The sequence below is a fragment of the Ambystoma mexicanum genome, chromosome 13, assembly GCF_040938575.1.
Source record: "Ambystoma mexicanum isolate Mex_15411 chromosome 13, UKY_AmexF1_1, whole genome shotgun sequence".
NCBI classification, from domain to species: Eukaryota; Metazoa; Chordata; class Amphibia; order Caudata; family Ambystomatidae; genus Ambystoma; species Ambystoma mexicanum.
Genome location: NC_090938.1, coordinates 145,064,368 through 145,208,546, shown reverse-complemented (window position 1 = coordinate 145,208,546; position 144,179 = coordinate 145,064,368). Strand labels below are relative to the sequence as shown.

The 144,179-nt window shown below is 46.5% G+C and overlaps 1 protein-coding gene across 1 annotated transcript; it reads right to left on the bottom strand.

Annotated features, from left to right (window-relative positions):
• Window positions 1-65,036: 65,036 nt before the first annotated feature.
• Window positions 65,037-132,184, bottom strand: SPDEF (SAM pointed domain containing ETS transcription factor). Its single transcript, XM_069633502.1, has 6 exons — window positions 131,538-132,184; window positions 86,289-86,765; window positions 79,534-79,731; window positions 78,204-78,254; window positions 76,402-76,542; window positions 65,037-69,237 (listed from the first exon to the last, which is right to left on the bottom strand). The coding sequence occupies exons 2-6, from the start codon at window positions 86,734-86,736 to the stop codon at window positions 69,059-69,061; spliced, it is 1,017 nt and encodes a 338-aa protein (XP_069489603.1). The 5' UTR covers window positions 86,737-86,765; window positions 131,538-132,184; the 3' UTR covers window positions 65,037-69,058.
• Window positions 132,185-144,179: the final 11,995 nt, after the last annotated feature.

Below are 144,179 nucleotides of genomic sequence, written 5' to 3'. Positions count from 1 at the left end.
GGTTGAATCACTTTAATTGGAATGGTTTTTCAGTGACCAAACCAGTGGACAAGATTGAACCATTGATGGTATTGACGGTTTCTGGGATATTTTTTTGCTACAGTGGGTATAGAGGCAGCTTGCACAAAAGAGACATCAATGTAACTGTTAGTAGCACCTAAATCAACCATCGCCTGGGTCTGAACTCTGGAGTCCTGAAAACATAAGTCCACTGCAATGGCAATTGGAGTGGAGGGCTTTTTTGAGCAGGAGTCTGATTTGGGACTCAGCACAGGGACTCCTACTGATGCCGAGCTTTGGCGTTTCCCAGACGCTTGTTCGGTTTCTTGAGACAAGAAACCAACAAGTGCTCTGCGGACCCACAATACATGCAAAGATTTTTTTTTCGCCTGTTTTCCCTTTCTGCATTCAAAAGACGCCCACGTATGGCCCCGATTTGCATGGGTTCGGGATCATTAGAGGAAACCACTGGAGTGTCTGTGCGAACTATAGACTGCATGTTGGGTCTTCTCTCTCCTTTTCTGGCAGACCTCTGAGCATCTAATTGCAGGATGAGATCCAGTAGTTCCATAAAACCCGCAGGTACCACCGGAACTGTGGAGAGAGCGTCTTTGAGTTCTTCAGATAGACCCTTGTAAAAGACAGCCACTTTTTTAATCCTCAGGTCAGCTCGTTTCAGCAGTTAACTAGTTGAATTTGGCTAAATATGACAACAAATGCTGGCTTCCTTGCTGAAGACTCAATAACTCCAAATCAGTGGCTTGAGTAGCATACCACATGTCAAACACCTTGCTCATAGCAGCCAACAAAGCATCACAGTCATATAATAACGGTCTGTTGGTCTCTAGCAGCGGAATTGGCCCAAGCAGCCGCTGTGCCACCTAAGTGTGATAGAACAAATGCTGCTTTGGAAGTTAAATCCGGAAATGTATTACGTCAGCAAAGGAAATGTAGACAGTACTGTTTAACAAACGTATGGTATGCCTTGGGATCGCCAGTGAACCTCTCAGGAGGAGCCAGCGGAAACTGGGTAGGTATAACCACCTGTACTGGTTCACGTGGCGGTATCATTGAACCAGAACCTGAGGCAACGGCTGCAGGGACTTCACCCCCTTGGGGTGAGGAACGCATGGCGTCCTGTAATACATCCATGCGGTGTCGCAAGGTATCGTGTGTAGAAACCATTGTGCTTCTTAAGTCAGCTATTAGCTGTGTGAGGACTTCCAAAGGATCCGCAACCTCCATTCCTATGGCTTCTGATTCCGTCATGGAACAACCACTTAATCAAATGCCAACAGACATGCAACTAGACCAATAAAAGGATACAAGTTGTTTTTAGCCATAAAAGGATACAGTTAGTCTGCAGTTTGGAACTTGCAGAGGTATTCCTTCACGATATGCACAGGGTCAATGGAAGTGAAGCTGACAGGGTAACGTAGTAGAAAACCTTTCAATTGAGGACACCCTCTGCCTGATATATATAAACACCGTCAGAGTGAGGAATCAATTGAAAGGGCATGAAATGAAGACACTCGCCAAGCTGTGTAGGAGAAACAACACAATCAGTATATGTCTACTAATGGTTCTTCTGTATACCTTTCACTATGTCTCCACTAACCTTATCGGGAGTCTTGAGCAAAGAAGAGATCCAGAGTAGTATTCAAATAATCCACAAGTAGAACCAACGACCAGGGAGAGGAATGTTAGTAGGATATCTAATCCCGCACTGAACGAGGGTCGAACTAGAGCCGGGTGGTGCATCCAGGAAAGCGTCCACAAGTTCAGTGCACAAAATAAAAAAAAAACAGTAACCCAAAACACATCCTCCCATGAATGTAGTCCAAATGCCCCTTTGGAAAATGAACAGTTCACACTGGAATCCAAAAGTAAATCCTCCCTTGGAATTAGTTCAAATGCCCTTGGATAGTCTACCAACAAATAAGGAAGTGCTGCAATCAGATACGAAAATATTGGCTGGCGTTATATACCTGTGAGTGTCCGGAATATAGCAGATTCCCTTCTACCGATGCAGGAACAGTGGGGAGTAGCAGCGGTCTTGAGGAAGAAACTGTTCACCCGTGTCACTCGTTTCCGATGGAACGCTGCGGAGACCCAAAGCTCACGTTCCTCGGATGGGCGTGACACAACAGGTAGCGGGAGACAGCCGGACTATGAATCAGCTGAATGAGTTCCGACTTGCGTACCGTGTCGGAAGATGAAACAAAAGTTATACTAATAACCCTCAGTCTTCAGGCGTGACAAGAACAGCAACCAATCAAGTAGATGAGGAACTGGTTGCTTAACAATAAATGCCGGTAACGTGGAAAGAAGAAAGTTTGCACGATCACCGCAGCTTCAATCAGGAACATAGAAATACGTCAATCAGAAGCAGCGTTCTGTTTGAGGAACGCACCTAAATACTTCAACGTAGCAACGTGACTCAACGTAACCACATGACTCAAAGGAACACGTGATACCTAGCAATGTTTATGCAAGTAACGCCGCTTTCCCGGGAGAGCATCAAAAAGCCTCCACTTTGTATAGAACGGTTTTACTGCCGTTCTGAATGCATATTGATTCCGTTGTAAAGTCACACCAGGGGAGGATGTCCTGAGCGGTGAGGATGCCCTGATAGGCAGAGGCATGACAGTCTACTTAGGGTAATCTCCTGCTATTAATGGGGATTCTGACAGCACTAGGGACATGTTGGCTAAGTTGACCGCTACCATGGCTAGGGATCCTGAACGAACCTGTGCAAGATAGTCTTTGTGAGTAATACAATGCATGTTAAAGGCTATTTCTGATTCAACTGCAGACATAAAAGGAAAGAACTGAGAGAAATGCACAAAGGGACAATAACAGAGATATCATGGAGGACGAGAATGCCCCACCATAACCTCACCCCCACCCCCCGTCTAGCACCACAGCTAGAGAGATCGGCAAAGAGTAGCTATGCCTCACATTAGACAGATCTGTAAAAAACACCCCACGCGCAATATCTAGACATTCTGGAAAGACCAGCCATGTAACACATTCAAATTAAGAATGTAGACTAACCTTGTGTCACTCCAGAGAGTTAGGGCAGTTTCAGTCACACATCACTTACTAAAGGTTTTGTGAAGAGCAGGCAGGCATCACTTTACCTGCCAATCTTACAACAAGCTGAAACACAATTATACCGAATAATGCTTGTTGAGCAACTAGAGGCCTATTGGGTGCAACCGATCTATTGCACTCGGAGGAACCAGTGGGGGAAGGCAGTGACCTGTGCCTGGAGAGGTGCCGGAGACTGCCAGCGGACCTCAGCCGGAAGAGTTGGAGGGTACCACTAAGCGTCAACAGGACGAGCACTGAGGACATATTTTGGAGGTACTGTCGAGATGAACCAATGTGCTAACCAATCCACCCTACTACTGCTCCTCCAACACAATCCACAACTACTATACATGACTATGGGCTAGCCAAAATACACATACACACCAAGCATTAATTAACTTTCGCACTCAACAACCTTCAGAGACACTGGACTTAACCTCAGACGGAACATATCAATGTACACACTCCCTAAACCCAGAGCCTAACTACACACAAACACACTGAAACACAACTCTCTCAGGCATGTAACAAACAACCAAGACACTGTACTCCCCCTTATGAATACAACAACCAATATGCACGGTTATGCTCCCACCCTAACCCCACACGATTCGAACACCCAACATAAACACTAGTACACAACCGAGGCACTGATTCCTACCCTTACAGTTACAGCACGCAAGACAACGCACACAGACACCAGTTTCTCCTGGTTCTGAACCTATCCAAACATCCTATCCTCACTATCACACCCCAACCTCTTCTCTTATAGACCCACGTGAGTGCCAGGACGCCACCCCTGGTGGTAGCAGTGTGCGGTGTAAATCAACGTAACATGACAATAGCATTGAAGACATAGATGTGAAATGTGACCCTGTCTCCTTGTGCCAGTGATGCGGTGACGTCCAAAATTTTGTATAATTTTAAGTTGGTGCACCGAATGTTATGCCATGTCCAAAAACGGACTTCCCGCAGCATCAGCTTATGAAATCAGGGAAATAAACATACATTGTGTGGGTTCTCTTAAATGGAATGGGAAGTTATTACTCCATGCCTTCTGCTGAAAAAGGGTTGAATTGCCCTTGTGGGCCAAATGTATTCCTCTACATATACAAACCTAGATTTTCTGGCTTGTAAGGATTCGCTCTAACCAAATAGATGGGAGAGTAATTACGTGTGCATTATTGCATGCACGAATTAGCAAAAACAAATCAAATTGGTTTAAACTGAAAATTCGTGTTTCTCCAATTATAGATAGTACACAGAAATCCACCAGGTGCCTCAGAGTAATGGAGATCTCGCATATACACACATGCATACCTCATCTCCTATTGTCTAATTGCCATTCAAAATTGGTGTGCCGCCAATGATCTATGTCTAAATGCCAACAAGACTGAGATCCTCCTTATTGCTACACAATCTCCATCCTTTCCTCTCACTCTCTGGCCGGCCTCCCTTGGCCCTCCTCCCACCCCCACCTGCGCGGCTAAGAACCTCGGGGTTATCTTTGAGTCTACACTTTCCTTCTCCGCACACATCTCTGATTTCTCAAAAAAATCTAACTTTTTACTTCACCTCCTTAGAGGTACTCTGCCTTTCCTCTCCTTACCTCAAAAGCTCACTGTCTCCCAAGCTCTGGTTCTTTCCAGACTGGATTGCTGTAACAGCCTCTTTCTAAATCTACCTGCCTCCACTCTCTGCCCTCTACAACTAATCCAGAACAGGACTGCAAGACGTGTCCTTGGCCTCAAGCCCTGGGATCGTATCTCTCCAGCCTTGAAATTCCTTCATTGGCTTGCAGTGGATGCAAGGATTACATTTAAAACCCTCTGCATTGTCCACAAGGCTTTCTGGGGCCTGGGTCCAGAATACCTTCAACTATCCCTCCGTAAATACCTCCCCTCTCGAGTGCTTCACTCCTCTACCTCTAACTCCCTCAGGGTTAGTCGTTTTGCAAACAAACGAGCTGGGGTAGATCTCTGTCTTCGGCTGGTGCCTCCCTTTGGAACAGCCTCCCAGCCACCTTGAAACTTGAGGAAAAACATCTTCGGTTCCGGAAACTTCTCAAGACCTTCCTCTTTGCCTCTGCCTTTGCCCCCTCCTTCTTCCCTGTTGATCTGTTTCTTCTCAAGGCATTGTGCACCTGGCCACCCTCTATCATTCAGCCCTAGGTACCTGCTCACCCTGCCACCCTCCTGCACTGCCTCCAGGCCACCATCTGCACTAGGGTTCTGTATCTGTACCCACACAGTCCCCCTCCCACGTTGCTTCTGCGCTTATCAGATATACCTTTCTGTCTAACTTTCACCTACCGCTTGCTGGCTGCACTACCATGGTTTAATGCCCTTATTTATTATTTATTCTATTTAATATTTATTTATGTTTTCTCTCCTCTGCTTCACACGTTCCACTCCCCCCCTTTCCTTGCACTTTTCCCCCATTTTCCTTTCCCATGCACTTGCCCTTTCTTAAATGTCACTGGGCCTAGTAAGATCGCTGTTTTTCAGGGTTTTTTTCTCCCTTGTTCCACTCCCTTTTTGCCTGGTCACGCTCTGAAACACTTGTGTACGACCGCGATATAAATAAAATATCATTTCATTTTCATTTCATAAATGTAGCACAATTATTTTTACAATAGTCACTGGATCAAAATCTATAATAAACAAACATGGGTTTGCCAACAAATGTTTCACACAAGAATGCTTCCGCAAGGCTGTTTTGGGTTGCAATTTGGGTTGCCTCCTTTTTTTAAATTCAACTATATTATGCAAGAAATTAGCACATGGTACACATTTTTAAAACCCAGAATTGTTCTTTTAAAACATTATTCTTACTTCTGTGAGGTTGAGAACGTGATTTTCCTAGTAGCTCAGACTGGTTAATGTTAGTAGTTTTGAGAAGGGTCCCCTAGCTAGACCTTCTTCTGTTAACAATTCATTATCAACTTCAATGTTCTGTAATTATGCAAAACAATATAACTTGTTTTGTTAGCATGACCTCTCAGCATGCACAAGAGTACACCGCTTCACTCACCACTGGCAAACCAAGGTGCTTCCCTCCCGCTGGAGATTCTATTGTTGACTTGGGTTCAACTAGAGTGGTAGTGTCTATCTAACATGCCAAATTGTTGACAGAATATTCAATGTACTACATTTTGTGTATTTGAAATGTGTTCATGAAATCATGTTCCAGGTACAGGTATATTACCTCATTCACATTGTGCCATCTAAATTAGTTCATTGTCTTTCCATTGTTTCTTGCATACATTTGTTCGGATATCATTAAAACATTGTAAGAATCCTCTTTATTTCTAAAGTGTTTGTCTGCTGGTGGCGAAACTGAAATTGCATAAATACAATAGGTATTAATACGTGTTTTAGTGCAGAGAATTGGCAGACAGGACCCTCTGTAATGGTAGCAATTTCACTATACTAGTGATGACTGTGCAAACATGGGTTTTTCCTTTGAACTGCCCTCACTCGTTCCCATTTTAGATGTATATCAGCTTATGAGAGCTGTATTGGGAGGTGTAATATATACATGTACTGTCTTCTACATGTAACTAGTGCTGAACACTATCATAAGTCATGTAGCTTATTGTAATCTTCCCATGTTCACTAAGAACGCTTTCCTATAAGATCGCATGAAGAGAACTGTCTCACTTCGCATGTAGGTAGTTGTCAGAGCCGCCATCTTACATGAAGGGAAATAGCGTGTAGGCAAACGTGATGGACTAGCCACAGGGGTGGCATGTCTACCATTAGAATGGGGTATGTTCATTATTAAAGGTATTAAACAACAACATATTAGAAGATGTTTCCGGGGAGGGCGTGGCTATCTGCCTACAAGATGGCAGTTTAGTTTCTTCGATCCTCTTGACTAATCAAGTTAAATTAATCTCTGGGCCAGTAACTTGAAAGAAGGCATTCAATTGAATGTAGCTTAATGGTCATTTACCAACTTACCTTTTGATGATGGTTTTCACTCATTGAGCCTGTTTTTACCCATCACCTACATGTGGAGCTGTTTGCAGCAAGCAAAGTTGCAGAGATCAGCTGTTGGTTGTGGCCACGAGCCCGGAGCATATTCCGGTGAAGAGGTAGACAGGGTGAATTGGTATCCAGCTTTATATGTAAGTAGGATTTGAAGCTGCGGCTGATTCCACAGAGGTGTCTTTCTAAGCCTCAACGTCTGTCATAATAGCCACCTAGCTGAGGGAATCATTTGGCGTAATGTTCTACACAAAGACGCTGCTTAGCTCTAATACATTGTGGCTTGCTAGTGGCTGACACCTATTGTCCAAGAATTACATTGCATTTCAGAAAGCTTATTTTCTGTATCATTCGTGATCAAGCAACTAATATACGCTTATTTTAACGAGTGCTCTATTATTTAGAAATGGCCACAGCTAAAGTTGATCAGTGTCATCCTACATCATCATGTGAAGTGTCGAAATTTAATAAAGGTATGGAAAAAAATGTGAAATGAATTATCCAATATTCAAGCTTCCATATCAATATTATACATTTGCTCTTTAACAATTCAAGATGACTTTCAGTCATTCAAGAATTAAATTAAAATGGTGAATGGAAGGATAAATGAGGCTGAAAAGAGTATTTCTCTTGCAGAAGACTGGTTGAAAAGTTTGGAACATATGCACCAAAAGATATTTCAGATGGAGAGTGAAATAATTAATTTGGAAGACAGAAACAGAAGAGATAATATCCGACTTTATGGCTTTCATGAAAATAATGAACAAGACGATACGATTACATTTTTATCTGATTGGATATCCAAGGCTCTAGGCATATCTTTTTCACCACCTCTTGAATTTCGAAGAGCACATAGGATAATAAACCCTTGCTTTTCATGTAATAGTTCCCCCCAAGGCCCTTAATTGCATGCCTCTTACAAAGCCAGCAAGTTTGTCAAATTATTTTAGCTGCCAAAAAACGTTCTCCTTTATTTCATGTTGATACAATTTATATTTTACCACCTGCGTTGAAGAATCTTGGCATCAGATATGGTCATTTATATCCTGCAAGAATGTTAATTACTCCTCCACATGGTTCTACCAAGGAATATTCTGACACTGGCGATCTTTATAAACATATTAAATCCTTTGAATCTTCAGCTATGCACACTTCATTCATTACAACACCTTGTACAATGGTGTGCTCCAGTCAAGACTCTCCTCTTGAAGCTCATAACTATTTCAAGCGCAACAAGTCTAAACAAGAAACATATAACATTCCTAGAAATGGATCTGAACATAATACCTCTCACACCTCTCTGGATACTTTGTATAAACCCAGAGACAAATCCAGATCTCCCATTGAGTAGGTTGAATTAGTTCCTTCCCACAGAGTTAACTGGCCTTACTGAATTAAGCATTGTCACTCTTCCCTTTGAGTGGTTCATTCTCCAGTTGCGCTCGTATGTTCCTTTGAGGTCATTTTATCAGTATATTTAGCATTTTGCTCACTAGCAGGAGCTAAAGGAGACGCTGCTGCGCATCTTGCTCTTGCTTATGATAGCCCCCAGATGTATTTCCTCTTTTTTTTATCTTCATAAACATGCAATATTTGTCTTTCTATGTTTGATACACTTTAAATACATGTATTCAAATACTATTTTTACATACCATCTCCTCTTGGGTGGTCCCTGGATACAACCATTCTTTTTTATTTACAGGTTTTTTTGTTGTTATTCATAACATTATTCATTTGGTTCACTTCATGTATTCATTGCATTTATTTGATACAGTCTTTTATGTTTCATGTATTATGTATATTCATCAGATTTTCTCCACTTTGGCGGATGATTATTAAAATTCTTATTTGGAATATCAAAGATATGAATTATCCTGTTAAGAGGCAAAAATACTTGTGTCATTTAGGGAAGAGTAAAGAAGATATTTCATGTGTCCAAGAAATCCACCTTGATTCAAAGGTTGAAAATAATAAACTTTAAAAATTGTGGATGTAGCATGTTTTCTTCTCATCAGCTGTAGGTAAAAAGGGGGAGTTGCAAACTCATGAACAAGCGGGTGTCATTTCAATTAGTGAATGAAGAAAATGATCCCTTAGGTCGCTGATCTATTATTGAAGCCACTATTAATAAACTACCAGTGATCATTGTTAATATATATGGTCCTACTGCTCCCACTCAGATTTTTGGGTTGAGTTAAAAGCAGAAAATATTAATAAAGAGTATGAGCATCTTATTGTATGTGGTGATTGTAATCAAATGTGTGACTTTACCCTGAAACGTAAATCTGAAACTAAATGTATTACCTCTAAATCACATAAAAAAGATCCTTCATACATTAAACAAGTCAATGTTTTCCGTGCTGGATTGTTTAATAATAATCTTGCACATGATATTTCTGTTTGTAAAAATTGGGACGCATTTAATGCGACACTAAGAGGATTTATCATACAGTTTGTCGATTAAAAAAAAAAGAAAATGAAAAGATGCTCAATTACTTGCTTCGTTCAATCAAATTACTTGAAATGTCTTACTTTAATAATCCCACAAAAAATTCTTTCAAACTTCTATTAGCTAAACGCATAGAATTTAATACCATCAGCCCATCTAAGGCCCGTTGCTCCTTATTGAGAATTAAAGCCAAATATGAGTGGAGAGGAGGTCCCAATCCTGACCCGCACTCAAATCGCCCATTTTGAAGTGCCAGGAAGGTTCACGCCGAAGTATGTGACGTATGATGAGCAAATAAACCAGAAGAGAGCCACAGTGCAGCTCTGCCCGGTACCTATCAGACTGACAGCACCAATTGAAGTACCTGTACTTAAGAAACCTTGGACAGTAAGGTACCCATTGAGAAAACCATATGGACAAGTAAGAAAAACTGACGATTGTCAAAATTCAATGCCTGAAGAAGCCAAGAAAGTCCTAAAGGAAGGCAATGTCACAAGAGCCCGGACTGACTCACATATAGAAGATATGACAACCTGCAAATGACGAAAAGAGATGAAAAACTATGGATAAGTGACATCCTGAGTTAAAGTGAAATTAGTGATGTCAAATTTAAGAAGCTTATGCCATAAGCGTGATGAAGATATGCAGCCAGTTTACACATGTACAGATGCTTGGAACTGCAAGAAAGCTGAGAAAATCGTGCGGCTTGCTATGCTTAGTAGTAAAATAGATTGCGGCAAGCGCCACCTATACATATTTACCTCAAAAAGGAGCATTTTATATAAGTATACTTCCACTGTGCACAAGAGCAGAATCAACCAAACGTTACTAAAGGCCACAGGAGGGGACCCCCTCGACACGAGAATCGAAAGCTAAAAGCAAGAAACGAAACTCAGACGCATGCAACCCATATCAAGAAACCAAGGTCGCATCAGCTGACATAGACAAACCATAGATACAATTTATGAAGCAGAGAGCGGAGTATCCTGTTCAAAGAAGTCAAGATAAGCAGCAGAAGGGAGGTGGTGGGCAGAAAGCTAAATCAAATACACATATTGCAGGAAAAATGAGACGATTTCATGGTGTCTGAATCATGTGACCTGCCAAACGAGAAGAGTTGAGGCCTACACACCTACACGCTGCCTTGTACCATGCACAGATATCCGAACTCTTCCTGACAGAGATGCAGTCTCAAGGCCAACCAACAAGAAATAATTGACACATGGCCATTGGGGAGGTGATTGATGATGGCAATGGTTAGGGGAAGGCTGGGAAGGCGGGCGAGCACCCTGCACCTGGCCAACCGTTCTGCACGCTGCTAAGCCAGTGGAAAACTACAAGGGGACTTTGTGCCAACCCAATCATAATGGACCGAGTAATCTAGGATCCTATAGATTGTAGAACCAATGGCACATCATACTTTTAGTGACGTCCACAATAACTATTTTGAAGGAAGGGCTTCGATGCCCCACCTGACACTAATTACCCAATCCTGTCACCCCGTTACCGTATACAGATATCGTACCTATAGTAAAGTTACCCTCCTATAACCAATAGAATTGCATGCAACAGTTTAAGCGTTACACGTCAGTGATGATGAGTTTTTAGTATAAAAGATGTGTTTTCTATGAAGTTCATTGGAGTTTAAGCGAGAAGGAAGATCGAGTGGTTGCTGATGTTCACTGAACTCCCCCTTTTTTGTACTTGTCATTAAACAGACTCCCTTTGCCAAACCATTGAGTTGTCATTATTGATTTGATGCTAGAGTACTAATCTGCATCCCCATCCATCTCACGGGTGGTGCTACCTCATCTTAAAGTGCTGCTGGGCAACCCCCATCTTTATGGGCCGATTGGGGTCCTGGTGCACACTTGGTAGCAGAGAGAGGATGGTTTATCGATTAGACAAAGACACCCATTGGCCGTCGACATAAAGTAACTCTAGGTCCTCTGCAGTATCACAAGTCCTTTTTCCACCCGGCTAAGTAGACTGAGAAGCTCCCCGTAGATAGTGGTTAGTTAAGTAAAAATCCTGCAGTTCAAGGTTTGAAGGAACCTGTGTTTTGCCCCCCACAAACCCATTCCCACTTCTACGAGCAGCCGATCGAGTGAACAGCAGGAGAGGCGGTAACCAAGGCAGTGATCCCAAGGATCCAGAGAGGAAACATGCGAACAGTGAGTGAACAAGACTGAACGCTTTGGCAAAAAGTTCCATGCCTTAGAAGGTAACGGTGGAAGGCGGGACAAAAAATAAAGGTAGAGATAGAGTAGAATGTATATATATATAAGGGGAAGGAAATAAAGACTCAAGGGTGACTGAGTAGCACATAGAGGATACCGGGAAGATACCCGAGCATAGAAGAGGATACCGGGAAGATACCCGAGCATAGAGGAGGATACCAGGAGGATACCTGAGCAGAGAGAGGATACGCCCAAGTATCTACGCTTAATATAGCAGCTAGAAGAAGCCTGCAGCCAAAGTCCTGAATTAAATAGGCTGAATTAGGAGACCAAAGATGCTTTTGAAAGGGATGGGCTTACACTCCATGTCGGGGTAACTCAAAGGGGCAGATTTCTGTGTAGCCTGCTGAAGTCTGTCTTGTCTGTCTAGTCTGTCACATTTGTCTTGTGTTTTTCTCTTTCTTTTTCTTTTTCTCTCTGACGTCATAATAAATAAGGACATTTTTGAGGACTGAGCACAAAAATTATGCGATTGTGTAGCCAAGACACTGTATATTATGAATCGATGATTATTGTTTGAAAAGGAAAAAATTCATTTTGTGGAAAAAAAACAGGATTGGAGCTTGCGACGATTGGTGCTCGCTCATATTGTTGATATTGTTTAAGTAACGTAAAATTTGACTAAGTGTTTTGTGAGGAAGAAAAGAGATAATTTTAAGTATGGAAGATGTTACACCGTTGAAACATTTATGCAAACAGTTGCCAAAACATGCACCTTAACTAAAAAAGTACAGTGCAGAATGGGTTAAGGGAACTGCTAACAAAATGTTTATGCCGTGGCCCCAGGGCGGGTCACTATCTAAAACGGTCCTGCAACACATGATGACATATTTGCACGCTATGAACAATGGCAAAATGTTACACAAACGCATAGCGAGTTTAGAACTTTGGAAAATGTACCAAGGGGACAAGGAGGAAGAGCCGCCGTTAGATTGGATACTTACCGTATGCACAGAGGGGCGGTGAGACGCCTTCTGTGCCACCCGCCCCACCTGAAACAAAAGGTGAAGTTAGTAAGGACAAAGGATTATACCCGCTAAGGGAACTTAAAGCAGCCACAGGATATAGCAACCCGGCATATGAGTCACCTACGCAAAGTAGTGACAAAAACCCAGACAAAGACAGAGATAGTGATATCACCTCCAAGGTCCTGAGGGACAAGGAGAGGCATGAAAAGGAGAAAGGAGACCCGGCACAAGAAAGTACATCTCTAGAAACCAAGAGAGAGGGCAAAAGATGGAAAGAAGATGAGGATAGAACTGATGAGATAGCATTCACACAGAACAAATGGATAGGAGGTCAGATTCTGTTGAAACTCGATGAAACATGGAAAATGGCGATCAGGATATGCCAAATGGGCAAATAATCAGACCACCGCCACTATGTTGGATGTGTGGGATGTCAGGACATCTATCACGCACATGCAGAAGTCAAGGCATGGTGCAAAGTGACCAGGGGACAAGAATAGGAATGGTGAATCCACCTGTGTTTTTTCAGCAGGGTGGAAATGGAGTTGCACAGAATCACACAGTGCAACAGCAAGCGCCAGGAGCACAGCAAAGCTCGCAACCTCAGAACTTGATAAGTTATCCACAAGGTCAGTCTTAACATTCGCTGATGCAACTGTCACAGACAACGAGTGCATGACAGGCATTGAACTCTGGGATGAGAACTAACCCTGGTGATGGAGGAAGTCCATTCACGTGGCATGGGACAAAGTTATATATGCATTAGGACAGCTCACTGGGAAGCCTGCTGTGTTCTATCCTATCAGTAACACCAGACCCTCATGAGGAACCAAGGGTAGATGTCCTTATAGGGTATAAAGAATATTTCTTCTTAGTTGACATGGGTGCAACACGTTTGTGTATACATGAAGGCAAGTTTTCCTTGTCCGGCGATGCTATTAATACTCAGGGCTTCACAGAAACAACAAGTCGTGTTCCTTTTACAAAAGAACTTCCAGTCTCTATAGGAGAATGTGACATGAATGTGCCACTGTTATATTCAAGGCAAACTTCATTAAACATATTGGGACGAGACCTAATGACGAAGTTAAACATGACAATCTCATTCACGGAGAAGGGCATAGTATGTTCGACTCCACGAATGCATTATTTGAAGGTATGCGAAATTTTTAGAGCATACGCAGGACAATCAGCTGTGAGAGTTGTCCCATTGGAACCAGAAACACTTGCGTATGGGATACGCATACTTATGGCAGGGCTACCAGGCCTTGCAGACAAAACCATGAGAACCCCAGATGAATTTCTATTTAGGCCACGAATATCTATGCACGAGGAAAAAGGGCAAGTGTTTCCCTTGGCAATACACACAGCCATAGTGCGAAGGAGAAGGGCACTGCTCGATGGGTGTGATGATGAAGACAGACAATGGTGCACAGTAATCGCCATTGAAGAGGGGTACAGACTAACTGACGTCACTGATGACGATCTATTTGATGAACAAACAGATGTGGGCAAAACACCAGTTGAGGTAAAAAAAAATTCTGGGTGAGAATGATCACAAGATAGGTGCCCCAGAAAATGATGCTGGCAAAAAAGGTCCTGAATATTTTGATGACGACATGACCCAGGTGCCTGTCTCGGTATGGACCACAGGCCCCTATGATGTAGGCCTATTGAAGGGAGGAAGTAAGGATTAAACTGAAGCCAGGAGCAATTTTGCCAAGAGCACGGCAGTATCCCATGTCTAGGGTAGCAGATTAAGGGATTTTCAAGACAACTTCTGCTATGATGGAGCAGGGCATCTTAGTGACGTCAGAGTCATCATGTAATACCATGGTTTACCCTGTCAAGAAATCAAAGGGTGGGTCCTGGAGACTAGTTCAAGATTTACACCCAATAAATGATATTGTTGAGGTAGAGTTCCCTCTAGTCCTTAACCAATCCACGATCCTATGTAACATACCTGTTGAGGCTCCATATTTCACGGTGATTGACTTAAAAAATGCATTTTTCTCAATCCCATTACACAAAGACTCATAAGATTTGATGTTATTTACATTCAGACAGATGCGTCTGAAGAGCACGTGGCTACCCCAGGGATACTGTGAGTCTCCTTCAATTTTCAACAGAGTCCTACAAATGGACTTAAGCAACATTGCATTAGAGAGTGTTGTCTTGCAATATGTGGATTATATTTTAATCTGCAGCGCAACAGAGGGAAGATGCAGACACAATTCTATTCAGCTATTGATTATACTGGCTGAGAAAGGATATAAAGTTGACAAAGAAAAGTTACAATATTGTCAGCAAGAACTGCTGTATATAGGCCAGCTGATCTCGCATGAGGGGAAATGGATTACCCCTGAAAGGGCTGAAGTCATACTGAACACAGCCAAGCCACACACGATAAAACAGATGCAGAGTTTTCTAGGTCTTTGCAAATACGTCAGGGCATGGGTCTTTGGCTACAGCTCATATACCAAGCCCTTGTTACAGGCCCTGAAGAAAGCACAGGTGAAGAAAGAAAACATGGAATGGTCTGAGACTATGGAAGAGGGGTTTACTGAACTCAAGAAAGCCATTTGCACCTCACCAGTTTTAGGGATTCCCAATTATGCAGAGGAATTCAACCTCTTCTCACACACAAATGGCAGCTTTATGAAGGCAGTACTCACACAGAGAACAACATTGGGGTACAAGCCCCTAGCATACTACAGTGGGAATTTGGACATAGTGATGAGAGGCCACTTCCCTTGCATACAGAGTTTAGCTGCCGCTGCATTCGCCACAGAGAAAGCTACAACCATTGTGATGGGATGCTCGATGACGTTGTTCGTTGAGCATGCACTATTTGCCATTCTAGAGAAACCAAAGGGCACATTAACATCGCAGAGAGCTTCTGCTTATGAAGTGATTATATCGAATCCATCGATTAAGATGTAAAATAGTGAACCCAGCTATGTTTATAGCAGAGTCAGTCACTGAAGGAGAACCGATCCATGACTGCGCAAATTATGAGGAATTCAATGACGAAATTCCCAGGGTGAAAGAAAATGCATTGGCAGAAGGAGAAATTGTTTTCGTTGACGGTTCATCAAGAATCAAATAAAATGATGGGCAGAGGTACACAGGCACTGCTGTGGTAAAGCACACAGCAAATGGAGAATTTCGGGTACTTATTAGTGCACAATTACCATCTCATTATTCAGCACAGGCTGCAGAATTATTGGCGTTGATGCTCGCCAACGAGAATGAAGCTGACCAGGAAGTGACGGTGTACAGTGACTCCGCCTATGTCACATCAACAGTGCACGCAGGCTTAGCGTACTGGAAAAGGACGGGCTACCTCAGAGCGGACGGCATGCCAGTGCAGCACACAGCCCTATCGGATAGGCTCATTAAGGCACCACAACTCCGAGTGGGCATAGCAGTCGTGAAATGCACCGCCCACACAAAGGGAACAGCTTTTATCTCACGAGGAAATCAAGCAGCAGACACAGTGGCCAAGCGTATGGCATCCAAGGGCGAAACCATAATGACCGGGGAAACAACTAATGTAAATGAAAAAATGATCATTGCACAAAGTCAACCTGAGGGTTATAGTAACATGGGGCAAACCTAGTTAATGAAACTCCAAGGGGAAGCACCACAGGAGGAAAAGAACCTCTGGAAGTGGTGAGTGTGTTCTTTAAACACCTCTGAAAGCTTGTGGCGACAAGACAGCACTGGTAAACCAGTAATGCCTATAGCCCTGTTAAAATTAGCATTGGAACAAATGCATTATCCAGCACAAATGTCGAAGGAGAATATAGCAGCAATAGTCTCTGAAGACTGGTTTGTACCGAATTTAGCGGAACACGTTGCATTTTTTATGATGAACGGTATGATCTGCCAACAGTTCATGGGTGGGCACACTAAAAGTAATTAGAGGAGTCATCCCAAGGCCAAATGGACCTTTTTAGCACTTGCATGTCGACTATGTCGGTATGATTCAAGTATGTAATGGGTACAGGCATTTAATTGTTGTGGTGTGTCCATTCTCTAGATGGATAGAAGCAGGTCCATGTACACTCTACTTGTGTGGCCAAATTTCTGGTGAGAGAAGTATTTCCTAGGTGGGGAGTATGTGAGGTTATGAGGTCAGATAATGGGCCTCACTTTGTTAATGAAGTCTTCGAACAGATTAGCTTGCTGCTTGGTATAAAGCACAAGTTCATCATCTTACGCCGCACGAGATAGCAACAGGCAGAAGGATGCATACTCTGCTGACAGCCCGAGACAGAGCTAGATATGATGCCCAGCCAACAGAAGAAATCTTAGGGTCTGAAATGCACAATGACTTGAATTGCATGACATCTTGTTTTACTGTCATTTCAGGACAGCTGCAGCAATGAGAAAAAAGGTGTATGGCAGCACAGAACACAGAAGGAGATATCGCTACACACTCAGTGTAGAGTTTAAATGTTCCATCAATGGTCCTGATGAGAAACCACACGTGAAAGAAGTGGGACGAGCCAAGGTTCAACGGACCCTGCTAGTGACGATATTGCTCAGATTCTGTGTTAACAAAATAATATTCTCCTAGTGTCAGAAAACTGCAAAAAAAGCCATAGGGATGAAGATCATGATTGATGTCGAACCCGGATGGAATACCAAAGACCTGAATGATGAAGAAATAAGAGACTTCGTGAAAACTGGCATTTATGAACCAGAAGGAATAAAGTTTTGGTATCCAAGGAAACACAGACATTACGTGGGAAGATGGATCTACTGAAGCCCAAATGGACAATGCCAACTGATGACATGGAACAAAGACGAACATGTGAGAGCAGCAGGAAGCTTGAAGGGAGTCATAAAAATATGGACCCCAAAGAGCCATTTCAACAGACTGTCGTGTGTGAACCCAGAAGATGAAGGAGAAGTGAATGCAGAGGATGCAGAAAAGATGGATACCAAGGGAAAAATGAAAGTGCTTGATGAATCGCCCAGAGGGGGGAGTGTAGAGGAGGTCCCAAGCCCGATCCGCACTCAAATCGCCCATTATAAAGTGCAAGGAACTTTCACGCCGAATTATGTGACGTATGATGAGCATATAAACCAGCAGAGAGCCTCAGTGGGGCTCTGCCCGGTACCTATGAGACTGACAGCACCTACTGAAGTACCTGTACTTTAGAAACCTTGGACAGTAAGGTACCTATTGAGAAAACCATATCAACAAGTGAGACAAACTGACGATTGTCAAAATACAATGCCTGAAGAAGCCAAGAAAGTCCTAAGGAAGATGAATGGTGATGTTACATGAACCCGGACCGACTCACATATAGAAGATATGACAACCTGCAAATGACAAAAAGAGATGAAACACCATGGATAAGTGACATCCTGAGTTAAAGTGAAATGAGTGATGTCAAATGTAAGAAGCTTATGCCATAAGCGTGATGAAGATATGCAGCCAGTTTACACATGTACAGATGCTTGGAACTGCAAGAAAGCTGAGAAAAACGTGCGGCTTGCTATGCTTAGTAGTAAAATAGATTGCTGCAAGCGCCACCTATACATATTTACCTCAAAAAGGAGCATTTTATATGAGTATACTTCCACTGTGCACAAGAGCAGAATCAACCAAGCGTTACTAAAGTCTGCAGGAGAGGAGCCCCTCAACATGAGAATCTAAAGCTAAAAGACAAGAAACAAAACTCAGACGCATGCGTACCAAGAAGCCAAGGTCGCATCAGCTGACATAGATGAACCATACATACGATTTATGAAGCAAAGAGTGGAGTATCCTGTTCAAAGAAGTCAAGAAAGCAGCAGACAGCAGGTGGTGGGCAGAAAGCTAAATCAAATACGGGAATTGCAGGGAAAATTAAACGAGTTCACGGTGTCTAATCACGTGACCTGCCAAACAAGAAGAGTTGGGGCCTTCACACCTATGCGCGGCCTTGTGCCATGCACATATATCTGAACTCTTCCCGACAGAGATGTAGTCTCAAGCCAACCAACAAGAAATAATTGACACATGGCATTTGGGGAGGTGATTGATGATGGCAATGGTTGGGAGAAGGCTGGGAGAGCGGGCGAGCACCCTCCACCTGGCTGACCATTCTTCACACTGCTAAGCCAGTGGAAAAGTACAAGGGGACTTGGTGCCAACCCAATCATAATGGACCAAGTAATCTAGGATCCTATAGTTTGTAGAACCAATGGGACGTCATACTTATAGTGACGTCCACAATTGCTATTCTGAAAGAAGGGCTTAGATGCCCCACCTGACACTCATTACCCAATCCTGTCACCGCCTTTACCAGATACAGATATAGTACCTATAGTAAAGTTACCTTCCTATAACCAATAGAATTGCATGCAACATTTTAAGTGTTACATGTTAGTGATGATGAGTTTTTAGTATAAAAGATGTGTTTTCTATGAAGTTTGTTGGAATTTAAGCGAGAAGGAAGATCGAGCGTTGCTGATGTTCACTGAACTACCCGTTTTTTGTACTTGTCATTAAACTGACTCCCTTTGCCAAACCATTGAGTTGTCATTATTGATTTGATGCTAGAGTACTAATCTGCATCCCCATCCATCTCACGGGTGCTGCTGCCTCATCTTAAAGTGCTATTGGGCAACCCCCAGCTTTATGGGCCAGTTGGGGTCTTGGTGCACATGAGGGTGGTTCAAATAAAGCTGGCAAAATACTAGCCTCATGCCTAAAAAATAAAAACTCTTATTACTTCCATTACTGATTCTCAGGGCCTGAGAACTGCAAGACAAAAATAAAATTAATAATTATTTTTTAAAGTTCTGTTCTGAGCTATCTTCATCTGATCCGACCATTGACAATGACAATATCATTACATTTCTACGGGACAATACAAAATTACTAATTAACCAACAGACTTGTCCTCTTTGGATAATCCCATTTCCTTGCAAGAAATCCAAAAAGCTATTCTTTATCTTAAAGCAGATAAGGCCCCTGGTCCAGATGGATATCCTATTGATTGGTATCACTCCTTCTCTGAGTTACTCTCTCCTAAACTTCTAGAATTATTTGATCATTTTATTCCTCAAGGTCATAGTTCCAGTACTTGTGGATTAGCATTACTAATTTGATTTCCTAAACCTGAACAAGATCCCTCATTAGTAAAGAATTATCACCTTGTTTGTCTCGTTAACTCTGATTTTAAAAAGTGTACCAAAATAATCTCTAACAGATTGGAACATTTTATGCCTAAATGTATTAATATTGATCATATCAGGTTTAATCAAAGGAAGATTTGCTTCCTCGAATAAAAGGCTTTCTTATAATGTTCTAATGTTAGGAGTGCTGTCAGAAACGGCCATATTCTGTCATTTTCACTTTCTAAAACAAAATGCGTGTGCGTCTTGACGGCTTGACCCGTGAAATCGTGCCATTGCTAAGTCCCTTCTTCTAAGGAACCCGGAACCTTCATCGTAGAGGGCGCAGCCACGTTCGCTTCCGGCTTGGAGCTGCTCTGCTGTACTCATACTTGTTGATGGGGGACCCCTTTGTGGAGGGTGGTTGCCTGCCCTCGCCTGGTGTCAAGGGAGCAACAGTTTGAGGGTTCCAGTTGGCACCTGGTGGGCCGTAAGTAACTGCTGTCCTTGGACGGCCTGTATGGTCACTTACAGCTGGCGCTAGTCTCCCTTGCTTGTCTTTCTGGCTCTATTTCTGGTATCCAGCTAACATAGGTTGGATGGTGTGTGTTCCCGGGCTGTTTTTACACTTTACAGCAAAGTGATACAGCGACTGAGGCATTTGCATTGAAGGGTCCCTTTGAGCTGTGTCTGTTTAGTCACTTACCTACATACCTCAGGGAGTTCACTTGGTTTTGAAGTGGGTGAAAGCATGGGCCCCCTACAGCACTTTCTATTTTTTACCTGGGTTATTGAGTACTACCTGTAAACCCTGCTGAAGATTTACCTTGAATTAATGTTGACTCATTACGAAGTAACGCAAAAACTGTGTTAAGACTAGATTGTGGGCTTCAATGAATGAATTTGCCAAAAAACACTGACAGATACATTTGTTGAACTTCCTCCTATTGCTGACACCATTACCATGGATCAGAGTTTACCTACTTGTTCTGTAGGTGACTTACATGTGATGTCCTCCCTCTCAGACACCTCTATGATCAATATGGTGTCATCATAGGGGGGCTCTTTGGTTTTTGATGTTCTAGATGGGCCCCTAGTAACAGCTGTTGCCTAGGCTGCTTTTAGTGCATTTTGCCCATTTTGTGTATATCTCCTCCATTGGGCCCCACGAGGAACACCACAGGAGAAGAAGGCCACCCTGTAAATCAAAAGACTTTTCCTGCTTACCGAAGTCTGCCTGCCTCCCGACCACCGACACCTGATTGGTCCCTTGCACGACTTATCTACCAACCAGATGCCGGCAGGCGGTAGCCAGCTCCCCCAACAAAGGCACACTAACAACGGTGCCTGCTGGGAGCTACAACAACATATACCTGAGCCCCCAGAGGAGCTGGAGCCCCTACACACTGCATGAGCAGTGTCCGCTCCCTTCTAGGCGAGGCCAGCATGCCCAGGTAAGCCTGTGGGCCCTGCGAGCATCATCATTTGAAAACAGCTGATTCCTGCTGTGAACGCGGTGGAACCCGCTTTAAGGCCTTAGCTTTCCCACAATTACAGCTGATCTTCCTGATCGCCGCGCAGCCGTTGCCTAGGCTGCTTTTAGTGCATTTTGCCCATTTTGTGTATATCTCCTCCATTGGGCCCCACGAGGAACACCACAGGAAAAGATGGCCGCCCTGTAAATAAAAAGATTTTTCCAGCTTACCGAAGTCTGCCTGCCTCCCGCCCACCGATGCCTGATTGGTCCCTTGCACGACTTATCCACCAACAAGACGCCGGCAGGCGGTAGTAGTGTCACAACACAGATCCAAGGAGTGGCAGGCGGAAGTAGTCGCTGCCGTTTCTCGAATGGGAACTAGACACTCTGATCCTTTGGTGTTGGAGATTGAACGGCTAGAGACGCCATTGCTTGGGGAACTAGACACTGTGGAGGGACGCTAGCAGAGGCCCGTTCCTCTAACAGGAACTAGGGACGGTGGCTCTGTTGCAGGGGAGAGGAGACTCTCAGAGAAGGTGGACCCAGGCAGGGCGGAGCAGTGACTGGGTGAAGGGTGCTGGGTTCGAGGAGGAGGAGCGGTCTCTGGAGTTGGATGCAAGGAGTGAGAGTGCTCAGAGGAGGCGGTAAGAATGGGTAAGGGGAAAGGGAAGGTTGGAAAGAAAGGGGGGTGGAGGAGGAGGAGGCAAAGAGGGGGAAGGCATCTTCTGTGAAATTTACACCTGTGGAGGGGGGCAAGGGGGGAAATGAGGGACGGCATCGCAGCAGATCCCCTCAGAGGGATGATGAAGGGGGGCTGGCCCGGGACATCTCAGGGTCGGGGGCTCCAGAAAAATGCGTTTTGGAGGGGCTGGAAGTCTCAGTGAGCAGTATGTCTGAAGAGAAGATGCAGTCTGATAGTGTGTGGAAGGTAGTGTTGAAACCTGAAAATCGTGACAAGACGTTTCTGGGGGTGAATCCGACAGATATTGCTAGATGGTTGAAGGCAGCAGTGGAAGATGTTTCCCAGGTACAAGTGGTGGCTGGGGGTCGGTTGTTGGTGGAGGGGTCGGATGCTGATAGCAAAGCAAAGATTCTGGAGATGCATTGTCTGGGTAGGCATGCGGTAAGAGTGTTTGATCAAAGTGGAGTGTCTTGTAAGGGGGTGCTGTATGGAGTGCCAGTGGTTATGAGTATGTCTGAGGTGGAGGAGCAACTAGCGGGAGTGGGGGTGGTGGAGGCGTGGAGGTTGGGGAGGAGAGATGCACATGGGGATGTGGTGTCTACAACTGTGGCAGTGAGATTTGAGAGAACGGAGTGTCCGGAGGTGGTGGAGATGGCTTATCAGAGGTATCGTGTGAAAGCATACGTGGCAATGCCATTAAGGTGTTATAAATGTCAACGATTTGGACATGTGGCGAGAGTATGCAGGAATGAGAGACATTGTGGGAGGTGTGGTGGAGAGCATGATATAAAGGAATGTAAGGTGGGGACTCCGGAGAAATGTGTGAATTGTGGGGGGGAGCATTCTTCCGCGTTTAGGTAATGTGAGAGTTACAGGGTGGCGAGAGAAGTGGTACAGGTGAGGGCGGCGGAAGGTCTGTCTTATGCACAGGCTGTTACAAAGGTGAAACCAGTACGGGTAGTGAGTGAGGTGAGTGAGAAAAAGTTGGTGGTGGATGAGGTTGTGGGAAGAAAGAAAGTGCTGGGTGAAGTGAAAGGTGTAGAAATGGTGGTTGTTCCGAAAACTGAGTTTTTGTGTTTTATAGTGAATGTGCTGGATCTGGTTCAGGGGAATACGTCTATCAGTTCATCAGATCTTACGAAAGGAGTAGTGGAAGCTGGGAGGAGGTTTTTGAATGTTGTAGATGTATCAGAAGAAGATGTATTTAAGAAGGTTGCTAAAGTGCGGAAGCTGAGTGGGGTGCCGGCATGAGGATTTTGCAGTGGAATGCGAGGAGTTTGTTGAAGAATGGACAGGAGTTGAAAGTTGTGTTGTGTGAGGAGTTGAATGTTGACGTGGTTTGTATTCAGGAGACGTGGTTGAGGGGTGATTTGAGATTTGTGATACCAGGTTTTGAGTTGTTTCGTAAGGATAGGTTGGAGGGGAGCGGGGGGTGTGTGGCTTTAGCAGTTCGAAAGGGGTTGATTGCAAGGGAAATTGTGGTGGATGGAGCAGTAGAGGGGATTGGGGCAGGGATTCGGGTAGGAGGATCGGAAGTATTGGTGCTGAATTATTATAATCCGTGTGAGGTGGTGGAAGTGGGTATGTTGACTGGAGTGATAAGAGGACATGTGGGACAGTGTGTTTTGTGTGGCGATTTTAACAGTGCCAACACGTTGTGGGGTAGTGATAGGACAGATATGAATGGAGAATTGTTGGAAGACATGGCGGATGAATTGAGTCTGGTATTGCTGAATGATGGGACGGGTACGAGGTTGGATGTGAGGACTGGGAAGCTGTTGTGCTTGGATTTGACCTGGGTGACTGCTGCAATTGCAGGTGAATGTGATTGGAAGGTGCGTGAGGATGGAGACATGGGGAGTGATCATTCTGCTATTTTGGTAACTGTGAGGGGTGAGGTAGGGATCAGGTCACGTATGACTGGGAGTCGGTTGAATTTTAGGAAGGCTGATTGGGAGGTATACAAAGGAGTGTGTCGGGATTTGATTGTTCCAAGGGGAAGAGAGGGGGGGTTGGATGAATGGAATGAGCATCTGGTGCAGGGAATGAAAGCAGCGTCTGTGGCAGCAATTCCGGAGGTTGAGAAGGGGAAGGGTGGGAAGATCGAGGTTCCTTGGTGGTCGGTGGAATGTTCAAGAGCAGTGGCGGCACGAAAGAAGGCTAGAGCAAGAGCAGTGAGAACGGGAATGTTGGTGGATTTGGTGGCATATAAGAAGGCTAAGGCGGTGGTGCAGAGGGTGATTAGGGAAAGAAAGAGAGGATATTGGAGGGGCTATTGTGCGTCCCTGGGGAGTGATTCTGGTGTGAGTGAGGTTTGGAAACAGTTCAAGCGGATGTCCGGATTAATGAGGTCGCAGGGTGGTATGTCTGTGTTGTTGAAAGGAGAAGAGGTGATTAGTGAGGATGGGGATAAGGCGAATTTGTTGGGGGAATATTTTGCGGGGGTTCACAGTTCAAGGAACTTCCCAGAAGAGGTGAGGATCCGAATGGATGTGGTAAAGGAGGAAACGCGAGAGGTGGTGGCGAATGTTGGGCCTTGGGAGGAGCAATATGAGGTTTCATTTTCGATGGTAGAGTTGAATGGAGCGATTCGGAAGGGGAAGTGGTCTAGCCCTGGAGTGGATGGAATTATGTATGTATTTTTGGAGAAGTTGCCTGAGGAATGTAAGTCGGAGGTATTAGCGTTGTTCAATGAGATCTGGAAGAATGGAGTTTTGCCGAAGATGTGGAAAAGAGCGATTGTAGTGGCGATTTTGAAGGGTGGCAAGGTTCCTACAGAGTGTAAGTCATATAGACCGATTGCGTTGACTGTTGTGTTGTGTAAGGTTATGGAACGGATGGTGGTTGAGCGATTGGGGTTTTATTTGGAGTCGAATGGATGTTTGAGTGACTTTCAGAGTGGGTTCAGGAGGAATCGGTCGGTGGCTGATCCATTAGTGAGATTAGTGACTGGGGTGGAGGAGGCATTATGTGATGGAGAGTTGGTGGGAGCGTTCTTTTTGGATTTGGAGAAGGCGTATGATATGGTGTGAAAGGGAGGGTTGTTAGTGAGACTGTTGGAGATGGGTGTGAAGGGAAGAATGTTTCGGTGGATCAAGGCATTCTTGGCAGATAGGACATTTCAGGTGAGAGTGAGGGGGGTGCTGTCTGAAGTTTGGAAGATGGAGAATGGGACACCGCAGGGGAGTGTGATTAGTGCGATGCTGTTTAATGCGATGGTGGATGGGTTGATTCGAGCTTTGGCGGGAATTGGGTGTCAGGTGGATTTCTTCGCGGATGATGGTGTGGTCTGGGTAAGAGGGCGGTGTTTGTTGTTGGTACAGAGATGGTTGCAAGTTGCGATTGTACGCATGGAGGAGTGGTGTGGGAAATGGGGTTTCTCGGTGTCTGTGGATAAGAGTGTGAGTATGGTGTTCTCAAGGTAAAGAGTGCAGCAGGAGTTGAATTTGGTTTTGAAAGGTGTGAGGGTGAAGAGCGTGGAAGAGTTTCGGTACTTGGGGGTGATTCTGGATAGAAAGTTGAATTGGAATATGCAAGTGGATGGTGTGGTGGATAAGTGTAAACACAGGCTGAATTTGTTGAGGGCGGTGACTGGGAAAGAATGGGGTGCGCAACAGAAGTGTTTACGAATGTTGTATAAGGGGTTGATTTTGAGTGTGATGGATTTTGGGTGTCAGGTGTCAGTGGGTTATACGTCGAGTCAGAAGTTGCGGTTAGATAGAGTACAGGCGAGGGCATTGAGAGTGTGTTCGGGTGTGATGAGGTCCTCCCCAGTGAATGCGGTTCAGGTGGTTGTGGGAGAGATGCCATTGGGGTTGAGGAGGGATGTGTTAAATATGAGATGGTGGGTGAAGTGTAGTGCGAAGAGTGTGGCTCATCCGGTGCGTGAATGTTTGAAGTATAATTGGAGGTTTGACTATTACAGGGATCGGTGGAGGAGGAAGGGGGGCACTTTTGGGTTTCACATGTGGGAGAAGGGAGTGCAGTGGGGTGTGGGTGATTTGATGATTGTGACAGATACGGATTTGGAGAGAAGGCCGAGGTGGATGATGAGATCTCCAAAGGTGTGTTTGGAGTTGGCGAATGTGGTATCGAAGAAGAGAGGTATGCGGGGTGAGATCAAAGCTTTGGGTCAGGAGTATGTGGCAGGAAAGGAAGGATACAAGGTGTTTACGGATGGTTCAAAGGATCCTATGTCTGGGAGAGTGGGAATGGCGTATTATCTAGAAAGCATTGGGGAGTATAAAATAGGACGAATGACGAATGATGTGTCTATTTGTACGGCTGAGTTGGTGGCGATTGCATTGGTGATTGACAGGGTGTATGAGTTGGGGTATGAGAAAGTGGTGGTGTTCTCAGATTCATTGAGTGGGTTACAGGCGATTGTGGCAGGGGATGGTGATAGGAAGGATGTGATTTTGGACATTAGGATGAAGATTGATCGGTGTGTGCGCGGGGGTATGGATTTGGAGTTGGCGTGGGTTCCCAGTCACAGTGGCATTTTGGGAAATGAGTTGGTGGATCTGGCGGCGGGTGAGGGTATGAGGAGGGGAGCGATTGATGTGAGGTTGCCTTTGAGTGTGGATGAGGTGAAGGCTGTGATGATGAGACGGGTCCCGGACGAGTGGCAGGAGAGATGGGTGAATGGGGTGAAGGGCAGGTGGATGTTCGGTGTTCGTGGGAAAGTGTCGGTGAAGATGGATGCAGGGAGATCAGAATGGAGGAGGGGGGAGGAGGTGATGCTGAATCGGTTGAGGATAGGTCATGTGGGGCTGAATGACTGTCTATTTCGAATAGGGAAGCGTGAATCAAGGGACTGTGCCGTGTGTGGGGTGCCTGAAACGGTGGGACATTTTTTGATTAGGTGTGAAAGACATGTTACAGAGAGAGAATTGATGAGGGTTCGGTTGACTGCGTTGGGTGTGGCTGAGCTGAGTGAGAGGATTATACTGGGAGGTGATGGGGAGAGAGGCAGGAGGAGGAATAGTGTGATGTTGGATTTTGTGAGGCAGACGGGGAGGTGGGAGGAGTTGTGAGCTTAAATGGAGCCAAATAATAATTAGTGGGTACGGTGCACATCATCCTATAGGATGGGGAAGCGCCTGCGTGGGTCCGCCCACGCTTCCGATAATTAAGAAGAAGAAGAAGAAGGCAGGCGGTAGCCGGCTGCCCCAACGAAGGCACACTAACAACAGCGCCTGCTGGGAGCCTGTCCGGAGCTGACCGAGGCAGAGGCCAGAAACGCTGCTCCTTGTTCCATCTTTCCTTTGAACTCTTTGTTTCCAAAACTACCCAGAGCCTGGTAAGCATTTTACCAATAGAGACTGCCTGCTCTAATGTCACACCAATCCACCTGACTTCACAGTCACCCATAGTGCCATTTAGCCAGTAATCACCCCCAACACTACGAACATAGCCTCACTATCACCTAAATGCTAGCCTGCCTTACGTGATTCGGCCCTACTGCTCTTCACACTCGTAGGTACCGTCCGTAAAGTGCATCAGCCTAAAGTGTGCTTTGCGGCTGCTAAACGTCTTTTCAGAGCCCCTAACGGAATACACCGGCTTCCTTTCCCTGCCTGCATTGACTGCCTAACGCTACTGCCGCGACTGCTCTATCATTGTACCCCATCTGAATATGCTTTACCATTATACTTGTTTATGCCTAAATGCCTGAGTGCCAATGCTAGATTGCACTAATAGTAATTTTTAAATTGCCACACTTGAATGTACTCAATTGCAACCGCCACACCGGAATGTGCCCACTGTAGCTCCATTCCCGATTGTGCTTCGCAGCCAGCCTAAACTCTCCAGCCATTAATGCTAATGCCTAAGCCCCGGGCTTCTCTGAACTAGCTTGATTCCATCACATGGATCTAGGACTGCTGGTCGCATCTCGCCAGTCACCCTAACCACCATAACATGGTAAGACTTACTGCTCACCCTACTGTTCGCCATTCTCCCGTCTGTGACTGCAATATATCTTGTGCCTTGCAAAGTGCCTTACACGTCCACCAACTTTTGCGAGATGATAAACAGACCAATGTATTCCATGTGCTGCACCCACTCTTAAGCTGCTGCCAATAATCACTTGGAAAGGACACGTTCTCGGCCCAACACTTACGACATAATTGACATGCCAGATGCGTGCACGTCTCGCATGCACCACTTACCGATGTCCGATCTATACCGCCTCTAGGCACTCAGTTCCACCGTATACCTGATTGTGAACCACCCACTCTCTGACCTGCCTGAAACCCACACTGCTACTATCTGTAAACTGCACACTTGCAGAGGAATTACCGTCTAACTGTTAACCATTGACCTTACACTGTTGAAACTAACCACGTCCCTCACTGCTGGTGTACGGTTAGCCTATACAGGGGACTATAGCATTTAGGTGAACCATCACTGTTTTGCCAGCTACATGCACTCATAGCCCCCACTGTGTCCGCCAAATCTGGATGTACCCTCATTGCTTTAACTAGTTACATGTATTTTAACCATTACTGTGATTGTCAAACCTAAGTGAACCCTCAATGCTTTAACAAGTTACATGCATTTTAACCATTACTGTGATTGTCAAGTGAACCTCAGTGCTTTAACTAACTACATGCATTTTAGCCATTATTGTGACTGTCAAACCTAAGTGAACCCTCATTGCTTTAACTAGTTACATGTATTTTAGCCATTACTGTGATTGTCAATCTTAGGGGACCCTCATTGCCTCAACCAATTACAATGCATTCTTAGCCTCTATTGTGACTTTCAAACTTATGAGAACCTTTATTATTAAACGAATGCACTCTAGCTTTTACTGTGATTAATAAACCTAGCGGAACCCTTATTGCCTGGACTAGCTGTCCGCCTCCTTTAGCCTTACAGTCAAACATTCAAGCTACCTCCATTGAATCCTGCCACTGCATTGCATTGTCATCCCATACTATGATTATCTAATATAGGCGCACAACGTCTAAACCTCTGCTGAAATTGCACCCCCGACCTGTACACCGTATTCTTAGCTCAACCAGGTCATTCTACTCTGCTGAAACTGATTCCTGTCCATTATCATACAGCAGCCCTCTAGCAATACCTAATACTAATTGCCACTACCAATAACGCCAGCCAACTGCCTACTGCTTACTACCACCCTGCCTAACATGACTAATAATATAAATACCCCAATTCTTCTGCTCACGATTGATCTGTTCATAATCATGGCCTCTGCTACCTACAGCACAAGTCCACCCACAGACAGAAACCTGAGACTCGGGTCAAGACTATCCTGCATCTATGAACCTAAAAGAAACCAAACAATCATTACCACTGGACTCCTCTCCACCCACCGCCACCCGGCCAAACGAGCCCAAGTAGTTAAAAGAGTCACTCCTATCTCAATGCCGGACCACTCTCACATAGAGAAGCAGCCAAACCAAAATAGACACACAACCAAACCCTCTCACAAACCCAGCCCCAAGAGCTCCTTTACGCTAACAGGGTCACTCATCAACGCCAGATCCATGGTCGCCCACGCCACTGAAATTGCAGACATCCTAAATAGCAATAGCTTGGACCTACTCGCCATAACAGAGAACTGTCTCCACGAGGCTGCAAGACCCACCCTGATGTTAGCCATACCCGATAATTACCAGATCCTTAGGGTAGATAGACCCAACACCAAGGGCGGCGGCTTAGCCATTATTTTCAAAACCACCCTGCCCATTAGGCTTGCCACCTCTCCCCAATGCTCCTCCTGCGAAACACTCACAGCTAAACTACTGTTATCTAATAACCGCACACTAACCATCCACTTGATTTACAGGCCCCCAGGACCACTAGAGACCTTTGAAGACGACCTGACTAACCTTATAGCGAATAACTCTCAAAACCACTCCCAAACCTTGCTGATGGGCGATTTCAATATTGGCCTTAACGACCCAAATAATAAACACGCCAATTCAATTGCAGCTCTACTCAATGACCACGGGCTTACCCAAAAAGTCCTCGCCTCTACCCTCATCAAAGGTAGAACCCGTGACTGGGTCTCAGACCTCAACTGTAACGTGACCATTACTGACATTGTCCCACAACTCTGGACGGACCATTATTTAATAAACTTTACCGCCACACTTGATCTTCTTAGCCCTAAAACTATCAACACGGCACCCCCGCTCCCCACCAGAAGTAAAAAAGATATTAATGCCAAAAACCTCATCCCCCTCATCCTCCCAGCTGTTAATAGCCTGGACAATAATACCAACCCAGACATCCTAGTGGATACCTTCAACAAAGCTATGACCACAGCACTAGATACCATCACACCAACCAAACTGCGTAGAGGCAAGCAGGAAGCACACCTGAATGCCTGTTTCACACCCCAACTCAAGGACTTAAGAAAACAAAAAAGAAAGCTCCAAGCCAACTGGCGCAACTCACCTACCGAAAACAACAAAGTTAAGCTAGCCAATTCTCTAAGTTCTATAAGAAAGAAATTATCAATACAAAAAAAATCAATTTAACGACAGAATCACAAAAGCTAAATCCAATACCAAGGAACTCTTCTCCATCCTCCGGGAAATGGAATCTCCCATACAACCAGTAGACACCACTCCCAAGGACAAGACATGGTGTTCCAACATACAAAACACCCTATCCAACAAAATCACCACCCTTCAACACAAAATAACAAAAATAAAGGACTCTCTGTCCCTCTCTGATCAAAAACTACCACTGCCTACCGAGCCAAATACTATCCCTCCCTTCAGTTTCAAAACTATCTCCACTATTGACACTGAAAATGTTATTCTCTCCTTGAAAACGTCCAACAGCAAAGGCGACAGCTGCCCAGCGCAAATAATAAAGGACGCAGCCAGGGACTTAGACCCTTTTATATCAAAACTCATAAACTCCTCTTTTAAATAAAACGCAGTACCTACCAATCAGAAAGAATCCTGGGTCCTCCCCCTACTCAAAAGACAAACCCTTCATCCATCCATCAAACTAAATACAGAACCATCACTACCGTGCCTCAAAATCATTGACAGAGTGGCCTACTTACAATTCCAGGACTACCTGGAAGCCAATCACCTGCTAGGTTCTCGACAATCAGGTTTCCGTCCCCTCCATGGTACCGAAACAGCCCTGCTAGACCTCATGACTAAAATTGAGGCACTAAAGGACAGCGGAAAAATGGCAATTCTACTTCTACTGGACTTGTCTGCAACCTTCGACCTGGTGGACCACGCAGTTTTATGCAACCACCTCAGACTCGCTGCCAATTTTACTGGGAAGCCATAGCATGGGTCCAATCCTTTCAAGCTAATCCAACTATGAGAGTCTTCTCAACCTCAACCTGCGCTGATCCGATCCAAATAACATGTGGAGTCCCACAGGGATCCTGTGTCTCACCTACCATGTATAACATCTTCACCAAGCCACTGTTTGATAAGTTGGGACTGGGCGTCACCTACACAAATTATGCAGATGACACCCAGATCCTCATACCCCTTTCGGGCAACTATGAAACGGACCTGGCTTTGGTGAACAAGATACACATCCTCATTCAGGCATGGATGGTGACCCACGGCCTCTGCCTGAATAACGATAAAACTGAGATACTGCTCCTCGGATCCTACACTAACCTAAATAAATTATCCCCAAACTATGCATCTTTCAACATTGATAACAATATCATTACAGTTACGCCTGTAGTAAAAACACAAGGTTTCTATCTAGACTCCTCCCTCACTCTTAAAAAGCAAGCTAGCTCCCTCGACTCCACAACAGCTTACACTTGCAAGCTAATCCGGGCTGCCAGACCATTCCTCTCCAGGGCCAGTTGTACCACCTTGGCCAACGCTCTAATCATGTCCAGATTAGATTACTGCAATGCCCTGTACTCTGGAGCCAACAAATATGTCACTGACAAACTACAGCGATTACTAAACAATGCCCTAAGAGCAGCGTTGAATGTCCCAAATAGAGACCACATCACGAAATTCTGAAAAGAGACCCATTGGCTAAAAATAAAAGACAAATTCTTCCTAAAAACCATCTGCATCACATCCAAATGCCTAAACAACCTAGCTCCCTGGTACCTAGTGGATAAAATCTTGAGGAGAACTACGACCCGGCCCACCAGAACGGCCAATTCATTCATGCTTGAAATCCCTCGATTCGAGCTGACTACGGCCGGAGGAACCAGCTTCCCAGTCAAAGCGGCGCAATCCTGGAACTCCCTCCGTATCGACCTCAGGCGCCCACTACCGTACGTCAGATTTAGACACAATGCTTTAGAATCAAGTGGCTCCGCACCAATGACCTATAATCTCCTCATCCCGTCCTGACACCCCACCATCACGCTATACTTAGACTATGCTCAGATGTGATCCCTGATCTGCACCTGATCAGCCAGATCCTGTATTAGACACTGTATCCATATGTATGTACACTGTATGTACACTCTGTAAGGCCCAGACTGGTCCTGATTTGCACCTTGATCAGCTATATCTTGTATCATACCTTGTATTATATACTGTATTATATTGCACTGTATTATATTGTATCATTCTCACATGTATGTACCTGCCTGTAACTAAGCTTCGAGAATTCCTACACTGTTGCGCCCGTCTACCTAAGGGTTTGGTGCGCATTAACAAATAAATAAACAAATAAACAAACAAACAAATGCTGAGGGGTCTTTGGAAAATCGTCGGATCTCCTTCTCATCAGGGGTGTGTATTATACCGGATACAAATCTATCACAATCATCATATTTGTTTACGTCTGAAACCTGAGGTGGCAATTGGCTCGCCATTGGACTTATCGTTTCAGGTCTGGGGTGTTCCGTTACCTTTTCGGATGATCCTGTTGCATATCCGAAATAGGTATTTACAGATCGGGACTCTCCACCTTTAAATCACCTTTAAATCATTCTCATACTATGGCAGTCTTCTCAGAAATTCCAAATCTATGTTTGAAACCTTCTGGAGATTTTGCCTAGGTGAAATGTGTGGCTAAAAGAAAATTAAATCTGGTTAAGTTAAATTTCTACTCACAAATGATTTGAAAATTGGTTCTGTCAGAGTTGGTTTCTCTTCTTTCACTGGGCTATGATGTAATACAAAAGGTAATTGAAAATAAGCATATTAGTGAATCTTTTTGTAGCCTAAACGTGTCTACTCAATTGCAACCATTGGAAGTGGGGCAGCATCATCCATTACACATAAGTATAGGCTCAAATGCTGATTCAGATCAAAACCTAGTGGAAGCACGTTCCTAATATGATTGGAATTCTATACTAACTGCCCTACGTGAGGGCAGATCTGGCAGTTCTAGATTTGATTGAACAAGCCTGTTTTCCTTGGCCTCAGGGAATTGTTAGGGTCACACTTTTCTGACAAAAGAATACGACCCTCTAAGGTTATATTCCCTTTGTTGTCTACAGGAGACATGGCTAACAACGGCGCCTTTGGTGGATGGTTTTACCGTTCTGTCTGTGAATGCCACACAGGGCCCCCGGGGACGCCCATCAGGAGCCTTGTGTGTGCACTTCAGAATGGTCTGGGTTTAGCAGTGAATAAAGTTGAAACAAATAGAGAAGAGATCCAACTGGCAAGGCTCATCCATACCCATGGGCAAGTCTCTGGGGCAGTATTTTGCTATATCTTCAATGTATACTGTAACCCAAAAGTGGGGGATAAAGCATCCTTTTTAGCTGTTTTGACCGATCTTATGTCCAATTTATTGGAGGAAGCCGATAGTGCCGTGGTTATTGACGGGGACCTAAATAGCAAGTGTCCTAGACCCTTGCAATTATAGGTCTAAAGTAAGAGCAAATGTATCTCGAATGGCAAAGGAAAGAGGGTCTCTCATTAGAAAAGAGTTGAAAAGTCTGGATTTAACTTTGCTAAATGGTACCTTCGCAGCCGATAAGCCCCCTCATTTTACATGGACAAATGGTTTGGCAAAGTCTACCTAAGAGTATATTTTTGTCTCTGACCAGGGATGTTGCTAGGTTTGGAAAAGATCTGGGGCTACGATAATGTCGGGACGGCAGGACTCGGGGCTAGCTACCCTTTTGGTTTCAGTTTCTGAGCTTCAATCTGGGGCTACAACCAAAAGATCCAGGGCTCTAGCCCCTTCAGCCCCCGCAACAACGCCTCTGTCTCTGACAATATAAATCGGAGATGTTCTAAGCTGGAGGTAACAAATATGAACTCAAGTGACCATTGTCTATTAGCACTGTTTTTGGAGGTGGCTATTGTTGTTACTGAGAAGCTGTCAACATTGTTGTAGATATTAATCCAAGAGATCATTCATTGGACTTGAAAGCTGGGCTAGTGGTGCGTTTTAATGAAAGTGTATTCCAAATGGCAGGAACAGAAAAGGTTTTGTTGTTAAAGTCATCTGTTTATGATAGAATAGTCTAAAAGATATTACAAAATGTTTCAAATGTGCTGGTCTCCAAACCCTCTGGGGAGAAGCAGGTCTTTAAACATAAATATGATAAAACATTAGCTGCAAGGAAACGTGCCTTGCAAAGAGCCTTGAGACATTGAAATAGGGATATGCGTTCCTATAATTTGGAGGTTAAGGCTCTAAAACAAAATTATAAAATATTGGGTTAATAATCAATGCATCTGCCTACATATGGCAGACGCTGAAGTCACGCTTGGCACAATGCTCCAAAAAGATGCTTGTGCCTTTTGGAGGTTGGTTAGGGACTCCACACTTCTGAGCTCGCTCCAACTGCAGCCCATACAAGCAGAGATCTGGGAGTCCCATTTTTCTAAATGATATAGTGGGCCTAAGTCTACAAATGTGGGGCTGAGCATAGACTCATGTTGGTCTGAGGATACGACTCTTGATTTAGACGTGGGTCAGATGCTTATTAAAAAAGCAAAGCTTCAAACGCCCCAGGCCCAGATGGCCTAGCAAATGCAACACTAAAATCTAATATTAATTTATGGGCAGCCATTTTGTGGGGTCTGTTTCAAAATATCTTGAGGGAAAGCTTGCTGCTGGTATCTTGAAAAATAGCCTTGATAAATGGTGATTGGCAACTCCCTAAAAACTACCGTCCAATATCATTATTGGATGCCTCAAGTTAAATATTTGGGATTAAAACCTATTGTCGTTTAGGATAAGGTTGTGTCTTAGCACTGTTTTAATTTGATTTATATACTAATGACCTTGCTGATATTTTTGGAAATAACCCACGCAAACTGGGCAGCCTACAAATAAATCACTTTGCCCACACAGATGATGTTGTTTTGTTCTCTCTAACTCCCATAGGTTTACAAAGAGCACTGACAACCACAAATGCCTATTTTCTATCTTTGGACCTGCATCTAAATATACATAAATCAAAGATTTTAATGATAAATGATAATAAAATAAGGAAGATACATTTGTATTGGTTTTTGGATAAAGTACGTTTGGATGTGGTCAAAAATGTGTAATATTGGAGAGTTGTGATAACCACAAACAGAAAGAAGGAACATGATTTGGATATTATGAAAGAGAAAATTAGGATGAATGCTTCAGAGAAAGCGGTCTTTGACAGGACATTTTGACATTTTTCTGCAACATTACAGTGGAGGATCTTCTTACCTCTCCACAGAGAATAAAAAATGCTATTTTTGAATTTGATTGGATAAAAAATCGGACCTTAGCTATGGATTACCATCTTATCTATCATTTTACATATGAAATTAAAGCCTACAAAGTTCTACCTTTTCATTTACAAAAGCACCCATCTAGAAAAAATAGGAAAGACAGGTTGCGTTTTAAACTAAACTTACTCTCTATTAGAGAGGTAATGGGCGCTAGGAAAAAAATGTCGAGGAACAATCGTATTTGTAGATTTTGTGATAATGAAGAAGAGACACGTTTGTATCTTGTGATTGTTTGGGAAGTCCAATCTGAACTACGTTATGAATTCTTTGGTAGGTTTGTTTATGATAAATGTTTTTTAAAGACAGAGCAGTTTTGGTTGAGAATTTGAAACAGTAATGACATTTCATTGAATACAAAAAAGGTAGCAGGCGCCCCTGTCTCGAAAGAACATTGCATGATAACCTGTTCAGTTGAGAGTTCACAGCCATCTGCTTTTTGCTCACTGTACCTTTCACAGATGGGAAATATCCATTTGTATATCAGTCTTTGTCCCGCCCAGATGGGCAGTCCAGCACCAAAATGTTAGGGCAATTCTCTCCTGAACAAGAGTACCAACAGCAACCCCATACACGTGTTTCAGCCTTGTTGAGCCTCATCAATGAGATGGCGCTGTGCCTCTCTGAGCACAGTGAGCAGGGAGTCCATGTCTGGTTGACCCCAGGTAAATTAGGGTGACCAACCCCAAGTTCCTTCCAAAAATACAAAAAAGGTAGCAGACGCCCCTCTCTCTGAAGAACACAGCATGATAACCTGTTCAGTGGTTTTCAACCACTTTGAGAGTTCGCAGCCATCTGCTTTTTGCTCACTGTACCTTTCACAGATGGGAAATATCCATTTGCATATCAGTCTTTGTCCCGCCCACATGGGCAGTCCAGCACCGAAATCTTATGGCATTTCCCTTCTGAACAAGAGTACCAACAGCAACCGCATACACGTGTTTCAGCCTTGTTGGGCCTCATCAGTGAGGTGAAGCTGTGCCTCTCTGAGCACAGTGAGGAGGGAGTCCACGTCTGGTTGCCCCCAGGTAACTTAGGGTGTCCAACCCCAAGTTCCTTCCAAAAATGCAAAAAAGGTAGCGCCTCCCACCTTTTTCAGTTAATCACTTATTTATCAATATTATTTCATTGCTATTCCAGTTCAACGATTACATGCTTGTTTCAAACATATTAAATGTGATGTTAAATTGTATATCACTCTTATTAACCTGATTACCAAATATTTACCTATTAGTTCTCAAAGAATACCCTCTAAATTTTTAGATTTATTGATTCATCGCCTTCCACTAAAGCAGCTAAATTACACTCAATTCTTAATCAATCTATTGATAAAAACGTTTTTAATTCTAATATCATTAAACAGTGGAAAGTAGACTGGAATTATCATCCCTCCCCAGACGTATGCTGGAAAATATGGAATAATATGTCAGAACTTCAATAGCAGCTAATCTCACACAATCAAACTTTTTTATTTTACATCGAGCTTACTTCACTCCAATGAGAACTTCCAACATTTCTAATACTACCTCCGATACTTGTTGGTTATGTCAATCCCTGAATGCTGATTTTATACACTCTATTTCCAAATCTAAGTATGTTTTCCTTTTGGGATGAAGCATTCACTTTATGTAACCTAACGACTGATGTTTTAGTTAATCCATATATGAATTCATTACTTTTCGGTAGTGTATTGAACTTTTTCAAACATATAGGATTTCATCTAATTGCTTAAATTGGAAATCACGAGAAAAAAACGTATCTTACGATTTATGGTGGAACTCTGTATGTTCTTTCCATAGAATTGAAACAATGCATGCCTTCTGTAATGGAAACCTTGCTAATTATTTAGCAAATGGGAGGTTTTTAAAATTTATGTAGGTTTAAAATAACAAGTTGCCTTAGATCCCATTTACTCGCCCCTCCTTTCCTTGTGAGGCTTATTTCATGCTTCGATTATATTCTGTATCAATTACTTTCTTTCAATAATTGTATGGTGTTAATTCATTGTTATAGTTTGTTATTCATGTATTCATTTATTTATTTATTTATTTATTTATTTGCATTTTTAAAGCGCACAAAGCAGCCCGGATGCATTGTGGTGCTGTTACAAGCTATTGACTTAGTTACAATATCACATAGAGGTACATGGTTATGCAGGATGAGCTACATGGGGCGACAGGCTGCACAGGGTTACAGAGTGTGCCGCGTATCGTTACATAGCACATTACACACAACTCTTTGTAGTCTACGTGCGCAGTTGGCTCGGCTAGGGAGCTTCTGCTGTTTGCACAAAGGGTTTAGGCAAATAGTCCGGTTTTGTTGGCTTTGCAAAATGCGAGGTGCGAGGGTTCGGATCTGATGGCGAGTGGGAGGGAGTTCCATTCCTTAGCAGTAACTAATGTGTACTTGATGTAATACATTTTATCTGTTTAATTATATGGTAAAACTAGCCTGTATAATTACAAACGTATTTTACTTCAAAAGTTTAATAAATATTATTTTAGTTTAAAAAAATATATGCTTCACCGCAAGAATAGCTTTACCGATGGCTCCAATGTGGTTGGCGTTTTTTTTGTTGAGAAAGATAGTTTCAGTGTTTTTCTTATGCTTGCTCGAGGACATTAGATTAAGTGTATGTGAATGATATATTTAAGGATAGTACCCTGACAAAATACATTTATTATATGCATATATACTTATATACTAACATCATATTTTCATTCTCATTCTATGGTATACACCAAGGAAGGGTCCCCTAAGTCGGGTCATCCACATTGAAATCCAATCCATGTTTTTCGAATATCCAAACAAAAAATGAATACAGTGAATCTAAATGGGGGTTAGTTTCATAGTCGTTGGTTACCCAGAAATCACGGAGGCCTGGATCTCAGACTCCCCTACAGAAGAGGCTTTCTTGCAATAAGGATCTGATTGTCAATTTCTGCCAAGATGCACGACTTGCCAATTGTTGGATTCTTTCGTCTCTCAGTTCCACAGGATACCTATGGCAGGTCCAGTGAAATCAAAGGGTTAGAGGGGCTAAGAACATGTGCAAGGTGGGGAGGAGTCCAGAGGGAACATAGCAAGCTGGCCAGCAGGTGGGGCTGACATGGAACGTGGTGGAGGTTAAATGGTAATGAAAGGCCTGTGCACCTGTGTGGCTTTATGGAGGAATGTCTAGAATGGGGTAACTAGCCAGGTATGGGCCAAGAAAGCTTCTCACACCTTTCTGAATTCAGCCTTAGAGTTTTGCTTTTTTAGGGTCCCTGGACGGTTAGGTGGCAGGGGAGTGGAATGAGGGGCAGTGGGTATGGAGTAGGGTAGTCGAAAATGTCTTGGGGAAATGGACCTCACGTAAGAGGAGGTTTTAAACTGGCCCCTACTCATATACCAAGGATATGTATCCCTGATTACCAGTACCCATACTGCATAACCCCATGTTACACATGGCTCATACCCAATAGTACCCATGATCTTTTCTGTCACTATCCATAATGAGTGCCCTTCGTACCTACAAATTGTTCCATCAGTGACCACAATGTCCCTTAACAATCAGGGCCGATTAAATGTTCTTCCTCAGTGCTCATTATTTGTGTCCCCACAGTTCCCCTGAAGTGCTCTCCCTCAGTACCCAGTATGTGCTCCCTCAGATCCCATGACGTGTTCTTCCTTAAAGTCAATAATGTGTTCCACTCAGCACCAAAGACTTTCTCTCCCTCCAGTCCCATGTGTGCCCTCAGTACCCACAAATTATTCTCCCTTAGTACCTATAATGTGTTCCCCAACAGTGCCCAGGCATGGCTCCCCCCTCATTGCTAATAATGTGTGCCTCCTCAGAACTAGGCATTGTTCTCCTTCAATGCCCATAACATGTGCCCCTCGGTACCATGAATTGTTCTCCCGCAGTACCCATAATGTCATCCCCTGTTGGCACACATGCAGTTTTCTGCCAAAAGCGCCCAGTTTCTCACTGCAAAGCAAACACAAAGAGGTGATGGCTGGAAGGTTTAGAATGACTCTTACCCTCTGGCATTGGTCTGGGCAACCCTTCAGACCATTGTTCTTCACCTGCCAAGTCATCACAGAAGGGGAAAGACCATATGCAAATCAGGCTTTCTCCCACCCCAAAAGGGGCAGTCCAGCCAGAACTGCTAGTTTGGGCTTCCATTGGTGGCAGTATCTGAATGATATGCATATGGCTGGACCCCTTTTCAATGGTGCAGACAGGCTAAAAAACGGTGGTGTGGAAGGTTGCCCTGAGCAGTGCCAATGGTTCCAATTAATTCAAAACCTTCCACACATCAATTATTTGGTTATAGTTTGTCTCCCTATGTGAGAGAGGGTATGCCCAGATGTGGGTCCCTTGCTGGCTGCACCATAGGGAACCAAGCTGCACCTCACTGATTAGGCCCAACAAGGCTGACACATGTCTGGGGTTGCTTTTGTTTCTGTGCAGAAGGGATCTGGCCTAGCAGTTTGGGCTGGGCTGCTCCCATTGGTGGCAGTACCTGACTGATTTGCATATAGCTGGTCCCTTTTTGCAATGTCATAGACAGGCGAAAACACAGTGTTGTGAAAGGTTGCCCAGAGCAGTACCAGTGGTTTAGATTAATTCTAAACCTTCCACACATCAATTATTTGGTTATAGTTTGTCTCCCTGTGTGAGAGAGGGTATGCCCAAATGTGGGTCCCTCTCTGACTGCGCAAAGGGAACCAAGCTGCACCTCACTGATGAGGCCCAACAAGGCCAAAACATGTCTGGAGTTGCTTGTGTTTCCTTGCGGAAGGGATCTGGCCTTGCAGTTTGGGCTGGACTCCTCCCATTGGTGGCAGTACCTGACTGATTTGCATATACGGTGGTGTGGAAGGTTGCCAAGAGCAGTACCAATGATTCAGATTAATTCAAAACCTTGCACCCATCACTTTTTGGTTATAGTTTGTCTCCATATATGAGAGAGGCTATGCCCAGATGTGGGTCCCTTGCTCGCTGCGCGATAGGGAACCAAGCTGCAACTCACTGATGTGGCCCAGCAAGGCCAAAACATGTCTGGAGTTGCTTGTGTTTCCATGCAGAGGGCACCTGGCCTAGCAGTTTGGGCTGGGCTGCGCCCATTGGCGGCAGTACCTGACTGGCATATGACTGGACCCCTTTTGCAAATGCGCAGACGGGCTAAAAACAGTGGTGTGGAATATTGCCCAGAGCAGTGCCAGTGATTCAGATTAATTCAAAATCTTGCACCCATCACTTTTTTGGTTAAAGTTTGTCTCCCTATCTCAGAAATGGTTTTACCAGACATGGGTCCCTTGCTCGCTGCGCCATAGGGAGCCAAGCTGCACCTCACTGATGAGGCACAGCAAGGCTGAAATGTGTCTGGGGTTTCTTGTGTTTCCGTGCAGATGGGACCTGGCCTAGGAGTTTGGGCTGCGTCGCTCCCATTGGTGGCAGTACCTGACTGATTTGCATATGACTCACCCCTTTTGCAATGGCGTGGACGGAATAAAAAACAGCGCTGTGGAAGGTTGCCCAGAGCAGTGCCGGTGATTCAGATTAATTCAAAACCTTGCACCCATCACTTTTTTGTTTATAGTTTGTCTCCCTATGTGAGAGAGGGTATTACCAGACGTGGGTCCCTTGTTCGCTGCGCCATAGGAAACCAGGCTGCACCACACTGATGAGGCCCAAGAAGGCCAAAACATGTCTGGGGTTGCTTGTTTTTCCATGCAGAAGGGACCTGGCCTAGCAGTTTGGGCTGGGCTGCTCCTATTGGTGGCAGTGCCTGACTGATTTGCATATGACTGGACCCCTTTTGCAATGGCGCAGACGGGCTAAAAAACTGTGGTGTGTAAGGTTGCCCAGAGCAGTGCCAGTGATACAGATGAATTCAAAACCCTGCACCCATCACTTTTGTGGTTAAAGTTTGCCTCTCTATGTGAGAGAGGGTATTACCAGACATGGGTCCCTTGCTCGCTGTGCCATACGGAGCCAAGCTGCACTTCACTGATAAGGCCCAGCAAGGCTGAAACATGTCTGGGGTTTCTTGTGTTTTTCCGTGCAGAGGGTACCTCGCCTAGCAGTTTGGGCTGGCTGCTCAGATTGGTGGCAGTGACTGACTGATTTGCATATGGCTGAACCCCTTTTGCAATGGCGCAGACCGGCTAGGAAATGTTGGTGTGGAAGGTTGCCCAGAGCAGTGGCAGTGGTTCAGATCAATTCAAAACCTTCCACCTATCAATTCTTTGGTTATGGTTTGGCTCTGTATGTGAGAGAGGGTATTACCAGTCGGTCCCTTGCTTGCTGCGCCATAGGGAACCAAGCTGCACCACACTGATGAGGCCCAAGAAGGCCAAAACATGTCTGGGGTTGCTTGTTTTTCCATGCAGAAGGGACCTGGCCTAGCAGTTTGGGCTGGGCTGCTCCTATTGGTGGCAGTGCCTGACTGATTTGCATATGACTGGACGTCTTTTGCAATGGCGCAGACGGGCTAAAAAACTGTGGTGTGTAAGGTTGCCCAGAGCAGTGCCAGTGATACAGATGAATTCAAAACCCTGCACCCATCACTTTTGTGGTTAAAGTTTGCCTCTCTATGTGAGAGAGGGTATTACCAGACATGGGTCCCTTGCTCGCTGTGCCATACGGAGCCAAGCTGCACTTCACTGATAAGGCCCAGCAAGGCTGAAACATGTCTGGGGTTTCTTGTGTTTTTCCGTGCAGAGGGTACCTCGCCTAGCAGTTTGGGCTGGCTGCTCAGATTGGTGGCAGTAACTGACTGATTTGCATATGGCTGAACCCCTTTTGCAATGGCGCAGACCGGCTAGGAAATGTTGGTGTAGAAGGTTGCCCAGAGCAGTGGCAGTGGTTCAGATCAATTCAAAACCTTCCACCTATCAATTCTTTGGTTATGGTTTGGCTCTGTATGTGAGAGAGGGTATTACCAGTCGTCGGTCCCTTGCTTGCTGCGCCATAGGGAACCAAGCTGCACCTCACTGATGGGGCCCAACAAGGCCGAACCATGTCTGAGGTTGCTTGTGTTTCCATGCAGAGGGGATCTAGCCTAGCAGTTTGGGCTGGGCTGCACCCATTGGTGGCAGTATCTGACTGATTTGCATATGGCTGGACTCTTTTGCAAGGGAGCGGATGGGCTAAAAAACAGAGCTGTGGACAGTTGCCTAAATTAGTGTCAGTGATTTAGATTAATTCAAAACCTTCCATCCATCACTTTTCTGGTTACAGTTTTGTCTCCCTATGTGAGAAAGGGTATGCCAAGATGGGGGTCCCTTGCTCGCTGCGCCATAGGGAACCAAGCTGCACCTCACTGATGTAGCCCAACAAGACCGAAACATGTCGGGGGTTGCTTGTTTTTCCAAGCAGAGATGACCTGGTTTAGCAGTTCGGGGTGGGCTGCTCCGATTGGGGGCAGTATCTGACTGATTTGCATATGGCTGGTTCCTTTTGCAATGGCGCAGACAGGGTAAAAAACAGTGGTGTGGAAGGTTGCCCCGAGCAGTGCCAGTGGTTCAGATTAATTCAACACCTTGCACCCATCACTTTTTTGGTTATAGTCAGTCTCACTGCATGCATGCATTGCTCTCCAACAGCACCCATCCTCCCACTGCATGCATGTGTGATTCCCCCACAGTTCCCAGTTTCCACTGCACACAGGCTTTGTTGTCCACAGTGCCCAGTCCCCTAATGCATTCATGCATTGTTCCTCAACAGCACCCAGTCTCCCACTGCATGCATGCGTGATTTCCCCAGAGTTCCCCGTCTCCCACAACACTCAGGCATTATTGACCCACAGTGCCCAGTCTCCCACTGCATGCATGCACTGTTCACCAACAGTGTCCAGTCTCTCCCTTCATGCATTGCTCCTTCGTAGTGCCCAACATCCCACTGCACACGAACCTCCCCCTTCCCCCACAGTGTCCAGTGTCCCCTGTGCGCCTTCATAACTCACTCACAAGAGTAAATACTGTGTGTGTCCACAGTGCTCATGAATTGGCCCTCCCACTGGCCATAATAGGAGACCCTCAAAACCTCTAAACTGCTCTACCTCTTCGGTGTCCATATGTGGGTGTAATCATGTGGTTTCACAAATAAGTCTGAGACATCAATTAGATAGATGAAGGATGTTTATTTCTTTCTGGTTCTCAAACCACAATTACCCTCATTGCAGTCCTTTTGTCCTTGGTTAGGTTTTCCTCTGTCAATCTGTGTATTTTTAGAGCTCTTCTCTTCTTGTTATGTGGCTTCACTCCTTAGTATGCCCAGGTGAAATGCTGCTCTTCCCACACAACCTCCTCTGTCAAAGGCTGGCAAAATAATGAACACATCTGTAATTAAAGGCTCTACCTTTAAAACCCCTATCCTCCACTGATTGGGCAATGACACAGCAAGTGCCCACACACTCCACAAGAAAAGAGTCGTCCCAGATCCACTTTTTCCTTTGCAAGCCGTGTGGTTTTACTGTAGACTTTGTTCTCTCTTGGAAGTCTTCAGTTTGGAGTTTCTACTTTGTTGCAGGTTAGTGGAGGTCTTGGGGTTGTGGGTCTGATTCATGGGGACTGGTAGTATTATTAAACACGGTCGGGGCCCGACTGCCGTCTCATCGCTGTGGGACACGCCTGTGCCTGGCTTAGTGTTTCTGCTGGTTAGCCCATCATTCGCCGACCTTGCGTATGGTCACGGCATTAGGTGGCACTGCCATTGCGGAAGCCTTCTGAGTTGCTGTTGCAGCGTTGCTGTGAGCCTCCCTAGGGTCTCTGATATTAGCCCCTCCTGCGGCGTCCTTGCCACTGACCCCAGTTCCATAGACGGGAGACGCCATGTCGTCGGCCCGCTGCTTGTGGCGGCCATGTTGTCTGTCCCGGCCCAGTTGGCTGTAAGGAATGCAGAGGCGGCCGCTCTGTCAGCCTTGTTGGCTGGGGGAAAGACGTGGCATTCACGCTGTCTGCCCTAGCACTGGAGACCGCGGTGTAGACGATGTTTAGGAATGCAGTCACGGCTGTCGTTTCACAGTGGGCCTCACTTGGTACCTATCAACAACTTCTATCAGTGCCCATGGTCTATGCTTCTGGGGTTTGTTGATAGTGCCCCCCTAGTAAAATGGTGCCATATAACACCCCCCTCAATACTGGTTGACCCCATCCACCCCCACGCTTGCTCAACTGGTCCCACCGGATCTATGTGATCACTTCAGAAAATAATACAGAAGCCCAAAATGCCACATTTATTTTTCTTTGAACCCATTTTGCCGTATATATATATATATATATATATATATATATATATACCCCCCACAGCTACCCCTATACCTCCCCACATGTATATTCACCCGAACCCCCTCCACCGCCCATATATATGTAGCAAAATGCAGCATTTTATATTGGGCATAATGGGCTTCAGTATTTTCAGCTGTGCAGTAATGGGGTGATCTCGTCCCACCCAGTGCCCATGTGTGTCCCCTCAGTACCTCAGCACTGCACCAGTCCCTTCCAGTACCTATGAGTGCCCTCTTATTGCCTATTCATTGTTCCCTTTCAGTGCCTATATGGGCCTTCTCAGCACCTCTCCACTGGTCCCCTTCAGTGCCCATGTGTCCCCCCTCATTTCCCTCTTCATGGCTCCCATCCAGTTGCCCACGTGTACTCCCTCTCGAATGCCCTGGTCACTTGCAGTGTCCATGTGTGACCCCCTCATTGTCTATTCATTGATCCCTTTCAGTTGCCCATGCGTGCCCCCTCAGTACCTCATCACTGCACTGGTCCTCAATAGTGCCCATGTGTGTTCTCTTTCAGTGCCCATGTTTGTCCCTCAGTACCCATTATTACCTCGCCTCTTCTCAGCACCTATTAATGATCCCCTTTAAGTTGCCTATCCCCTCAGTGTCTCTCCCATGTGCAGGGCCCTTACAGTGCCGATGTGTACCACCTCATCTGTTTTTCCCTTCCAGTGCCCATGTACGCCCTCCCACCTCAGTACACTCTTCTATTCCCTTCCAGTGCCCACATTTGCTCAGTCAGTGCCTAGTATTCTTCCCTCACAGCGGGCATAACATGTACTCCCTCGCTTTCCATAGTGTGTGCCCCTGCAGTGCCCACAACTTGCCACCTGGGTTCGCGCGAACACAAGACATCCAGCCCCCTATTTACCCACACTACACAATCGCTCTCTCAAGGGCCGTGGAAAAAAACCTCGATTTTCACCCGAGGAGGGCGATTTGAATTTTATGGTTTGGGAACTGAACTGCCTGTGGTTTGTAGGCCTGGTCCGGTGATCGGTGCAAACGTGTTCTCAGGGTTTGCACGGCTGGCAGTCCCGCAGGCCTGGCTTTGCTGATGGGGTGTTTTCTTGCATCCTCTGCCACAAAGCGCAGGGATCGTGCCAACGGGGTACAGACGCTAAGCCTGCTTCATTAACTGAGCAAACAGCAGAAGACAGGGAGAGGCACGCTGCCTGCCTTCTGGGAATGTCAAAAAAGTCACCGGAGCAGTAACCCAGGGCGCTATTGTTCTAGAGAAGCCCCTGCACACGAACGTTGGGGATTGGACGCTTTCCCAGGCCTGCCTGTGCAAACCCCTGGGTCGAGACTAGAAACGCTTCCCAGGTCGGCTGCCGCGTGGAGCCTGGTGGGCGGGACAGGAAGTTAAAGGGCTATACAGCGGTGAGTGACAGCAGCTGCGTCCCCGGTGGTGTGTGTGTGGCTGGGTTTGCAGGCGGTAAACGATGAAAGGGGATTATAGAAACGCAGCTGTGGACGGGACCTCTTTCTCACGCAGTGCGCGCTTCGAGGAGGCAAGGCCTGATTACTGCTCAAGCTCACCAACAATATGTACCCGTGCTGGCTTTTTAATTAACAAAAGCACTCTGGGAAACGTAGTCTTGGTTAAAAAGAAATGTATGCAAGCACCGGATGGTACAAATTATATGACATCGGGGGAAGTGATTTTTTTTTTTTACTGACTATGCATTCTACAAAACTAGAAAAAGTATGGGTGGGAGGTTTTGAATTAACCATAACCACTGCCATTGCACTGGCCACACCAGCCATGTTGGGCCTCATCAATGAGGTGCAACCTTATTTCCTATGGCAAGGCCAGCAAGGGACTTGTGCCTGGGCATACGCTCACTCCCACCTAGGGAAACTAACTATGACCAGAAAGTAATGGACGAAAGGTGTTGAAATAATCATAACCAGTGGCATTTCTCTGGGCAGTCTTCCACAGCATGGGAGCAGTCAGATCATTGATCAACGTATTTGTGTATGGCTGGCCTGCTTCTGTTAAATTGCAGACGGGCGGAAAATCGATGGCTACCCGGTATGGGAGGCTACCCGGAGCAATGCTAGTGGCTAGGATCCATGCAAAGCCTTCAAGACATCACTTTTTGCTCTCGCGCAGCTAGCCAGCCCCGAACGTTTTTCATGATCCAAACCTTTTTATGTTCATCATAGTTAAGTAGGTATACCAAGAGAATATGTCATTTTACCATCATTTGTAAACATCTCAAACCGCCGATGCACCTTCTGCAAAGATGTTGTGTAATCTGCAGGTTAGAATAGCGTGACTAGCCCCTACTGAAGCCCCCCCCTCCGACCCTTGACATTCATCACCCAAATAATTTACACAGACAACCATTCTTAGCTTGGAAGAAACAGGATCTCTTTACTAGAGTCAACCTAACGGGTGGTCCTAGCCTTACTCAGGCCACAAGTGTACCTGGCCTACAAACACCTCCTTGGGGGGGGCCCTCGCCATTCCCGGGGGTTTCAGAAACCGGTGAGCCTTCTCTTCGGTTTGGCATCTTTACGGGTGGCACAGTCACTTGCGGTCTCATATCCAACAAGTACACCCGCCTTTGGTTGAAATACTGACAGGTCAGTCAACTCCCATATCCTTGTATGGAGCGAACAATCCAGGGCCGTTGCAGTCAGTTGTTGAAGAGTCCCAACGGTCCCTAAGGTTGTCGGTGCCTGTTGAACCCCATCCTGGCTCGTGCAGCCAGCAGGTAATGCTTGCAGCAGCATCCGCAGCATGACTCCTTCTCTGCTAGGAGTCTCCCTGTAACTCCGCCATGCTTTGGGGGTGGCCCCCCGCATCCTCCAATGCCCCCACTTACTTCAGCCCATACCCTCACACACACATTCTAACCATAGCTGCTTACGCACATCCTGCCCTTTTTAGTGCTGCAAACACATCCAAGAAGAAAGAATTGTGTCCCTTGTCCGACAGGTGAACCCTGTCTCTCGCAAAATATACTTGGTCCTTCTCGCACAACATCATGTGTCTGATGAAACCCGGTCCTTCCAGGTGCATAAACATCTCCATACTTTTGTTCACCCTCTTTCTAGATTTTGCCGTGGCCACATTTGACCCTGCACCTTGCCGCACATTCTGTGGCACTACCTCTGACCAGAAACTGTGTCTTTGGAAGCATTTGCCCTAGGATCTTGACACACTCCTGCATTTGCTTTAATAACCGTCCTATGCCCAGGTTGGTGAGGTTGTTACCCCTGAGGTGTACTATCATGGCCCGTGGTGCAGCCGTCCTCACTAACTGCCTGCGCACACAGGGCAGCAATGCTTACCATTACATGCCCGGTGTACCCAGCCAGACCACCTCAGTGCACCTCGGGCCCATGTTGCTGCCTCTTTGCGGCCACAGTTGCACTCTGATCTGTGCTCTCGTCGTGAAGGAATGAACCACACTGTGACCTGCTGGTGCAAATGACAGATCTTAGCTAAAAATGATCCCTCTTTCCACAAATACCACACATGCATGAAAACACAAAACACAAACGTGCACCCAATTCAGGCCTATCCCCTGGAGGACTGCACAACCCTTCCATATGTCAACTTGTGACCCACTTACTTGGGCGGGGGAGCCTCGCTGCCCGCACCTCCAGGTCCACCATGTCGTTTGTACTGGTCAGACTACCATCTGCCCAATTTATTTATTGCTGCTCCGGGCATTCCCTGCTGGAAAGCGGGTGTGTCTGCCCCTATTCTGAAACCATTCAAGGACCAGTCCCCCGTGGTATCCAGCTTTGCCCAATGCCATTGCCAACGCCATGTGAAATTGTAACCGTGTCAGCGGGGACCTCTATTCGTGTGCCAGCAGGTAGACCCCTCTGGGCAGCCTGCCTGCCATGTAGAGTGAAAGCAGCCCAGTAAGGCAACTCTCCTTGTCCGATGAACAGTACAAATGAATCCATCTCCCTTTCCCTTCCTGATCTGTCTTGGACCTTCTTATTCTGATCCTTAGCCCCACATTGGTAAATGTTACATCCCCTATTGTAAGTCCCCTCCTGGAGTTGTTCTCCTTGCTGGTTGCGACAGGGTCGCTAACTCGGAACGCCCCAATAAAAAAGCCATTGTAAAGGCGGCTCTGAAAAATGCTACCTCGTACAATTTGAAACATACCCCTTGCAGCACCCCCAGGAGCTTGACCATTACCCCTAAATCAATGGCCCGGTGTCCGTCCTTCCCTGGTCTTTCCTTCTTCCCCCATCCTTTGAAGGGAGCCTGCAACATGAAACCCTTGGTGTAATCGCCCTTCCCGCTCAGCTTGCTGTAAAAGGATATTGGTGTCAGGTGCCCTGCCGCCCAACTCTGTGATTTACCTTCTTTGTGTGCCAGAAATGTTTCAACTTGCTCCTCCGACTGCCCTTTTGCGCACCCCAGTTTGTGTACCACTCTCAAGAATTTAGCATAGCCCCACTGGTACCTGGACCTCACTCCTGGTGTGAGCGAATGCTCCCCGAGGTCCCAAAGCTCTGGTCCACAAGACCAGCTGCCACCACTCTATTCTGAACTCTTTCCCCTGCTGCAATGCCTATAGATGGGCCTTTCGGAACTTCTCCCACTGAAAACAGGAGAGAACATTGTCTGCAATGTTAGCAATGGGGGGGGATAGCTCAGGGGCAACAGTGAGGGGGGATAGCTCAGGGGCAAGGCTTTTGTGCTGGAAGAAAGACAACACAGCGCAACACAGGTTTGAATCCTGATCCCGCGCTTAGAAACCAATCTCTGGTATTAAACGCATTATAAAAGAACAATTATTATTATAATAATAATAATCATAATACCTTGAACATGGCGCGCCCTAAACTCAATGTTTTGGTACAGGCAAAAATCTCCACCAGTTTTCTCAGCAGCCCCAGGACCACCGGGCTTGATGCCAATAGTGAATTTATCGCTTGCACTACTGCCCTGTTGTCTGACCAAACACGCCCCTTCCTGTTGCTTAACTCACCTAGCCACAACAGGAAGGCTATCACAATTGGAAAGAGTTTGAGAGCCGTGATGTTACCCATCCTCCCTTTCTTTTGCCATTGAGAAGGCCACCTCTGTGTGCACCATTCCTGACCCAGGATGATCCCGAAACCATCCTTACCTGACGCATCAGAATCCAGCTGCAGTGCCCTACTGGTCACTCACGAAGCCCTCCACAACCTTATGCTGTTAAACCCTTTCAGAAAATTACACCACATGTGCAGATCTTCCTTGATGAGTGCACTTATCTGATTTGATGATGCTTCAGCGTGACGTCCGCTGTTGCCCTTGCCAACCTCCTAGCAAACACCCTGCCCGCTGGCACCACCCCGTATGTGTAATTCAGTTTGCCAAGCAGTTGCTCCACCTTCTCGAGGGTGGTCCTGTTCTTCGCCAGGTTGTTGTCAATCTCGAACACCAGTCCCTGTACCTTATGTCTAGGTAACCGACAAGCCCCGTTCACGGTGTCTCTCTCAATGCCCTGAACCCTTTGTCTTTTCTTGGGCTAGTGGTATGTTTAACCCCCCCCCCCCCATCAAGCTCTGAAGTGAGGTGAGCGCAGCAGCGCACTCCTCAGACTCCCTTCTCCCCACAAAGAGGAAATCGTCCAGGCACTGCACAATGCCTGCTCTCTGCTCCTTACAGCGTGCATCCCACTCCAAGAACAAGCTAAATTGCTCAAAGATTGCACACGACACTGCGTAACCCAAAGGCATGCACCTGTCGAAATACAAGTGGCTTTGCCACTGAAACCCTAACAAGTGGAAGCTTTCCGGGTGAACCGGCAGAAGCCTGAATGCTGATTTTATGTCATTTAAACTTTTTGAGGCTGAGACAACGAGTAACAATGAACTGGCTACTGCCCCTACCCCATATGGGTGGGAAGTGGGAGCAAACAAAGCTGCTAGTATAGGAGTGTCCCATCTCCTGGCAGGGTGCAGGTGGGAACAGCAGGTGACATCGCAAATACAGGATGATGGAGAGAGAGGAGAGCAAAGCTAAAGCAATGTGTGGTTGGGGGCAGGTCTCTGGTTTCCTCCAGTGCCTCAGTGCCGTACCTGCCCGAGAAGCAAACCAGATAGCAGGCACAATCCTTACCAAGACAAGTCCTATGCCCCAAACCAGCCGCATGCCTGCCAAATGTTATATTGCATCATTGTTTCACTTTTCTGTTAAAAAAAAAAGAACAAAGCTCACAAGAGCAGGTGCAATGAGCAGAATAAGTGAAAATGTGAGTGTGCACTACACACATTTTCATTATTAATATTCTACATGGAACAACGCCATAGTCCATTAAACAATAGGCAAGTGTGGTATTTTCTTATTACACTAGCTATACAAATTTTCTTTAGTCTTGCATTCTGTCCACATCAAATATCTGAATAGACTGGTGAACGAGAACTAAAGGCTAGCCAACTTAAACTGCTCCATATATACACTGATTAAAAAAAAATATGCACCAACAAAGCAACCAAGCTGTCCTAGAACTACAAGAACCAGGGTGCAATGTGATGCACGCTTAACAGGCAGTAGTGTCTGGGCATCTCACACTGCACATAGGCCAATTCTATGTGACTTTATTCTCTTTCCCTGGTTATAAACGAGCAACAATCATTGGTTGTTAGTCATGCATCTAGTTGTTATGTATGATCTGAAAACAAATTTTGGTTACAAAAAAAACAAAACAAACCTTATCGAACTTGACAGGTGGTTTTAAGTTGACAAACAGTTTTATTTGTGAACTCCCAGATATTACAGAATGCCACCTGTGAACATGGACTAGCCTGTGTGTTATTGATTCTTTCATGTAAAATGATTCAGGTGAATCTGTGTCTGAAATTGAGGTCGGCTACTCAGACCCCACTCTCGTAATGTGTCATGCTGAAAAGTATAGTGCAGACGTGTAATATAGTTATCTACTAACTCCTCTCACCAGCTGCCTTGTAGTTTGGCTACCAGACAGTTACAACGTGACATATTAATTCCTGCCAACAGCCTGATGGCTCCAGAAGTTCCAGCAATCAGTTTATGCCTTTAACCGTGGGCTATCCTGATCCAATACTCTAGAACTGTGTGCCCCTAGAGCCCGGTGGCAGATTTAACACTGATTATAAGCCGTGTCTAGTTTTGACATGGTAGGCTCCTGGAATCCACAACTATGCTGGCCGAGACCTATTGTAAGCTTACTCATTTCACTGATGGGGCCTTATGTGTATCAGCATCTGGACTGAGTTTCACGCTAAACACCTTTTTGAGCCCAACACAGGAAACCCCACATTTGATCTCTTTGGGAAGGCTGGTCCTGTTCTCTAATAAACTGGAAATCTCCTCAGGGGGTTAACGGGGAACCACTCCATCAAAGGTTAGCCCTGCCAGGACAATGGAGAGCTTGCACCAGGGAAGTAATTATCAGAGACCATTTGTTGTAGAGCAGACAGACTGGAGCTCGGTGGAGTTAGAGTAGGCAGGAATGGAGTACCAGACCACCGACTAGATCCAGCATCTTGGATTGTTCCAGGTTCCCATACTACCTGTGGCACTTTCCCACTTCCTGCAGACAAAGCACTCTGGGGCTGATGTTACTTAGCAAAAGGCTCTAAACAAAACAGCCAGAACTGGACCTTTAAAAGAGCACTAGAAGGACGCAAATTCACTGAATCAAATTGCCTAATTATCGAAGTGGGACCACCCCCTCTGTGGAATAATCTTTGAGCAACAGAGGAAGGATTTAGGTGGAGATACAAACTGTCAAGAAAGGAGATAGCCCCATCCCACCAACCATCCCAGGTTAACATTTGAGGTGATCTGTTGCCTGGATAAGGCCTACTGCGAGCTGAGACCACTGATATCGATGAAACATCGAGCTGCATGGTACAGCCCCTGCAAGTGCCCCCTTGCAGCCTTCTGGGCTGGGAAATGTAGAACAAGGTGCCCCCTTGCGCCTGGAGACCTTGGACAGGGTCCCACAGCAACCAGAAGTCAAGAACCAACGCTAGGCACTGTTTGGCAATATACATTTGCTTTCGAGCTGGCTCGATGGCTTCGACACATTTTTTTGAGCCAGCGCAACAAACCATAGCTACCAATACCACTCACCACTTTTGACTCCTATTGTCACCGGCTCGACCCAATGGAAGCCGTTGACTCATCAATCTCGAGGCCAACTCAACCCGATGGAAGCAATCATCTCGACCTGTCTTAATGCTGAATAGAACCCCTGGAAGCAATCGTCTTGGTCTATCTCAATGCCTACTCAACCCATTGGAAGCCATTGCCTCGCCTGTGCCGACACGAACTCGACCAGTTGGAAACAATCAACTTGACCCTTCTCAGCACCAACTCAACCTACTGGAAGCAATCCTCTTAACCAGCTCAATGCCAACTTCCCCGGCAGCAAACCATTGACCTGACTCATCTAGATGCTGACACAAACTGTGAAATAGCACGTAGAAGTCCATCTTGGCACTGTTGAGATCAAAGAACAAGCCTAAAAGGTATTTAAAATGGTTCTGGCTCCCTGGCATGCCCTGTAGGGCCCTAGCAACAACATTTAAAACCCCAAAATGTACCCCTTAAAGGATGTCTTCATTGAATTTGACTTTGCATCTGAAATTAAACGTGCATCCCTTGCTTCCGGACCAGAGTGCCCCCTTCAATACAAAGTATGGACATCGCGGGTCTCTTCTTACCGAGCTGTGTTTGGATTTTTAGTTTAATTAAAGTCTCCTATTTTTATAGAACCTTGATTGGACATTCCTTTTATTTTGGTATCACAGTACTAATGTTGATTGGACTGCATCTGTGCCTACTGTAAGCAAGGTATGGTATCAAACAGTAAGACAGACACAAGTTATCACAGTTCAAGGGTGTTTATTGGACTTCAGTTGGGTTTGAAAAACACCTATGTAATCCTAAATCTAAAGATGGGAGCAAGCTACAACCATCAAATAATAATAACACAGTCCTAGTGGTGTCTCGTCAAAATAAAAGGCCCTATACTAATAAACCGATTGCCAATCCTTACTTGTAAATACAAATTGTGTGGGAAACAATGTTATACAAAAGAAACGTGTTCATGAAATGATATGTCAGGATATTCAAGCTGTGGCTTCCCTTCCTCCTGTTTTCAGCACGGGACAAGGCGACACACTCAAGCTTAGCACAATCTCTGGCTTCTCTAGCATGAGGGTGCAGTTAAAAACATCAACATCATGGCCTTCTGTGCCAAAAGTCTCTTTGCCATTCAAAGTCTCTTTTTCAGAAGGCCTGGTGCAACATGACAAACATCAAAGTTTGTTTCTTATGATTTTACATATACAACTTTTGATATTCTATTTACCCTGGGTCCTCCTCCGCCGGGCTCAGACCCACTTTAACACAAAGCTTTCACTCAATCTCCCTCTGCCAGGCTCGGACCAACTTTTTCTACTTTGCCAAAACCTTTCTTTACTGTATCAATATCGAATACTGTGCACAGGATTTAGCTTGACCCGCCGTAGGACCACTTCGATTCACAATTCTCTACATCTCTATCACTTTTCAGCTGGATACCTTACAGAGTCCTTGCATCGAGCAAACACACCGTGCCGGACCACTCTGTCAAAGGTATCAAATCTTGGTTTCAAAGTTCAATCACTCATCAGCAGTTCAACTTTAGTTGCGTCTTTTTATCAAATGTATTTCAAACAATGTTCGTTCCAGCGCTCGCTTACAATGTTGCCACTTGCAACCTTGCCTTCAACACAGACTGGACTTGTATCAGTCTCCCCAACTCAATGGCTGTGTTTATGTCACTGAAGCTGCTTTGTTCTTGGAGCCAAGGACAGTACCACAGTGGCTGGTGAATCCCCCCGCTTTGCATGACATGGGAGGGCCCGGGTATCTCTAACACAAAATGTAGGATTATTCAGCCCGTTTTTCTGGTCTTTCGCTTTCCAATCTCGAGGACTCATGAAAGCAACGGTTCCTTGTCAGAAAGGTCAAGGGAACTTCCCTCCTTGCGATCCCATTCTGTTTCGCCGTCTTTCTCGTTAAACTGCCATCTTGGAACTGTTGTTTCCTCGTGTGTTTTGCCTCACTCAGAGTGAGCTCTTGTGCTTTGCCTTTTATCCGTGTGGGGAAGCTTAATGGAAGTCAGGTGTGTGTGATGGTCAGTAATTGCCTGAGCTTGCATGACCATTGTATTGGGACGCGTCAGGTACAAGGCTCTGGTGTTAGTCTGTTTTCTCTCATAGCGGGTTGTCTGTGAGAAAGTGTTTGTGTTGTAAAGGGGTGGGGGGGTAGATTTCCTAAATATCCTACTTGGTAGGATGGGGTAAAGGTATTAAGGGGAAGGGGATACCGCATCTCACCATCCAGAGTCCCACTCTGACTCCCTGAAGACCCCTCGCCCAAGCGATCCTCCCGCACTGGTCCACCCCTAGGAGCTGTATCCAAAAGCGATGGTCGTGTCCTGGCCACCTGGATTACAGATTTCCGGGGACTAGTGGGTGAGAAACCTTCTGGTTTCTGTATCTCACCTGCTCTTCCCATATGCAAGGTGGATATACTTGGTCTTTGTCTAGGTTCTTCAATTTGAAGACCTTGGATAGAACAAGAATGAGATATATCCAAGGTCTCTCGCATATTCCACAGGTTTCTTTTCCTCCGTGCTAGCAGAAGCAAGGTGTTTCTATTTGTCTCTTGAATGTATCCCATAAACTGGCCTCGAGGGTGTGATCCTGGATTTATGTACTCCTTATGTCTCGTGGAAGGTTCTTGGTAAATGGTAGGTTCATGGTGTTCTGTCTCCATCCAATCCCACATTGGAGATGTTTGGGAGTAACAGTTAGAGTGCTAATAGTCTTGAGGTATAAATTCCCTATGAGGAGTTAGAGATTCCTGCAAAAGAGTGGAGAATGCAGGGAAGTCCCTCCCCACAATGACTTCTTCGGGAAGTCCATGAATGATGGCCGATGATATCAGATATGACTCGCCCCGGATGATAATGTACACAGGTATCTTGTAGTATATTTCGTTATCCCTGTGTACAAAGTAACTCTAACTAGGGTGGCATTCTCGAAGTCTGTTGTTACCAAATCGGCCCTTATGCCTTTTTGTTTGCTACCCTGAGTCAATTAATGCCTTTACTTGTTTCCCATTTATCAAGGCCTTTTCATATGTGAAGTCAGCGGAGGACTGACATAAACATATGCTAAAAGTTTCCAGATCTCCTTCTGGTTTTTCCCACTCTTCCCCTTCTAGACAGCCTATTTCCATGGGTTCTTCCTTTAAATTTTTCAGACAGTTTCTGGCCAAGTGGCCAGTTTCTCTACATGAAAAGAAGACAGGAGATTGTTTGTTTCCCTTAGGTTCTTCTCTTTTACATTCGCCTCTACCACTAGGGTCAGGTTTTTTAACTTTCATTCTTTCTTTCGGCATCCATTCCTTGGTTTTATAGGATCCTTGTCCCCTTTCTAATACCTGGGGTTGTGGCCAGTGAGTAAGTTTGTGATCTTTTTGCTTCTCACCTCTGCGTATCGAGTGGAAGTGTTTGGCTGCATCCGAGTGGTTTTTGGACGTCTCAATAGCCATGGCTAGTGTAGGTCGATTAAGTTGTCGTACTGCCTTTTGCAAAAAAGGGGATAACAAATTGATGAATTGCTCTAAAGTAATAATTTCTACCAATTCTTCCATTGTTTTGTTGTTAATCCAAAGAGCGATTGTGTTTTTAATTTGTTCTCCAAATTCAAGGGAGGTTTACTGGGGTTTAGTCTAATGAACCTTCATTTTTGCAGATGGAAGTTACAGGTTTGGCTTATGCTTTTTAAAAGCCCTTCTTTTATGGATATAAAGGTAGCTCCCTTGGCAAGATTAAGTAACTGGTAAGCGGTCTGTAGCTCACCTTTCAGTGGAGTTCCTCGATAACATTTTTTTAGATTTTCTTCCCATCCTAACTGCTCGGCTAATCGCTCGAAATTCAGAGGGAAATTCCCTACATCTTCGCCCTCTTGGTATGGCTGGAGTATCCCTTGAGGTAGCAGGGGTCTTGTCTGTAACTCAGCCAATTTTCTTAAATTCTTTTGAAGCCTAGCTTTGGCCTGGATCTGATGGGTGGCCAGCTGGGCCATGAAGGCTGCCAGGACTGCCATTTCTTCTGGCGAGGTAAGGGTTCCTTCTGTAGTTCTTTCTGGGTCAGAAAAGAAACAGGTCTCGACTCCCTCTGATAGACTTTTGAAGTCGTCTTTCTCCTCAGAGTCTGATTCCGCTGAATGGGGAGATCTAGATAGATTGTTTTGTAAACCTGATGGACGAGGGATCAAGGGTAATTTGGTACAACAACAAAAAAAAGGTTCGGGACAAGGGGGACTTAGAGCGCTGGGTCTAATGAAGGTGTGTGCTGGTCGTATTTTTAAGATTATTCGATCCCACTGTTGGATGTTATAGTGGTACAGTGGAAGGGTATCTAGTAACATCTGGGTTTTCAAAAACATATCTTATTGACCAGTTGGGACATGCAGCTTGGAGAGCAAAACCTCTTTAAGAGAGGATACATGGTGAGAGTAAAGGAGCTCAACGATTCTATTTTCCCCTTCTGGTGGTACAACAATTATCAGTATGGATTCTCAATTTTTATCAATTGTCTCAAATCCCACTGCTGACAGCATATGTAAGGAAGGCATGGTATCAAACAGTAAGCTAGACACAAGTGATCACAGTTCAAAGGTCTTTATTGAACTTCAGTTGGTTTGAAAAACACCTATCTAACCCTAAATCTACAGTTGGGAGCAAGCTAGGACAATCAAATAATAATAAAGCAGTCTTACTGGTGTCTTGTCTACATAAAAGGGCCCATACTAATAAACCTATTGCCAATCATTACTTCTAAATACAAATAGTGTGGGAAACAGTGTTATAAAAAAGAAAAGTTTTCAAGAAATGATATGTCAGGATATTCAAGCTGTTGGCTTCCCTTCCCCACGTTTTCAGCACGGGACAAGGCGGCACACTTGAGCTTAGCACAGTCTTTGGCTTCTCTAGCATGAGATTGCAGTTCAAAACTTTCAGAGGGCCTGATTCAACACAAGAAACATCAAAGTTCCTTTCTTCTTAGGATTTCACATATACAAATTCTTTGGTAAATTTCTGTTCACCACGGGTGCCACTCTGTCAGGCTCAGACCCATTTTAACATAAAACTTTCTCTGGTGATTTTCGCTTCACGGCAGGTCTCCTTCTGTCGGGCTCAGACCGACTTTAACACAAAGCTTGCACTTGATCTCCCTCTGCTCTTTCGGACCAACTTTATCTACTTTGCCAAAAATGTTCTTTACTGTATCAACATCGAAGACTTTCGACTGTGCCCTGGATTTTGCTTGACCCACCGCAGGACCACTTTGATTCACAATTCTCTGCAGCTCTTCTACTTTTCAGCTGGATACCTTACAGAGACCTTCGATTGAGCACACATGTGGTGCTGGACCACTCTATTAAAGGTATCGTATCTAGGTTTCAAAGTTCAGTCACTCATCAGCAGTTCAACTTTACTTGCATCTTTTTTATCATACGGGTTTCTAACAATGCTGGTTCCAGCGCTCGCCATACAATGTTGCTGCTTGCAACCTTGGCTTCAACACAGATTGGTCTTGTATCAGTCTCCCCAACGCACCGGATGTGTTAATTTCAATAATGCTGCTTGGTTCTTGGAGCAAAGGACAATACCATGGTGACTGGTGATTCTCCCCACCTTGATGATTGACGAGGGAGTGCCCCAGGTATCTCCGACGCACAATGTAGGATTCTTCAGCCGTTTTCCTTGTCAAAAAGGTCGAGGAAACTTCCCTCCTTGTGATCCCTTTCTGTTTTGCCGTCTTTCTTCTCTCATTAAATTGCGATCTTGGAACTGCTGTTTCCTTGTGTGTTTTGCCTCGCTCAGTGTGTGCTCTTGTGCTCTGCCTTTTATCCCTCTGGGGAAGCTTAATAGAAGTCAAGTGTGTGTGTGATGCTCAGTAATTGCCTGACCATTGTATTGGGACACGTCATGTATACGGCTCGGGTGTTAGTCCGTTTTCTCTCCTAGCGGGCTGTCCGTCAGGAAGTCTTTGTGTTGTAAAGGGGGCCTAGAGTTCCTAAATATCCTACTTGTTGGGTAAAGGTGTTATAGAGAAGGGGATACTGCGTCTCACCATCCAGTGTCCCACTCCCCGAAGACCCCTCACTCAGGTGATCCTCTCACACTGGTCCACCCCCAGGAACTGGATTCAAAAGCAATGGCCGTGTCCTGGCCACCTGGTTGACAGATGCCCGGGGACCAGTGGGTGAGACACCTTCTGGTTTCTCCCGCTACTGACAACCCTCTTTAAGCCAGCCAGCCCTTCGGCCATGCTTCCTTAAAGAGGCAAAAGAATTCTACCATTCTTGCCTTGCCTGTTTCACTTTTAGGACTGAGATCGCTGCTGGCTTAGTTGTAGTGTTTCATTCACTACTCCCACAGAGCATTATAGTTTTGTCACACAAGAATTCAAGGAGAATATCATTTGAATGGGTGGCTTTTTCGTGCATGGAACTGCGATGAATAGGGTCTTTCAATCCACTTTCCTGAGTGGAGGTGGAAAAGGACCTACTCTCATTCCCACTCTTTCCTAAGCAGAGAATGAAAGGCGGGCCGGACCATGAGACAGGAAGTGCAAGGCGCGAAGAGAAAAAAGCATGAGTCGTCATTGGGTACCGGAAGTAGGTCTCTTTTGATTTTTGACACCTGTAGCACATTGACAAAGGACCTGCAGACTGCAGGAGCTTTCTCACATGAAGGGCTCCCCGCTTTCTCTTTTTTTTCTCAACTGTTGTATGTAAAAAAAACATGTGTTTAAAATTGTTGTTACAGAATCGGCAATGTGCAAATACTACAACTCCGATTATAATTATTTTGGTACAACTGGGATGATACTTTGGTGGTTCTCGTAGTAACATTTAACAATGTGCATGGTTATAGGATCCTTAAGGCCAGTAGCCGAAGAGGGAGCGGGAGCGGTGCTCCTTACTTTTTTAAATTATGTTTTATTGTTCCTATACTTTTATTTAAAAAAAGAAACCGGCCCAGAATGGTTTTGTTTAAAATAAAAGTGTAGGAAGAAGTTGAAATTTGCACTTCAGTGCACTGCACTGAACGGTCCCTTAAACAGCAGGCGCATTTGTTTGGGGGTTTGGGATACACGTGGTAGAGGGCGTGGTAATAGTGTTCGTGGGGAGCAAGGGCAGGCCAGCAGGGAACATAGTTCCACTACTTCTTTTCGTACACTTCGACCACTGCTTAAAGGCAGGGGTTGACTGGCCAACAGGGAACTCAGGAGATTTCCTGGTGGGCCTCTGCACCCTGTGCCTCTTTTGTGTGGCACCTATTTGATTTCAAAATATTCTAATAGGAAAAGGGATGGGCTTGCTCAAAATATGTAATATGGGGCCACTTTGAAAATGATTTACAGGGCCTCTTTGGGTTCCCAGTCCACCTCTGCTTAAGACTCACAGAAAACTGCCATTTGGTTTGGGTTACGGTGGGTTTTGTCTGTAACACCCCTACACCCTAAATCTCTCCCTGCAAATGATACCTCTCCGTCCACCTAAGTCATGCAGCCTAAATTCACTTGTTAGACCTCATTATTTGGTTTCCAGCATGACCTGCTTTTCTATACAATAAAAAATGAACGAAAAAAAAAACACACAGATTACACGAAACAAGACATAACACACTCTACCACATCTGTTTACCTTTATTTATTTTTATTTCGGCCAGTAGGCCATTTACAACCAATTGTTCACATTAAATACTCTTTGCATAATTTAATGAAAAAAAAACAAAAGAAATTAAGATATGATAAAAACCCACAACCCCACTGAAGGGGGCCTCGAAACACTTTACAACAGGGAAAAAAAATAGCTGGAATGCCATACTCTTGGAAGGGGTGGAGTGGAAGGAGTACACAATGCTCTTATAAATAGCATCACGAAGGTGCAAGACTATGGCAGAAAGCGCTATGTTAAAAAGAGCTTATTTTATTAAACCATCACAGACTTGCTGTAAATAAATTTAAGTCAGAATAATGAATCGGGTGTGAGAAACATTGCGTGTTGAATGGCTCACAGATGTTTTGGATTTCTACTCCCATCAGCCCTAGCTAGCAGTCAATGGTGCGGGATCTTGGCAGTTGTAGTCCAAAACATCTTGCAGTAAAAGTGGCAGACTCCTGATACTGGGGGTGGGGGAACTGGGGTTAAATATTCCCTTGTGAAATCCAAACCTGGCATGTGGGCTTTCGACTTCTTCTGGGCATTATAGTTCCATCTTGGATGTTGCATCTTGCAATTATGGGTATTTTTTCAGTTGCTATTTTTACTCAACCAGTAGAATTTGTTTTGTTGTAAAGTCCAAAATGTTGGTTAGATAGCTAAGCAAGTTAAGGGCTCGCCTCAGAGATCTGTGTGAAGCCTGCAGTCGCAGATTTACATCAGAAACTGGCAACGCTCTGGCCCTTTTGAGCATCATACATTGAGTACTGTTAAACTGGGTAATAATGCTTGTCACAGTGCCTAAAAGTGGGAGGGAAACAGCAGGAAGCACTACATACAAATGTGACATTGTTATGATGATAATGAAAACCCACACCCCACCGACTGGATCCAGTAGAAAATATTTGCATCTGGGCATCTCACATGTTCTTTCAATCTGGGACAGGGGTCTGCAACCTGCAGCTGTCCAGAGGTTTTGGACTGTGAATCCCAGGAACCTTAGCCATTCACTATTCTGGCTAGGACTGATGGGAGATGTAGTGCAAAACATCAGAGCAACCCAGAGGTGGCAGACACTTGTTTTAGGTTTTGGACCTTGCAAACTCCAACCTGAGGGTTAGTCTATTTCAAGATTCACCTGATTTCTTGACAAATCAAGAGGCCTGCAGAAAAGCTAAGTGCAGTGAGTTAGTTGTCTGTTCATTCGTGTGGTCAAGGCCGGTAGCCTGGATTTGAACACTGATCTCCTAATTCCAGTCCACAAAGCAGCCAGGAGAAGTGACAGCTCTGTGGAGGCATTCAAATCACGCGATACTTGGCACGTAAAGTCACGGTCACTTCCTCATCACACAAGCTGGTCACCTGTCCACCCCAGTGGGCGGTGCCCTACCCTTTCCCAGCGGCCCTTGCCATCACCCCCGCCTCCTCCCACACCTGCGTTGAGCATCGTGGGAACCGCGTTACCACAGCGTGGGCAAACAAACCCCAGAGGAAGCCGCACACGGGTTTCGACATCTGTGTACATTACGAGAAAGACAAAAATGACTGCATGCCCCCTCTGGGTACCCCCTCCCCCCATAAACACACCTTCCTTCTGGCTTTTTTTACGTCCATTAAACGTGTGTGCGTCGTTCCACTTGAGGTTGCGCGACGCGCGCGCCCCCCGTGGGAAATTCAACTGCGCCACACCCAAGCGTTAGTCAACACGGCGAACAAAAGGGGCGACAACTAGTTAAAAATGACGACGAGGAAATCTGACAAGAGTTTGTGTATCCCTCAAAAAGGCAGCTTTCAAGTTTTGACCGCAAGATGCACAGGTCGGGGCCGTGTTTTTTCGGCACATTGTTAGATTAGCTTAAATCGCCTGTTTTGCTGGAGTGCTTTCACTGTAGGTATTTTGGATTTTTTTTTGCTATGGGTGTTAGCAGCAGTGATATTTGTTCTCTTCATTTTTTTATGTTTGGCCATTGTATGTTTTTTTTTATTTTTTTTTTACTTTTTGTGTCAAGTCTTTGTTTGGTTCAACGTCTGTGGTGGTAACTAAAAATATACACAGAATTCGTCCAACCAAACGCAGTACCAGCAAGATAAACAAAAAATATACATGATTGTTTTACAATTAAGGCAGCGTTATTAGCAGAAAATGGAAAACGTAAAAAAAAAGATAGTTTGCATGCTTCCAAACCCTTTGGTTCCCACCATCAACGACAATCTCTGCCCGTGTTATTTTGTTCTTCATGGGATCTTTTTGGCATGTAAAATGGCAAAAATAAATCTATGAATAAAGAGGGTGCCCCAGTCCCGACATTAGCGTAGCCCCGGATCTCTTCCAGAGGTAGCAATACCCCGCCTGACGCGAAGTTGCCAGACCTCCGGGGCGGCCTCACCACTTTTGGGGGGTTAAAAGGCTGTTAATGTGTCATGGTATTGGGAGGGGTGGGGGACTGGAACTAAAAGCGCTCACAAATTTAAACTCAATTCCTGGCAACAAGCAGACATATGGTTGCTGCCCTGGTTTGGGGATGCATGCATAATACTACCCTATGCAGGGGGAGGGGGGTTAACACCTACAAAGAGCAATCTAGTGGGGGTTCACACCTACAAAGAGCAATCTATTGGGCCTCCATGATAATGTCCCTATATTGTAGTCCAAATTGGAAGTTGGTTGTGGCTGTTATGATATATTTTATTCATATCGCGCCTATATACAAGTGTTTCAAGGCGTGATATTGGTGTATATCATATTGAAATAAATGGGTAATCCTGTTTGAATTGGTGCTGGATTTCAATCACAAATTGTGGATGGCGTATTAAAAAAAAAGCAGGGTGTCAGTGTACCCAGGTTGGTTGACAAGTCTTGATTTATTCAGCGCGTAACTTCAAGTAATTAACTAGACGCATGTGATCATGGTTACATGAAAGAAAAGCCAACACGTGTTTCGACCGTAGTCTTTATCAAGGTGGAGTGGAGATAGTCGCTGGTCGCTGCTCCTTGAGTAAGGGAACTCGGTAGCCACTGTTGTGCCACCTTGGCTCGAGTTGAGACTGCGCGCACCAGTTGAAACAAGTGTTGGGTTTTCTTTCATGTAACCATAATCACATGTGTCTAGTTAATTACTTCAACTTACATGCTGAATAAATCAAAATTTGTCAACCAACCTGGGTACACTGACCCCCTGCTTTTTTTTGATACGCCATCCACAATATGTGATTGAAATCCAGTGCCAAATCACACACGGTTACCCATCTACTCTCGTATCTACGAAATGTGGGAATCAGTGAGCTTGTTCCAAGTTAACCCTGTACCCGGCAGAAGGATCAAACATTCCGCACAATCAGACCTTGGATAGCGCAAGGCCTGCTCTTCCTCTAAGCTCACTACTTCTTACTAACCTATATATCATATTGGTATAAATATGAACAGCCCTGCATCAGCCTCAGTTCCGTCCATGCAGTGACACCTGCTGGGAACAGATAAAGTTACCACTTCAATATGCTGTGGGTTGTTAAATGACATCTGCTGGCGTTGTATTGAACTAGTTTGGTCATAGCCAGATGAGCAGTCCAGTAATGGTCTCGTAGTGACACCTGCCGGCCGTAGCGGATGTTACTCTGTATTAATAGCTCTGGGGTAAGACTCAGCACTGCTCGAATAGTGACTCCTGCTTGCTGTGGCTTGTAGTACTGCTCTAATAATACACCTCTGGGACTACAGCAGTAAACTGATTTCTCAGGCACTGACTCCTGCTGGCCGGAGCCGGTAGTGCTGCTGTCGTTCCACTCATGGATCCTGGGTGAACCACACTGGTGGGACTCAAACAGTGAATGGACATGACCAGAGTATGTGCCAGCTTGAACCCAATATCCCCCTGCACCCAACAGCGAGTCAGATACCCTAAGGGCCTAGCTAACCTTCAATCTTACATCAAGGCGCTTTGTTGTGTGGTGTGGGTGCTCCCGTAAGCTGCAGTCGTGCCCAGCCACCTCCCTGGGCTTGTTCCCCAGGCTGGCACCATGTAAACACCTCAGTGTTCCAGGCCATGTCAGCGTGGACCTGTCGGTGCGGGCCAGCGGCTCAGTGCCATTGTCTCTTGATGGGTCAGGCACAGCCAGGCCCACACGGGTCATCGCTCACTGCTCTTAAAGAATGGCGTTTCTTTGCACGAAACGGGCCTGAGGGGCAGGGAGGCCTCAGTCCAGGAGCAGGTGCCAGTCCCTCCTGCAGGAGCCCGGCTACATCGGGCACTGCCCCACGGCACTCGAACGTGTTTTTAACAATGAAACTAGATAATATTCCAAAGTTGCGCTCGTTTAAAAAATTTCACAATTTATACCAAAAAGGGTCACTTGATTATAACCAAAGTGTTCTGTGTATATCAATACCCAATTTGGAATTCTATACACGTCCTATATGTTCATTCATATAATTTCCATGTGTGCATAACTCATCACATTTATCATCATAGAATCAATTCATTTTTCATTCAGTTTGACAGAATTGGAAATTGTATGGAAATAAAATACAAAAGAATAATTATGTGTGAAATCGGAAAGGATTTTTGAAACAGTGCCCATTCGGGGAACAAGATGGATCATAAAATAAATTGTATGGCGGGGAGTACCGGATAATCATTGTAAACAAATATGGCGTAATATTGAGGAATCGGACACTGAATGAAAATATGAATTGAACTAATTCTATGCTGATTAATAGTCTTTTGCATAGGGCACGTGCAGGGAGGGTGCCAGATAATCCCAATGCAGAATTTTAGACAGTACATTATTCTAAGTTGTATAGAAGTGAAAATCATTGAAATATTAGCGCAACAAGGATCATTCAAGGTACCTGTTTTTTTAACAATGGAGGGGATGCAACAAAATGCATGGCAGTACGCACCTGTAGTGCTGCACTGTGTAGTCATAGGCCTCACAGAGCTTGCGGGTGCAGTGCCTGCAGGGCGGAGTGACGGTTAAGTGCCTGTGTGCGATGCATGGAGTACTTTCAGTGTCCCATGAGTAAAGAGGATGCGTGTGGTACGATGGATGCAGTGATGGCAGTGCGAGTCCTCTGTTGGTTGCAGTCTGTAATAAAGTATATGGCAGTGTGCAGCAGTGCTGCAATGGTTGCGCCATCGTGAAGATTCCTAGCATTTCGTGATTAAACGATGCATGCACTCATTGCAGTGGTGTAGATGCACTGCAGTGTGATCAAGAGTGAATGCATCGCTTACAGTGTGGTTGAAAGTGTGCAATTGATGAGTGTTTTTGTATGGCCTACTCTGGTAGCATAATGCACAGTACCGTGTGATGGCCTGTCACAGGCGTTGCTTGAAATGGGACGGAATGACCGCAAGAGTTATGTGGGATCGAGCGAAGGCGGTGCTTGCTGTGTGGTAAACCGCAATCTCTAAGAGAGCATTGGGCAGTGTACAATGTTCTGTTAATGGGTTTCTATACTGTGCCAAATCACCACCGTGGTAGTTTCAGAGCGCCTAAGCTTGACCACAGAGCAGCGTATTGTTCCCCCGGCTGGTTTGTACAGACCGTGATGAAGTTAAGCACGTGTTGTGTGCAGTGTGATCGCATACTTGCAGTAACCACAGCGCTTGCCTCAGTGTCGTGTCGATTGGTTGCAGTTTATAGCAGTGCTTTAAATGGGCAGGTATTTGCCAGTCCCAAATACCTGCTCTTCTGTTTTTTGAAAGACATAGTACTGGCACTTCTAGGCAGGAAGCCAATCCATTTAATGGTGGGAGTACCAGCTCTTCTCAATAGTAAGTGGGTACTCTGGGATGGTGAGTACCTGCACTTTTCTATACCCATTTGAAAAACTGGCATATAATAAAGGTATGCAGTGTGTCCGTATATCTGCGATGGTTGCACTGAGTGTGCAATGCGCAGCATTCAAAGTGTGTGGCTTGGTGTCTGTTGGCTGCAAGCAATATAAGATTCAACAGCAGTGTGTGATGAAAGCATACAGGCAGTGCTTGCAGTGTGATAACATCTATGCAGAAATCACCACGTGTATTGGTTGACGTCTACATTTGAACATTTGGGAGTGTGTAACACTATATATGCAGTGCTTGGAGTCTGATGGAATAACTGCAGTGTTTGATCAGTTCTCTTGTTCGTTGCACTGCATAATAGAATACTGGACAGAGAGCGCCAGTATCGCTCCTTTGCTGGCAGTGTCCTATAATGTGCAATGGTTGAACTTCTGGCTCAGTGTCTATACGATGTGTGCACTGCTTGCAGTGCTAGAGAATACCAAGGTGCTGGCAGTGTGTGCGTGCTTTGGTGTCTGCTGGTTATTTGGTTTATTTTATTTGTAGCTGATGTATAAGGCACGCCCTAGGAACGCAGTCACTTCTTGATTACAGTCTATAATGCAGTGGTTGTGGTGTATCTATAGTGATTTCACTGCTTAGTAGAATGCCCACTCCAGTGCCTGTAGTGCGTTGGAATGCCTAGCATTCTTTTAGTAATTGGCTCGTGCCTATTGGTTACAGTCTATAATGCAGTGGCTGTGGTGTATCTACAGTGATTTCACTGCTTGGTAGAATGATCACTCCAGTGCCTGCAGTATATTGGAATGCCTAGCATTCTTGCAATGAATGACTCGTGCCTATTGGTTGCAGTATTCAGTGTGGCATATGGCATTCTGTGGCAGTGTGCCTGCAGTGCTTGCTCAGTTTGATGTACTGTGTGGCCCTGCAGTGTGATAGAATGCCTGTAGTGTGCAAGTCAGGAAATTGAGTAATTTCACTGTGTGAGGCCGTACCAAGTTCTGCAGCAGTGTGTTCAAGAACACATCCAGTGATATATGTGTCATGCGGAAGCCTGCATTTGGGCCAGCATAATAGGATTCAGTGGCGGATGCAGTGAATTATAGAACACATTTCACACACAGAGTCTGTTTTGTAGTTAGAAATGTGAGAGTATGTGGCAGTGCACACATTATATAATGCAGTGTGCCTGCAGTTTCATTTTCCGTCTTTGTTGTGGCTTCAGGTTGTGTTAGTGTGCAGTGGTTTGTTTCATAAGTGTTAGTTTCTGAATGCACTCAATGTTTAGCTACGAGATAGAACACAAAGCAGTGAATGAAGTGTGTGATATACAACCAGTGGTCGCAAAGTGTGACATGATTTGTGGCAGAGTTATTATAATGTTGCAGAATGCTTGCAATAAGTGCTGTGTGTTGTACAACGAGCGCATTATCACCTTTTTATGTGTAAGAATGTTGACCGTGTCTCCAGTGCCACTTATAATGGCTAGCAGTGTGTGTTAAAATGGCATGCAATGTGTGTGTGAGAATGCCTGACATTCTGCAACAGAGTACTTGCTGTGGCTGCAGTGTGTGATAGTTATTGAAATTGTGCAGTGTGATAGAAAGCGTGTAGTGGATGCGCTGTGTTACAAGATAACAGTGTAAGACATGATGGTCGCAGTGGCTTCTGCGTAATAGAATTATTGTATTATGGGCTATAACTCTTGCAGTGGCTGTACAGTGTTAGAGAATGGCTCTTACAGTGACTACAGTGTGTACGATAATGCTTAGTTGTGTGTGATAGGTTTTAGATCTTATAGTGATAGCAGTGTGTGAAATAATGGTTGTTTGTGATCAGTTCCTACAGTGACAGCAGTGTGTAAGATGATGGTTGTGTGCCATAGAAAGTGTCACTGCTTACCGGTTTCAGTAATGTGTAAGATAAGGGTTAGTTGTGTATGATAGACGATAAAGTTCTTCCAGTGACAGCAGTGTGTAAGATAATGGTTGGCTGTGTGTGTCAAAGAAGGTATCCGCCGTACGTGTTGATCAATTTGCCAGTAGCGTACAATAGAGTGGCTCCAAGTGTGTGAAAAATTGTGTTGCAGTGTGTGAGGGAATAGCTAGCAGTATGTGATTGCTTGTATATATACATACTCTGTGAATCGAATGTCCTTGGACTTTTGTCCCTTTCCATCACCCGCTCCAGTCTTAGCATCTAGTCCTAAATGGGCCTAAGCGCCGGGGTGCTGGAGTAATGGGCCCCAGGCGGAAGGTTTATTCAGATCTGGCCCCATCAAGGAAGGTGCCCCTATTTTTAACAGGCCCTTGTTGACGTGGCATTGGTCTATATACACCGAACATTTTCAAGAGTCCAAAACAACCAGTTCACTAGAACCGTCCATGGATGTCCCATTGTGTCGGATTCCACGACCTCCTCTTTCTTAATACATTTGTTGTATTGGGTCCGATCAGGATGGAGGGGGTGTTAGTATCACTCGCCTCTTCTCCATCCTCAGCCCTGAGATCAGTCCTCTGTGCCAACTGTACGCCCCTCGGCCTCAGACAGGGTGCACAAATTGGTAGACCAGGCGCTGGGAGATGTCAGGTTTCCGAATGATGCCTTTCTTGTAGTATTGTCGGATGGAGCGACTCAATTTGTCATAATTCATGGCTGGGCGGTTCTTTCGGATACCCCAGAGACGGGCCACCTGGGCTGAGTCTTCGATCTTGAAGATTCCTAAGAGAAGCGGCAAGAGCAGAGGTTCTCGGTCAGAAATAGATATGAGATTGTCTTCAAATTGCTTATATATTTATAAGAGATTGCTAGAAACGGATATTTTAAGATTGTTATTTCAAATGTATGCAATCTATCTCGGCCCTTCTAGATTTGAACAAAGGGAACAAATACGACCTGGAGTGAAGGAACATGTACTCTGTTTAACCAATTGCAGCATAAACACTCTCTAGGGAAAACGTGATGATATGGCCTTCAAACCCTCCTTTCTCATAGTGATCATAGTCTCCATCCCAAACCATTACCTCTAGAAATAAGTATTGACTCTTGCCTCAGTCATGAACTAGTCACACATCAAGAACTTTTGGACTAAGCCAGGACCTTGTAGCTGAACCTCCAATTTCACTGTCAGCCATCAAAGCTGGACTAAGTCATGGCCTGTAGACTCACCCACACCTCTGTCTTCAACCATGACCTCAACCAGAATCCATACATTCTAGACTAAGTCAGGACTTCTAGACACAACCTCTATCTTCATCCTCAGCCATCACCTCTTCCAACATCCATAGCCTTTAACCTAAGTTAGGACCTGTAGACTCAACCTCTGCTTCTGTCTTCAAACATCACATCTTCCAGCATTAATAAACTCTACACTAAGTAAGGACCTCTAGGCTCAAACTCTGACAGTACCTTCAACCATAAAGCATCGAAACACAGGAGTTTAGAGGAATGCAGTGCGGTGTACATCAACTTGAGTATAGAAGCTGCTGTTGACTCCTACTAGGGAGTGAACCTCAACAGTCCTATACTCAAAGCATATAAAGAAAAAAACGTGTATTGTCACTTTGCTAAAACTTCAATTAAATATCATATCTTTATTATTATTGTGTGAAGAGCCACGGATTTGCTGATTATATACAATACAATGTCTCCTGTCACATTCTACAGGATCAATACATCCCTAGGTTACATGCAACACTGATCTCTAAAATCTGACCGGCACACATTTCGCACTATAATTCTGACCATATTGTGTATAATGTGTGCTTCTTCAGGGCCTGAGCTGATGGATCGTAAGCAGTTGGGAATAATCTTTGACGTGAACCAGATACTCTTCCAAGCATTTTTCAGACATCACTGTCTGTATCGATTCATCGTGTGCTCTTATAAACATTGTGATATCGGTGTGATATTTAGCCTGCTGTGCAGAGGAATTACATGAAGTGATCTCTCTTTCCTGCCCGATAGACCAGAAAGACAAGCTACACAACTTAAGGTGCCAAATTATAGTGATGTTGTAGCTACTTCACGCAAAATTAACCATTCTTTCTCGCACATATGCTTGGACCTCTGCGGCTATCATACTGGATAGCAAGACCGCTGCAGTTAGTTTTGTGCACTGCAAATACACTATCACTCTAATTTGGCAACTTAAATTGTGTATATTGTGCTCAAGGTCTATCCATACAGAATGGCTAGTAGTTAATTCTTGTGCACAGCAGCCTCAATGTTACGCCATTATCAACATCTTTATAAAAGAAACATCACATTGTTGAAGCATTGCCACAGTGATTTTTGAGGAATGATTGGAAGAATATGTGGTCATCTACCACCTCTTCAATACTCTGACAGAGCGGGCAATGCAATTTCATACAACATTCCTGTTAATTATTTGCTTATGTGATATGGAGTATATACCGGTTATGAGGTCCTGTTACCAAATAATCCCCCCTGCACTGAGGGATAGAGATACAATTTACAAAATGTTCTTGGGTGTCATACCCCAAGAGATAAGAAGGACCTCTTGTGTGACATGCACACAAAACATTTGTTATCAAGAAACATTTCATCCCTCAGTGTTCATTCAATCTTTTTTGAAAATACATTTCACACCACAGTGTCGTGTTAAAGTACTGGAATTGAACTTAAACTTTAATTTTCATAATAAAAAGATCATTATGTTGATCTAGTTTATAAATCATGATCTCTGAAGACGGGCAACATGACCGAAATGCATTGGATATGAATATTAGCCAGTGTCTTTTTGATTAAAGAATAATTTTTTTATGAAGATGAAAGTTTTTCAATTCCAGTATTTTAACACAACATTGTGGTGTGAAATGTGTTTTCAAAAAAGACTGAATGAACAGTGAGTGATCAAAAGTTTCTTGACAACACATTTTTCGTGTGCAAGAATGTAATTCCAGAATGGGGTTGCAAGATGATCCTTGGCCTCAAGCCCAGGGACTGCATCTCTCCAGCCCTGAAATCTCTCCACTGGCTCCCAGTGACTGTAAGCATCAAATTCAAGACCCTCTGCATCACCCACAAGGCTTTCTGGGGGATGGGACACTGCTACAGCAAACGGTCTAACCCTAGATACCTCCCTGTTAGAGTCCTCTGGTTCTCTAGGTCCAACTCTCTGCAGGTCAGACGTTTCTCCAAGAACAGAGTGTGGGGGTAGAGTTCTTTCTTCGGCAGGAGCCTCCCTCTGGAACAGCCTTCCTGCACCCCTCAGATTTGAGACGGATCTCCTCAAGTTCCAGAAACTTCTCAAGACTTTCCCTTTCTCCTCTTCTTTCCCTCTCCCCTTTCCTTGCTAATATCCCCCTGCCGCTGTGACTGGTGCCTGGCCGCCTTATGTGTTTTACAGGGACCAGGCCGCCCTCCTCGACCAGTCCTTCCGAGCATCCCTAACCGGCACTTGCCCTTGGGCACCCTTCCCAGAGTACCCTAGTTCTGGTCCCCCTCCCACCAACTGACCCTTACCCCTGTTTGCCCTGGCACTTGCCCTCCTGGGTTCCCATCAGCACTTACCCTGCCCCTGTGCCCCATCCCTGCTGCACTTCTCCCTTCCCCCTTACCCTTAATCCCAGCCCTTCCGCCCTGTCCTGTCCCCTTCCCCTGCACTTATTGTCCCTTCACGTGTATGATCCTAATGTCACAAGGCCTAGTAGGACCATTTATTGTTGTTTCTCCTCTGCCCCCCCCATTTTTGTCTTGTGGCACCTTGAAACACTCATGTATAGGCACCATACAAATGCCCAATAAATAAATAAATAAATGCACAAGAGGTCCTTCCAATCTCTTGGGTTAGTACACCCAAGAACATTTTGTTAATGTTATCTCTACCACCTCTTCACACATCTAGACCAAGCTACGGCCTCTAGTCTCAACCTACACCTCTCCTTTCGACTGTCCAATTTATCATCAATCGCCATCAAATCGTCATCACTGAGTAGAAATCTATAGTTTCTACAGTTGGCTTGTGGATTGAAGGGGTTGGGCAGTGTCCTGCTATCATATACTCGCAAACATTTTTCAATGTAAGAGCTAATTACCAGCTGTGTGTGTGTGTGTGTGTGTGTGTGTGTGTGTGTGTATATGTATATATATATATAATATAATGATCAATGCTCCAACCACAAGGTTGTTGGACTATACTGCACTGATCCTAAATGCAAATGTCTGTCTTGGGTTGATTACGCTATGTATAAAGTAGCACTGCCCTCTTAGACAAAGAACATTTCCTAGAGAAAAAAGGATTGCATTGGAGCTAATTTGCATACCCACAATGCCTTGCTGGTGTGGCTCAGAACAGGAGGTGAACTTCCAACAATGGCTACTAGGTGGCATTGTGGAACGTGAGACTGGGCTCAAATGGACTTTCCTACTTTCACATTTCAAGTGAAAGGTTTTTTATTAAACCCACCATAACTTTCTTGGTGTGTGTGTTTATGTATATATGTATGTTTGTATAAATGTATGTGTGTATATATATATATATATATATATTTTGGTTGGTTTGTTACTAAGTGGAATCTGATGTACTCATGGAATAGAACTTAGAATGGATACATTCCTCCTCTTCCACCCGGCAAAACAAATCAAGTTACGAGGGTCTGGAAAGGAGGTACTTGTAAATGACAGGTCATGCCAGCTATAGGCTGCCAGTGCCTATTTTGCTGCCACTTGAAAGCCACGTCTTTGTAAAACCAGCTTTCTCCTCCTTGTCAATGAGTAAGCAAGGAAGGTTACGGCTCTTGGACTACATCACAAATAGTGGATGAAGTGGAAACCGAATTTTGCCTTCCGTAAGATAGACAACGGGGGTATGCTAAGGAGCCCGTGATTAGTTTGCATCATCTTTGGTATCTGGAAGAGAGTCCGTTCTTTGTAGGAATCTGCCTTTACCTGGACTCCAGGCTGAACGCCTTTGTGATACTGCCATTTTGGAGCAGACTTGTTCTCCCCTTGTTCAACAACTGATTTAAAATAATTGTGTAACCTTTTGTCATCTTTATATTGTTCAGTATAAAGTGTTCCGACTAGATTTTGTTTTAAACTGTTCTGTGTGCCTATATATGCGTGGGATCTACATTTGCAAATAAATAAGAAGTCTGTTTTCCCCTTTTTTGAACAACTCGTGGGGTTTCTGCTTTTCATTTGAAAAGTGGTAGAAATAAAATTTTAAAAAACATGCAGAAAGCAATCTTTACTGACTATTCTCAGGTGTCTCGAGTCCACTCCTCAACTGTCATATCCACTCTGTGTTTTCGGGAATTCCTCACACAGAATCCATTTCAATACAGGGGAATTTCATTGGGGGGCTATTTACCGGGTGAGCGGTCATCCTGCAAATATGGTGTGGTTAGGACTCTTCCTCACTGAGCTTGGAGACCGCAGCTGTACTGCCACCACACTAGGACCTGAAAACCATAACACTGCCTAACACTGGGACATTGTATAAAAGCTATAGTGTTGAAGTCACGTCTGAGATGCTCTGAAAAAACAGCCTCGACGGCCACTTCCAGCTCTGATTTCTGAATATTGCTAAATACAGAGGGGACTTTGTCCCAAACCCTTATGTTAAATTGTACATAAACATATATGAATGACAGCAGTTTAAAATGTCCTTTAAAACCAGCAGAGTATACATGAGCATTTGCAATTACAATAAATCTTGCCTTGCACAGCTAAGATACTTAGTTGGATAGAAACAACAATGCCAAATTCATATTAAACCTGCATAATTCATACACATTTTTAAAAGATATGGAACACCAACTACACATACATGCTCCTACATCAATCACTGCTTTCTTCCTTTCTCTTTTTCTTTAAACCTTTTGTTATCTTTCAGAGTAAGAGTTCATATGCAGATAATTTATTCTGGATCTAGGGTATTTCCTTTTACTTTGAATATACTGTTTTCATAGAGGTATCTTTACTGATTGTTAGTATTTGTTTATTGTTGCTTATAGTAACAAGTAATGCTTCTGGTTCTGCCTATATCTATTAAGATTATGAGCTAATATTTTAAATATCTTTCTGGACGCACGCGCATATATTTCCAACATGTCCACCTCTTTCAAGTTGGAGAAATGCTAAACAGACCAAGACAAGATTCTTTATTTTTGTTGTTGCATGTTCCATTTCCCTTTATTGTGTCAACAAGGAGCCGGTTGTGGGGTGGCAAATTTCACTGGTGTATGTTTGTTTAACTTTTTCACATGTATACATATGTCATATGTGTATAAATGTATTTATGTTTTTTACAATACTTAAACTTTCAAATATGTTAAAAAAATACCTTAAATAGCTTAGAAGAAGTTTGATAATATACATAATTCAATAAATATTGCTCCTGTACAAAAATAGAAATTGTTTTATATGGCAGATATACAACAGACATCTGTTTCTAAACTTTGCAAATAGATATCCTCTTGAAAGTTTTTAAAGACTATTTCAAATGTGCTAAATAAATGTGCGTTCTGTGACAGGGAAATAGTGACAGATTATACAGGACTAAGAACCTCAAATGCAAGGCAAGCAACAAGGACAGAGAATTAGATATGACAGCAACCATGACAAGGAAGATGAAGGAAATGTTACACTGTTATTTCATCCAAGTAAATTAGATTGGCATCATTTATATCTCTGCAATTACATTGTGGTTGTTAAAAGGGGCCTCTTTGGGGCTATGGGAAGGGAACAGGCGAGGGTGCGTATGGGGATGGGGATGACCCCTCTATTAAAAGAAAATTACCCAAGGTAATTTCAGCAAATTAAATTACCACAAGGTCATTTACTTCAGTGAAACAACGTAAAACCAAGGAAGCAAGCAAGACAGAGAAAAATAGAGTACAGATGGAAACGTGAAGATGTAAGGAGAGGCATGTAGTGAGAAAGTACGACTAATTCCTCAAGGCTTTGTCTAAATCTGCTTTTTATTTTTGACTATTAGGTGATGCTGAAGTGCCACATAGAAGCCAAAACTATGCTGTTGGACTACATCAAGGGGGAGATGGGATTTGAGGGGTGGATACAGAGCTTTGGGTGTCGTTTGATTTTACCCACCCACTGACCACTTTTGGCCTATGCACTATGGGCATTCCCACACTCTACTATTCCCCTGCACCCAAAGCACTTCCTCATTGGATCGCTTTGAGTTATCTATGTCATTCAGCAACGTAAGTCCTTGCGTGTATTGGACTTGCCAGTATCATTTCTAAGCTGTCTACTGAGACAGACCTAATGGCGTAAAAAAAGAAATGTTTGAACCAAGTGTGCCATTAGCTACTTCATTTACAAGCAATATGTGTGTGTGTTTTTTCGCACTTGAACCTTACAATCAAGGTTTTCGCACTTGAACCTCACAATCAAGTCCTCTTAAAAAACATTGGCAAAGCCAACAGTTGTGACAAGCATATAGATATTACAGAGGCATTTGCCCAGGTACTCGCACCATTTCCCAGTTGTTACCATCTTATGGCCGGGTAGTAACATTATAGCGCATAGCGCTGCCTGGAATATGCCAATCCCACGTTTGCACAAATGGTTGGTTCTGCCACTGCTTCTTTTTAGAACACTGAGTACAAAATAGTAATTTCTTGGCAAAAATAAAAAAAAGTTCTCTTCATAATCAAGGTAGGTGGCACCCCTGTGCTGAATAGGAACCACACTAACTTGGATATGCAGAGACCAGCATTCCTTTGATCTCGCCGAAGAGCATTCTCAGAAACGAGCATTCATTAAGAAACTTTCCTAGAAGCAGAAACTCATCCATCTTCAAGTTCTGACAGCACTTGCTCTGTCCTTATCCCCAGGCAGAGCCATTGCAGCAATTCTTGGAAGAAGATAAGCGTGGAAGAGACAGGCCCTCACCTTTCTCTTTGTTCAGCCAACGGATGAAGCGCCCGTAGTTGTGCGGTTTCAGCAGAAGCTCCTTCAGGAACTGCCATAGGTGGATGGGCTGCCCCGAGCAGGAAGAGTCTGCCTCACTGTCCGTCCAGGGTTCCTCGCTCGCTAAAAGAGAGACAAAGGCCACATATGTCAGTCCTTATGCATCAACCCTTACAATTTCATCAACCGTTCTAATCAATAGACTGACACAGCCCATAAACCAATACGTGGCACCTTTCAATGCAGCCAGTTGGCCAATCCATACAAGCACTTAATCCAACCCACCAACCAATGGTGACCATTGACCAACACGGGCAACCTACCAATATAGCCCATCAACCAGCAAACTCATCAAACTCATTTATCAATCTAGTGAATCGACTGATCCAGACAACTCTCCAATACAGTACGTGGTTAAATATAACACACCAATCTATCTAGCCCAAAAACTATCTAGGCAGCAAAAAGAAGGCATATAAGCAATTTAGCAACCAATCCAGGTCATCAACCCAGACATGCAATCAATAATCCATCCCACCCACCAATATAGAAACCCTACAAATCAAAAGCTCACGTTAATCCGGCTGAACAACCAAATCACGCTCTGAACACTGACCAATCCAGTTTAATGTGCAATAAAGTCCACAGAACATTCTAGTTCGCCAACCAATCTCCCATCCACAAATCCAGGCCGCAGACAAATGAAGAACATAGACCAATCTTGCTCAACAACAGACCAATCTTGTTTACCAAGCAAGCCAAAAAGTCTACCAACCGTTCCAAACCAGTAAACAAACCACACCACCATATTCAATCTGACGAAATATAAAAACGGCAGTTTAATCTCACTCATCAACCGATTCAGTGGAGGACCACTGACCAATCAAGCTTACTAAGCAATAAAGTCAATCAACCAGTCCAGTACACCATTAATCCGATCAACAATGATTTGCTACCACCGAAAATGTTAATCCAACCACCAAACTAGGTTGCAGATTACTCAACCAATTTAGCGCAGCAATCCATCCAGCTGAAAGCTTATCATGGTCACTAACCAATTCAGAACACCAAATAACCCAGTTCACCATCAATCCCCAATATCACGAAATCTAGCCAACAGAGTAATCCAGCCTACTATCCAATCCAACCCATTAAACAATACAGACCGTAGACCAGTAAACTATATTATTTTTAATGGAAGCATATAAAGTGGAATAGAGAGGAGTGAACTAAAACCAGAATGTGTCTTCAAAGCACGCTGTGTTAGGTTAAGCCCTCTGCAACAAACACTCCTTACGTCAAGGTATTTCTCCGCTCTACAAGAATAATGAACAAACTCTTAACTATTCCTATGTCAAGAATCTCAGACTTCAAACAGGGCTGACCTTGTTATCCACAGATAACTAAACCATGTATCCCCATATGAACTGTACAGCTATAGCCCCTGTAATACCTGGGAGCAAGCTGTAAGCAACTTTGTAGATAACCAAAATCATCCATCACCCTGTGAATAGCATTGTTAACTTTAGAATTATTTACCATCTACTGTACTGACTAGGGGAGTGGGGGGGGTACTCCATATAAAGCATAAGAATGAAGACTAAGCGTTTAATGTAGTCCCAGAACTCCAGAAAACTTTAAATATATATTGGTACTTTATTTTGTATAATGCCATGTTACATTCCTTTAAAAGCGGTCAATGGTAGCCTTAAAGTTATGAGAGTGGGTGCCATTTTGCGTCCCAACTCGAGTGTATTGGAGGCAGCTAGAAGAGGCCAACTTACCACAAAACCGCACTTCTCCTCCAGGGGAAGCCTTCTCCTTCATCCAGGCGGCTGAAAAGAGAGAGGGGCAATGAGGCAAGAGTAGATATGCTGTATACAGACTGGGGGATACTGGGGAGGGGCATGGATGAGTTGAGCCTCAGCGAGAAACTTAAGAGTTAGGACAGTAAGACAGAGGGTATAGGGGTGGAAAGAAGGCACACATCAGGAAAAAGACAAGGCAGGCATAGTGTTATATATAAATCAGGGATGTGGGTGAAAAGGATTAAGGGAATTGCATAATGGGTACATAAACAGGAAAAGGAGGCACATATTTGTATGCATAGAAAAAGATGGATGGGCAGACAGAAGAACACGTGGGTGTCTTGCGCACACACACATCCCAGTTCCTACAGACGGGACGTGGCCCTTCTCCTCTACCCGAGAGCAAGCCTCCACCAACCTGCCCACATCTGCAACTTCACCTCGACTTGATTCGAACACATCACTTCCAATCTCTGCTCCCTTCGTTTTATAATCTTATACTGCCCACACGCACACTCTCACCTGCCTTTGTTGAGCTCAAGATAATTCTCAACAGTATCCCCTCCAACAACCTCCCCCTCTCCTTTGACAATTTAACATCGACACCAGCAGCCAATACCCCATAATCCAGTTTGAATCACAGCTCCCATACAACATACTTATCGACCCACTCGCAACCCCATTCACACCAGTGCTAGCACTTATAGTAGTCCTACAATATCTAATTCTCCCTGATTCTCCTGCCTACCTCAGAATGGCCTCTGATGACTCCAACCTTCTTCAAACAATGACCCCAGAAATCCTCCACCCAAGCGATCTAAATCTCCTTTGAGAGTCCCACCTTTAAGATACAAATTCATTGCCACTTCCGCAAATTAAGGAAATCCTTGACATTGCTTCTTGCAGCCTAGCCGTGGGACCTCAACATGCTCACTCTCGGCCCTTCATCCACCTAAGATCAACCTCTCCCAGGATCAGATCTCTTCCCTGATCCAACCTCTCCCAGGATCAGATCTCTTCCCTGATCCAACCTCTCCCAGGATCGGATCTTTTCCCTGATCCAACCTCTCCCAGGATCAGATCTCCTTATGATCTCCTCACTTATACCTCACCCTTTCTTCCAATCCATACTGACTCTACAGCCACTTCCATCCCCCAACTACTTATCCACAACTCAATAACTCACTTGGCCAATGAACCAATGGGCTTGTGGTATTGTCCTATTAACAACAATGTTTATATTGGCCCATATTAATGAACAATCATAACTAGATAGATTGCCAGTTAACTTTCGTCAGATTTTAACCTGATTTCCAGATGTCGAGGTGAGCATAGAGGACATCCCCGCAGAGTGGCGAGCGTTGCCTGAACTCTTCCTCCTGCATTGCACAAAGGTCCTTCCCCGCCAGCTCCTGAAAGGACTTCCCAATCTGCGGCAGCCGGTACTGATGCTCTGTCCAAAGGATCCACTTCTGAACATTGCCGTTGGTCCACTCCATGGGATCTGTGGGAGGGCGGCAGGCAGAGCCGTCCAAGGGATAGAGGCACATTAGTGCAATATTACTATCCTACGATGAACAATCTGAGTGACGTCAGGCAACGTTCTCGCTCCAACATTCTTCCACACCCAATCTATGCTGCTGTCTCCCTAGTTTTGTGTTTATTGGGGGAATTAAAACTCATAATGCATAAGAATGATGTCAGACCCATAGATTACGGACAGACAGCAATGAGAAGCATTGGATTTCAAACTGGTCAATTACACTCATTGTTCTCCAAGCATGCCACTCTTTGAAAAACAGTCTGTGATTACCTCTACATGAAAATAGCTGTCTAGTACTTCACAATGTGAGCTGGCCGTTTCTTGACACATTTGTGAACCAATGTAATCATCCACTTTATTTCCTGCACAGAAAATCTAAACAAACCACGTGTACGTATGCACATTCTAGGGTTTAATTTATTAGTTGCACTGTCTTCACAGAGGAGTTGTAAAAAACCAGTATCTCTATACAACAGAATGCTATTAAAATCTGCGGTTTGAAATCGAAATAAGCATCTCAAGTTAAACCCCAAGTGTGTGTGTGTGGGGGTGTTTACTTGCCTGTGGTTCCCCTGCTCCCCCAGTCACCTGCTGTTATGTGTTTCCAGAGCAACATTTGAACCTCTGCAATGAGCCCTGCAGTCTTGTACCAATATGGTTCCCATGCGCTCCTTCTGTGTCTACCATGATTTCAGAGAGCTCTGGCTCTCTCCTGTGTCTTTCTTAGTGTTCTTGAACCTATGCTCTCTTCTGCATTTCCCATGGTTCTCTAGAACCCATGCTCTACTTCTGGGTCTCCCTGGATTCCACAGAACCCATGCTCTCCCTGTGCCTTCCATGGTGCTCTATGACCCCGGCTCTCTTCTGGGTCTCCCATGGTGCGCTAGAACCCATGCTCTACTTCTGGGTCCCCCATGGTTCGATAGAGCGCTTGCTCTGTCCTGTGTCTTCCATGGTGCTATAGAACCTATGCTGTTTTCTGAAACTCCTGTGGTGCTCTAGAACTCATGCTATACTTCTGGATATCCCAAGTGTCCATAGAACCCTTGCTCTCCCCTGTGCCTTGCATGGTGCCCTAAACTCCCTTCTCTCTTCTGGGTCTCCCAAGGTGCTCTAGAACCCAAGCTCTACTTCTGGGTCTCTCATGGTGCTCTAGAAACCATGCTCTTTTTCTGGATATCCCATGAGTCCATAGAACCCGTGCTCTGTCCTTTGCCTTACACGGTGCTCTGGAACTCATGCTCTACTTCTGGGTCTCCAATGATTCCATAGTACCCTTGCTCTGTCATTTTCCTTCCATGGCGTTCTGTAACTCATGCTATCTTCTGGGTCTCTGGAAACCTTGCTCTCTCATCTGGTGCTCCAGAAACCCGGCTCTCCTCTGTCCATCACAGTGTCCTCAGGACCTCAGTTTCTCTGACTTGTTCATGGTGCCATGTGTCTGCCTTGGTGTGATTCTGTTTTTCCCATGCTGGAATATGTCCCCCTGTTTTCCAGTGATGAGATGATATGATAGGTTATTTATAACGTACTTAATACCCAGAGGCTTCTAAGCGTGGACCCGGGGATCGAACCTGTGTTGCTCAACGTCATCTTGCTTCCAAGGTGAACACATTGCCCCTGAGCTATCCTCCCAATGCCTCAGAAACCCTGTGGTTCCAGTGTCCCCATGGCGAGACCAGTGGCTCCTGCAGTTCTGTGTTTCCCAGAGGGCTCTGGGGCCCTCTTACGCTGCAATGTTGCTTCCAATTCTGCACCTGGCATGGTGAGAGGGTGACCAGATGACTCCATGAAAGTGGAACAGTAATTTCCCAGTCATATTCTTTCATTTAACAAGCTATGCATTCTGAGAACTCCAGTCTCGATTAAATCCAATTGAATTGATCCACCTTCAGCATCTGATACCATAATCTGTAAAGGCAAAGTGGAGGACTGGTGAAACGGTGTCAGCGTGGCATGGAGCCCTGTCGATACCAAACTAGAACCACTAGATTGCTGTTACTATTGGCTGCAGTGCAGATTCTGTGTGGTTGTTTGTTTTTTATCGGCTTCCTGGGTTCAGCTGAGCCCTAATCTTCCCATGATGCATTGGGCACTATGCAGTCAATTAACTTTGTTTTTCATCCCTATTCGGCTCAGAAGCAGGAACAGCGAGCGCTGTCAACAGTTGACAGTGACTGGCTTTTAAATAGTGAACCATGTTGGGTCTTGGAGTGACCTGATGAGACTCCATGTTACTGAAACAGCAGTAGTCTGCCCTCGGGGTTTCATTTAACAAAGTAATGCATCCTGGGAGTTGTAGGTGTGAACAGACTGACTTCAAGGCACTTTTTGTACTCTGTGGGCACTTCGTGCAGGCTCGGCATGTCTCTGCAAGAGGCTGAGTGCCATGCGCGAGACACCACGCAGAGGGTGGGTGTGGCTTGCGCAGAGGGCAGGGTAGACGGCAGAACACAGAAAATGAGGAAGAACAAGGCAAAAAGTTCTGAGGGACAGCCCGCAGGCAGACCATTGCACGCTCACTATTGCGTGGAACGATATGTATTCATGGATCCGAGCACACAACCTCTCAGTGGGAAATGGGCACACAAAGCCCTCATACTATCTGCCACCCGAAGGCAGGCATACAGACACTTGCTCATAGGATTCACTGCGCAGAGTTCAAGTGTCAGATTTACAGGTGCGTGTACGCAATCGTGGTTCCCATCTGACTTAGGGGGCACCTACGCAGTGTAGCAGAGTGCAGGAATGGTTTAGGTGGGTGCACACATATATTTTCCAAGTTTTACCCAAGTTACAATAAATCATACGCATGTTGGCATTGTGCTGGTAACAGTTACGAAGGACCCCATGCACTGTTAGAAGGGTGCATGTATTCTCACTCGGGGGACTGCACAAAGGTAGGTAGCTGTTCTGGCAGTTTTTGCTTTGCGTAGGAGCGTGTCGGGGGGTGTTCCAGCTGCGACTTGCGTATATGGTTACTTTGCGCAGACAATTCCATGAATATGCAGAGCGAGCAGAATAAATTCTGCATGCAGGCTCGCGCAATGTGTTCTCGGCGTGCAGCCTTTGAGGGATGAATGCACACTTCCATGAATCAGGCCCCTAATGATTTTTTTAAAAAATATAATCGAAGACTGGAAAAGGTCACTTGGTGGCACAGAGTCGTCTGGTCAGCCTATCCATTGCTCTCATGTCAGCAGAATTTATTTTTTCATGCATAGCAAAAAAATAACTATCCATAGTGACAAAAAGAGTCAAAAATACCCTACGAAAAAATCTAAGCTAAGCCTAAAAAGGAAAAAAACTAAATAACTCAAAACATCAATATATTTCATAAAACATAAAATTAAAAAAGAAAAAAGAAGACCACTTTAAGTCAACAACAGTGCTATTTAAGAGCCAATTAGAAGACCAGATGAGGGTTGGAAGTATGTGTGTGTGGGGGTGGCAGGAGGGGTTCACCCCTGTTTTGAAAGTAGAACTTTGCATTTTCGAAAAAAAAAATCGTAACCTGATCAGATTTATATTTTCAGGAGAAAAAAAACAAGTAAAATAAGAATTTTTATTTTTTTATTTTCACCATTAAAAATATCTTCCTTTTCTACTCTTTACCTCGCTTTCAACATTTTATATATTTACCCATTTGTTCTTACCACTTCATTTTAGGGCCGGGTAGTCTGTTGACATTGTTATCATTACATAGAACCCTTCTCTATAGACGAAGACTTGATAAATGGGTGGCCTAGCCCAGGTGATGCCTAATTACTGTGGGCAAGGCTTGGTGCTGGGAGACCACTACCGTGGTAGCAGGCACAGTTTACTATTACATTTGCAGCAGTAAGACCGACCATCTCCTCTACTGCTGGGTATTCCTTTGCCTGTGCGGGTTTCCCATTATGTTGATTTATACCACCCACTGCTGCCCTTTCCATGGTCTCCAGGTGCTCTCGTGCTCTTGCAGACTAAGATGTCCATAGTATTTACGCATTACAACATGACTTTGGCATATTTAAGAACTCCCCCCATCCTTTCTTCCTTCTGCAAACCTCGCCATCTCTTTCCAACTTATTCTCAACTCCTGCCTCTTGACTCCTTATTCTTAACACCTAATCGTGCCCTGTGCTGCCAATTGGCCTCAATGTCACGTTGACTTCGATCAAGCCCACTGGTGTTACTTGTCTGTATCTTTCTATCCATCCCTATACCTACTACTTGCTATATCACCAGGGAACTCTGCATATGTTTCCAAGGTTATCTAAACTTCGAACCAACGCCACAAGCGATGTGACTAGTTACTACTGCACCCTTAAACTATTCATAGCACCCATTTGAAGTGAGGGTGGGCAAACCTTTTTTTGCAAACTGCTGAGCACAGAATGCCCAGGCGGCCGGTGGATCCGGCACGTCGCTACATCACGCTGTACCATCCAACCAGTACAATTTCATCAGTGGATTTGATAACCCCAATGTGTAAGACTACCAGATGACGCCTGGTCACCAAGGACAAAAACACCCCAGTCCTAGGCTTTCATTTCTGCATCAATTGCATTCTGGGAGATGAAGTCTTCTATCACGTCAATTGACTAAAATGGACTAACATCAAAATAAAGTCAAGCATAGTCCAGCACTGAAAATCAGTGCCTCTGCAGTCACCTGGTAACCTTGGCAATACCACGGCCATGATTAATGACCTTTAATGCTCCTATCCATTGGATTGTGAATTCACAGAGGTCTGTTATTTCACAGCTAGGTTTACGCTACATAAAAAACACTTCATGCACTACTAACTTCTGTGCCTGCTGTGTACCTTACCCTGTAAAATGGTGACTCTCTGTCTGAGCTGCACAGTTTATTTTATTTGTATGTATTTATTTCTTGTAATGCGCATCACGCCTAGCAACCGCATTGCACACAATTCAGTTGTGATCCCCACATGGGATCATGGGGCGCCTCATCTCATCCCACTTACTTTGCCCTGCCCTTCTTCTTAGGTGAATTTCAGAGGCATAGCCAGGATTGTCTAACAAGTGGGGCCTGAAGCTAATGGAGTTGGGTCCACCGCAGTGACATTAACATTTGTTAATGCCCACACAGCGCTGCTGAGTGGGCATTTACTGATTTTGGGTGGGCCTTGCCCGCAAAGGCCCTACCCTATATATGCCTCTGAGTTTGTGCCTATTTTTTCACAGGGAGAAGCTGGGCTGCGAGTCAGTTCGCCCGGGGTGATGCCGAGGGAGGGGGCGAGAATCAATATTTGCCCACAGGACTGAATTATGTGCAACACCAAATATCACCCTCCTTCTTGCAGAATCTGACGCTTAGCTGTCTTGGCGTTCACTCCCAGGGTGGCTGGGAACCTACCTCCCACACCCCACCTGCACTGCGTGCAAAAAAAAGGCTCTGCATTTCTCGTAAAACAAAATGCCATTAGGCTGGGTGGGGTGGGGGGGACATTCGATCGTCCAAAGCAGAAATTACAGCAATGTGACGCTCAAAGAAATGTGTCTCACTCCACCTATTGCAGGGGTCTGCAACCTCTGGCTCCCCAGGTGTTCATGACTACAATTCCCATCTGCGCTCGCCAGCCGTCTCTGGCGAGGACTCTTGGGAGTTGCAGTTCAAAACACATGGAGAGCCTCAGGTTACAGACCCCTGCCCTATTAGGTGGTGCTTCCAAAAGTCTACACATGCCCGAAGTACCCTGACCACCACCCTCACAAGTATCTTGCTTGTGGAGAAGTGCCAGCTGCCTACGAGGATGGCCTGAGACCACTCGATGCCCATTGGGCCTTCCTTTACTGATCACGTGAGTATTCTCACACATGCCAACTGTGTCCATCCATCTCGGAGGAGATGTTCAACTTTCCCTGCATTTCCCCATTATAAACCCAGGACTGCAAGTCCCAGAATGCAAAATGAAAACCATGCATGGACTCATGTCTCCCGAATAGAATGGTAATGCAATGTTCTATAGCAACTCGAAAAAATAGTCCATAGGCACCCCTCTGCGAGAACGAACACGGCTAAATTACCTGTTCTTTGGGAAGGTACCCATTCGAGTGTCCGCTGCTACACTTTAGCTCACTGTACCTTTCACAGAAGGGAAATATCCATTTGCATATCAGTCTTTGTCCCGACTAGACGGGGGTATAGAGGCGACAATGGTGCAGTCCCAGAAGTAATTGCTTCTCCCTCTTTAAAGTAATATCTGTAGAGTGTAAGGTCCAACCTGCCACCCACCATGCTGAGGAGCCAATAGGCCCTCTTGAAATTTCCCAACTAGGACATCTTTATGCATGTAAGCCAAGGGTCTGTATCCAGATGTTTTGGACTACAACTCCCATCATTCCTAACCAGCAAATTGAAGAGCCAGATACCATGGGACTTGTAGGCCCAAACATCTGCAAAGCCAAAGGTTGCAGACCCCTGATCTAAGCAAAACAAACTTGCTGCGAGCTATGAAATCAACCCTTTCCCCTACAAGATGGAGCACACAGGAGAGAAGGTCCACCTACCTGCGGTGATGTTCAGGAGCTTGCAGGCCGTCTCAATGTCCTTCAGCACTTCCCCCACCACCATAGTCTGCATCTGCTCCAGGGAGTGCTCCTCCAGGTGTAGGGTGGTGTGATAGTCCAAATCTTGAGCCAGGCCCTGGCTGTCAATCACTGGGCATTGCTCGGGCTCTTTGGAGCCATCACCCCGTCCGCCGTGGGCATGCAGGCTCTCAGGTGGCCCCTTGGGTGCCCAGCTGGGGTCCTCGCCCGGGTACAGCATGTCAAAGTACGAGAGGTAGAAGGCGGGCAGGGGCTGCTCTGGAGTGCTCGGCGGGCTGGGGCTGTCGTGGGAGCTCCAGTTTCGGCTCTCTGGGTCCTTGAAGGGCTTCTCCAGGCTAGTCAAGAGCGTCTCCGGAAGGGCAAGGCGGCCGTGCGGAAGAGCTGCGAGTCCTGGCCCTGCACTGCCCATACCTCTGAAGAAGGCGGCGGTCTCCAAGTCTGCTGGCACGGATATGGAGGGCATGGGTTGGGAGAGGAGAAAGAAGAATGAGAAAACTTTATTAAATGGTGCATTGTGGCCTTCCGCTGACTAACCCAACACAAAGATGGCGGGCGCATAAGCCTGTTAGAAGGAAAAAAGGCAGCGGGCGCACACAGAAATTGCCAAGACGCCTCACACTCAGGGGTCCAGGCGAAGAATAGGCTGGTAAGTGGTTTGCGGGGGTGCGTGGCCACCTCGGTCGCTTCTGGGTCAAGGGGTTCGGGGTGGGCCCGCACTGATCTCTTAATCAAATATGTGGGGAGGAGCTGCCACTCAGCACAGAGCACAACGTGCGAGGGGAGCGGGTGAGCACACGCTTCCAGAGTCACGGGGTGCCCCCCATTATGCCCTAACGGCAGCATTCCAAGAGCCAGGGATGATTTCGGCTGTTACACAAGATTAAATAGTGCGACTCAGCCCACAAAACACCCCTGACCCCAACTGGCGTCAGTAGGTGTCGAGAAGCCACAAAACCCAGGGCTGTGTCCCCCATCTTTAGAAAATCCGGGACTCAAAAAGGCCCGGCCCCTTTGCTGTCCGGTGAAGGGCCCCCTGAGTAATCCAGGTATGGTAGGCACTTTGCAACTTGCTCGCAGCGCCTAGAGGACGAAACAGCGCCCAAGGCTTCGAAACACTGCAGGGACACAGCACTCATGCTAATGGCAACACCAGGTTTGTGTACTCTGCCACAAGCGCTCTAATATGTATTGATATTTTTGACCAACATAATGGTAGCTGTATAAGATGAAAGAAGTCAAACTCAGCACATCCATAACCAATCGTGATATCAAATGTGTGTATAGTGTGTCAAGCCAGGCCCACTGCTTCTAAGCGCTCTAATATTTTTATATTTTATAAGGCGAAAGAGGTAACACACATCATATTCATAACCAGTCATGATAACATGTTTATCTATACTGTTTCAAACCCAACTTCCCCACACTCCTGCTTCTAAGCGCTGTAATATTTGCTAATATTAGCGAAAGTAATGGTAGCAATTGATCAACCTCGGATTGATGTAGGACGGTTTACGATCTCACAGCTAACAGAAGAGAGCGATTACCTCAGTCTCCATTTAACATCTAAACGGGGAAGAATTACACCCCATTTATAATTTTTCACTAGCACCATTTTGGAAAAATAAAGTTTTTTTGTGCACGTTCATCACGAGGAAGGGGGAGGGGTCTGGATAATTGTATTCGTCCAAAGCAGTAAAAAGATAACGGCGGCCATTTTATTTTTCAAGGCAGGTTCCTGTTTTTGATGCGGAAATGGGGGTGCACCCCAATTTTGCAGAGAATAGCAAGATAAAAAGAAACACAAGGGAAAATTGTAGCAGTGGTATGGCAACGATATAATGCATTTACATGTCAACGTCCAAAACATGATTTTCCAGATATTGTGTAATCTGTGTAGTTGATCAGGCTGTCAATGTTAAAAAATATATTCTTATGTCCTCCTGGCACATGTTCTCACTCTGACTGCTTCACCCCCTGGTATACATCCCTCACTCTAACAGTGCTCTTATATAAAGCAGCCTTAAACTAGCACTGCCTTCCCCAGGGGTGTTAATGCCGGGACTGTGGGGACTCGGTGCTAGCTAGCATTTTGGTTGTAGCCCCTGAGCTTCTAACCAAAGCTACATTCAAAAGACCCGGGGCTATAGCCACCTCACCTGCCCTCCGCACCCCCCAGCAATGCCTCTGGCCTTGGCTCTCGCTTTTGGCCTACTTTATAGGTCATTTCTGTGCAAAATCACACCCCGTTCATCAATAAATACAAACACAAAAATCAAAAGAGAGTAGTTACAACAAAATATTCAGCCAAACCCATCTTGAATTGCTTGTCACCTGTAGAGCGGTGAGATTGCCCAGCAGTTGCGGGGGTGGGGCTTTGGTGGTTGGATCATGCAGATTTCGGTATTCGATCATTTGTAAACATGTTAAGGGTTTTTATCGGCCTGCCAATAACGATGTTTCAATCACAGACGGCAGCAGAGGCCATCCAGTTGACACATATTGGCTGAAGGTTTCCAGCCATTCGTCAGGTAGACTTGGACAAGTCTTGTAGAAAGCTAAGATCCAAATGGACTCAATGAAGGAGGAGGGAACTTCATTGGTTGCCTGTGGCATCCAGCATGTGTTTTAAGATACACACACTCAGACATAAATGCATCTATGGGCCGGCCCCCTCTTACCTCAAAGAGTGTCTCGAAAAACATAAGCCTTGTAGGTCCACACGATCTTGTAACACCTCGTGCTTAATATGGCCAAGAGCAAAACGAGTAAGGGGGAGCGGCCGCGCCTTCCCAGGTCAATCACAGATTGCTTGCAACAACCTGCCTTTTGACCTGCGTAAAGATACAAACTTGTCCACTTTACGGAAATGGCTAAAGACCTCCTTGTTTGACTAAACTGTCTTTTGCTATTCTGGTACCTTGTCCCGTCTTGATGTGTCCTTGGTGTTCGTGTGCGCCCTGATGCCTGCGGGCTTTGGCGCGTGACAAACAAATAAATAAAATAAAATGAAATCAATCAGGGCATTTGAAAATGGAGATTGTGCCGGCCCAAGTCCTTTAGTATTGTGATTGTGCATGGGTTGGAGGAGTGAGAGTTAATAAAAGACTTGGTGGAAGAGGGATCTTTGTAGCAATATTTGTATTTGGGGTTTTATGTAGCCCGAGCTAGCTAGGAAGCAAGAGAGCTGTATACATGCCCTTCAGCGTAATTTATAATATAGATGAAGCGTTTCTATACGTGGTACAAGATGTTCTGGGCATGGCAGTGGGTTTTGATGCAGGAACACAAGGAGCCTAGGTGGCATCTAGGTATTGGCTGAGCGCTAGCATTGTACATTCCTTCCTGAACTGCAAGAGCATTGGCACCGTACCACTTGCCAGCGGGGTGGCGTTACAGTAGGCGGAGGCCTAGCAAGAGAAGGCCCGTGTGCTGTTTTTCCATGAGCGCGAGTTTAGTCAGACGTGTAGCAATGTCCTGGCACCTGGCAGCTAGGTAGCGATCCTGCCGGTGGGTCACGCCGTGCTCCAAACAATCACTATTGTAATTGCCAAGAAGCCATTTTTGTTGCACACTAACTTGATAATGCGAAACAACCTAACATATGGTACTTTCCTCATCACAGATGAGCCACAAAGTGTTTGAATGACCTACCAACGACCATGAAAATAGAGTCCCCTTGTGGCAAGGAGCACGTGAACTCAAGCGATACCACACATTTTTCGATTCGCTACTCACCTTTGTCCCTTGGTAGAGCGACCAGCAAGTCAAGCTAGACGGGAGCATTTGTACAGCAGGTGAGGAGAGAGGCCGTTGCTTGGGAGGTGACAGGTTTATAAAATCCCACAGGAGTCTTGGCACCATGTCAAGGTACACAAGCCTCATGCCGCTCTCAGCTCCTTCCAGAAGCACGCCCCGCCGTGAGCTTACCTCAAACCACAACTCTCTTACACAGAGCTTAGGGTCCGGGTGAGATGTGTGCCCCGAAAGAGCATAGGGGGTTAGGATTGGTGGGAGTTCGAGTGGTGCCAGGGTATGATGTATGTTCCTAAAGAGGATAAGAGGTTAGGATGAGCCGTATGATGTATGTTCCTAAAGAGGATAAGAGGTTAGGATGAGCCGGAGTTCAAATGGTGCCACTTTATGATGTGTGTTCAAGGGGCTTGAAGGGGTGGGAGTTTGAATGGTGCCAGGGTTGTGTGTTCCTAAAGAGGATAACAGGTTAGGATGGGTGGGCGTTCGAATGGTGCCAGGGTTTGATGAGTACTCCTAAAGAGGATATGAAGTTAGGATGGGTGGGAGTTAGAATGCTGCCAGGATATTATGGGTGCTCATTAAGAGGAAAAGGGGTTAGGATTGGCGGAAGTTTGAATGGTGCTAGGGTATGATGTGTGCTCCTAAAGAGGGGATGGGTTAGGATGGGTGGGAGCTAGAATGCTGCCAGGGTATGATGTGTTTCCCTAAAGAGGATAAGGGGTTAGGATTGGTGGGAGTTCGAATGGTGCTAGGGTATGATGTGTGCTCCTAAATAAAGAGGAGAGGGGTTAGGATGGGTGGGAGCTAGAATGCTGCCAGGGTATGATGTGTGTTCCTAAAGAGGATAAGGGGTTAGGATTGGTGGGAGTTCGAATGGTGCTAGGGTATGATGTGTGTTCCTAAAGAGGATAAGGGGTTAGGATTGGTGGTAGTTCGAATGGTGCTAGGGTATGATGTGTGCTCCTAAATAAAGAGGAGAGCGGTTAGGATGGGTGGGAGCTAGAATGCTGCCAGGGTATGATGTGTGTTCCTAAAGAGGATAAGGGGTTAGGATTGGTGGGAGTTCGAATGGTGCTAGGGTATGATGTGTGCTCCTAAATAAAGAGGAGAGGGGTTAGGATGGGTGGGAGCTAGAATGCTGCCAGGGTATGATGTGTGTTCCTAAAGAGGATAAGGGGTTAGGATTGGTGGGAGTTCGAATGGTGCTAGGGTATGATGTGTGCTCCTAAAGAGGATAAGGGTTTAGGATTGGTGGGAGTTTGAATGGTGCCACTGTATGATGTGGGTTCACGGGGTTCGAAGGGGTGGAAGTTTGAAGGGTGCCCAGATTTGTTGAGTACTCCTAACAAGGATATGAGGTTGGTTCGGTCTCTTGGCCCTTTTAAGAAGCTAATTTCGGTTGGAAGGCACCCCCAGATCCCAGGAGCCAACCAGTGACGTAATTTCACCAAAATAACAAGGGTAGCGGAGGTGACATCACATGACCCTTGACCTCTGATGACATCACAGGAAGTGATATCATTTGACCCCATTCCGAAATGATATCACGGGAAGCGCTGGAACACACCCTTTCACCCCTTGACAAAACAGGAAGTGGCATTACATATCATTGTTCCTAAGTACTCTACGAAATTATGGTTACAATACCACTATAATGTGATATACATTTCATACAAGAATGGAGCACCATATGTATCGTTAAAATCAGCGTGCATAGGGCCCATATTTGCCGATTTGGAGCTTACATTTTTTTTTTTTAACTTTTTTTTTTTTTTAAGGTTAGCAAGGGAGCCCACGGATGTAGCAGAGGAGACCTCAGGGGTCGCAGCTGCGACCCCTGGTGACCCCCAAATGACGTCCCTGACGTCAACTATTTGATTGGGAAACTCTTAAAGTAGGTGCATCGCTTCTTGGGCCAGAAAGCCATTGTTTAGTTTGAGGAATTAAAAAGGCACTGGGTGGCCCGCCCAGTCAAAAGGGAGCAGGCTCGGCTGTGGGAGACAAAGAGCCAATACCCCAAAGAGGATTTTTAGCCAAGGGTACTGTACGTATGACATTGGAAGATTGAGAACAACAGGGAATTCGGGCCAATTAAAAGGGAGCTTACGTGACCTGAGGATTCTGGATAAAGTGAAATATATTTGTAATTCTAAAACAAAGAGTTTTCGTGTAATTAATACTTTCTTTAAACTTAATTCATTCTGTCAATGAATAGATGTATTTTTTAGCTTTACGGCGCGCGTCCTAGGGATGCTTCTGGTCTGCACAGAGCAACTGAACAGTGCAGGTGTCATAAAGTGGCAGACACATGCTTTACCCCGTGCTTCATTTCTTTGGGACTGCCAGTCTCCTTTTGGGAAGTAAAATGGGTGAGCATGTTGATTATATATGGAAACCTGGTATGACTTCCCCGACCCCGCCATTACACTGTTCTAGATTACTTAAGCAATAAACCCTGAGCTGGGGGGGGCATTACCACTTTGGGTAATGCCCCGGGGCCCACAGTTACAGGCCCCAGCAAAGCGAGAGCCTTAAGGAAGGCCTCAGATCATTACCTGAAGTGGTAATGCCGCCCTCTGCGAAGGGCTTATTGCTATTAGTACACCGGTCCGTAAAACCAGGTTACTGAAAGCATTTTTCTTTCTGTTCCAAAACGCTCCAGCGTTTCGGAATGAAAAAAAAAAAAAAGAATGTAAATAAAAAGGCCACTGGGGAAGGGAAAACAAAGTCCGTTTTCCCTTTCCATGGCACCCATTAAAAAAGTAAACCAAAAAATGCAGTCCCTTCTTCCTTTCCATGACAGCCTGTCTCAGATTGGGTGCAGATGCGCTGGGGACAGAAGTGTTTCCAGCGCGCCCACTCCAGAAATTAGGCTACCTCTACCCCATCCCCCGCCCTGGGTACGGAAGAGGAAGCAACTTTGGAAACAGCGCCATACCAGGTAAGGGATTCCTGGTCGGGTAATTCCAGCCTGCATCCAATGGCGTGTTTTTAGAAAGCATGTGACACCTCACCGGGTACTAATTAAAGAAAAAACAAACATCTGTTCCCTGCAGTGCCCACCAAATTCTCCCTAGGGTACTAGGAAAGTGAGGATTCCCTGCAAGTCGCCCAAAAACAATTTATGCACTATTATGTTTTGTTCCCTAACACATGGGATGGGCCCCCAGTGTTGTCATTAACACCCCCCTGCACTAATTCTTACATCTTCCCTGCTCAAACACATCATACACAGACCAACTAAGCCGCTCGCACGTGGCGATTGAAATCCCCTACCTACAGACCCAAAAACACAACTCTACATCTCTACAACCAACTGACATGCCACTGCCCTGCCCAATACACCCTAGCACAGGGGACACCCGAGGCTCTCATCGGACACCATTGCCTAGAGGCATTGCTGGGTGGTGAGGACGAGGGGTCTTTTGGTTGTAGCCCCGGATAGAAGCTGAGGGGCCACAACCAAAAGGCTGGCTAGCCCCGAGTCCTGACATTAGCGTAGCCCCAGATCTTTTCCATACCTAGCAACACCCCGGCCATTGCCTCTATGCTTTCATCGCAAAACCCCTAAAAAAGCAACTGGGTACTCCCAAACTGCATGCATGAAGGCAACGGCAAATCAATCTCTCTCTCTCTCTTTCTCTCTCTTCTCTCTCTTCTCCTCTCTCTCCTCTCTCTCCTCTCTCTCCCCTCCCTCTCTCTCTCTCTCTCTCCCCCCCCCCCCGTTCTCCCGAACTCTATGATGCACTAAGACAACGGCAAAGCTGCCTAGCACTTTCCCTCTCTCTCCAACCGGGTACTGCTAAACTGCATGCATGGAGGCAACGGCAAAGCTGGCTAGCCCTTTCCCCCTCTCTCCACCCACCTTACCAGCCCCTCTCCCTCAGATCCACCACAGCACCTGCCGTCCATGAAAATGCAAGCAGAGAGTGGTGTAAATCCCAGTAACACAAACATTTTAATTAAATGCATAGAATGCTAATCGCCACATGTACATCGGGGCTCTCGTGCGCTGCTTTTTTTCTTGAAAGCAACTGGACCTGTTTGTGCCATGCCGTTGCTCTCAAAAGCTGCCAGTTCTGAGCATGGTTTGCCAAATTGAATGGAACACAGCCACCCGTTTTGATAATTCGCTCAGGGGCAAAAGTCTCCTGGGTTTAACGCTAAAAAGGGCATTTCTTTTCTGACACCCACACCCCAATATTTCCCAGCCAGTCTTAACTACATGGCCACTAGCTAGCCATGATATAATCGCTCGAACCTAAAGTGCGGGACGGTATCACAAGGGTCGGACTAGGGCATGCATTTGTCTAGGGCACCAATGAAAAAGTGACCCACAGTTGCAAATAGGAATTCATTCCTTCTGTGACAACTGTTTGACTAGTACACAGGGCGAGTTTTGGGATAAAATGTGATGCAAATGGGGACATTTAAAGCATATGTATTCAGCAGCAATGGTCAAAACTATTAGCCGCACAGTGAAGTAGCTCCTCAAACTGGCCCGCACAGGCTAAAAATTGGCCCACTTTGACCCAAAAAACTGGCCCACAATAGCATTTTGTGTTTTTGTATCAGGCATTGCCCTGTTGCCCTATAGGCCAGTTCGAGCCTGGGTATGACTACCAGCACTTTGGGGTGCTGGGTGCTCCTACATTGCCATTAAGGGGGTTTGGTAACACGATAATAAATCAGGAGATCAAAAGGTGAATGCTTTGTAAATGCAAGCAGAGCCCTAAGGGGGCATTATCGGATCATAATGCATGTTAGCCATTATTTCATTGTTATAGTACGTGGTTAGCTTAGTTGACCATTCCAAGCCATGAACAAACCTGTTTCTAATGAACAGTATAATGATGTCTCTGTATACTTCAGTGTAAACTGTTGTAGAAAGAAGTGAGTATGTGAAAGTGTATTGAACATGTATGTGTTGTGTGTATATTGCTGTTCTAATAGCATACCCAGTCTCTGCAGTAGCAGTGCTCATCCGACCAATGAGCTCCAGTGCTGTTTTGTTTGCTCTACTTGTCTGATGCATGCATGGAGGGTATTTATAATGCAGCCAAGCACTGAGCAAAGATACTCCCCCGGCTCATTTTTCGGGGTGCTTGTGTCTACTGCCCATTCCTGACCCCCTCTTCCCTCTGTATGGCCTCCACACCCCCCTCTCCCATTCACCCATTTCCTCCACTGACCTTTCCAGGCCCTCCTCCATTTCCGAGTGCTCTCCGCAGTCTACTACAGCCAGCTGCCTGCTGACCACAAACAGGGATAGGACAGACTAGCAGAGACTGTGGCTAGAATTGCTCAAGACAGAAGAAGGTGCAGATTCCAGGAGTGGACTCTGATGGAAGTGTAACTACCAGGACTGGACTCTGGTGGAAGTTTAGATTCCAGGACTGGACTCTGGTGGAAGTTTAGATACCAGGACTGGACTCTGGTGGAAGTTTAGATACCCGGAATGGACTCTGATGAAAGTGTAGATACTAGGACTGGACTTTGATGGAAGTGTGGTGTAGATATCAGGACTGGACTTTGGTGGAGATGAGGACACCATGACTGAGCATACCATGAACTGTGGTGACTGTAGAGCCCCAGCGCTGTTCAATGTGACAGAATTTTCCCATGTCCAGCCAAAAAACGTCTCCCCGGATCTCGGATCTGGGAAATCTATATGTACCCTTTAATGTATTCGATCCGTTTTTGTTGCTGAAGTCGGGATTCAAACTCGGCTCGAGAAACTTCCACACTAGACTACTAGAACGTCTGGAGAGAACACTTGTGAATATGCCTGGTAGGGTTGCAATCTGCAAACAATAAATATTTAAGCACAACTTTGTCCGTTTAAAAGATGTGACCCTTTTTAAGGTTATATGAAAATCTGTTCTCTTGGCAAATGCTTTTTCGTCGTTTTATTTTTTTTTTGCAGACAAGCCTGGATAAAATGTGCATATTTCACGTTGATGTCCGCGGCAGTGACCTCATCTTTCCCGATACAAAGATCAGGTCTAGGAATCAAGAATCTACGGACTGGGGGAACTGGCGCTGTCTGGACTCACAATGCCCCAAACCGAGTGAAAGCTTGAAAAAGGCGCCATATTTCAAGTCAACAGTTTCAAATGACAGCGCTAAGCCCTCACTGCTATTGGAAATCTCTGCATAAACAAATACACTCCCCTTTCTTATAAACTAAACAGGCACGGACAGATCTGCTGCCCTGGCCTGCCCCCTCCTTGCAGTCCTGGCATATGCAAATAGTTCTGTTCTGTGTACAAATCACTCTCAGCCCCCTCCCGAATTTCACCCCAATGACGGCTGTGCTCATCGATCCACCCAAACAGTAAACTGACCACCCTGAATATGTCATCTCTCATTCTGTAGTATTTCGAGTCAGGAATCTGTAGTTCCCCGGTTCCTGATATGTCCATCCCTAACTTCAGAACTCCTCACTTCTCCCATTCTGTAGTATTTCTAGTCAGGACTCTGCAGTCCCCTGTTCCTGATATGTCCCATCCCTGACTCCCAGAACTCCCCACTTCTCTCATTCTGTAGTATTTCTAGTCCGGACTCTGCAGTCCCCTGTTCCTGATATGTCCCATCCCTGACTCCCAGAACTGCTCACTAATCTCATTCTGTAGTATTTCTAGTCCGGGCTCTGCAGTCCCCCTGTTCCTGATATGTCCCATCCCAGACTCCCAGAACTCCTCACTTCTCTCATTCTGTAGTATTTCTAGTCCGGACTCTGCAGTCCCCTGTTCCTGATATGTCCCATCCCTGACTCCCAGAACTCCCCACTTCTCTCATTCTGTAGGTAGTATTTCTAGTCCGGACTCTGTAGTTCCCTGGTTCCTGATATATCCCATCCCTGACTCCCAGAACTCCCCACTTCTCTCATTCTGTAGTATTTCTAGTCCGGACTCTGCAGTCCACTGTTCCTGATATGTCCATCCCTGACTCCCAGAACTCCCCACTTCCCTCATTCTGTAGTATTTCTAGTCAGAACGCTGCAGTCCCCAGTTCCTGGTATGTCCTATCCCAGACTCCCAGAACTCCTCACTTCTCTCATTCTGTAATATTTCAAGTCAGGACTCTGCAGTCCACTGTTCCTGATATGTCCATCCCTGACTCCCAGAACTCCTCACTTCTCTCATTCTGTAGTAGTTATAGTCAGGGCTCTGCAGTTCCCCTGTTCCTGATATATCAATCCCTAACTTCAGAACTCCTCACTTCTCCCATTCTGTAGTATTTCTAGTCAGGACTCTGCAGTCCTCTGTTCCTGATATGTCCCATTCCTGACTCCCAGAACTCCCCACTTCCCTCATTCTGTAGTATTTCTAGTCAGGACTCTGCAGTCCCCTGTTCCTGATATGTCCCATCCCAGACTCCCAGAACTCCCCACTTCCCTCATTCTGTAGTATTTCCAGTCAGGGCTCTGCAGTTCTCCCAGTTCCTGTTGTGCCCCTTCCCCGACTCCCAGAACTCCCCACTTCTCTCATTCTGTAGTATTTCTAGTCCGGGCTCTGCAGTCCCCTGTTCCTGATATGTCCATCCCTAACTTCAGAACTCCCCACTTCCCTCATTCTGTAGTATTTCTAGTCAGGGCTCTGCAGTTCTCCCAGTTCCTGATGTGCCCCTTCCCTGACGCCCAGAACTCCCCACTTCTCTCCTTCTGTAGCATTTCTAGTCAGGGCTCTGCAGTTACCCCAGCGCCCTGTAGCATAGTCCCATCCTTGCGGTTTCCTGTAACCAGCCGCCTTCAAAGGGATGCGCTGTTTGCTCTGGGGCGGCTTAGGCGCTATCTCAGAAGCTTGGCTCCCCCCCACCCCCTGCCGAGCCGACCTGCAGTGGAAGCACAAAGAGCTGGTGACAGCTGGCAGGGCCGAGGACGAGGAACACGAACCTTAGCACAAAACTGCTCTGTCTTCCTGGAAAAAGGATTAAGAGACGCCGTCATGGACCTCCTGCACTCCGCCTACCCCCTTCTCTTCATAGCTTCTTACGACACGAGTGGTGTGTGTGTGTGTGCGCGCATTGATATAGCGCACCAGTGCACACGTAAGCGTTCCTAGGCGCATTTCACTCTTTCTCCCGCCCCGCCTGCGCACTTCATGCCCCTCACCCAATCACAATGCTATATTACAGGGCACCAAGTTGTCCTATCGGGGTATAATAGGCCCTTGTAAACGTGAAGGGCGGTGGAGGGGTGGTTGTCCACAGAACCCTTGTGGCCTCTCAACCGCGTTGGTACAGCACCAACACGCCACATATTGCACCCCCCACCCACCCCAGCACTTGCCCAGGTGTACCTCCAAGGACACATGGTAGACTAGCCCGCGTATGTGGATGGCTCACCAGTTAAGTGCTCGCTTCTGACGTGTGGGCTAGCTGGCACTTCACAAGTTCACACATAGAGAAGTGTTCTGCAGGTGGCGAGTCGGGACCAATGCACTTTCGCCATGCTTCTGCCCGAAAAAGGTCAGTGGCAGCACAAGGTGGGTTAATAAAAAGTGAGAATGGGCACAAGCCGATTACCCCGCAGTGAGATCACTTTCATTTGATACATTTACAGGGGAGGCACGAGGTGGGGGGTGGACAGAGTGCAAAGTGGAGCCCCAGTAATTGATGCGCTGAACCAGGGGAAATAGACTTTGGGGGTCATTACTAGTTTGCCGGTAGTGCTAACACATGCAATGGGCCTCATTACAGGTTTGCTGGTATCCTGGTGGAAAATCTATCAGGATACCGGCAAATGTACCTACAGTTTCCACTGCTGGATATCCTGGTTTTACTGGAATATTAAAAGGTGGCAGAAAGGGCGGTAAATCCCCATTCTATGGAGTCCCATAGGTCTCCATGGGGGATTTGCCAGTATTTTCGGCACTGGCAATACTACTTTCGAAAATACCAGCTGTTTTATGCCAGTGGGGGCCTGAGTTACCTCCACAGCTGTTGGATGGAGGTAAGTCTTGTTAAGCCCACCGGCATACTTGTACTCTGCTGGTCCGGTAAAGTGCCAGTTTACCTAAATACCAGCACTTTATTACTAGACCGGCGGGGTTATAAAGAGGGCCATTTGGAAATGCTGCACGTTTTACCGCTCTGCCAAATTTGGAGTTTCCAACCTGAAACTCTTACATTCCGTCTACTTTTGTGTGGATGTAGTAACTGCCACACAATAACATTGCCGCATGTGGTAATGACCACATGAGGCAATTACCTCATGCAGTAGCAGAGGCAGCTTTAGGTGCTGGGGGGGCGGCTAATAGGGCACCTGCGGGTGGGTGGGGGTCGCACTGGGCACCATGGGGGAACAGAGGGGGTTGCCACCCCCCTGACCCCACCCTTGCTCCGCCACTGACCACATGCAGTATTTGCCGATCCCCACATAGTCCTGTGAGAGCCTAATGGGGGCAATAACAGAAGAGTCCACATGGTTACGACTGATGTGGACCCTTCAGGTTACTGCATTCAGGAACAGTCATTCTGTTTGGCAGTATTACTGAAGGCAATACCGCCTAACTCGTAATGACCCCCATTGTATTGCTGTACAGAGTCCCGGCTCATCGTTCTAAAAATGCGCATTATATGATTGACATTGGCACAGCGTGGGGCTCCGTGTACTGCACACAGGGCCGGTTTATGAGTCAAACACTCTGCCATGTGCACCTGTGCTCACCCCAGGATCACTACAGAGCCTCCCCAGCACTGCCTAGTTCACCCTTTCCCCGGGGACGGACTGGGGCATAAAATTGTCAGGGCACAAATTACAATGTGGCCACAGTTGCAAATAGCAATTCATTCCTTGTGTGACAGACTGTTTGAATAGTACCCAAGGGGGAGTTCTTTGATAAAATGCGATACAAATTGTGCAATTTAAAGCATATGTATTCAGCAACAATGGTCAAAACTACTAGCCGCATAGTGAAATAACTCATCAAACTGGCCCACTTTGACCAAAAAAACAGGCCGACACTATCATTTTGCATTTTTTTTGGTTCGGCATTGCCCTATAGGCCAGTCCAAGCCCACCTATACCATCAGCCTGACCCCCTCTGTATGTCCCCACTTTGTCATTCCATGTGTAGCATTAATACGCTATCCTTCCAAGTGTAGCAATTGCAATGTACACGGTAAGCATATCCCCTTGTTGGACACGGCTCCGTTCCTTACATCTAGATTCATGCTACATAAAAAGTAGCACAAACATTGCATTAACGGACTGAAGTGCACAGAAACCTGGGTGGATTCTGTTTTTCCACACCCTTCTCTGCATGCGTGCGACATCCACTGATCAGTCATAACCGTTCTGAATCTTCAATGGTGCTGTTATTGGGGATGCAATGGTCCGAGCCTCCTTGACTCTGATATATCAATGTTGTAGTTCCAGATCAGCTCCATAGTCAGAGACTTCTTATATATTCATTCACATTGTTGTTATGTGCGAGATCAAGTTTCAGGTTGTTCCACAGTCCGAGCCATCTTGGATCTTCTATGGCATTGCTTTTGTCTGAGATGCATTGGGAGGTTGTTCCATAGTCAGAATCTTATTGGTTCTTAAATGGCATTGCTGTAGTTGTAGACCTAGTCGTAGGCTGTTTCACAGTCAGAGCCTTCTTGAATCATCAATGGCATTGTTATAGTTGGAGAACTAGTCGTAGACTGTCCCACAGTCAGAGTCTTCTTGGAACTTCAATGGCATTTCTGTTGTCAGAGATCCAGTAGGAGGTTATTACACGGTCAGAGCCTTCTTGGATCTTCAAGGGCATTGCTGTTGTCTGAGTTGCAGTGGGAGGTTGTTCCATAGTGAGAGTCTTATTGGTTCTTCAATGGCATTGCTGTAGTTTTAGACCTAGTCGTAGGCTGTTTCACCGTCAGAGCCTTCTTGAATAGTCAATGGCATTGTTATAGTTGGAGAACTAGTCGTAGACTGTTCCGCAGTCAGAGTCGTCTTGGGTCTTTGATGGCATTGCTGTTGTCTGAGATCCAGTGCAAGGTTATTCAAAGGACAGAGCCTTCTTGGATCTTCTCTGGCATTGCTGTAGTTGGAGATCTACTCATAAACTGTGCCATGGTCAGTGCCTTCTTGAATCTTCGACGGCACTGCTGTTGTCGGCGACCCAGTGGGACATTATTGTAGTCCTGGCCTTCTTGAATCTTTGATGGCACCATGGTAGCTCCAATGTTAATTTTCTCCGAAGTCAGAGTCTTCTGGGAAATCTGATGGCATTATTGTCAGAGATCCATTGGGATGTTGCTTCACAGTCAAGGCTTCTTGGATCTTTGATGGCATTATTGTTTTTGGAGATCCAACAGTAACTTGCTCCATGTTACTGCTTTCTTGACTCTTTGATTGCATCGCTGTTGTCAGTGATCCAGCAGCCTGGTGTTCCACGGTGAATGCTTGCGTGAAATGCAGTTTCCACCCAATGCTCACACTATGGGCAAAGCTCGTTTGGAGTCTCTGTGGACTGACAGCTCTTGGTGGCCACCAAGGATGGAAATGGGTCAGATGGCAGGACAGGTGCAGGCCATGATAACAAATGTATATCTCGGTGCATCTGGTCCCAGGTGTCCAATCCCAGGATGGTTGACACTGCTCTGTGCATGGCAAGTTGCAAATGCCTAACAATGTTCATAGGCAGGGCGAATAACATCCGGCATTACAGTGCTTAAAAGCATGAAGAATAAGACCGGAAAACGAAATAAAAGCCACAAGGGGCTTTTGCGATTCACCAACCGCAAAGCTGGGTGACTTTGGTGCCGTTTCAGCCAACTGAAGCTGGCCCAAAGCTCAGACTTGGTGTTGAACACTTATTAAACTGCATATCCTGTGCCAGCGTCTTGGACTCTCTGGGCTTTAGGAAGGGTCACTGCGACCATGGGGGCGGAGCCTTCAGGCTGAAATGTGCATGGATTAAGATGTATGCTTTCAGAGATCTCGGTTATTTGCTGCAGCTCACACCTGCTTGTCGCCTAATCCACAGAGAGGAAAGCAAGAAGCACTGCGAGCTGCAGGGAAAGCATTGAAGGGCAGCCTTGTGATCTTGGGACAAAACTCTGCTCTCAGATCTTGCGCAAGAAGAACCCCTCGGACACAGACTGGATCCACCGTTCCCTCCCTAATCTGCATCCCGTGCCTGAAGACATATGTATACTCTCGCTTAATAGTCTTCAAGATGTGACACTATGATTCTAGTCTTCTAATTGTATACATATTACCAGTGCTAGACTTTGGGCGGGATTTTCTCTGATCTAGGATCCGTCAAAAAATGTCTCTCTCCCCGGATCCGGAAAAATGTTTGTTTTAGATCAGAAAAACCTGCTTGCAGCCTTCAATTGGTTTGGTTCGGACATGAAGTGGAGGCGAAACTATGCTTCAGTCATAAGGACCAGGTGCAAAACACTTAGAGACAAGATCATTTGAAGGTCTGATCAGGATGCCTGTGAAATCGTTTTGTTAGGATGGCACTTGGCAGGAAAAAAGCTACATAGAGCTTTTTAAATTGAAAAGGTGTCCGCCTTTTATTCTTTGCCAGCAACCTTATAGGAAACGCTCATCTCTGTGGCTATTTTCTATGTGTTCATGAAAAGGCAAATATTTATGGGGAGATTTGAGAACAAACACTGCCACCCCCGTCGCTGGTGGGATCCCACAGTAAATCATTTCCATTTCCAGCCCTGCATATTATTGTAACCCCTTGAGGGACAACGCCTCACCGCTTGCTGGCTGGGTTTGCACTATTTAACACCCAAAATTTGCATACATGAATAAAGTGACATTATTATGTCTGTACTTGGAGACTGGTTTGTTTTTTTAACGGAAGAAAAATAATACAGTTTGACGATACAAGATTTATTTTTTAAGAAAAAGAAAATATCAAATAAGGGAAGGAAAAATAAAAAAAAATAAAAAGAAAATTGGATATTGTATACTGGGCATGTGTGTTGTGTGGCATAACAAATTATATTATTAGGTAATGTAACAATTTACCTGCTATAGAATTTAAAGGAACTGCAAACAGCTGTCAACCCATGTCTCTGCATGAAGCCTTGCCTGGTTTAGAATTATTCTCCAAACTAGCCATTTGGCCTTGGCCTCACCAATGATTCCGTGAACCTGGCTCTGGCGGGTACAAGCCCTGCTGGGCTGCATGAGAACAGAAAGTCGAGTCTTGCGAGCTTTGCTCAAAGGGAGGAGCAGTGTTTGATCGCCTCTTTCCTCCTCTGCCCAGCCCTAGCTGGCACGAACACTCATCCGAATGCTGCCTGAGGTGGGGACTGTTTATTCTGACAAGCCGCCCTGGGACCAGATAGGGACCTGAAAATGTAGAGGACGCTCAAGGAGGGCTGTGAGAGTGCCGGGGGGGAGGGGGGGCTGTGAGAGAGCCGGCTGGACTGTACGAGTTCCAAGAGCACTGTGACAGAGCCAGGGGGACTGCGAGAGCAGGGGAGACAGAGCCAGGATATCTGTGGGAGCCCTGGGAGGACCGCGAGAGAGCCAAAGAGAATGTGAGGATACCAGGGAGACTGTGGAGTCCCAGGAGCAGTGCTTTAAGTGGGCCGGGCCCTGCCGGGGCTGGACCCCAGCACTCTCCTAAAAGTGAGGCTGAGCCGGGGCCCTGCCGGGGCGCTCCAGTCTCACCACTTGACGGCGGGTCATTGTCCTGCCATGGCCGCAACCGCGACGGAAGATGAGCCTGCAGTCATCAAGGCAGGCAGCTGTTACTGACAGAAGTGCAGGGCAGTCACAGCTTCGCTCAAACGAGTTTGTGAGAAGCTGGGGCTGGCTGGCACTTTTGTTAGTCACAGCTCAGCGTCCCCACGCACCATTAACACCCCTTTGTCTCCACTCCTCGTGCCATTTACAGTTTAAGACTGAGAGTAACAGGCACAACAGGAGTGGAGACAAAAGGGTGTTAATGTTTGACCCATTAACCCCATGACAGGACTCCAGGGGAAGCTGGACAACCAGGGGACTGCAGCGCAGCAGAGGGACACAACGCGGGGGCAGAGACAGATGTCAGAATAAGTACAGAGGGAAGGGAGAGAGGAGAGGCGAGGAGGCCGAGCAGGCATTGCGGCCTTCACTCCAGAGGACGCCCAGTGCATTTAAAGACAGAACAATTTGTAAACTTTTCTGTTGGCTTGTTGGGGTGGGGGGATATGAGAGCCCCCATAGTGCTCTTTCCTAGCCAACATCTTCCACCTGTCACCTTACCCTGTCGGCAGCACACCCACGTCCAGGCGCTGGGCTCTGCAACCATGCCCGGGCCGCATTGGCCAACGGCAGTGGTATACAAACTTTTTTATGTCGAGCACCTGAGAAAAAAGTTGTTGGTAGGTCCCCCTCCCCGAATGCAAGGACTGCTTGTATTGTATATTAAAAGCAGTCAACTTTCTCTCTTTTTAAAAAGCCTCACCCTCAACAGTGCAATTAAATGATTTGCCCAGGAACACACATGTTGGTTGTACCAGCCGTGTTGCAGTATGTAGACGAGACCGCCCCTGTTCATTTTTACATGCTCTTCTTTAGAACACGCCTTCAGATTTTAGGCCATGCCCATCAGGCAAGCCATGCCCCCAAATTAGCCCTCCCCCCTCAATTTCTTACCCCACTTAAAGCACTGCCCAGGGGATTGTGAGTGTCAGAAGGACAGTGAGAGAGCCTGGGGAAGAGCGAGAGCCAGGGAGACTGTGAGAGAAACAGGGAGACAGCGAGAGTGCCAAGAGCACCATGAAAGAGCCACAGCGACTATGGAGAGCCTGGGAGACTGTGAGGCAGGGAGCAGGGCTGGCCTTAAGGGCATCAGCGCCCTGGGCGAACTGGCGCCCCCACTCACCCCTGTGCGCCCCTGGTTAACGGGGCGGGGCGGAAGGGGGGCAGGGCCAGGATGGGCCACTTTTTTTTTTTTAACCACCTTGCTCCGGCGAGGAGGTAATGATATGAATAGGGTGTGTCAGCACCCTATTGTCATTAAATGAGCACGCCGCTGCGGGTGCATTCAATGATAATGAGGCACCTGCCACGCCTTCTGCCACTACGCCATCCCGGGGGAGACTTCCCCGAGCTGGCGTGGTGGGGGGCTAATGGCGCCTTTTGTCATTAAAGGTGCCCGCGGTGGAGGGGCACGTTTGGCCCACCGCCACAATTGCATTCAATGACAATGAGGCACCTGCTGCGCCTTCTCCCACTACACCAACTCAGGGGAGCCCTTGAACGACTCCCCCGAGCTGGCGTGGCGGGGCTAATGGCACCCTGGTGGGCGTGGCACCCCGGGCGGTCGCCTGGCTTGCCCCCCTAAGGCCAGCTCTGACAGGGAGACTGTGGGAGCCCCACGAGGACCACGAAAGAGCCACAGTGACTATGGGAGAGCCATGGAGATGGGGGGTCTGTGGGAGGACCACGAGAGAGCTAGAGACAGTGAGAGAGTCTGGGTAAGAGCGAGAAAACCAGGGAGACTGTGTCAGAGACGGGGAGACTGTGGGGGCCCCAGGAGGACCACGAGAGCTAAAGAGACAGTGATTAATGCTAGGGAGACTGTGGGCCTCATTACAACTCACCCGGTATGGAAACAACGGTGGCGCTAAACCCGCCGCCACCTTTGTTTCCATACCGGGTGATCACGACTCCTGCAGGCGGAGGCGTCAATCCCGCCAGATCTGACTTGGCGGGTTTAACACTGCCCGCCTGCAGGCAGACGAGGAAACATCGGCACCATCACGAGATGGTGCCGGTGTTTCCATGATCGCCATTCCCATTGAGTCCTGAGTCCTATGGGACTCTATAGGAATGGGGATTTACACCATTCCGCCACCGGAATTCCCGGGTCACCGGGGTTGTAACGCCCTGGTAATTCCGGGAATCACGGAGGCAGAATGGTAATACCAGTCCGGCGGTAACCGAGGCGGTTTTACCGCCTCGGTTACTGCCAGACTCGTAAACAGGTCCTGTGAAAGTTCCAGGGCACTGGGAGAGTGCCACGAGGACCGGGGAAGAACGAGTGCCAGGGAGACTTTGAGAGTGCCAGGGGACTGTGTGAGAGACAGATAAACTGGGAGAGCCAGGGAGACCGACGGGGAAGCCAGAGAGACGGTGAGATTGCCAGGAGGACCATGAGAGAGCCAGAGGGACTGTATGAGAACCAGGAGTGTGAGAGGTCCAGGGAGACTTGACTATAAGAGAGACAGGAGACAGAGACTGGGGTAGTTGAGGGGCTGTGAGCGATCCAGGGAGACTGAGAGTGCCAGGATGACTGAGAGTCAGGTAGATTGTAATAGAGCCAGAGCTGGGAGAGAGCTTGGGTGACTGGGAGAGCCAGAGAGACTGTGACCGTGCCAGGAGGACAGTGAGAGAGCCAGGGAGACAGTAAATTAGTCAAAATGTGCCAGAGAGCCATGCAGAGTGTGACAGTACTCGGGGGACTGTAAGAGACTGTAAGAGACCTGGGAGAGGGTGAGTTATCCAGAGAGCCAGTAAGACCGTAAATTGGTCACAGAGGTGTGAAAGAGCCAGGGAGACTCTGAGAGTACAAGGGAGACGGTGAGTACAAGATGGACCGTGAGGGCACCACAGTGGCTGCCCGCAGGACATCTTGAAAAATCGGCTCCATTTCCTTACTTGGAAACCAGCACCTACATTCACAAAGTGGCATCCATTTTAAGAGGCCTTCCGCATACTGCTCACATGCTGCGACTCAGCCGGCACAAGGCCCTGCTTGATTATTTCGTGCAAGCTTGATCCGCAGATCTCTCGGCTGATAATACTGTGATCATTACCAGTACTTAGGCTAAATCCAAGCCTTCAGCCCCTGCAAGTTAACTTCATGGCACATCTTCAAATCTTAGCAGGCCAGCAATTTGAGATCGATGAAACGCCTGCATTAAACTGGGTGACGCTAGAATCTACGATTCAAGTGCCGCGGGATAACGCCCTTTACCATTTTTTAACCAATATTGCCAAAACTACATAATATATTCATTAAGGCAATTCCGAAGGTGAGCATGCCAACAGTTGTACTGTGGTATTTAAAAGAATGGCTTTCTGGTTGCCTAGAAAAATAAATTAAAGACCAAGTAGATTTATTTTGGGAACTGTGTCCAGGGCCAGAAGAAAGAATAAACGTTATGCTCCAAAGGGCCAAAATACCTGCACCATCTCACTCCGCAATGTCAGAGGCTCCCCCCCCGTACATCATGACCTTGCCCCCAATGTATTTCCTTTAAGGATGTTAAATGTTAAAGGTATTTGTACCGCGCACCGTCGCCAACGGAGTTGGTCCCCAGGCGCTCTGGCGGATCTGAAAACGAGAAGGTGGGATGGGTCATTAGGTGAAGCAGGAGTAGGATAGTGAGAGGAGTGGTGTTCTGTTGGCAGCTTCAACCCGGTATACCCCGGGTGCTGAGCCTTGGTTCGAGTATCGGATCGATGTCAGTCCTCGTGTGCTGTTGGTGCGGCTTATGTGTTGTTGCGGTGTTGTGAAGTGCGAGCGGGTTGCTGTGCGACAGATGGTTGTGTGAGACAAGTCTGCAGAAATGCTGAGTTTTTTTGTTAGTGGGGTGTATGAAGTTTAACATGCTAACATTCAGAGCTCTGTCCGAGTGTGGCGCTCGCTAATCCTCCCAATCTCGTCAGGATGGGCGAAGGGGTTACGCCTGGCAGGGTTTTGGGTTTGTGTGACGCGCTCCTTGTGCTATTCTAACACGCTCTGTAAGTGTTCCAATTCTGATGGATTAATTCATGTGGGTTGGGTGTCTATTCTCCTCCTTGGGTGTTGGAGCAGGTGTTGTGGTCTCCTCTTACAAACTTTCTATCTAAATAAGTCTGCTGGGAGTTTGGATATGGTATGGCTGGGAGTTAGTGGATGAGTCCTTTAAGGGCCTTCGTCTAGGTCTGAGTTTCTGATCAGTCTATAGTGTCCTCCTTTTGTGGCTATTACTCATAATGTCTTGTGGTCTGTCGTAGGGTCTGTTCTTTGGGTTCTGTGTATGTCCATTTTGGGAGTCACTGAGGTTGGTATTTTTATTCATCGTTGTTTAGCGGGGTGGGCATTCTTGTGCGTCGCTGTTTGTAGTTACGCTGTGAAGAGCCATGATTTGAGGAGTTTCCTGAATGCTAGGTGGTTTGTTGTGTTCCGTATATTCTTAGGTAGGTCATTCCAGGTTTTTGGTGCCTGGTGAGAGAAAGAGGATCCTCCAAGTTTTCTTCTGTTATAGGGTTTTGGTTCCAGGCGGATGTCGGTGCTTAATCCCAGTGTTCTTGTCGGTTGATGTAGGCGCAGTTTATCGCGTAGGAATTCTATGCCTTGTTTGTGTTTTGCTCTGTGTGTGATGCACATGGATTTGAACTTTATTCGCTGTTTTAATGGTAGCCAATGTAGTATTTGTAGCACAGGTGTGATGTGTTCTCTTCTGGGTACCTTGAGGAGGAGTCTGGCTGCCGCATTTTGTATGCGTTGTAGTTTTTTTTTCGAAGTTGTTCAGGCATGCCCGGGTATAGGCTATTGGCGTAATATACTCTGGACATGATCAGAGCGGTGATGGTAAGTGTTTTGTTGGCGAACGACAGGAACGGTAGGGTCCTTTTTGCCGCTCACAGGAGGAAGAAACATTTCTTGAGTAGAGCGTTTACTTGTGGCTCTAGAGTGAGGTTGTTATCCATCAGGACCCCTAGGTATTTTACGATTGATGATGGTTCTGGTGTGGTGCCGGGCTCTCGTGGCCAGGGGATGTAGCTGATGTCTCCTCCCTTTTTTGAAACTATCATTATCTCTGTTTTGCCCGGGTTAATTTTGAGGTGGTTGAGGTTCATCCAGTTGAATATATCACAAAGGCAATTCTCTAGTGTGGTGTTTTCTTCTCGGGTGTCTTGTATGTTGAAGATTATTTGAGTATCGTCGGCGTAGTTGTAGCATGTGAGGCCGTGTCTTTTGATGAGTTTGATTAATACGTACATGTAGATGTTGAATAGAAGCAGGGAGAAAAGGGATCCTTGAGGTACTCCACACGTGGAATCTCTAGGTTTGGGCTTAAAAGGTTTAATCCATATGGTTTCGGTTCTGTTTGTTAGGAAGGATTTGATCCATAGTAGGGCGGTGTCTGTTATTCCTAGTGCTTCTAATCTCTTTATGATGATGTCGTGGTTGACCGTGTCGAAAGCTGCGGATAGGGTGGTACTGTTGTCCGAGACTGCGTTCGTTGTTAGGCCATCCCATATTGAGAGGAGAGCTGATTCTGTTCCTCTCATTGGTCTGAATCCAACTTGTACCTGGTCTAGTAGGCAGTGCTCTTTTATGAATTCTTGGATTATTTTGTAGAGTACGTTTCTAGCAGTTTGGCTATGTAAGGTATATTGGAAGTGGGTCTGTAATTGGATAAGTCCTCTACGTTTCCTGTTGTGTCTTTGAGTAGCGGCTTGATGTAAGCCGATTTGAAGGCCTGAGATCCTTGATAATAAGTTTCTCTGGCTTTGCTTCTGTCGAAACCATCTCAGCGCGCCCACATTTAACGAGGCGAAATAGTCACAGATAACAAGCTGGCGCGCTACAAAACAAACAATAGTCTGCCGCCTGCTTGGGACAATAGCGCACCTATAATACAGTAGAAGATGGCAGTTTGGGCAGACTAATTACGTCGCTCTTCCGTTGCCGCCGTATGACTGATGTCTGATTGCTTGAAATGCGCCCAATCAGGGAAGCGGATGGTGGGCGCAGTGCGTAAACATTTTAGCCAATTGGGAGGCTGGAATGTTCATCGGCCTCTGATTTGTTGACATGTCCAAAATTCCAGCCAATCAGGGAGAAACGTATGCGCACGCCTGGGTGAAAGTATTTTTGTAATTGGAGGGCGCCGCGGAAATGCTTACCCTGGTTATGAGCAGTTGCTGCAGACCAAAAGTATTTTGAACAGAGTGGATAAGCATCTGGCCCGAGGGATCCATGATTGGTGGACTGTGCAGCCATGTAAGCAAATCACAGTCTTTGATGTGGCTTTATTTTTTGCCACACACACATGTGGTCGTTTTCCTAGTGACCTATAACCCAAACACGTGGGCTAAACAGCACAGAGGCAGGCTGGCCTACAGAGAGAGGGGCAATGTTAGCAGGCTGCTACCCTAACAGTGCACTATCTGTGCAGCAGGGCAGACTCTCTCACATGTGTGCACAAGATTAACTCCGTCCCAGGGCTACCGGCCTCACAGAGTTGGCATTGTGTCAGAAAAACTACATTTCCCTATAGCCCAATGCTAATACTACCCTTAGCGTAACCTGAATGTAAGGCCAATCGCCATTTATGCAGCACACCACATTATTGTTGCTTGACACTTGGATAATACCTGAAGTTGGACACCATCTGTTCAAAGGTTTTGAGGAGAAGGTGCTATTTATCTGCAGCAACGCCTGGAAGCAATTTGGTTTCTACTCATGCTATACAAGCTTCTGAAATAACAGGTCTTATTGGTACCCAACTCAATGGCTCATGTTTTTGACAACCTCGGAAAGGCACAAGCAAGGCTCGTTGAGGAGGCTGGCGGCTGCTTCAGGGAGCAGACAGGGCCGACCAGAGAAGAGCAGATGTAAGGAAGGCAATGGAAGGGGTCCAGAGGAGGACTCGGCACAGAGAGCGGGTCAGGTAGAGATGGCATGCTGGGACTGCAGGCTTACACAGGCAAATAAAGCCCACGTTTCCTGCATGTTGATTGGGCGATCAGCTTCCAAGGGCGCTATTTTTATTGTGTGTGTAACAGAGTGGAGAGTTTTGACGAGGTTCAATCATGTGGTCAGGGGTTGTAACTCCATTCGTATGTACTTGACAAGAGTGTAGCAAGGGAAAATGGATGTTACCGACACCGGCTGGTGGCGCAGAAGGTATTTTGAACATTAAAAGCAGAAAACACAGGCAGGGGAGCTCTTCATGTGAGGCCCAGATCAGCTTAATTACTCACGGTAAGAAGTCCAAGAGGTTTAGGCCGCTCAGGGGCTGGAGGAATGATGAGGTTGAGAAGAGCTTGCGGTCGGAGAGTGTGACTACGTGCAAGGAGAGGTACATTAAGCAAGATATGGGGGAAGAGGTCTGTGGATAGGTTTAAAGAATAAAATAATTTGAAAATGTGGACTGTTGGGCATGGAGAACAGGCCAGCCTGGCACCGCTGAACAGAGGCTGGGGCCGGCCTGGCACCGCTGAACAGAGGCTGGGAAGGATCAAGCATGTTGAAAGATGGCGCAAGTGGCAAAGTAAAGAGGATAGTCGAGTTTGGCAAATGAAAAGATGAAGAGACCCGGGAAGAGGTTGGACCAGAAGGAATAGGCTGGAGATCAGAGTTTTAGGGGGATGGGGGGGCGAGGTGAGGTAGATTTTCCTAATGTTTAGGAATGCAACAGTATTACAGACACACAGGTTCTCTGAACCAACTGCTAATTGGGGAAGGTGTGTTGGGCTGCTAGCAGGTCTGCTATGACACAGGCACAAGGATAGACAACTTGTGGGAAAAGGTAGATCCAGTGACAATGGGAGATCAAGAGAACTATAGGTCAAAGAATCCAGAGGTGCGAGAACCAGTTATTTGGGGCCAATAGGAGCGATTTAGGGCTTCTAGGACAGCAAATAGGGTAATTGAGACTGTCAAGAGCGAGACGGTGAATGATTTACTGGCCAAGAGCGAGCCGATGAATGATCTACTAGTCGAGAGCGAGACAATGAATAATTTACTGTTCAAGAGTGAGACAATGAATGATTTACTGGTCAAGAGAGAGACGATGAATGATCTACTGGTCAAGAGCGAGACAATGAATAATCTACTGGTCAAGAGCGAGACAATTAATAATTTACTGGTCAAGAGCGAGACAATGAATGATTTACTGGTCAAGAGCGAGACCATGAATGATCTACTGGTCAAGAGCGAGACAATGAATAATTTACTGGTCAAGAGGGAGACGATGAATGATTTACCTAATGAGGAGACCCTCCCCCAGCCCTATCCCCCGCAAGGCCGGTGGCTTGCACTGCCTCTGACTGATTGAGCAGTATGTGTCGAGGGCAGTTTCTTTTGCCTGCTTCAGGTCTGGACAGAAACTTGTGTGACCACACCTTCCTTCTCGCCTCCCAATCTTTGCCAATCTGCGGCTTTGAGGTCGCTGGTGGCCAGAAATCCACTATATCAACAATCAATGTAAATAACTAGAGCTCTGGCCTGAAAAAAAAAGATGGCTACTTCCTCACAAGCACATGCCAGCATTTTCTGGGAAGATATCTCGGTGGCTCGTTGCACCTGCTGCGATTTGAACGAAAACTGCAGATCACACGTGTGAATCTCTGCCGCTGAAACTCTCGGCCTTTGGTCTCTCAAAATCCAATAAAGTGGAATCGGTGGTTTTACTTCTGTTAATCATTACTGTCCACACTTGTGGGTACTTTAGTTTGAAAACAATATATATATATCTGTAAAAATGGCAGCACCCGACTGTACATTATAAGGATGTAGGAAGGAGTTGTGTGACGTCCACACTTTGCAGCCACTTTATATGAGCACAGGCATCAAAGGTGGCTTCTAATATTCTTAAAATATACTTGATGGGGGACATTATTTTCTATAATATCGACACATTAGGTATTTTCCTTGATATGCAATCAATAGGTGCCTTCAAGTTGTATGTTATGTTGATTGCTTGCAAGGTGTTTTAACCCAATGCGAGGCCGACTCAAAGCGCTATGGGTGAGCTTCTGGAAGAGTTGCCATTTTTACAAAGCCTTTTGTTTTTTGGAAAATGCTGCAGTGGGTAAGTTAAGGCATCCAGACACTTTTCATCAGAATGGAGTGTGGCCCCTCTTAAATATGCAGCCCGCCCCATTGTTTTTCCACTTCCTGTTACCAAGGGTTCTCCAACATCACAACTCGAGGTTTGTAATAGAATGAGCCAGTTGTGATGATGTCACTACTAGAGAAATACAAAGGTATACATTGCAAGACATTGTAATGAAATAATGTTTAACAGACTTAGCACAGACTATGTGGGGGTGATGTTCATTCAATACTGGTTGGATATGTGGTTACTAGAGAATCAGTGCAGACGCCATGCGTGTTCTTCATTCACTCCAGAATCTTCACAGTGAACTTGTGCATGAGTGTGAGTTGCGCATGAATCGGCGCATTCACCGTGCATGATCGCCATTCACTCCAGTAGCTGCGCAGACAACTTGTGTTCCCTTTATTCACTCCAGAATCAGCACCGACTTGGATTAGTTCTAAATTCCTCTAGGATCAGCACAGATACTTTGTGTGACCACCACATAGCCCAGAATCAGAGCAGACACTTTGGGCCTCATTACACGGACGGCGGTAAGGGTTTACCGGTACTGGTAAGGGCACCGGTACCAGGAAACCCTTAACGCCTTACTACAAGGTCCTTTTGCGGGTTGGTTTTTAACGCCTGCTGTTTAGCAGGCGTTAAAAACCAACCCCCAAAGGGACCAGGGTGCTAATTACGGTACCGCAATTTGCAGCACCGTAATTAGCGCCTTCCCCATTCCCGTAGAGCCCTATGGGGCAAAAATGGGAATGGGGAAGGGCAATGGGGGAAGGGGGAATTACCGCCCCGCCAACCTTGGAATAGGGCGGTAATTCCCCTTTCCTCCAAGGCGGTGCCGGTATTTTACCGGCATGGACCAAGGTGCTAATAGCACCTTGGTCCTCCGCCTACCGTGTAATGAGGCCCTTTGTGTGATCTCCATTCACTCAAGAATCAGTGCAGACTTTGTGGTTCCCCTCAGTTATCCCAGATGAAATGCTGACCCCTCCTGTGACCTCCCCTCAGAATTCAGAGGCATTGCATATGGTCTCCATTCCCTCCAGAATCTGTGCAGACACCTAGTGTGTAATCCTTTCTCACCCGTATCGTCGCTAACACCTTCTGTGTTCTATATTCACAACTGAATCTGAGTGGACACATTGTGTGATCTCTATTTAAGGCATAATCTGCATTGACACATTATGTGTTCTTCATTCGGACCAGGACGGGGCCTGACATTTTGCGCGTTCACTATCCCGTCATTTCAAAATAAGGGCAGTCGCCATTTCTTTTCTCCATTTCAACCAGAATATCAGCAGGCGTCTTGTCTGTTCTCTGCTCACACCAGAATATACACTGACCCCTTATTTGATCTCCAATTAACTCAGACTAGGTGCAGACCCCTTATGTGTTCTCCGTTCACACAAGAATCAGCGTGAACAACTTGTCTGTTCTCCATTCACACCAGAATCATCACTGATGTCTTGTGTAACCCCCATTCACTCCAGAATATGCACAAACAACCTGTGTGATCTCGGTCCCCACCAAAACCGATGCTAACACCTTGCATGTTCTCTGTTCACACCAGAATTGACCTTGGCAACTTGTGTAATCACTATTCACTTGAGAATAAGTAGATACACCATGCGTGATCTCCATTCACCTGAGAATAAATCCAGACATGTGTGAACTTCATTAACTCCAGAATAACTGCAAGTGATCTCCATTCACTCCAGAATAAGTGCAGACACCGTGGTGTTATCTCCGTTCACTTCAGGTCAAGCTCAGTGATCTCCACTCATCCAGAATAAGTGCAGGCATTTTGTGTGATCTCCATTTGCTCATGAATAAGCAAAGACACATTCTAGTTCCCAAGCCCAAACAATGACCATCTCTCCACTCCGAAAAGCACGCCATGTATGTGATGATGGCACAGATTCAGCGCTGTCCTTGAGGGGCCTAAAAACGGAATATTGGTTGTAAGACGACGAAAGTTGACAATTTTCAAAATCTTTTTACCGTTTAGGACCATATTCTGTATATTGAGAAAAATGGTATATATATTTTAAAATGCAGGCTGTCGTGTCCACACTCTGTGCAGTAAGTCCAACCGCGTCAGCGCCCGCCAGGTTCGGGCCGGCCTATACGGTAAGAGGTCAATGTCCGAATTTTTGGCCAGCGTGGGCCAGTTTCATAAATTACTACATTACTACACTAGTTGTAAGCAATGTTACTGAGCAAGTAGGTTTTCAAATGCATTATTTGCAAAATATTGTTCTAATAAAACACCTTTGATAATACTCAAACAGTCTGTTCTGCATAGTAATGAATTACAATGTGTGATTGTGGGCCACTTTTTCATTGATGTCTGTACTGATTGTATGCTCCAGATTCTACCCTGTGGCACATATCAGTATTTTGCTGTGGTCTGAGGGTTCAAAAATGACTCTTGCCTGCTTTTTAGAGGTTGCCAAGTCAGGCACAATCGGCAAGGACCCTCTGTAATGATGGCCCCCAATGTTTTTCACGAACACGCAGCGCCGATCAGGTGGGATTCACTGAATGGTGCAGGGAGAGGCAGGGAAACCTTCGGCACACACTGCATTCTCATGCTTAACACTGCATCATGCAGTGGGTGTAGGGTGACCAGACGTCCCGGTTTTTCCGGGACAGTCTGGGTTTTTCCAGGACTGTCCCAGTTTTTGGTGCTCTGCCCCCCTTTTTCAAGATTATGGGCCTCATTCCGAGTAGGGTGCAAAGGGATACCGGGCACTGTTAAGGACATTGGTGCCGGTAATCCCTTTGCGCCCTATTACGAGGTCCCTTTGCGGGTCCCGCTAAGGCCGCCTGATTTTACCAGGCAGCCTTAGTGGGAGCCGCAAAGGGTCCAGGGAGCAAATAACGGTACCGCAAATTGCGGTACCGTTATTAGCACCTTCCCCCTTCCCATTGAGCCCTATGGGGGCTCAAATGGGAATGGGGAATGGTATTTTCAATGGGGATTTACCGGTCCCGCAAAGGTCCGACTAGACCGGTAAATCCCCATTGAATGAGGGCGGACTCTGTACCGTTATTGGAGGCAGCCATGGCACTATTAGCCCCATGGCTACCTCCAATCTCGGAATGAGGCCCTATGTTTCCTTTGGAAACTGCAGTGGTCCCGGTTTTTTGGTAGCCGGTCTTTATATCTGACACGCATGAATCTCACACAGAACAAATGCTGCATTTTACAACTTAGGATAGTGTTCGTTGGTGATATAATATGTGTTTATTTGCACAGTAACACTTAAACCCCCTTCTCCTCCAACCGATACTGAAGTGTAGTGCCTTGACAGCCACTTTCAAGAGTTAGTCCTACTTTTATGTTAGTTGCCCTTTCCTGGTTTTTTTACTTTTTAAATCTGGTCACCCTAAGTGGGTGACCAAAATCCCTCCGGTAGAGCCTGCAGTGGGGCAGGATTCAAAGGGTGCCTGCCCAGCTCTTAGGAACAAACTCCTCGCTGCCGTTTTGCCACAGTTTTCACTGCGTTTTTAGGAAGGGTGGGGGAGGTGGAGTACCGCAGTGAAATGTAGGTCCTCAATGGAATCTATGTTTCAGGAGGACGTGTTGTGGGTTTCAACTCTTGCGGACCAGAGCTCTCCTCTCCCGAGCAGCGGGGGCAGGCGGGGGGGGGCAGCTAGGGGGGGGGGGTGGAGGGGCGCACTGCATTGTTACTCCTTTTAAAATCCCTCTGCTGGAACATGCACTACAGAGACAAGATAAAGAGGCCGGAAGTAGAGATAAGGAACAAGCGTCCATAGAGTCTGCTCGGCCAAGTGAAAGAATGAGAAATTCCCAGAACTGAGAACAGACGGGGAGTTTTTTTTCTTTTTTAATCTCCATTTTACCGTGGAAAAGTGTCAGCGCCCGTTGTGTTGGGAATAAAGATCACACATGGTGTTAGGGAGCGCGCGCACACACAGACAGACGCACACATTTTTTTTAAATTCTGAACGAAGACTTTATGTGGAGTCAACGGATAGTATTCAACGAATGGAAGAAGCAGAAGGTTTCAGTGTCTTTTGTGGTGTAAATGAAGTACATTCTAAGTCCCCGCGCAGATTCTGGCGTCAATGGAGATCACACGAGGGGTCAGTGCGGATTCCGGTGTGCAGCGCCAGTGGCTCGTCCACAGACATCCATCTGCTTTTCACTCCCACCCCGTGATGTCATGTTCCATGACCCCTCCAGAGTCAAAGGTGTCAGGCGAACTTCTGGAGTGAATGGGAATCACACATGGTGTCAGCGTCAATTCGGGAATGATCACACAAGATGTCAGCTTCGATTTAGCTGTGATTGGAGAAACCACACATGGCCTCATTACGGGATGCCTGATTATGAGGTCCCCTAGCGGGACCCGGAACAGGCTCAAATGGGAATGGGGAATGGTTTTGTGCATGAGGAATTACCGGGTCCTCCAAGGACGGAATGACCCGGTAATTCTATTGGAGCCCGGTATGGAGGCAGCCATGCCCTTATTGAGGTCATGGCTACCTCCATACTCGTAATGAGGCCCACAGTGTCAGCAGCAATTCCGATGGGAATGAAGAACACACAAAGGTGTCAGGGGCACTTCGGAAGTGAACCGAGATCACAAACGTTTTCAGTGCTGGTTCTGGTGTGACAGGAGAACACACATGATGTCCGAAGGACAATGCTCCAAGGGCCTGGTTCACTATTGTTTTTCAACGGGAGGCGCTTTGTGAATCAGGCCCAAAGTGTCAACTCTAATTCTGGTGTGACAGGACATTCCGATGTGAATGGAGGTTATGGTGCAAATGGACATCACAGGGGGTATTGGGACTGAGTTCGGTGGGAATGGAGCACACACAACATAACGCTGGAGTGAAGGGAGATTAATCCCTTATTCTGGAGCGAAGGGAGATCACACAAGGTGTCAACACGTTGAAGTGGGGAAGCCATGCTAAATAAAATGAATGGAGATGAGATAAGGTGTTTGTGCTGATTCTGGTGTGGATGAAGAATACGCAAGGTGTCAGCCGTTCCCAGCTCATCAACTTGTCACGCGTGTGATCTCCACAAATGTGTCGCATAGTACACTCTATAGGGAACCAGCCTCAAGAGAGCACGTGATGGCATACATTATCACTGACATTAAATACATGACCCATACTTTCAAGTGCCCATTGTATGTCCATTTGCAGTGTAGCATTCTTACATTCCTGAATCAGAATGCAGTGCCTTATAAACCATCAATAACTATATGGAACCACTGTACAAAAAGCAGCGTGAGGTCCCCATGTTATACACATGGCCACATTCCTATCAGCAGAAGTCACACCGCACCGGATATGCAGCAGCCCAGCAGCCCTCCCCCCCCCCGATAAATACGCAGAAGAGGACTTTCATTACGTATATGGAGCACCCCGATAAATACGCAGAAGAGGACTCTCATTATTTATATGGAGCAGCCGGGCACCCCGATAAATACGCAGAAGAGGACTGTCATTATTTATATGGAGCAGCCGGGAACCCCAATGAATACGCAGAAGAGGACTCTCAATATTTATATGGACCAGACGGGCACCCTGATGAATACGTAGAAGAGGGCTCTCAATATTTATATGGAGCAGCCGGGAACCCCAATGAATACGCAGAAGAGGACTCTCATTATTTATATGGAGCAGCCAGGCACCCTGATGAATACGCAGAAGAGGACTCTCATTATTTGTATGGAGCAGCCGGGAACCCCAATGAATACGCAGAAGAGGACTCTCATTATTTATATGGAGCAGCCGGGCACCCTGATGAATATGTAGAAGAGGACTCTCAATATTTATATGGAGCAGCCGGGAACCCCAATGAATACGCAGAAGAGGACTCTCAATATTTATATGGAGCAGCCGGGCACCCCGATAAATACGCAGAAGAGGACTGTCATTATTTATATGGAGCAGCCGGGCACCCCGATAAATTCGCAGAAGAGGACTCTCATTATTTATATGGAGCAGCTGGGCACCCTGATGAATACGCAGAAGAGGACTCTCATTATTTATATGGAGCAGCCGGGAACCCCAATGAATACGCAGAAGAGGACTCTCATTCTTTATATGGTGGTTCCCGTGCCTTCTGGAGCTTCTGTTGGCTCCTCCATGGGTGTTGCTCAGTTGGCCGTCTCCCTTGTGGTGGGCAGTGCCCCCTTCTCCTCTCTCGTCCGTTGGGGGTGTCTGGAACCTGGGGGGTCTGGAACCTGTGGGGTCTGGCCTTTCAGCGGCTGTTGCTGTGTCAGTCCGGAGGGCGTGTCGGTCCACTCCACTTAGTGTCTTCTGCCTATCATCGTGCCACTTTTCTTTCTTGGTGTTCCCCGAGGGGTGTTCTGGCATTGGTCTGTGGGATGCCTGTCCTTTTGCGGTTTCTTCGTGTGGGAACTGTGTGGAAGTATACTGTTTCTACTCTCGGTTCTCGGTGGGCGGCCATTCAGGCCTTTTGGGTTTCCTTGTCCCCTCTAGCTGGGGGGTGGTTCTGGTTTTGGTGATATTGAAGGGGGTGGCGGACTCTCGTCCTTTGGGACCGGTTGGGATCCTCCTTGGGATTTCCCTTTGGTCCTGCCTATGTTGCAGAAGCCTCCCTTTGTGCCGCTGGAGGTTGTCAGGCTGCAGTGGTTGTCGCTGAAGTCTTCTTTTTTGATTGAGGTTGCTTCTGCTCGTCGTCTGGGGGACATTGGGGGCCTCGTGTGTTGGCCTCTGTTTCTTGTGGTCCGGGTGATGGTCTTGGTCCTGCGGTGTGTCCCTTCTTTTGTGCCTCTGGTCTCCTCTTGGTTCCGTCAGTCTCAGGGGGTGATCCTTCCTCCCTGTTCCATACTCTTCTGAGGAGGAGGCTTGGCATTGCTTGGATATCAAGCAGGCATTCTTGCACTATTTTTCCAGGCCTGTGTTATTTCGTCTCTCTGGCCATCTCTTGGTCACCTTTGGGGTGGGGGCTGTGGCCGCGGGGCTCCCATTCCTACTATCAGCCGGTGGGTTAAGTGCTTGAATGTCCAGGCCTATGGGACTATAGACCTCTGCCCGGCAGGGCGGGTCTGGGGTCGGTCTACTGTGGGGTGGTGGCCGCCTCATCGGCTATCTTGCGAGGGGTGCCCTTGCTGGACATTTGACGTGCTACCGCATGGGCTTCTCCTGACACCTTCTTTTGTCATTCCCAGCTCAAAGTGGTGGGCCCCTGTTCCACTTCCTTTGGTGTTGGTGTTCTGGCGGTTGTTTCTGGTTGTGGTGATGGCAGGGGTTTGGGTATTCCTGCTTTCTTCTTCCTTGCATTCGTTGGTGTTGGGTTGGTTTCGCATTACCCGTGGTGTCTGTGGGCCTCATTACATGGTAGGCGGTAACTATGGCGCTATTAGCGCCATGGTTGCTGCCGGTATTTTACTGTGTCCGCCTTGGTGGATGGCGGAATTACCGCCCTACTCCAAGGTGAGCGGGGGCAGTAATTCCCCATTCACCAAGGCTCTTCCCCATTCCCATTTTTGCCCCCATAGGGCATAATGGGAATGGGGAAGGTGCTAATAACGGTACTGCAAATTGCGGTACCGTAATTAGCTCTGAGGTCCCTTTGCGGCACCCTACTTTAATGGCTGGTAAAACCAGCCGTTAAAGTCGGGTCCCGCAAAGGGAACTCGTAGTAAGGCGGTTGGGGTTTACCGGTACCGGTGCCCTTACCGGTACCGGTAAACCCCTACCGCCTACCGTGTAATGAGGCCCTGTGTCTTTTGTGGGCATGGGCATCCTTCCTGTTTTGCTTTGGTATTACTCAAAGGTAGGTACTGGGATGAGGAAGTGGGGCATTGAGGTAATAACTAAATTACTTACTGGTAATCTTCATTACTCCTATTCCTGCTCTTCCTCGTCCCAGTACAGACTACCCTTCCCTCCCGCCCGTCGGCAGAAGTTGCCCATGTCTTGGCTTTGGGTTTACTGCTGTGTACTGGGTCAGTGGGAAGTTATAGCTCCAGGGAGGGGAGGGGCCACAGGAGGCCAGCTAGAAAAAAAGAGTTCCAGTGAGCATGAACATACTCAAAGGTAAGTACTGAACGAGGAAGAGTGGGACTAGGAGTAATGAAGATTACCGGTAAGTAACATGGGCATGTAAGGTCAAGGCTTTTGAAAGGGAGGTAGGGCTGGGGAAGAGCCATTCACCTACCAGAAAAAGAGTATCTCCAAGGGAGGCAGAGGTGCAGCAGCCGATCACGTCAGGTCACTGCTTTTGAAAAGCCGGTAGGGTTTGGGAGGTGTCAATGTACTGCACTTCTCCCTCCCCTTCTCAACATCACCTGGCCTAGTAGGATCGCTGTCTCTGTCTTCCCTCTGTTCCCCCTCCCTTGCCTCGTCCCGCCTTGAACCACTTGTGTATAGGCGCGTTATAAATGCCATATCATATCATATATCACTCGTCAGAAAGGAGCACTGCAAAGAGCTGCAGAGCTGGTGCAGCTCGTCACATGCCCCCGCCCCCACCCCTTGCAGGTCTGTCAGAGCGCCTGGAGACTATGCAAATGGCAGCGGCGCCCTGTATTAATGGCCCTGGCATAAGGTAACGCGGCAGGTCGGTGCTTCTGACATGGTGGTGAGGAATGGGCGGAGTCAGGCACGTCTGGCACATCTCACCGATTTGCCCGCGAGCTGAGAATTAAGGCGCAGACAGGTGTATACGTGAAGGCCGCGGCTCTTTTGTTTAGCTGACACCCACTGGACCCCCCGGGGCTCGAAGTCGCTTTAACTGTTATTTCAGTTACTCGGGGATCAAGTGATTGACAACCCATCGGCAGCGCGTGCGCATCCTCCAGCAGCGTCCCGCCGGTCGCATGGGAGTCCAGCAGTGTGAGCTTCCCCCGGCAGTGCCTCCTCAGCGGCACAGGCAGTGTGAGCTTCAGACATGTCAGTGGCATAGGGGTCCAGCAGTGTGAGTTTCTCCCAGCGGTGCCCTCTCAGTGGCATAGGCTTCCAGCAGTGTGAGTTTCTCCCAGCAGTGCCCTCTCAGTAGCATAGGGGTCCAGCAGTGTGAGTTTCTCCCAGCAGTGCCCTCTCAGTGGCATAGGCTTCCAGCAGTGTGAGTTTCACCCAGCAGTGCCCTCTCAGTGGCATAGGCGTCCAGCAGTGTGAGTTTCACCCAGCAGTGCCCTCTCAGTGGCATAGGGGTCCAGCAGTGTGAGTTTCTCCCAGCAGTGCCCTCTCAGTGGCATAGGAGTCCAGCAGTGTGAGTTTCTCCCAGCAGTGCCTTCTCAGTGGCATAGGCTTCCAGCAGTGTGAGTTTCTCCCAGCAGTGCCCTCTCAGTGGCATAGGGTTCCAGCAGTGTGAGTTTCACCCAGCAGTGCCCTCTCAGTGGCATAGGAGTCCAGCAGTGTGAGTTTCTCCCAGCAGTGCCCTCTCAGTGGCATAGGCTTCCAGCAGTGTGAGTTTCACCCAGCAGTGCCCTCTCAGTGGCATAGGAGTCCAGCAGTGTGAGTTTCACCCAGCAGTGCCCTCTCAGTGGCATAGGCGTCCAGCAGTGTGAGTTTCACCCAGCAGTGCCCTCTCAGTGGCATAGGGGTCCAGCAGTGTGAGTTTCTCCCAGCAGTGCCCTCTCAGTGGCATAGGAGTCCAGCAGTGTGAGTTTCTCCCAGCAGTGCCTTCTCAGTGGCATAGGCTTCCAGCAGTGTGAGTTTCTCCCAGCAGTGCCCTCTCAGTGGCATAGGAGTCCAGCAGTGTGAGTTTCACCCAGCAGTGCCCTCTCAGTGGCATAGGAGTCCAGCAGTGTGAGTTTCTCCCAGCAGTGCCCTCTCAGTGGCATAGGCTTCCAGCAGTGTGAGTTTCTCCCAGAAGTGCCCTGCTAGTACATTATGATCCCAGCAGCAGGAGTTGTTCCCAGTAATGTTTTGTCAGTGTTACAGGAGTCCATCAGTGTGGGCTCATTCCATCAGTACCATGCCAATGGTACTGAGTCCATCAGTGTGAGCTTCAAACAGCAGTTATTAGGCTTGATCCGGGCGAACTACCTCCCAACAATGCCCTGGCATTGCCACGTGGAGACAGCAGTGCAAGTGTCGTTCTGCAGTGCCCTGCCAGTGTTAAAGGACCCCGCAGTATGAGCTTCACGCCAGCACTGCTGCTCTGTCAGAAGTACTAGGGCCAACAGAGCAAGTGTCCTATTAGCAGTACCCGTCAGTACTACCGGTTCCCTGCAGTGTGATCTCAGCACTGTTACAGGGCTCTGTCACTGCAAACTCCCCTTCGGCAGTGCCTTGTCACTGTTGTAGGAGTACAGCAGTGTCAACCTCCTCCTAGTTCTGACCAGTCATTGCCGCAGGGGCCCTCCAGCTTTCCTCTCTGGTGCTGCCCAGTCGTACCCTGTCAGTGCTATTTGTCACGAGCAGTGTGAGCAGCCGCACAGCTGTGCCCTGTCAGTACTACATGACACCAGCAGTGTGGGCGGCCAGCCTGCCACCCATCCATACCCTGTCAGTGCTACATGTCACCAGCAGTGTGAGCAGCAGCACAGCTGTGCCCTGTCAGTGCTACATGGCACCAGCAGTGTGGGCGGCCAACCTGCCACCCATCCATACCCTGTCAGTGCTATATGAAACCAGCAGTGTGAGCTGCCAGCCTGCCACCCATCCATACCCTGTCAGTGCTACATGACACCACAGTGTGAGTGGCCGCCCAGCCGTGACCATCAGTGCTATATGAAACCAGCAGTGTGAGCTGCCAGCCTGCCACCCATCCATACCCTGTCAGTGCTATATGACACCAGCAGTTTGAGCGGCCGCCCTGCCGTCCCCCGTCAGTGCTATATGACATCAGCAGTGTGAGCGGCCGCCCATCCATACCCTGTCAGTGCTACATGACACCAGCAGTGTGAGCGGCCGCCCAGCCGTGCCCTGACAGTGCTATATGACACTGGCAGTGTGAGCGGCCGCCCGGCCGTGCCCCGTCAGTGCCATATGACAGCAGCAGTGTGAGCGGCCGCCCGGCCCTGCCCCGTCAGTGCCATATGACAGCAGCAGTGTGAGCGGCCGCCCGGCCGTGCCCCGTCAGTGCCATATGACAAGTGCCATATGACAGCAGCAGTGTGAGCGGCCGCCCGGCCCTGCCCCGTCAGTGCCATATGACAGCAGCAGTGTGAGCGGCCGCCCGGCCGTGCCCCGTCAGTGCCATATGACAAGTGCCATATGACAGCAGCAGTGTGAGCGGCCGCCCGGCCGTGCCCCGTCAGTGCCATATGACAGCAGCAGTGTGAGCGGCCGCCCGGCCCTGCCCCGTCAGTGCCATATGACAAGTGCCATATGACAGCAGCAGTGTGAGCGGCCGCCCGGCCGTGCCCCGTCAGTGCCATATGACAGCAGCAGTGTGAGCGGCCGCCCGGCCCTGCCCCGTCAGTGCCATATGACAAGTGCCATATGACAGCAGCAGTGTGAGCGGCCGCCCGGCCCTGCCCCGTCAGTGCCATATGACAGCAGCAGTGTGAGCGGCCGCCCGGCCGTGCCCCGTCAGTGAAGCCATGTGGAGGTGTAGTTCCATTTCCTCTCTTCTTTATTCATAATGTTTTAGTTATACGCCGCGCGCTATTTATATAAGTATGCCTGGGTAGATGCGCGCATCCTGAGCGACAATGAGACCGATTGGCTAACTCTCCAGGATGACCCTAGGAACACACGCTGTAGTGGAAACCCCCCCCCCCCCCTGCACCCCTCGGCATGCCTATACTGTGCGCGGGGCCCCACCCCGCCGCCTCTTTCAGCTCCCTGCCACGCCCCCCTTGGACCAGTATTGCAAGGGGTGAAGAGTGGAGGCACGAGGGGCCTACACGCACAACAAATGCCACGCCCCCCTCCCTGCACCCACCCTAAACAGAAAAAACACCAGGCAGGGGAAAGGTTGTGTCGCCATGCCATGGCGTCATAGGAGACGGTCGATCAGGAGTTCCTTAATCCTCTGCCATGACGTCACAGTCAATGTTTAGGCGTTAATTAATCCATACCCCTGACTTCATAGAAAATGATTATGAATTAATTAATTCATTCTCTGCTATGACATGATGGCAGGAGGTTACGGGTGCCTTAATTCACAGCCATGGCTTCATAGCAGATGAGTGTCTTAATCCTCTGCTATGACATCAGAGTAGATGATTATGAGTTCCTTATACCCCTGCCATGACATCATAGCAGATGATTGAGTTCCTTATATCTCTGCCATGACATCATAGCAGATTACTGAGTTCCTTATACCTATGCTATGACATCATAGCAGATGATTATGAGTGCCTTAATCCTCTGCCAGGGCATCATAGCAGATGATTATGAGTTCCTTATATCTCTGCCATGACATCATAGCAGATGATTGAGTTCCTTATTCCTCTGCCATGACATCATAACAGATGATTATGAGTGCCTTATACCCGTGCTATGATATCATAACAGATGATTATGCCTTATACCTCTGCCATGACATCATAACAGATGATTATGAGTGCCTTATACCTATGCTATGACATCATAGCAGATGATTATGAGTGCCTTAATCCTCTGCCAGGGCATCATAGCAGATGATTATGAGTTCCTTATACCTGTGCTATGATTATGAGTGCCTTGTACCTCTGCTATGACATCACAGCAGATGATTATGAGTGCCTTAATCCTCTGCCAGGGCATCATGAGAAGTGAGGATGGAAGAAAGCAAGGAAGAAAGGAAGCGAGAAATGAAGCAAGAAGGGAAGAAGCATGGAAGCGAGACAGGTGGCAAGGAGGGAAAGTAGCAAGGAAGGAAGGAAGCAATGAGGGAAGGAAGTGAGGAAGCCAGGAGGGAAGCAAGGAAGGAAGGACAGAAGCTAGGAAGTGAGGAAGGAGGCAAGAAGGGAAGAAGCATGGAAACGATACAGGCGGAAAGGAGAGAAAGAAGCAAGGAATGAAGGAAGTAATGAAGGATGGAAGGAAGGAAGTAAGGATGCCAGGAGGGCAGGAAGTGAGGAAGGAAGCAAGAAGGGAAGAAATCATGGAAGCGAGGAGGAAAGGAGGGGAGCAAGGAAGGAAAGAAGCAAGGAAGAAAAGAAGAAGGCATAGCGGGACGGAAGAAGGGAACGAAGGAACAATGAGGGAAGGAAGGAAGGAAGCAAGGAAGGAAGCAAGGAGGGAAGGAAGCATGGAAGCAAGGAAGGAGGCAAGGAGAAAAGGAAGCGAAAAAGAAGGCAACTAGGGAAGGAAGCAAGGAAGGAAGCGAGGAAGGAAGCAAGGAGGGAAGGAAGCAAGGAGGGAAGGAAGGAAGCGAGGAAGGAGGCAAGGAGGCAACGGAAGCTCTGAAGGAAGCAAGAAAGCAGGGCGGGAAGGAGGGCGGAATGGAGGGATGCGAGGGGAGGGGAGGGAAGAAGGGAGGAAGGAGGGAACAAGGGATGAAGGGAGGGGGGAAGGCAGAAAATGGGATGATAAAGGGGAAGGGAGCAATGATTTAAGGAAGGGAGGAGGGAATGAAGCGAGGAAGGAAGCAAGGAGGGAAGAAAGGGATGAAGGAAGGAAAAAGGTATTAAGGAAGCAAGGCTGGAAGAAAGCAAGTAGGGAAGGAAGCAATGAAAGAAGCAATGAGGGAGGAAGGAAGGGAGGAAGGAAGAAGGGAAAGAAGCGAGGGTGAAAGAAGGGAAAGAAGCAGGAAGCAAGGAAGGAAGTGATGAAGGAAGCAAGAAGGGAACGAAGTGATGAAGGAAGCAAAGAGGGAAGGAAGGCTTGAAGGAAGGAGGAAGGAAGCAAGAAGGGAAGAAGCATGGAAGCAAGACAGGAGGCAAGGAGGGAAAGAAGCAAGGAAGGAAGGAAGCAATGAGGGATGGAAGAAAGGAAGTGAGGAAGCGAAGAAGGAAGGAATGAAGGTGGGAAGGAAGGAATGAAGGAAGGAAGGAAAGAGGCTAGCAAGCAAAGAAGGGAGGAAGCAATAAGGGAAGGAAGCAAGGAGGGCAGGAAGTGAAGAAGGAACAAAGCAAGAAGGAAAGGAAGGAAGCAAGGAGGGAAGAAAGCAAGGAAGCGAGGAAGCAAGGAGGAGTGCAAGGAAGGAAAGAAGCAAGGAAGAAAAAAAGAAGGCAGGGCATGACGGAAGCAGGGAACAATGGAACACCGAGGGAAGGAAGGAAGCAATGAAGGAAGCAGGGAAGGAAGCATGGAAGCAAGGAAGGAGGCAAGGAGAAAAGGAAGTGAGGGAAAAGGCAAATAGGGAAGGATGCAAGGAAGCAAGGAAGGAATCAAGGAGGGCATGAAGGAAGCAAGGAGGGCATGAAGGAAGCAAGGAGGGCAGGAAGAAAGCAAGGAGGGAAAGAAGGAAGAGAGGAAGGAAGCAATGAGGGAATAGAAGCACTGAAGACGGCAAGAAAGCAGGGCGGGAAGGAGGGAGGAATGGGGGAGCGAAGGGAGCAAGGAAGAAGGGAAGGAAGCGATGAAGGAAAGAAGTTAGGAAGGAAGTAAGTGAGGAAGGAAGTAATGAGGGAAGGAAGCAAAGAAGAAAGGAAGAATTGACGAAGGAAGCGATAAAGGAAGCAAGGAAGGAAGCAAGGAGGGAAGGAAGCGAGGAAGGAAATAAGTTAGGAAGGAAGGAACTGAAGAAGGAAACAATGAGGGAAGGAAGCAAAGAAGAAAGGAAGAATTGAGGAAGGAAGCGATAAAGGGAGCAAGGAAGGAAGCAAGGAAACAGGGAGGGAAGGCGGGAGAAATGGAGGAAGACAAAGGACGATGAATGATAATTCTCTTCCCCCCGGCCCCCTTCTGCATCCCTCCATCACCTTCCTTTCTTATAATGAGTTCTGACAACAGGTCATTTCACATGCACGGCAATGTGATGTCATGCAACCCGGTCTTGTATAGCGCGTGTTTGGCATTGTAATGGGCTCGTGATGCTGTGCTAGACCTCTCTGTTCTTTGGTGTCTCCAAATTCATTAAAAGGCCACAGAAAGCTATTCTAGTATTTGCCCCACCGCAGGTCAGTGACGACTAAATCCTGCTTCCCACTATTTTCTTAGTTGGTATCTCCCCTTTCATCCAAAGCCCCGCCAACAAGCGCCGTGCCCTTAGGGCTTTAAGTGGTCTGGGGCTGTCAAGGGCTCAGCCCTGCTAGTGTCCAAAAAGTGCCCTCGAGCAGGGCTCTCCAAAACCGGCTTCTAGCCTGCTAAATTAAATAAAAAGATGACGCGTGACAATATTGTTCTTCCCCAGTAGATGTCACTATCAGCCATGTTTAGAATCCCATCATTAGTTAGTTGCAGACATTTGGAATGAGATTCTGTCCTCTAACACCGAAGGGAAGGGAACACAGAATAGAGAGAACACATGGTTTGATTTTTGCAACATATTATATTGAAGTCTTCTCTTTGGAAAGATTTACTAAACCTAACACATAAGAATAATCAGGGCTCAAGTCGATGGTACACGCGGGTGGATGAAGTCCACCCACTTCTTCAGAGGTTGGACGCAGTCCCCCTGGGTATTTCAGAGGTTGTATGTAAAATGAGAACTTTTGACTGTCTTCCTTGAATGAATGCGGACCTGGGGATTCAAACCTGCAGTCGCAAGTTTTGCAGGCCAGGCACTTCACCACTGCACCGTGTGACCTGATGAAAAATACATCTAAAGGTTAAATGACATATTTGGGGACTGGATGTTCCAGGGCAAACTTTGGTATTGATTCTTGGAGTTTAAAACATACACACCTTTTAACATTTTCAAACACTTTCTTCATTTTTGGGTGGGTGATGATTTTATGAAAGGCAAATGACATCCATCCTGTGCAATTTGTATGGTTATGGCAAGCAATTGAATTACATTTGCATATGTCGCCTTGATATGCTAATTTCTAGTGACGTCATATGTTCAAGAGTGTGCCCCACCCCCACTTTTTTTTTAGGACTTGAGCCCTGAGAATAGTAGATTTGCTTCAAAAGAACTGAGGGATGGGATCCTGAAATTATCTATTTTTATTTGATTTCAATGTCATATTTGATATTTTTTTTTCTTTAAGGCCATTTTTTGAATGTGCATTAATTCTATTTAACACACCTTTTAAAATATATTTTACGCACTTTAATTTCTCTCTTGATCCTCTCGTGTTTTAAAGGCACCTCACCTACTGAGGCCACCCAGACACTTCTGAGTCCCCGCCCTAATATGGTTTTGCGATGTGTCAGGGCCCCCCTCGACTTCTTATCCCACTTAAAGTGAGGTCCCCCGCAGGTGGTGCCTGCGATGCCCCCCGTCAGTGACAGCTCACCACTCTGGGGTCCTTTGAAAAAGGCAGTCCAAGTGGCAGATAGCAAGAGGGAGGTTAGCGCATGGAATTTAAAAGAGACACAAGTCAGCCCAAGCATATTCAAGAGAGACAGCCTGTCTCAGCCCTATTCTAGAGAGACAGCCCAGCAAAGTCAAGGAAGTTCACAAGTCATCCTCCATTTCGATGTTGTTTGAAATGAGACAACTAGAATAGGGTATGTTCAAAGAGATAGAGCATAATAAACGAGTTGCAGATTAGCCCACGCAACCCCTTTCAGGTGTGCCATCCAACCAGTGAGAGGAACCCCCACCCAACCAGTGAGAGAAGAGACTGCATAACCAGTGAGAGAAGAGACCGCACAACCAGTGAGAGAAGAGACCGCACAACCAGTGAGAGAAGAGACCGCACAACCAGTAAGAAGAAAAAACACACAGACGGTGAGAGGAGAAAACACACAACCAGTGAGAAGAAAACCCACCCAGACAGTGGGAGAAGAGAACACACAACCAGTGAGAAGAAAACCCACCTAGACAGTGAGACTAGAGAACACACAACCAGTGAGAAGAAAACCCACCCAGGCAGTAAGAGGCGAGAACACACAACCAGTGAGAAGAAAACCCACCTAGGCAGTGAGAGGCGAGAACACACAACCAGTGAGAAGAAAACCCACCTAGACAGTGAGAGGCGAGAACACACAACCAGTGAGAAGAAAACCCCCAGACAGTGAGAGGGGAGAACACACAACCAGTGAGAAGAAAACCCACCCAGACAGTGAGTCTAGAGAACACACAACCAGTGAGAAGAAAACCCACCTAGACAGTGAGACTAGAGAACACACAACCAGTGAGAAGAAAACCCACCCAGACAGTGAGTCTAGAGAACACACAACCAGTGAGAAGAAAACCCCCAGACAGTGAGAGGAGAGAACACACAACCAGTGAGAAGAAAACCCACCCAGACAGTGAGAGGGGAGAACACACAACCAGTGAGAAGAAAACCCACCCAGACAGTGAGTCTAGAGAACACACAACCAGTGAGAAGAAAACCCACCTAGACAGTGAGACTAGAGAACACACAACCAGTGAGAAGAAAGCCCCCAGACAGTGAGTCTAGAGAACACACAACCAGTGAGAAGAAAACCCCCAGACAGTGAGAGGAGAGAACACACAACCAGTGAGAAGAAAACCCACCCAGACAGTGAGAGGGGAGAACACACAACCAGTGAGAAGAAAACCCGCTCCGACAGTGAGAGATCACCCATCTAGTGACAGCAGAGAAGCCCACCCAACCACTGGCAAGAGATCCAAACCAAGAAGGGATATTATAGGCTATGACCACCTGCGCCACATAACCAATGACAGAGGGCCCACACAACCTCTGCAGAACACCCCAAAGATAGACGAGCATCGAACCAGCCAATCACGGAAATAAAGAGAGCGCACACAACAAGCAGCATCAGAAGAACCCGCCCAGCCAGAGGCAAGAGAAGAACGTAGCCAACCAGTAACAGGAGATATGCCCAGTAAAACAGCAACAGAAGAATAATCCAGTGGCAGGAATTCCTACACAACCAATAATAGGATCGAAGCCCACCCCACCAACGGATCTAGGGGAGCTCACACAAAAAGGGACAGCAGGAAAACCCACCAAGCCACATACAAGAGAATCCCTCACCTAACCAGTGAGAGTAGAAGCCACCCTAGAATAATCCACCCACCAGCGACAAGAGAGAAAAAACACCCAGCCAAAGAAAGCAGGAGAGCTCATACAGCAAGGGATAGCTGGAGAACCCACCCAGCCGCGGACAGGCGCATCCACCAAACCACAACAGAAGGCCGTGAAACAGCAGAGCCCACCCAACCAGTTACAGTACATCACTGTACGATTCCACCAAACCAGTCACAGAAGAGCGCCCCCAACCAGTGCATGTGAAACTAACCAACCAGGGAAAACTGGAGAGCTCACACAGCCAGGAACAGCATGGGGGAATCCACCCAGCTTGAAGCAGAATAACTCACCCAACCAGTGACCAAAGAAGTAGCCACCGAAGCAGGGACAGTACAAGATCCCACCCAAACAATGACAGGAGAGCAAACCACCCAACCAGTGGCAGGAGAATATGTCACCCAACCAGTGACCCAAGAAGTGCCCACCAATGCGGCAGTAGTACAAGATCCTACCCAACCAATGACAGGAGAGCAACGCACCCAACCAGTGGCAGGAGAATATCTCACCCAACCAGTGACCCAAGAAGTACCCACTGATGCAGCGACAGTACAAAATCCCACCCAACCAATGACAATAGAGCAACCCACCCAACCAGTGGCAGGAGAAGCCAATGGAAGGAAATCCCACCCAACAGTGGCAGTAGATCTCACGGCCAATTGTGCGGTTCCGCAAGCACCTTGGGACTCACCTGGTCGGAGCACAGTTGGCCTTGGGGCCCGCAGCAGCTGCACCAATCCAGGCGGGTGGGTGGAGGCGGTGAACGGCAGGTGCACCCTATCTCTTCTCAACCAGGCATCAGGAGGCGACCGGGCGACAGAGCTGCGGGCACCGAGGAGGGAGCCGTCGCCCTGTGGCAGTGTGCCGTGCGATGCCAGCTCTGGGGTGGAGGAGGGGTTCTGTGACCACCTGAGTCTACCGAAATCAGAAAGCTTGGTCCAGCGGTGTGCAGAGAACACCTGCTGCCAACTGTTGATCTCGACTGGCAGTGCCCGGAGAAGATGCAGCAGTTAGGGCTCTGAGCATTAGTGTGGGCAAAAATCGAGGCTTAGGGCCCTGGCAAACATATGGCTGCACTCTCAAGAAATGGGAGTATTGTATTGACGGTTACACCGATCGAGCCACTGGGCAAAGAAGGGCGAGGAGAGAAAAGTTAAGGGCACAGAAGTGGGCTTGGTATAAAAAAAAGCTTCAAGCATCAATGGGTAGAGCAGGTGGGGTTCGGAGCACCTGCATCGGCGGGCACACGCAGCCAATCTGAAGGCATCAGTGGGCACAGGGAGCCAGGCTCGGTCTGATTGGCCGGGCCGCTGGGAAGGCCACGTGAAGTCTTCGCTCTCTCGATTCCGAGGAAAGTTTGCGCTGAACGGGTTACTCGCGCTTTTATATGTAATCTCCTCGCATTTACCTGAACAAACAGTCAAGGGCGCTCTCACCTGTTTCATTAACCCCTTCTGGGCTCGCGCAACGCTCCACGGAGGCAACGAGGCGCACGCACGCGCGGACCCCGAATGCACACACACACACGTGCACACAAAGGCATGCGGACCGTGTACCCCCTAGTAAAACACACCCCACAAGTGCAGCATTGCGCACGTGCGTACGCACACACACGCACATGTCGAACGCCCTTTCGTTTCAAATACCGGGACCCTGTGCATAGCAAAGGCATAACCCCCCTGTCCTCCCCACACACACACTACTGCTTACAGCACAGACCACGCAGTGTACCCCGTCCAGCTCCTCCCACTTACTGCACCCCAGATGCGCACGCCGGTACATGCACACAGCCCCTGCATCTTGCATGCACACACACATCCCTGCATGCAGACGCTTCCGAACACGCCGTGGCCCTTCCTTACGACACAGAGGGCCCGATTCATGGAATATTTCTGCACGGATCAATGGGGCTTTGCATTGCCGACACAAAGACTGATTCGTGGAACTGTGCCAAGTGTATTTTTGCAGTGCAAAATGAACTTTGCACTGATTATGCACTGCACAAATACACTTTTGCACAGTTCCATGAATCAGGGTTCGTGACGGCAGTGCAAAGTCACTTTTCAGCAGTGCAAAATCAATTAGAACCGTGCCAAAATTTCATGAATCAGGCCCAAACACATTGCACCAGGCCTGCAGACCACTGAAGCCAAGGCTGCACCGTTTCAACCCGCACACACCCCTGCTTAGGCATAGACCACCTACTGATCCCTATACCCAGAACACAGAGGCTCCAGAGCCAGACCCATCAACCCTGCTTAGGTGTAGACCACGTACTGACACCTATACCCAGAAAACAGAGGCTCTAGCCCCAAACTCATACCACCTACTGATCCCTATAACCAAAACACAGAGGATCTAGCCCCAGACTGATCATCCCTGCTTAGGTGTAGGCCACCTACTGATACCTATACCCAAAACACAGATAATCTATCCCCAGACTCACCAACCCTGCTTAGGTATAGACCACATACTGATACCTATACCCCTAACATAGATGATCTAGCCCAAGTCTCATCAACCCTGCTTAGGTATATAACACATACAGATCCCTATACACAAAATACAGAGGATCTATCCCCAGACTCATCAACCCTGCTTAGGTGTAGACCACATACTGATCCCTATACCCAAACACAGAGGATCTAGCCCCAGACTCATACCAAATACTGATCCCTATACCCAAAACACAGAGGATCTAGCCCCAGACTGATCATCCCTGCTTAGGTATAGACCACATACTGATACCTATACCCCTAACATAGATGATCTAGCCCAAGTCTCATCAACCCTGCTTAGGTATATAACACATACAGATCCCTATACACAAAATACAGAGGATCTATCCCCAGACTCATCAACCCTGCTTAGGTATATAACACATACTGATCCCTATACCCAAAACACAAAGGATCTATCCTCAAACTCATCAACCCTGCTTAGGTGTAGACCACATACTGATCCCTATACCCAAACACAGAGGATCTAGCCCCAGACTCATACCAAATACTGATCCCTATACCCAAAATACAGAGGATCTAGCCACAGACTCGTCAACCCTACCTAGGTATAGACCACATACTGACCCCTTTACCCCAAACACAGAGGATCTAGCCCCAAACTCATACCACCTACTGATCCCTATACCCAAAACACAGAGGATCTAGCCCCAGACTCATCAACCCTGCTTAGGTATAGACCACAAACTGATACCTATACCCCAAACATAGAGGATCTAGCCCCAAACTCATCAACCCTGCTTAGGTATATAACACATACTGATCCCTATACCCAAGACACAGAGGATCTATCCTCAGACTCATCAACCCTGCTTAGCTATAGGCCACATACTGATCCCTATACCCAAACACGGAGGATCTAGCCCAAGACTCATACGACCTACTGATCCCTGTAGCCAAAACACAGAGGATCTAGCCCCAGACTGATCATCCGTGCTTGTGTGTAGGCCACCTACTGATCCATATACTCAAAACACAGAGAATCTATCCCCAGACTCATCAACCCTGCCTAGGTATAGACCACATACTGATACCTATACCCCAAACATAGAGAATCTAGCCCCAAACTCACCAACCCTGCTTAGGTATAGATCACATATGGATCCCTATACCCAAAACACAGAGGATCTAGCCCAGGTCTCATCAACCCTGCTTAGGTATATAACACATACTGATCCCTATACCCAAGACACAGAGGATCTATCCCCAAACTCATCAACCCTGCTTAGGTGTAGACCACATACTGATCCCTATTCGCAAACACAGAGGATCTAGCCCCAGACACATCAACCCTGCTTAGGTGTAGACCATATACTGATCCCTATACCCAAACACAGAGGATCTAGCCCCAGACCCATACCACATACTGATCCCTATACCCAAAACACAGAGGATCTAGCCCCAGACTGATCATCCCTGCTTAGGTGTAGGCCACCTACTGATCCCTATACCCAAAACACAGAGAATCTATCCCCAGACTCATCAAACATGATTAGGAATAGACAACATACTGATACCTATACCCCAAACATAGAGGCTTTAGCCCCAAACTCATCAACCCTGCTTAGGTATAGACCACATATGGATCCTTATACCCGAAACACAGAGGATCTAGCCCAGGTCTCATCAACCCTGCTTAGGTATATAACACATACTGATCCCTATACACAAAATACAGAGGATCTATCCCCAGACTCATCAACCCTGCTTAGGTGTAGACCACATACTGATCCCTATACCCAAACACACAGGATCTAGCCCCAGACTCATACCACATACTGATCCCTATGCCCAAAATAAAGAGGCTCTAGCCACAGACTCGTCAACCCTGCTTAGGTATAGACCACATACTGACCCCTTTACCCCAAACACAGAGGATCTAGCCCCAGACTCATACCACAATACTGATCCCTATACCCAAAACACAGAGAATCTATCCCCAGACTCATCAAACCTGAGTAGGAATAGACAACATACTGATACCTATACCCCAAACATAGAGGATCTAGCCCCAAACTCATCAACCTTGCTTAGGTATAGACCACATATGGATCCTTATACCCGAAACACAGAGGATCTAGCCCAGGTCTCATCAACCCTGCTTAGGTATATAACACATACTGATCCCTATACACAAAATACAGAGGATCTATCCCCAGACTCATCAACCCTGCTTAGGTGTAGACCACATACTGATCCCTATACCCAAACACACAGGATCTAGCCCCAGACTCATACCACATACTGATCCCTATGCCCAAAATAAAGAGGCTCTAGCCACAGACTCGTCAACCCTGCTTAGGTATAGACCACATACTGACCCCTTTACCCCAAACACAGAGGATCTAGCCCCAGACTCATACCACATACTGATCCCTATGCCCAAAACACAGAGAATCTATCCCCAGACTCATCAAACCTGAGTAGGAATAGACAACATACTGATACCTATACCCCAAACATAGAGGATCTAGCCCCAAACTCATCAACCTTGCTTAGGTATAGACCATATACTGATCCCTATACCCAAGACACAGAGGATCTATCCCCAGACTCATCAACCCTGCTTAGCTATAGGCCACAAACTGATCCCTATACCCAAAACACAGAGGATCTACCCCAGGTCTCATCAACCCTGCTTAGGTATATAACACATAATGATCCCTATACACAAAATACAGAGGATCTATCCCCAGACTCATCAACCCTGCTTAGGTGTAGACCACATACTGATCCCAATACCCAACGCACATGATCTAGCCCCAGACTCATATCAAATACTGATCCCTATACCCAAAACACAGAGGATCTAGCCCCAGACTGATCATCCATGCTTACGTGTAGGCCACCTACTGATCCCTATACCCAAACACAGAGGATCTAGCCCCAGAATCATACCACATACTGATCCTTATACCCAAAACACAGAGGATCTAGCCCCAGACTGATCATCCCTGCTTAGGTGTAGTCCACCTACTGATCCCTATACCCAAAACACAGAGGATCTAGCCACATACTCGTCAACCCTGCTTGGGTATAGACCACATACTGACCCCTTTACCCCAAACACAGAGGATCTAGCCCCAGACTCATACCACACACTGATCCCTATACCCAAAACACAGAGAATGTACCCCCAGACACATCAACCCTGCTTAGGTATAGACCACATACTGATACCGTTGCCCCAAACATAGAGGATCTAGCCCCAAACGCATCAACCCTGCTTGGGTATAGACCACATACGGATCCCTATACCCAAAACACAGAGGATCTAGCCCAGGTCTCATCAACCCTGCTTAGGTATATAACGCATACTAATCCCTATACCCAAGACACAGAGGATCTATCCCCAAACTCATCAACACTGCTTAGGTGTAGACCACATACTGATCCCTATACCCAAACACAGAGGATCTAGCCCCAGACTCATCAACCCTGCTTAGGTGTAGACCACATACTGATCCCTATACCCAAACATAGAGGATCTAGCCCCATACTCATACCACTTACTGATCCCTATACCCAAAACACAGAGGATCTAGCCCCAGACTGATCATCCCTGCTTAGGTGTAGGCCACCTACTGATCCCTATACCCAAAACACAGAGAATCTATCCCCAGACTCATCAAACCTGATTAGGAATAGACAACATACTGATACCTATACCCCAAACATAGAGGCTCTAGCCCCAAATTTATCAACCCTGCTGAGGTATAGACCACATAGGGATCCTTATACCCGAAACACAGAGGATCTAGCCCAGGTCTCATCAACCCTGCTTAGGTATATAACACATACTGATCCCAATACACAAAATACAGAGGATCTATCCCCAGACTCATCAACCCTGCTTAGGTATAGACCACATACGTATCCCTATAGGCAAAACACAAGAGGATCTAGCCCAGGACTCATCAACCCTGCTTAGGTATGGACCACATACGGATCCCTATACCCCAAATATAGAGGATCTAGCCCCAAACTCATCAACCCTGCTTAGGTATAGATCACATATGGATCCCTATAACCAAAACACAGAGGATCTAGCCCAGGTCTCATCAACTCTGCTTAGGTATATAACACATACTGATCCCTATACCCAAGACACAGAGGATCTATCCCCAGACTCATCAACCCTGCTTAGGTATAGACCACATACTGATCCCTATACCCAAACACAGAGGATCTAGCCCCAGACTCATACCACATACTGATCCCTATACTCAAAACACAGAGGATCTAGCCACAGACTGATCATCCCTGCTTAGGTGTAGGCCACCTATTGATCCCTATACCCAAAACACAGAGAATGTATCCCCAGACTCATCAACCCTGCTTAGGTATAGACCGCATACTGATACCTTTGACACAAACATAGAGGATCTAGCCCCAAACTCATCAACCCTGCTTAGGTATAGACCACATATGGATCCCTATACCCCAAACATAGAGGATCTAGCCCCAAACTCATCAACCCTGCTTAGGTATAGATCACATGTGGATCCCTATACCCAAAACACATAGGCTCTAGCCCAGGTCTCATCAACCCTGCTTCGGTATATAACACATACTGATCCCTATACACAAAATACAGAGGATCTATCCCCAAACTCATCAACCCTGCTTAGGTGTAGACCACATACTGATCCCTATACCCAAACACACAGGATCTAGCCCCAGACTCATACCACATACTGATCCCTATACCCAAAATAAAGGGGATCTAGCCACAGACTTGTCAACCCTGCTTAGGTATAGACCACATACTGACCCCTTTACCCCAAAAACAGAGGATCTAGCCCCAGACTCATACCACATACTGATCCCTATACCCAAAACACAGAGGATCTAGCCCCAGACTCATCAACCCTGCTTAGGTATAGACCACATACTGATACCTATACCACAAACATAGAGGATCTAGCCCCAAACTCATCAACCCTGCTTAGGTATAGACCACATACTGATCCCTATACCCAAAATACAGAGGATCTAGCCACAGACTCGTCAACCCTCCTTAGGTATAGACCACATACTGCCCCCTTTACCCCAAACACACAGGATGTAGACCGAAACTCATACGACCTACTGATCCCTGTAGCCAAAACACAGAGGATCTAGCCCCAGACTGATCATCCATGCTTACATGTAGGCCACCTACTGATCCCTATACCCAGAACACAGAGAATCTATCCCCAGACTCATCAACCCTGCTTAGGTATAGACCACATACTGATACCTATACCCCAAACACAGAGGATCTAGCCCCAGACTCATCAACCCTGCTTAGGTATAGATCACACATGGATCCCTATACCCAAAACACAGAGGATCTAGCCCAGGTCTCATCAACCCTGCTTAGGTATATAACACATACTAATCCCTATACCCAAGACACAGAGGATCTATCCCCAAACTCATCAACACTGCTTAGGTGTAGACCACATACTGATCCCAATACCCAAACACAGAGGATCTAGCCCCAGACTCATCAACCCTGCTTAGGTGTAGACCACATAATGATCCCTATACCCAAACACAAAGGATCTAGCCCCATACTCATACCACTTACTGATCCCTATACCCAAAACACAGAGGAACTAGCCCCAGACTGATCATCCCTGCTTAGGTGTAGGCCATCTACTGATCCCTATACCCAAAACACAGAGAATCTATCCCCAGACTCATCAAACCTGATTAGGAATAGACAACATACTGATACCTATACCCCAAACATAGAGGCTCTAGCCCCAAATTTATCAACCCTGCTGAGGTATAGACCACATAGGGATCCTTATACCCAAAACACAGAGGATCTAACCCCAAACTCATCAACCCTGCTCAGGTGTAGACCACATACTGATCCCTATACCCTAAATACAGAGGATCTAGCCCCAGACTAATACCACATACTGATCCCTATACCCAAAATACCGAGGATCTAGCCACAGATTTGTCAACCCTGCTTAGGTATAGACCACATACTGACCCCTTTACCCCAAACACAGAGGACCAAGACCAAAACTCATCAACCCTGCTTAGGTATAGGTATAGACCACATACGTATCCCTATAGGCAAAGCACAAGAGGGTCTAGCCCAGGACTCATCAACCCTGCTTAGGTATGGACCACCTACTGATCCCTATACCCAAATACAGAGGCTCTAGCCCCAAACTCATCATCCCTGCTTAGGTATAGATCACATATGGATCCCTATACCCAAAACACAGAGGATCTAGCCCGGGTCTCATCAACTCTGCTTAGGTATATAACACATACTGATCCCTACACCCAAGATACAGAGGATCTAGCCCCAGACTCATGCTACATACTGATCCCTATACCCAAAACACAGAGGATCTAGCCCCAGACTGATAATCCCTGCTTAGGTGCAGGCCACCTACTGATCCCTATACCCAAAACACAGAGAATTTATCCCCAGACTCATCAACCCTGCTTAGGTATAGACGACATACTGATACCTTTGCCCCAAACATAGAGGATCTAGCCCCAAACTCATCAACCCTGCTTTGGTATAGACCACATACGGATCCCTATACCCAAAACACAGAGGATCTAGCCCGGGTCTCATCAACTCTGCTTAGGTATATAACACATACTGATCCCTATACCCAAGATACAGAGGATCTAGCCCCAGACTCATGCTACATACTGATCCCTATACCCAAAACACAGAGGATCTAGCCCCAGACTGATCATCCCTGCTTAGGTGTAGGCCACCTACTGATCCCTATACCCAAAACACAGAGAATGTATCCCCAGACTCATCAACCCTGCTTAGGTATAGACGACATACTGATACCTTTGACCCAAACATAGAGGATCTAGCCCCAAACTCATCAACCCTGTTTAGGTATAGACCACATACTGATACCTTTTCCCCAAACATAGAGGATCTAGCCCCAAACTCATCAACCCTGCTTTGGTATAGACCACATACGGATCCCTATACCCAAAACACAGAGGATCTAGCCCAGGTCTCATCAACCCTGCTTCGGTATATAACACATACTGATCCCTATACCCAAAATAAAGGGGATCTAGCCACAGACTCATCAACCCTGCTTAGGTATAGACCACATACTGACCCCTTTACCCCAAAAACAGAGGATCTAGCCCCAGACTCATACCACATACTGATCCCTATACCCAAAACACATAGGGTCTAGCCCAGGTCTCATCAACTCTGCTTAGGTATCTAACACATACTGATCCCTATACCCAAGACACAGAGGATCTATCCCCAGACTCATCAACCCTGCTTAGGTATAGACCACATACTGATCCCTATACCCAAACACAGAGGATCTAGCCCCAGAATCATACCACATACTGATCCTTATACCCAAAACACAGAGGATCTAGCCCCAGACTGATCATCCCTGCTTAGGTGTAGTCCACCTACTGATCCCTATACCCAAAACACAGAGAATGTATCCCCAGACTCGTCAACCCTGCTTAGGTATAGACCACATACTGACCCCTTTACTCCAAACACAGAGGATCTAGCCCCAGACTCATCAACACTGCTTAGGTATAGACCACATACTGATACCTATGCCACAAACATAGAGGATCTAGCCCCAAACTCATCAACCCTGGTAGGTATATAACACATACTGATACCTATACCCCAAACATAGAGGATCTAGCCCCAAACTCATCAACCCTGCTTAGGTATAGACCACATACTGATCCCTATACACAAAATACAGAGGATCTATCCCCAGACTCATACCACATACTGATCCCTATACCCAAAATACAGAGGATCTAGCCACAGACTCGTCAACCCTCCTTAGGTTTAGACCACATACTGCCCCCTTTACCCCAAACACACAGGATGTAGACCCAAACTCATACGACCTACTGATCCCTGTAGCCAAAACACAGAGGATCTAGCCCCAGACTGATCATCCCTGCTTAGGTGTAGTCCACCTACTGATCCCTATACCCAAAACACAGAGGATCTAGCCACATACTCGTCAACCCTGCTTGGGTATAGACCACATACTGATACCGTTGCCCCAAACATAGAGGATCTAGCCCCAAACGCATCAACCCTGCTTGGGTATAGACCACATACGGATCCCTATACCCAAAACACAGAGGATCTAGCCCAGGTCTCATCAACCCTGCTTAGGTATATAACACATACTAATCCCTATACCCAAGACACAGAGGATCTATCCCCAAACTCATCAACACTGCTTAGGTGTAGACCACATACTGATCCCTAAACCCAAACACAGAGGATCTAGCCCCAGACTCATCAACCCTGCTTAGGTGTAGACCACATACTGATCCCTATACCCAAACACAGAGGATCTAGCCCCATACTCATACCACACACTGATCCCTATATCCAAAACACAGAGAATGTACCCCCAGACACATCAACCCTGCTTAGGTATGGACCACATACTGATACCGTTGCCCCAAACATAGAGGATCTAGCCCCAAACGCATCAACCCTGCTTGGGTATAGACCACATATGGATCCCTATACCCAAAACACAGAGGATCTAGCCCAGGTCTCATCAACCCTGCTTAGGTATATAACACATACTAATCCCTATACCCAAGACACAGAGGATCTATCCCCAAACTCATCAACACTGCTTAGGTGTTTGCCACATACTGATCCCTATACCCAAACACAGAGGATCTAGCCCCAGACTCATCAACCCTGCTTAGGTGTAGACCACATATACCCAAACACAGAGGATCTAGCCCCATACTCATACCACTTACTGATCCCTATACCCAAAACACAGAGGATCTAGCCCCAGACTCATCAACCCTGCTTAGGTATATAACACATACTGATCCCTATACACAAAATACAGAGGATCTATCCCCAGACTCATCAACCCTGCTTAAGTATATAACACATTCTGATCCCTATACCCGAAACACAGAGGATCTAGCCCAGGTCTCATCAACCCTGCTTAGGTATATAACACATACTGATCCCTATACACAAAAAAACAGAGGATCTATCCCCAGACTCATCAACCCTGCTTGGGTATATAACACATACTGATCCCTATACCCAAAACAGAGAGGATCTATCCCCAAACCCATCAATCCTGCTTAGGTGTAGACCACATACTGATCCCTATACCCAGACACACAGGATCTAGCCCCAGACTCATACCACACACTGATCCCTATACCCAAAACACAGAGAATGTACCCCCAGACACATCAACCCTGCTTAGGTATAGACCACATACTGATACCGTTGCCCCAAACATAGAGGATCTAGCCCCAGACTCATACCACACACTGATCCCGATACCCAAAACACAGAGGATCTAGCCACATACTTGTCAACTCTGCTTGGGTATAGACCACATACTGACCCCTTTACCCCAAACACAGAGGATCTAGCCGCAGACTCATACCACACACTGATCCCTATACCCAAAACACAGAGAATGTACCCCCAGACACATCAACCCTGCTTAGGTATAGACCACATACTGATACCGTTGCCCCAAACATAGAGGATCTAGCCCCAAACTCATCAACCCTGCTTGGGTATAGACCACATACGGATCCCCATACCCAAAACACAGAGGATCTAGCTGAGGTCTCATCAACCCTGCTTAGGTATATAACACATACTGATCCCTATACACAAAATACAGAGGATCTATCCCCAGACTCATCAACCCTGCTTAGGTATATAACACATACTGATCCCTATACCCAAAAAACAGAGGATCTATCCCCAAACTCATCAACCCTGCTTAGGTGTAGACCACATACTGATCCCTATACCCAAAATACCGAGGATCTAGCCCCAGATTCGTCAACCCTGCTTAGGTATAGACCACATACTGACCCCTTTACCCCAAACACAGAGGATCAAGACCCAAACTCATCAACCCTGCTTAGGTATAGGTATAGACCACATACGTATCCCTATAGGCAAAACACAAGAGGATCTAGCCCAGGACTCATCAACCCTGCTTAGGTATGGACCACATACAGATCCCTATACCCCAAACATAGAGGATCTAGCCCCAAACTCATCAACCCTGCTTAGGTATATATCACATATGGATCCCTATACCCAAGACACAGAGGATCTATCCCCAGACTCATCAACCCTGCTTAGGTATAGACCACATACTGATCCCTATACCCAAACACAGAGGATCTAGCCCCAGACTCATACCACATACTGATCCCTATACCCAAGACACAGAGGATCTATCCCCAGACTCATCAACCCTGCTTAGGTATAGACCACATACTGATACCTTTGACACAAACATAGAGGATCTAGCCCCAAACTCATCAACCCTGCTTAGGTATATACCACATATGGATCCCTATACCCCAAACATAGAGGATCTAGCCCCAAACTCATCAACCCTGCTTAGGTATAGATCACATGTGGATCCCTATACCCAAAACACATAGGATCTAGCCCAGGTCTCATCAACTCTGCTTAGGTATAGACCACATACTGATACCTATACCACAAACATAGAGGATCTAGCCCCAAACTCATCAACCCTGCTAGGTATATAACACATACTGATACCTATACCCCAAACATAGAGGATCTAGCCCCAAACTCATCAACCCTGCTTAGGTATAGACCACATACTGATCCCTATACACAAAATACAGAGGATCTATCCCCAGACTCATACCACATACTGAACCCTATACCCAAAATACAGAGGATCTAGCCACAGACTCGTCAACCCTCCTTAGGTATAGACCACATACTGCCCCCTTTACCCCAAACACACAGGATGTAGACCGAA

Excerpts from the sequence above, each read along its gene's own strand:
- SPDEF (XM_069633502.1), bottom strand. The coding sequence starts at position 86,736 with ATGGGCAGTGCAGGGCCAGGACTCGCAGCTCTTCCGCACGGCCGCCTT. Across the intron at positions 76,543-78,203 it reads AGGAGAAGTGCGGTTTTGTG|CGAGCGAGGAACCCTGGACG; the intron begins GTAAGTTGGCCT and ends TCTCTCTTTTAG. Across the intron at positions 69,238-76,401 it reads TTGGCTGAACAAAGAGAAAG|GAATCTTCAAGATCGAAGAC; the intron begins GTGAGGGCCTGT and ends CGCTTCTCTTAG.